The 144,179-nt window shown below is 42.8% G+C and overlaps 2 protein-coding genes across 8 annotated transcripts; one reads left to right on the plus strand and one right to left on the minus strand.

Moving 5' to 3' along the window:
• Window positions 1-26,464: 26,464 nt before the first annotated feature.
• GALC (galactosylceramidase) lies at window positions 26,465-90,535 on the minus strand. 4 transcript variants are annotated; one of them, XM_019969359.2, is made up of 17 exons: window positions 90,321-90,535; window positions 79,160-79,228; window positions 78,839-78,902; window positions 77,189-77,302; window positions 72,580-72,719; window positions 70,206-70,244; window positions 65,439-65,569; window positions 57,594-57,749; window positions 56,580-56,704; window positions 54,882-55,009; window positions 42,306-42,395; window positions 41,501-41,587; window positions 39,342-39,492; window positions 37,926-38,106; window positions 31,754-31,917; window positions 30,289-30,365; window positions 26,465-28,305 (listed from the first exon to the last, which is right to left on the minus strand). In XM_019969359.2, exons 1-17 carry the CDS (start codon window positions 90,528-90,530, stop codon window positions 28,159-28,161), a joined length of 2,073 nt encoding a protein of 690 aa, XP_019824918.2. In that variant the 5' UTR covers window positions 90,531-90,535; the 3' UTR covers window positions 26,465-28,158. The 4 variants fall into 4 exon arrangements, with proteins under 4 accessions (XP_019824918.2, XP_070654063.1, XP_019824919.1 ...); XM_070797962.1 differs by lacking the exon at window positions 90,321-90,535 and adding an exon at window positions 90,135-90,259; XM_019969360.2 differs by lacking the exon at window positions 90,321-90,535 and adding an exon at window positions 79,390-89,930.
• A 61-nt stretch (window positions 90,536-90,596) lies between these two features.
• GPR65 (G protein-coupled receptor 65) lies at window positions 90,597-117,551 on the plus strand. 4 transcript variants are annotated; one of them, XM_070797967.1, is made up of 4 exons: window positions 90,597-93,343; window positions 108,224-108,407; window positions 108,657-108,764; window positions 115,432-117,551. In XM_070797967.1, exon 4 carries the CDS (start codon window positions 115,890-115,892, stop codon window positions 116,913-116,915), a length of 1,026 nt encoding a protein of 341 aa, XP_070654068.1. In that variant the 5' UTR covers window positions 90,597-93,343; window positions 108,224-108,407; window positions 108,657-108,764; window positions 115,432-115,889; the 3' UTR covers window positions 116,916-117,551. The 4 variants fall into 4 exon arrangements, with proteins under 4 accessions (XP_070654068.1, XP_070654067.1, XP_070654065.1 ...); XM_070797966.1 differs by having other exon boundaries at window positions 108,224-108,764; XM_070797964.1 differs by lacking the exon at window positions 108,657-108,764.
• The last annotated feature ends 26,628 nt before the right edge of the window (window positions 117,552-144,179 follow it).

The raw sequence follows: 144,179 nt of genomic DNA on the forward strand, positions 1-144,179 counted from the left end.
ATAAGCTTGTCCTGGACCCTGACGGAGGGAGACGCCTGGGGCCTGCAGGCTACCCCCTCTTAGGAGGCAGCCGGCCAGGAGGTGGACAGGGAAGCGGCCCTCAGAGGGACCCCCCGGCCCGGTAGGTCATAGATAACGACACACGGAGGTTTTAAGTTATACTCTGTGGTTTCTGGGTCTCTCATGTTCTCCTAGAAGTTAGAGAAAGAAGTTGGCCCAGGGCAAGAGAGAAGAGAAAAAGAGAGGATAGTTTACGCTCCTGAGGCGCAAAGGGGGAGCTAGAGAGGACCACCAAGACGGGGAGCCACGCCCACAGACTGCCCCCTCCAAGGGCCCCCTAACGAGCACCTCACGGGGGGCGGTGGGCACCAGGAACCAGCACAGAGAAGCGGGCACGGTTTTCCTGAGGCCCGTTAAGGGAAGCCCCTCGGACCGCTCCCAGAACTCCCTTGGGGAGGGGACTCCGGCTAAGACTGTGCAAAATTACAGTGAGGATACTTCAAGGGGAAAACGGGAGCTCATGCGGGTCACAGCTTCTTAAGAGCGGGACATTTAGCTCATAATAAAATTAGCAATTTAAAGAATATTATTTTGATGGCTGTTGGGGGCCAGAGTGAGGTACTCCGCCCATGGCAAAGGTCATGAGGAAGGAGGCTCGACATACGCAAAGGCGGGATCGAGCCTCAGGAGTCCCCCTGGAAATCCTCGAGCGTCTACCCCATAACCAGAGCCTGCCTACTTTACTACTTTGTGCTCTTACCTACACCTCTGACTTTACGGGGGGCTGTCCCCCACCACCTCTTTCGGAGAAGGAGTTAACCTAGAGCTCCAGTCAATAAAAACTCTTGGGTGTGGCAAGAGTGTTTTAACCTACAAACTCCTCTGAAGGTTCTCTGGCCTGCCTGACAGGCTTGTCCGGCCACATGTGATTGCTCACAGCCTCCCAACCATGAGAGGCACGAGATGCTTTAAACCTTCTAAAAACAGGTTCCTTAGAAAAGTTAGAAAACTATTAATATAAGTATAATGGGCTGATTGGAAATTGTGTTGGTGAAGGGTTTTTCATTTGTTGAGCCAATGTTTGTTGCTAAGTCTCCACATCCCCTGCCCTTACACACATTAATGATTATATAGAAGAAATAAGTATTAACCTTTGATATTAATCACGTTAGACCTTAGGCTAAGTAAATTCTTTCCTTAACTAAAACCCACTACACCCTCACCCTGTAGGAATGTAACTTGACTTGGGTGGCGTCTGTTTTGAGAATAATCAGCCCTGGAGAAATAAGTGTCCTGATTGACTGACCGCTGTCACAAGGAGAGGGTCGTAAATTGTCAGCAGGCCCCCCTGGCCAGAAGATGATGTAACACCCCTAAGACCTCTGTATACATTTGTGTGAAGCACCTGACTTTAATAAAAGTCAGGACTGCTGTCCCCACGTGACTTTTGTATAACATCTCAGTGTATAAAAACAGACTCTGGAAAATAAAGAATTGGGATCAGTTTCTCAAAATACTGGTCTCCCCATGTCTCTCTCTCCTTCTGGCTGAGTCTCCATCTGGAGCGCGGAACCCACCAAGCTTACTAATTTTGCCTGGGCTTCTAAGATCCGACCGGGGAGGCCTCAGTGTCTCCTCTCCTTTGGGAGAACGGAAGGACGCCTGCGGCCTACGTAAGTGGTGCAAGCTTCTTGTCTTGAAGTTTTATTGGTCCCCCGCGTAAACCAAGCTACTCAGCCTCTTTTCTCCACTGAATTTTCCTACTGAGCTATCCTTATTCTATTACTCTTTATATCTCTAATTAATATCTAATTGAAACTATCGTATCCTGACCCTCGCCAACGCCGTCTCTCCTTCGAGTACCCTGGATCAGCTGGGGCTGGTCCCCGGCAGATGGCCCCCTCTGAGTATTCACCTGTTTATTCACTCAGCGTACACTGCGCGCCCACCCCGTGCCCATCAGTGGGCTGGCAACAGAGGAGAGTGAACCCAACAGACACAGCTGGCTTTGGAAGCTTGTGATCCAGTGGAGAAGGCCGATGATAAACAGCAGTCAAACCAAGGTTTAGTGGTCGTAGTGTTAGTCGCTGAGTCGTGTCTGACTCTTTTCGACCCTGTGGACTATAGCCCACCGGGCTCCTCTGTCCATGGGATTCTCCAGGCAAGAACACTGGAGTGGGTGGCCATTCCTTCTCCAGGGGATCCTCCTGACCCAAGGACTGAACCGGGGTCTCCTGCATTGCAGGCGGATTCTTGGTCATCTGAGCCTCCAGGGAAGCCCAAACAGATGCTTATGCGCTTATAAATTTTTCAAAGCGGGAGCACAGGGAGCGACACACAACGAAAGAGAGAGCGGAAGGAAGGAAGGAGAGAAGGAAGAGAGGAAGGAAGGGAGGGAGGGCGGGAGGCAAGAGAAGCTGAGGAAGGGAGGGGAAATTAAGAAACAAAAGAGAGTGGATTTCCTAACTTCTTCACACTCCTAAGTCCATCCCACCCACTACAATTTTCTAGTCCAAAGAGCATGTCCTACTCATAGCTGAGTGGCTGGGCGACTCGATCTTACATCCCAAATGAAGCTCCTTCCTGTGATCAGAAAAGGAGCCCCCAAGGCATGCTCCACACAATCCTGACACCACAGATAGGGGAAGGAGAGAGCTTCTCTTCACAGCCTCATTCTCCAGACCCCGGTGACTTCCAAGCAACTCGCTAAAAATGGGGAGAGGTCCAGCCTCTCAGCAGCCTCCCTGTCCACGGTGGTACAGTTCCATGGATGCGTAGCTGTTCTATAAACATACTCAAAGAAGCCGATTCGCTGCTGGTCCCACTCGGTGGTGATATGAGCATGGAATGGACTCCATTTCTCCAGTAACTTCCCTAAAGAAGAATCCTTGCCCCAAAGAATCCATTCTGCAAATACCCTCCTGTTGGCGAGAGGGGGATTACAGCAATATCTCAACCTGTTCCAACACTTTTTGGTCACTTTCGATTATTAGAACAGTGTAGTTCCAGCTCCTGAAGACCCAGTCTTCATTTTAACTCTTCAGACCCATACTTGATTCAAAGTCCTCCCTGCAGGGCAGGCTAGACCTTCAGCCGCGCAATGCCCCAGCTCTGTCTGTCTGTTTCGCTTCCTATCGCCATGGTGTTGGAACAGGAAAACCGAGAGTTGCCTGGGGTGGAGACCAGCCCCTCTCAGGTGGAGGCCCCTGTCTCTCTAAATCTGATTAGACATCAGTCCCCTCTGTGAGCTGGGGCTTCGAAATGGACTCTCAGGAGGGAGGGTGGTCCTCAGGGCCTCTGCCCCCAGGAAGTCCTGCTGGGTTGGTCCTTGTCCCAGCTCCCTCAGTACCCCCAGCTGAGGCTGTAGGGTCCTGTCTCCAGTAGACAGTCTCTCTCAGGGAGAGAGAAAAGGCAGCGGCCACCCCTTTGGGGGTGTGCCCTGGAACCAGGGACAGTAAAAAATGCTGAGCGCCGAAGAATTGATGCCTTCAAACTGAGGTGCTGGAAAGGACTCTTGAGAGTCCCTTAGACAGCAAAAAGAGCCAACAAGTCCATCTGAAAGAAAATCAACCCTGAATATTCATTAGAAAGACTGATGCTGAAACTGAAGCTCTAATACTTTGGCCACCTGATGCGAAGAGCTGACTCATTGGAAAAGACCCTGATGCTGGGAAAGATTGAGGGCAGGAGAAGAAGGGGATGACAGAGGATGAGAGGGTTGGATGACATCACCGACTCAATGGACATGAGTTCGAGCAAGCTCCGAGAGTTGGTGATGGACAGGGAGGCCTGGTGTGCTGCAGTCCGTGGGATCGCAAAGAGTGGGATGGACACGACTGAACAGCTGAACAACAACTAGAACCCAAGATGCTCTGAAGTCCTGCCAGGCGCAGGAAAGTTATGCAGGCAGCTTCCTCTGCCCAGCCCAGCGGCCTCAGAGCCTGGGCAGAGGAAATGAAATGAGCACCAACTCCCATACGAGTGGAAAGAGGGACGGTTCAGGCTCCCTCTGTGAATTTGGGAGGTGCTCGTCTCTTGTTTGGGGTGGAAAGCAAAAGAATAGCCTCTCTTCAGCACCAGCACACACATACCCCAAGGAGGGTGCCTCCCTCCCCACCAACTGTCCATCAGGAGACAGTTAGGGTAACAGAATAAGCCCACTTCTCCAGCCGGCGTCTCTCAGAAAGCCTTGCAGAGAGAGGCCAGGTCCACCTGCTGGCAGCTCTCTCAACTCGAAACACAGGATCCTTCGCATCGCTGGGTGTTGGCTGTGGGGCTTTGCAGGTGATTCTGGAGGGAGGTGACTGTGCTCCACGCCCAACACCAGCTTGTTACACTATTTGAACAGCTCAAGACCAAACAGGGTGAGAGCATCCAAATCCAAATCATCACACTGAAAAGAGGGGGAAGGCCCAGGGGAGCACCCCTCCTGGTCCCTGCATGTCGCCCTGAGAGCTCTGGGACATCTCAGTGGGTGACAGCTCATCTGTCAGCAGCGCAGCCACATGCTCACTAAAAACCAGCAGGGCAGGAAAGGAATGTCATGTTAGGTGGCACCAGTCATGGGAGCTTATCGCCCTGTCCTCAGGAGCCTGTACCAGCCACACCAAACATTCGACAGTCATGGAGTCCCGGAGTCAGACGGGCGCTTGGACTCAGAGACGGACAGCACCCCCTCCTGTGATCCTCGGGGAGGAGATCAGTCTGACCACAGACCCCCTCGCCATGGGGGAAGGAGCTGCAGCAGAGGCAGGCAGCTCCCAGGAGAACCAGGAAGCCTTCTCAGAGGCGTAGCGTCTGTCCTGATGCTTGACCACAGCTAGATCAAGAGGGGAATGTCGGGGAGGAGAAGAGTAGACAACACCATGTCGTTTCAAACAAGGCTGCCCGTGGGTGTCTGCTTCACCTTCACAGGCCCCGGACTGGAGGACGCCGGAAATCCCCTCCATAGACAGTAATCACACATCGCTTTCTAAAGCAGTCCATGTCAGGGACCTTCCTCTGTTTGAAAAGCTTTGAAGTGAGACAAGAATTTCACTTTCTGGGAGTTGATTCTGACCTAAAATTAGAATCATCTTAGAAAGGCAGATTTGGGGCTCAAAACAACAAAAGTTACATACATATTTTTAATAATTTCTAACTCTTTGTGGCACCCTGGACTGTAGCCCACAATAGCCTGTAGCCCACCAGGGTCCTCTGTCTATGGGATTCCCCAGGCAAGAATACTGGAGTGGGTTGCCACTTCCTGCTCCAGGGGATCCTCCTGAGCCAGGGATCAAGCCCACATCTCTTGCACCTTCTGCATTGACAGGTGGATTCTTTACCACTAGCACGACCTGGGAAGCCCCTGGATGAGTAGGGACAGTTATCAGAAGCAGGATTGGGCAGAAGCTAAATCACTGCAGATCAGAGCTGCAGAAGTGGGTGATCTCCTCTCAACTGGAAGCACCTTCCAAAAAACTCAAAGATGTGCTGGTTCTGTTCTGAAGAGGGCATCACTCATTTTGATGCCTCATTCCCAACACATTTATTGAACAATAATCTCCACAGTCCACAGGTCAAAACAGGAAAAACTTGCCAAAGAGCACTGCTTATATAAAGAGCTTACATGCCGAATTATTCATTATTTGTCTGAACCTGTGTCCAGAGGACTGGATTCTTGCTCTGAGACTTCAGTGATGGAGGAAAGAAGGCTGCTGTCAAAAATAGTAAAACTATAAGCTTCTTATTTTTTATGCCACTAATAATAAAGAAAAGTGCTTTCTTCCAGGAAAACCATTTTTTTAACTTTCCATCATGGTTGCCATGGCGACCTGAGCGGGTGCCTGACTCAGGCTAGGAAACCCAACTCCCTGCTGTGGTCCAGCGTGTTCATGGCTGAAAATGTGAATTTTCTATAGTGCACCTAGGCAGACAAGATCAACATATTCATGGGTAAGTTTCCGTTTGCCTTACTTTCCTGGGTAATGAAACCTCACGATTCCCCTGCTTTCACACTTGATGAGTCCCTCATGACATGTATTATCATTGGCCAGGCAGGTGGGTGTGATGGAGTTAGAGAGGAGGGCACCAAGTTGGGTGTGAAGGTCCACGAAGCAGGGACCTGCAGGGACCTCGGGGCTCTGTCTGCCCATGGTGGCAGGGCCTTACTCTAATCCAAAGAATAAAAGGGGCGAATTTAAACCCTGGCCTTTGAGTTTTTTTTTTAATAACTTATAGTACATTATAAAGGTCTTCCCTAGTAGCTCAGTTGGTAAAGAATCTGCCTGCAATGCAGGAGACCCAGGTTCGATCCTGGGGTCGGGAAGCTCCTCTGGAGAAGGAAATGGCAACCCACTCCAGTACACTTGTCTGGAGAATTTCAAGGACAGAGGAGCATGGCGGGCTATAGCTCATGGAATCACAAAAAGAAGTCGGACACGACTGTGCAACTAACTTTCAGTATGTTATAAACACATACTTGTGAGTGTGTGCCCGGTCGCTTCAGTCATGTCCGACTCGCTGTGACCCCATGGACTGTAGCCTGCCAGCCTCCTCTGTCCTGTTCTTGCCTGGATTCTCCAGGCAAGAATACTGGAGTGGGTTGCCACGCCCTCCTCCAGGGGATCTTCCCGACCCAGGGATTCAACCCATATCTCCTGCATTGCAGACGGATTCTTTACCACTGAGCCACCAGGCAAGCCCTAAACACACACACGTATACATATTTGCAAAAGACAGAGCAAATAAAATCACCTGAAATCCAATTCAAAGAGGACTTCTGTTAGTATCATAAACTCTGGAAAGTTCTGTCATTGCCTCTGTTATTAATGAGTGTGTTCTCACAAGTATACTGCTTTTTACATAAAATAGATCATGATGTACTTGATCTTTTGAAACCTTAATTTATCACTTGAAATGTCACACAGCGGTCACTGATCTTGAGCAGCAAACATAATAACATCTAATATTCCCTAAGAGCTCAACAGGAAACATCATATTCACTCATTTAATTCTCATAAAACCCCAGCCAAGAAGGTTTTATCTATTATTATGTCTACTTGGCTATTATGATCTCTATTTTCCAAATGTCAAAACTGAGTACGTTCCAAGACCCCACAGCTAGTAAGTGGTAGAATCGGGGTCCACATCCAGGCCCTCTAGTCCCAAAGGCTGTTCCCTTAACGGCCTCATGGCACCGTCCCCCAGCACGATCCCTCTATTTCAGAGGCTATTTTGTGGTGCAAGTACCGCCATTTGTTTCCTCAGTCCCCATTTGATGAGCATTTAGATTGTCTGCCATATTTTGCAACTAAAGAACAGTACTCAGACAGCACTGAGTACTTGATGCTTGAATGTGCCTCTCGTTGCCTTCATGAGGTGATTATTCCTTTGGCAGAGACTCCTCAAGGCAGGACTGCTGGACCCATGGCTTGATTTGCCCTGGACAAGGGTTTTCTGGCTTCACAGTGATGAGGGTGCCTCGGGCCCCCACATCCGGGCCAAAGCAGTTTTGTCACTGATGACTTCAGTTGCAGTTCTTGACTATAATACAGTTGACGGCTTTTCATTTTTGTTGACCTCCTTGTCCTCCTCACTTGAGTTACATGTCTTTTCCTTTGCCTGTTTTTAAAACTTATCAGCTCATCTTTTCCTGGTTAGCTTCTCACAGCGCCCACAATGTACACGCCAGGGTGCACAGTTATGGGAGGTGGATTGGCTCCTTCAGCACCTGCCCGACCCTCCTCCACTTCCAGAAGAGCCAAAAACCACGCTTGCCAGACTCCCTTGCAGCAAAGCTCTCAAATGTGCTCTCATCCGACCACTGGGGCCTGCTGGCAGGAAACTTGAGAAGCTGGGTAAGCACACCAGGCACACACGACATTCATGTTTGCTACTGTGGGGTCAGTGGGCTCCATGGGGCTCATGAGTCCGCAGGGCTGGCTAAAACTTCCCAATCTGTGGCCCACGTCTGTGAGCCTGGGACCTGATGGTCATGGGAGGAGACAGCAGCTTCCTCTGCAGTTTCCTGGATGAACAAGAGCAGTACTTGCCCTGGCAGACGAGCTCTGAGATCTCCTCCTGCCCTGCCAACAGTTCAGGAACCTCTTAATCCCTTGCATTAAATCCCATCCTGCTTAACAAGCCAGAGTGGACTCTGTAATCTGAAATGGACCCACTAAATGTTAAACCATCTAAAGATGTCTTAAAAATGTTTTTCCAAGTTTGCCATTTAGCTTGAAGTATTGAACAGTATGAAAAGGCAAAATGATAGGATGCTGAAAGAGAAACTCCCCAGGTCAGTAGGTGCCCAATATGCTACTGGAGATCAGTGGAGAAATAACTCCAGAAAGAATGAAGGGATGGAGCCAAGGCAAAAACAATACCCAGCTGTGGATGTGACTGGTGATAGAAGCAAGGTCCAATGCTGTAAAGAGCAATATTGCATAGGAACCTGGAATGTCAGCTCCATGAATCAAGGCAAATTGGAAGTGGTCAAACAGGAGATGGCAAGAGTGAATGTCGACATTCTAGGAATCAGAGAACTCAAATGGATGGGAATGGGTGAATTTAACTCAGATGACCATTATATCTACTATTGCAGGCAGGAATCCCTCAGAAGAAATGGAGTGGCCATCCTGGTCAACAAAAGACTCTGAAATGCAGTACTTGGATGCAGTCTCAAAGACGACAGAATGATCTCTGTTCGTTTCCAAGGCAAACCATTCAATATCACAGTAATCCAAGTCTATGCCCCAACCAGTAACGCTGAAGAAACTGAAGTTGAACAGTTCTATGAAGACCTACAAGACCTTTTAGAACTAACACCCAAAAAAGATGTCCTTTTCATCATAGGGGACTGGAATACAAAAGTAGGAAGTCAAGAAACACCTGTAGTAACAGGCAAATTTGACCTTGGAATACGGAATGAAGCAGGGCAAAGACTAATAGAGTTTTGCCAAGAAAATGCACTGGTCATAACAAACACCCTCTTCCAACAACACAAGAGAAGACTCTATACATGGACATCACCAGATGGTCAACACCGAAATCAGATTGATTATATTCTTTGCAGCCAAAGATGGAGAAGCTGTATACAGTCAACAAAAACAAGACCAGGAGCTGACTGTGGCTCAGACCATGAACTCCTTACTGCCAAATTCAGACTTAAATTGAAGAAAGTAGGGAAAACCACTAGACTATGATTATACAGTGGAAGTGAGAAATAGATTTAAGGGCCTAGATCTGATAGATAGAGTGCCTGATGAGCTATGGAATGAGGTTCGTGACATTGTACAGGAGACAGGGATCAAGACCATCCCCATGGAAAAGAAATGCAAAAAAGCAAAATGGCTGTCTGGGGAGGCCTTACAAATAGCTGTGAAAAGAAGAGAAGTGAAAAGCAAAGGAGAAAAGGAAAGGTATAAACATCTGAATTCAGCGTTCCAAAGAATAGCAAGAAGAGATAAGAAAGCCTTCTTCAGCGACCAATGTGAAGAAATAGAGGAAAACAACAGAATGGGAAAGACTAGAGATCTCTTCAAGAAAATCAGAGATACCAAAGGAACATTTCATGTAAAGATGGGCTCGATAAAGGACAGAAATGGTATGGACCTAACAGAAGCAGAAGATATTAAGAAGAGATGGCAAGAATACACAGAAGAACTGTACAAAAAAGATCTTCATGACCCAGATAATCACGATGGTGTGAGCACTGACCTAGAGCCAGACATCCTGGAATGTGAAGTCAAGTGGGCCTTAGAAAGCATCACTACGAACAAAGCTAGTGGAGGTGATAGAATTCCAGTTGAGCTATTCCAAATCCTGAAAGATGATGCTGTGAAAGTGCTGCACTCAATATGCCAGCAAATTTGGAAAACTCAGCAGGAAGCAACAGTTAGAACTGGACATGGAACAACAAACTGGTTCCAAATAGGAAAAGGAGTACTTCAAGGCTGTATATTGTCACCCTGTTTATTTAACTTATATGCAGAGTACATCATGAGAAACGCTGGACTGGAAGAAACACAAGCTAGAATCAAGATTGCCGGGAGAAATATCAATAACCTCAGATATGCAGATGACACCACCCTTATGGCAGAAAGTGAAGAGGAACTAAAAAGCCTGTTGATGAAGGTGAAAGTGGAGAGTGAAAAGGTTGGCTTAAAGCTCAACATTCAGAAAACGAAGATCATGGCATCCGGTCCCATCACTTCATGGGAAATAGATGGGGAAACAGTGGAAACAGTGTCAGACTTTATTTTTCTGGGCTCCAAAATCACTGCAGATGGTGACCGCAGCCATGAAATTAAAAGACGTTTACTCCTTGGAAGGAAAGTTATGACCAACCTAGACAGCATATTCAAAGGCAGAGATGTTACTTTGCCAACAAAGGTTCATCTAGTCAAGGCTATGGTTTTTCCAGTAGTCATGTATGGATGTGAGTGTTGGTCTGTGAAGAAGGCTGAGCGCCGAAGAATTGATGCTTTTGAACTGTGGTGTTGGAGAAGACTCTTGAGAGTTCCTTGGACTGCAAGGAGATCCAACCAGTCCATTCTGAAGGAGATCAGCCCTGGGATTTCTTTGGAAGGAATGATGCTAAAGCTGAAACTCCAGTATTTTGGCCACCTCATGTGAAGAGTTGACTCATTGGAACAGACTCTGATGCTGGGAGGGATTGGGGGCAGGAGGAGAAGGGGACGACAGAGGATGAGATGGCTGGATGGCATCACTGACTCAATGGATGTGAGTCTTAGTGAACTCCGGGAGTTGGTGATGGACAGGGAGGCCTGGCGTGCTGCAATTCATGGGGTCACAAAGAGTCGGACACGACTGAGCGACTGATCTGATCTGATTGTTTCTGCTGTTTCCTTGCCATTTAAACATTTTTGTTTGTTTGTTTGTAGTCATATTTTAACACTCTTTCTTAATCCTCACTGATGGCATCCCTGGAAAAAGTTTTTCCACAGCAGGTTGATAAATGGTCTATTTTCTTTCAGTACAATTTTTACCTAATATAGGGCATTTGTATGTGTATCCTGGAGGAAGAGGGGCACAGGAAGTATGACAACTGTTGTAATTAAATAATCCCAGTTATTATTATTATTATTTTGGTCAGTCCTGGACAGTCAGGGAATTCCCATTCCCAGTGATTTACTTTATTTTATTTATTAATTGCTGCACGGGGTCTTCCTTGAGCATGCAGGATTTCTCTAGCTGTGGTGAGCAGGCTTCTCACTGCAGTGGCTCCTCTTGTTGCAGAGCATGGGCTCTGGAGCATAGGCTCAGTGGTTGTGGGGCATGTACCTGGTCGCTCCGTGACATGTCGGATCTTCCCGGACCAGGGATTGAACCTGCATCTCCTGCATTGACATGTGGACTCTTCACAACTGGACCACCAGGGCAATCCTCCCATTGATTTCTAAATGCCATCTATAGACGCTTGATGCAGACTTTATTCTATTGCCAGGGTGGGCAAACTTTTCTGTAACAGAACAGAGAGTGAATATTGCTGAACCGGTCAAACGGTCTCTGGTGCAGCTCCTCAGCTCTGCTTTTGTACCATGAGAGCAGCCACAGGTACCGTGTAAATGGGTGTGCATGGCTGTGTTTGGCCTGCTGTCCCTAGACTGCTGACCCCTGTTCTAAACCCCCCATTGGTTGATTCCTGGGCAGTTACCATGCCAACTGCATGGCTACAGCTTAAAGTTCCTCCTCACTATACTTCTTCTCAACATCTTTTCAACATCTTATGTTGGAGCACAGTTGATTAACAGTGCAGTCTTGGTTTCAGCTGGATAGCAAAGTGATTCAGTTATACGTATATTAATACATGTATCTATTATTTTTCAAATTCTTTCCCCACTTAAGTTATTACTGAATACTGAGCATAGTTCTCTTCCATTATACAGTAGATCTTTCTCAGTTATCTATTTTAAATACAGCCATGTGTACATGTCAGTCTTAATTCTCAATTTGCCCCTCCTTTCCAACATTATATTGGGTTGGAAAAACAAAACAAAACAAAAAATATATTTGTTCTTCCATTAAATATTACAGGGATTCCCAGGTGGCTTAGGGGGTAAATAATCTGCCTGCCAAGGCAGGAGATGCAGGTTTGATCCCTGGATCAGGAAGAGCCCCTAGAGCAGGAAATGGCAACCCACTCTAGTATTCTTATCAGGAAAACTTCACGGATAGAGCAGCCTGGTGGGCTACAGTCCATGGGGTCTCACAGAGCTGGACAAGACTGAGCGACTGAGCACGCAAGGGAACGTTTTGACCAACTGAAAACTTCTTTACAGATCTTTTCTGGCTATTCTTGAATATCCATTTCTCTAGTGGAAAGTGAAAAGTGAAGTTGCTCAGTCGTGTCCTACTCTTTGCGACTCCACTCTTTGGTCTGTAGCCTGCCAGGCTCCTCTGTCCGTGAGATTCCCCATGCAAGAAGACTGGAATGGGTTGGCATTTCCTTCTACAGGGGATCTTCCCAACCCAGGGACTGAACCCGGGTCTCCCACATTGCAGGTGGACGATTTACTGTCTGAGCCACCAGGGAACTCCCATTTCTCTAGAGGAACTTCAGAATTGGTTTTTCAAGTTAAGGAAGTTTTATTGGAATTACAATCTGAGAATTTCTTAATTCATTAATAAGTTTAGAGGGAATGCCATCCTTACAAAAATGTCTTCCAGTCTCCATTTATCTGAGTCTCCTATTATCAAAATTTTCTTCCTAGAGGACATCCAGGCAAAGATTCCAATCCTGGCTCTGTCACTCCCTGGTAGGGTGACCTTGGGCCAGTTTCTCCTCTGTGCTTTTACTTGCTCATCAGTAAAATGTAAAGAGTTCAGCATTTGTCTTTCAGGGTGTTGGGAGGATGAAATAATCTGCCTGCCACGCAGAAACCACTGTCCACTTGGTGGTCTAAACGCGTTACATCCGTTCAATCGTAGTGGCTGTTGTGTGGGCATCCTGTCTATTTCCAACTTTAAAAACTGGTTCTAGTGTTTCACCATCAAGCATAATGAAAACCTATGGAAATTTCCCTGAGACGGTCTGTCTCTATTTTACTGTTTGGTTTATCCAGGCCATATATTGACTTTTGTCAAGTGCCTTTGCCACATCTCTTGAAATCATGATACTTTTCCCCCTCCTTTATCCATCAAAACAGAAAATTCCTTCAGCAGATTTCCCAAACTGATCCATTTTTGATTTGTTAAAATAGCCTCTCTACACCACGGTGCTGACCTTTTATGCATTGTTCTGCTTTATTTGCTTATACTGCATATGGGATTTTTATATCAATGTTCTTAAGAAAAATTAAATTGCTTACCTAATTGTTTTCAAGTGATACCTTCACTCATCATTGTTTATCAACGGTGTGCCTGCTTCATAAAGATAATTCAGAAGTTTCACTCCTTTTTATCTACTCTGGAACACTTTTAAACAACCTTAGAAACCATCTGACCCTCAATAATTTCAAATCATCCAAGTGGACATTATTTGTGTGTGATGTTTTATGGCAAATGGCTCAATTTCTTCCATGATAATTGGTCAATTTCTTTTTCTTTTCAATTCCTGTTGAGTCCGTTTTATTGAGCCCATTTCTTACAAAAGCATTCATTTACTCTAATGTTTCCACTTGTTAGAAGGCAATCTGCACTCAGATTTATTGGTTACAGAAAAGTCATAAAAATTTTTCCAGTCCACATTTGTTTAGTTTTAATTCTTTCTTTCCTTAGGTTTATTCATTAACTTTTAATTAAAAAGAGAAATAATCCACTGTTACACACACCTCACCCTGTGTTTCGTAGAAGCCTTCCTCATCTCCCCCCACCCATTGCACAGCCCAGTCAAACGCAGTCTCTGATCTTCGTTGTAAATGCCCTCCAAACACCGCAGAAGCCCCCAGGCCACATGAGTCAGGGCGTGGGAACGGGACACAGGCAAAGGAAAGCAATGGTCACAGAGGCAGGAGCTTTGTCAGGCCAGAGAGCGACCCCTAGCCCTGCCCACACGTCAGAAGCACCCGGGATGCTTCCACCGTCAATGTCAACGGCTGGACCGCTCTCCAAACCAGAGCCTTCGGGACAGAGCCTGGCACCGGTGTTAGGTCTCCTCAGGCAGTTGTATGACATGTGCATCCACAGTCAAGACAACCACGCTCCGGAAACATGCAGGGAAGGGAAAAACAAAACCTTTGAAGGAATGTGGCCTCACTTGTCTCTAAGCCGCATCCGCTCAGAGACTTGGGCCTTGGACCGAGGAGGTCCGGCGGATCAGCTTTGGGGATTCTGTTCCAGACACAATGGCTTAGGTCTTTCTACAGGGCTCTGAGAAACGGGAACTCATCCTCACCTCCTAACACAGGCTTCCAGCAGTAGTAGTCATGCCTCAGGTGAAAAAAAAAAAAATCCGTACACAAAAAACATAAAACTTCTGTCCCAACAAGGTGGAAAAGCAGTGCCCGAGGCGTTGAAAGCACAGAGCCGGTTCTTGCAGCTCACCGCTCCACTCTGCACCTGCACAGACGCACCATTTCCAGGGAGGATTTAGCATCACGAGCACAGAGCCTGGGATAAGGCTTCAGTGTCTCTCATCTGTGACCTAGAAGTGAAACCCCACAGGATGGCATGTTCAAACTGAATGTATGGTTCAGAGGCTATGGTTTTTCCTGTGGTCATGTATGGATGTGAGAGTTGGACTGTGAAGAAGGCTGAGCACCGAAGAATTGATGCTTTTCAACTGTGGTGTTGGAGAAGACTCTTGAGAGTCCCTTGGACTGCAAGGAGATCCAACCAGTCCATTCTGAAGGAGATCAGCCCTGGGATTTCTTTGGAAGGAATGATGCTAAAGCTGAAACTCCAGTACTTTGGCCACCTCATGCAAAGAGTTGACTCATTGGAAAAGACTCTGATTCTGGGAGGGATTGGGGGTAGGAGGAGAAGGGGACGACAGAGGATGAGATGGCTGGATGGCATCACTGACTCGATGGACGTGAGTCTGAGTGAATTCCGGGAGTTGGTGATTGACAGGGAGGCTTGGCGTGCTGCGATTCATGGGGTGGCAAAGAGTCGGACACAACTGAGCGACTGATCTGATCTGATGGTTCAGAGGAAAGCCCCTTGACTCTGAAAACAGGTAGAAAATTTATTGCATAATTATTCTCTGCTCAGTTAGTTCATTAGCTCAGTTGTGTCCAACTCTCTGCGACCCTACCAACAGCAGCACGCCAGGCCCCCTGTCCATCACCAACTCCCGGAGTTTACTCAAACTCATGTCCATAGAGTCGGTGATGCCATCCAACCATGTCATCCTCTGTCATCCCCTTCTCCTCCCACCTTCAATCTCTCCCAGCCTCAGGGTATTTTCCAATGAGTCAGCTCTTTGCATCAGGTGGCCAAAGAATTGGAGTTTCAGCTTCAGCATCGGTCCTTCCAATGAACACCCAGGACTGATCTCCTTTAGGATAGACTGGTTGGATCTTCTTGCAGTCCAAGGGATTCTCAGGAGTCTTCTCCAACACCACAGTTTAAAAGCATCAATTCTTTGGTGCTCAGCTTTCTTTATGATCCAACTCTCACATCCATACATGAGTACTGGAAAAACCATAGCCTTGACTAGAGGGACCTTTGTTGGCAAAGTCAACCTCATTCTATTCCTCCCAAAATACCCATCTTTAGCTAACCCGGTAGGTCAATCTTTTCCTATTTCATTCTTCCATTTTTTTTAAGGCTAAAGTAACTTAACTTTAGTGCTGGATAACATGTCAGCTAGGCAGACTTTTAAAACTCCCCCACACTTAACCTAAGAGTAGTTTTATACATTTCAAACGATAATCAATGGTAACCCTGCAGTCAGAGAGACTGTGTTTGCATCCTTGGGCACTTTTTCAATTTTTAGTTTTAAATATTACTTACCTCATGGGATGGTCATGAAGATGGAATGAGATAAGCATGCAAAGTGCTTAACACAGTGCCTGCCACCTCGTAACACTATGGCCGCTCACCCAACAGCTGTTTACCTGTCATGTTATGCAGCGTGCGGCACGGGCTGGGCTAGGCTCGACGGATGTGGTGATGTGGAAAATCAAACTTGATCCCTGCTTCCACGGAGCTTACAAACTAATTCTCAGCAGATGCCGGCTGTTATTATTTCACGATGCTAAGAATGAGAATGATCCTTTCGCTGCTAAAAATAAGTACTGCAAGTGGTGCAGCAAGAATTCGCAGCCTTTGGCTTGGGCTTGCTGACTCCCAAGTGGCAGGTATTTGTACAGTTAAGTTTCACGGAAAGAAGCAAATGCAGCGCTGAAGGGCTGGATAGCTTTCTGACTTTGATTAAACTTGAAATGCCAGGGATTAGGAGGGTATAAACACAGGCTGAGACAACCAACTTCCTGTTCCCAAGAAGTCTTCACCATGCCTTATGACCTTTATTTAAGTCACTGCCCCTCTCTGTGCTTCGGTTTCTTCCTCTGAAAAAATGAAGATATTGGGGCAGATTGTGTCTAAGATGCCTGCCAGCTCCAACATTTTCCAGTAATTTTAAGTGTGTGCATGTGCCTTTTGTTTTTCCCTAAAAACAATGATGATTCAGGCCTGCCAGATTTAATATAGCAGTGCCGAAAATAACTAGGCAAAATGCTTCTCCACAGACTGAGATTTTAAATAAAATTAATAAGAGAAGCACGGAGTGGCAGAGGCTGGTAGTTGCCTGCTCCGCACTTTGCACTTCTTCCGGGCAACTGAGCCCCACTTTACGTGGAGTGTCTATGTGCCCGGTTAAAAGATCTTCATTTCCAGCCTCTCTGGTGACTCTGGCTAGAATGTTACTGAATTCCAGTAATGACACGTCAATTGCTCTTTCCAGTACATCTTCTTAAATGGGAAGGGTCTGGCCCTTTTTCCCCTCATGAAGAGCAATCAACAAAAAGAATATGTGGGAAGAAAAATGCTACTGAAACAGGCAAAAGAGTAATTTTTTTCCCCAAAGTCAATGTTTTCAGACAAGCTTTTTACTTAAGCATCACCATCAGCTAGCAAGCCGTGTGTACTCTCTTTAGAGGATTAGACTAGTTCTGACACCCTTGGCACTGCTAGGGGCGGGGAATGCCATCACAGACCAACCGCAGGCTTTTCATTCAGCATTCGTTCAGAAATGTGTACGATTGTTGAACGTTTCCCGTGCGCTCTTCTGTCCTCTATAAAAAATGGCCCAAACCCCTTGCGTTGTTACATTTTTATTAGGAAATGTAATGCAGTAATCCAAATGGAAGATTTTATCTACATCCATTTGAGAATGCCAAAATGCACTTCTCTGATAAAGGCATCTTACTAGAGTTCTCCAGGGAAACAGGACCACCAGGAAGTACACATTTAGAGAGAGAGAGACAGAGAGAAATCTATCTTCAGGAATTGGCTTACACGACGGGAAAGGCTTGGCAAGCCCCAAGTCTGCCGGGTCAGCCAGCAGGATGCAGACCCAGGGGAGAGCTGCAGTTCACGTCCAGAGTCCTGGCACGTCCCCTCTTCTTCCAGGGACTTCAGTCTGCTTTTAAATTAAGGCCTTCAACTGCCTGCGTGAGGCCCACCCATATTATGGAGCGTGTGTGTGTGTGTGTGTGTGTGTGTGTGTGTGTGTGTGTGTGCGCGCGCTCAGTCATTCAGTCGTCTCTGACTCTTTGCAACCCCCGTGGACTGTAGCCCACCAGGCTCCTCTGTCCATGGGATTTCCCAGATGAGAATACTGGAGTGGGTTGCTGTTTCCTCCTCCAGGGGATCTTCCCAATGCAGGGATCAAACCCATGCGTCTTGCGTCTTCTGCCTTGGCAGGCAGATTCTTTACCTCTGTGCCACCTGGGAATCCCAGTGGAGGGTAATCTACTTTAAATTTACTCATTTAAATATAGATCTCATCTAAAAAATATCTTCACAAAAACATCTGTAAAGAAATATCTGGGTATCATGGCTTAGCCAAGTTGACACACAAAATTAAACATTCTAGCATCTTTAGGTAGTTTTAGTTTTATTTGCAAGCCTTAACTATTTGCAAAAGTAATCAGAGTGCAAGGAGATCTAACCAGCCAATCCTAAAGGAAATCAACTCTGAATATTCACTGGAAGGGCTGATGCTGAAGATGAAGCTCCAACACTTTAGCCACCTGATGTGAAGAGCCAACTCACTGGAAAAGACCCTGATGCTGGGAAAGATTGAAGGCAGGAGGAGAAGGGGACGACAGAGGATGAGAGGGTTGGATGGCAACACCGACTCGATGCACATGAGTTTGGGTAAACTCCAGGAGACAGTGAAGGACATGGAAGCCTGGCGTGCTGCAGTCCGTGGAGCTGCAGAGAGTTGGACACAACTTAGCAACTGAACAACAATCAGAGTTGGTGTAAATCTGTCACAAGGGTACGTAGGAAGAGGTCTTGGGAGGCTCTGTGCACTGGACTTGCTGGGGGAAACTGACCTTCAACTCACCGTCTTGAAGGAAATTCTCAAATATCCTGGAGTGTTACCAGCTACACATAAGGAGAAGCCATGCACATGTCTAGTGTCCAGAGCCACTGGGCAGAGACAAGCGGGCAGAGATGCCCTGAATCCCATGTGCAGTCAGTCTGGCCATGTTCTTACCCCTGTTAGACAGTATCACAAGAAGCTAAGAATTCTTATGAGACTCAGGGTCAGAAACTGTGCAGCCCCGCCTGGGTGAATGCCACTGTGTCCCCCACATGGAAAAGCCACACACAGGTAAGCATAGTATTACTTACTCACCTTAAAGGGAATTGTATCCTCTGCCTGTACCTGGTAATTGATCGGCCGACAGCCCGTCAGTGTTAGCAAACAGAGCAGTAAATCCACTGCAGCAATATCAGAGCTGCCAAAGTCCACTGCTGCTGCTGAGTCGCTCAGTCGTGTCCGACTCTGTGCGACCCCAGAGACGGCAGCCCACCGGGCTCCCCCGTCCCTGGGATTCCCCAGGCAAGAACACTGGAGTGGGTTGCCATTTCCTTCTCCAATGCGTGAAAGTGAGAAGTGAAAGTGAAGTCGCTCAGTCGTGTCCGACTCTTAGCGACCCCATGGACTGCCGCCCACCAGGCTCCTCCGCCCATGGGATTTTCCAGGCAAGAGGACTGGAGCCAACACTGGTTCCCAAAGCACGTGGTGCCACCCTGCATATCCACCTTTAACACGGGCTTAGAAACACTGCCTACCTTGTGTTCAGTACCTACCACGCAATTCAAAAACACTAGTCAGTGCAATCTGCAAAACAGATGCAGAAAGTAATAAGCTGTCTTTTCAGTACAATCTTCCAATCCCTGAGTTTCATAATGTTTCCCTCCCTCAGTGAGTGTGAAAATTATAACTATCAAGTGGGAACAAAATCACCACGTTTCTTGCCCAGGGATCCCCACCATTCCTCTAAAGTGTTTGCATTTTTTCTAGTTGAGTTAATAACTGTCAATCATGTGGGACATCAAGTTCAATTCTATCAGAGCAGGAAGGAAAGAGGGAGGCAGAGAGAAAGAAGGTGAGAAAGGAGGGGCTGAGGAAGAAGGGCCATGGGGATGAGGGGACGTGAGGAGAAGGAAGGAGAAGAACTCATCTAAAGCCGCTTCAGGTTATCCACGCGCTTGAAGGAACCACAGGGCTATTTTCAGAATGATTGGATCAAAGCATAATACCTCCAACATACTTGAAAGAAACAAATACTTCCTGCAAGTGAAAGAAAAATATCAACAAGACAAAAGGAAAAAATCAAATGTTATGACGAATCCATCTATGAGCAATGTTGTGGTTTCTGAATCATGTGGTTTCTGCATCTTGATTATCGCTTGATTCTAGTCTCACTTATCACAATGTTTAGACACCATGATAGCTTGAAATATTACTAATAGCTCCATGAGAGTGATAAAGTGGTCTTTCTTAAGCAGGTCACATAACTCGAAGAATGGAATCTGCCACAAGGCTTATCTATATTACTTTAGAATGAAATAGACTAGCATTTGCAAAATTATTTCACTTGATGAGGCCATTTTTGCCAGAGTGAAAATGTACAAAGCATTGTTTGATCATCTGCTCTGTGGAAAACAATGGATAGCAAACAGTATTGATTTGGAAAAAAAATTACCTCTTCAGGTAAGCACAATTTGAATTCAATAAAGACATGCAGATTTTACAAGGCACAGAATTACAGAGCAAGAGCTGGAAGGAGTCTCAGGGGCCAGCCTCGAGTCTTTGTTTTATAGAAACAGCAGCTTCAGCCCAGAAGGCTTAAGCGATTCAACCAATCAGTAAGGAAGAGCTCTGGCACTGAGCCCAGACCTTAGGACCAAGTTCAGCACTGTTGCGGTGCTCCTCCAGGCGTGACATTTAGGTGTGCCCCATGACCTGCATGCTTCTGTCCTCCACATTCCAGGATTCATATGATGAAATCCTAACACCCAATACAGTGGTGTTGGAACGTGGGGCCTTCGGGAGGCAATCGGGTCATGAGGGTTCAGTTCAGTCGATCAGTCATGTCTGACTCTTTGTGACCCCATGGACTGCAGCATGCCAGGCCTCCCTGTCCATCACCAACTCCCGGAGTCCACCCAAACCCATGTCCATTGAGTTGGTGATGCCATCCAACCATCTCATCCTCTGTCGTCCCCTTCTCCTCTTGCCTTCAGTCTTTCCCAGCATCAGGGTCTTTTCCAAAGAGTCAGTTCTTTGCAACGGGTGATCAAAGTATTAGTTTCAGCTTCAGCATCAGTCCTTCCAATGAACATTCAAGACTGATTTCCTTTAGGATAGACAGGTTGGATCTCCTTGAAGAGACCCCATGAGGATAGGGGATTATTATTTTCATAAAAGGGCTCCAGAGGTCCCTGGCCCCTTCTGCTGTCTAAGGACTCAGTGAGAAGGAGCTGCTATGAGCCAGAAAAGGAGTCCTCACCAGACACTGAGATGCAGTACCTGGATCTTGGACTTCCCCGGCTCCAGGACTTCCAGAAATAAATGTCTGTTGTGAAAAAGCCGTCCCAGTGTGCGCTATTTTGTTCTAGCAGCTCAAACAGCTCAGACAGTGTGTGAAGTAACTTCAGCCATTTACAGAGGGTTTTTATCTAGAGGCTTGGTGTCTACTTTAATAAATACAACTCATGGTTACCAGGAGCCATAAGCAAGCACAGTGTATCAGAACAAACCTAACCAGAAATCAAGTCCTTGCTGGGCACCTATTAGCATGCGTGCACCTATACATGGAATGAAGAAGCATCAGACATTCTCTACCTAAAAAGTTAAAAGCTATTGGAGAAGATCAAGCTGCCACCTGAAACAACATCAAAGTCATCAAATATGGGATTCATATCATTAGTGTTAAAAGATTTTGGAAAAGACTCACGAAGGCTAAATATCGAGCTGAATGAGTGGAGAGTTCCGTTTTTCAGCCATGAAAGAACACTAACTGGAAATGGACCTGTTAAGCAACAGTTTCAGAGCAGACAACACATCCCAGGACTGTGAGCCCTGAAAGAGGGGAAATCACTGAGGCAAGCCCTGCGCTCCCCAATTTCTGTGTGGCGGCACTTAGCAGATTCCGGTACACGGAGGGGAAATACAGGGAAGCATTTCCCCAGGCGGGGTCATGGAGAGCAGTAGAGATGCGGATCAGAGTTCAAGGAGGCTGCGACACCTGCAGTCTGCAGGCCAGAGCGTCAGAGAGAAAGCAGTGATGCAGGAAGAGAGGTCCAGAACTCTGCAGAGGGGCCCATGTGCATCTCCGGCTCCACACCAATATATGTATTCATAGTGTGAAATTCCACGGGCCAGGCAAAGAATCAGCAGGGAAAGAACAGTGACCAAGGACCTGTGAGCTGAGCAACTAGTGAAATTCTCACAGAGGCGGGAGGTGTTCAAGAGCCGGACAACAGTGGAGCTGTAGAGTGGAGAACTCATTCAACTCCTAGAGAACGCGGCGCCCGAGGAAAAGGAGTGCTCCGACCAGCACAGAGGCTCCTCTGGACCTGCCCTGGCAAAGCTCTGAAAGCTCCAAAACCATCAAACTGTGCGAGCTGAAAGGGGAAGGAAAAAACACACAACTGTATTTGGAGACTTAACACTCCTCTCTCAATAACTGATGGAAAGGTGGACAGAAAATCAGTGAGGGCTTAGACTTCTGAAACCGGACTATCAACCAACACGACAATTCATATTTTCAAACATCATAGCCATTCACTACACAATCTGTATTCTTTTCAAGGGTATATGGACTAAGATAAATCGGGTCATAAAACCAGTTTAGATACATTTAAAATAACTGAAATCAAACAGCTATTCACTGACCCACAACAAAATGAAGTTAAACATCAGTAACAAAAAAAGAAATCTAAAACATCCTCACATAATTGGAAATTAAACACCACGCTTCTGGAACTTCCCTGGCGATCCAGCGGCCCCACGCCACACAGCACAGCCAGAGGAAAACAAGAAAATACAAAGGAAATTAGACATCATTTTGATCTGAATGAGAATAAAAACATGACGTATCCAAATATGGGAGATGCAGCTAAATTAGTGTTTAGAGAAAAGTTTAGTATTAAATGCCTATATTTACAAAAAAGAAGATCCAAAATCAAAAATCTAAGCTGACATCATAAGAAGCTAGAAAAAGCGAAAATTAAACGCAAAGTAAGTTAAAGAAAATAAATAACAAAGGTACAAACAGCAATAAATAAAACAGAAAATAAAGAAGCAAAGGAAAAAAAGGTCTAAGAACCCAAAAGCTGGCTATTTGAAAGATAATTGACAAAGCTCCAGCTATGCTAGTAAAGAGAACAGGCACAGACTGGCCGTATCAGGAATGTCTTACAGACAATTAAGAAATACTATAAACCAGTTTATGCCACTAGACAATTTACACGAAATGTAGAAATTCCTTGAAAAACACAAACTGCCAAAACTGACATAAGAAATTTAGAAGCTGGAGAGCTCTGTTTCTGCCGTTTCTCAGCAAGTCCTCTTCTCTGACCTGCTCTGCAACCCTGGAACTGGGGCCTGTAAACGCTTTCTTTTGCCAGTGAGGCGGGTACCATGGGGACATTCAGAAGCAAGGAGCTTCCATCCCCAAGACAGTGCGCTTTCTTCTTCCTGCTCCCGTGGCGAGCTCACCGCAGCCTCAGGGACACCCTGTGATGCCTCTCTGCCAGGGAGGGCGTGGGACAACCAGAGGCCCTGACCCACCAGGTACTTTCACCAACACGCCAGCAGTTTTCCCAGAAAAGCTCCACCGGCACCACAAAGGGGAACTTTCTAAAGTTCAGCAACCTTCCAGGAGGCAGCTTCCCAGTGAGTCTCAAGTCCACCCCCAAAGCCAGGTTGCTGCTTGCCAGCTGCAGCGGCACCATCTCAGCAGTTCTGGGCCATCCACAGAACCAGGGCCACGCCACCTCCAGTGAGATCAGAATCTCAGCTTTGCGTGGAAACCCTCCTCTGGGTGTGCTCCTTCCTTGAGGATTCTGCCCAGCGGAGAGAGCGGCTGTCTCCATGGCGGCCATGTCTGTATTCTTCAGGGGTCTCCTTACTTCTTAGCAGTTACTCCTGTTGCTGCTGCTGCTGCTGCTGCTAAGTCACTTCAGTCGTGTCCGACTCTGTGTGACCCCATAGACAGCAGCCCACCAGGCTCCCCCGTCCCTGGGATTCTCCAGGCAAGAACACTGGAGTGGGTTGCCATTTCCTTCTCCAATGCATGAAGTGAAAAGTGAAAGTGAAGTCGCTCAGTCGTGTCCGACCCTCAGCGACTCCATGGACTGCAGCCTTCCAGGCTCCTCCGTCCATGGGATTTTCCAGGCAAGAGTACTGGAGTGGGATGCCATTGCCTTCTCCGTTAATCCTGTTACTAGTTAATAACTCTCTCTGTGAAGTTTTTCCTAGTGTAGCTTCTGCCTCCTCAGGGACCCTGACTGATACAACTGATGAACTCCACCTAAGATTTAAGAAACTCACAAACTCTTTCAAAAAATAAAGAAAAGGAGGGAACACTTGCCAATTGAGTTTATAAAACATCATCCTGGTACTAAAACCAGACAAAGACATTAAAAAAAAAAAAAAAAAAACTAGACCCATATTCCATGTAAACATAAACATAAAAACCCTTAACCAAATACTAAGGAATCAAATGCACTACTATATACACACAGGGTAAAAAACACCACTTGGTCATGACATATCTCAGGAAGGCAAAACTGCTTTAATATTTAAAAATCAAACATGAAATACCATCTTCACAAAATAAAGGAGAAAAATCATATAACTGTCTGATTAGGTATATAGAAATCATATAACTTTTTGATAAATTGAATCTCTATTCACAATAAAATTCTCCGCACACTGGAAATTGAAGGTAACTTTCCCTAAATAAAGGGAATCTACAGAAAAGAAATATCTACACTATATCTAACACTATAGCTAACATCACACTTAATGACAAAAGACACTTCTTCCCTATGGTCAGGAATACAGCAAGGACATCTGCTCTTACCATGTCTTCCCTGCCTTGTACTAGCAGTCCTAGCCTGTGAAATAAGGCACCAGAAACAAAGCAGACCTACTAGAAATGAAGAAGTAAAACTATCTGTACTTACAGATGATATTATCATATATGTAGAAAAGTCTAAAAATTTTGTTTTTTTTTAAAGCTACTAAAATAAGCGAATTTAGTAATGTGGTGGGACAGCAGGTCAACAAAAGAAAATCAACTCTATTTTGATGCGTGCACAACAAAGAACTGAAAAATAAGGAGAAAACACCATTTACAATAGCATCAAAAAACAAAATATTTAAGGATAAATATAATAAAATATGTATAAAAACTGTACAGTGAAAACTACAGAAATTGCGGAGAAATATTATAGAAAGCCTCAAAGCATGGAGATGGAACATGATCCCAGACTGAAGCGTCGATATTATTAAGATACTCATTCTTCCCATCTGTAATGCTGGTGTGACTCCAATCAAAATTCTAGAAAGGACTTTGCAGAAATATATGAGTCAAAAACTTATAGAAATGTAAAGGATCTAGATTATTCAAAACCATTTTGAAGGACAAAGTTGGAGGATATAAGCTGAGCTCAAATTTTACTATTCGTCACCTCCACTGTATAATCATAAGGGATTTGATTTGGACCATATGTGAACGGCCTAGTAGTCTTCCCTACTTTCCTCAAGTTAAGCCCAAGTTTTGCTGATGATCTGAGCCACGGTCAGCTCCAGATCTTGTTTTTGCTAACTGTATAGAGCTTCTCCATCTTCAGCTGCCAAGAACATAACCAGTGTGATTTCGGTATTGACCACTTGGTGACGTTCATGTGTAGAGTCATCTGTGTTGTTGGAAAGGGTGTTTGCTAATGAAGAGAATGTGGTATTTGCCTAAAGACAGACAGACATATCAGTAGAACAGAATAGAAAGTCTATGATAGGTTGTACACATGTATGGTCACTTGATTTTTGACAAAGGAAGTCTTTAACAAATGATGCTGGAGAAACTGAATATTCATACAGGAAGAATATGAACTTCAATCCTCATCTCTCTTCATGAACAAAAAGTAATGCACAGGGGATCACAGATCTGAATACAGAAATACACTAAGATTCTAGAAGACAAAGAAAACATCCTTGTTAACTTGGGCCAAACAAATATATCTTCGGACACCAAAAACACACCTATCATAAAGGAAAAAATGGCAAATTGGACTTCCAAATTCAAATTTTTTACTTTTCAGAAGATATAGACTTGGATAAAATCTACAAAATACATATCTGAGTTTAGAAAACAACTGCACCTGAAATGTATAGCGACCTCTTACAACTCAACAATAAGGCAAGGAGCCGTATTTGTTAAATGAGCAAAAGATTTGAACAAACACTGCATGAGAATATATGAAAGGGAAATAAGCCCTTGAAAAGATGCGCAGCAACTAATGAATTGGATAAGGCAATGGCACCCCACTCCAGCACTTTGCCTGGAAAATCCCATGGATGGAGGAGCCTGGTGGGCTGCAGTCCATGGGGTCACTAAGAGTCGGACATGACTGAGCGACTTCACTTTCACTTTTCACTTCATGCATCGGAGAAGGAAATGGCAACCCACTCCAGTGTTCTTGCCTGGAGAATCCCAGGGATGGGGGAGCCTGGTGGGCTGCCGTCTATGGGATCGCAGAGTCGGATACGACTGAAGCGACTTAGCAGCAGCAGCTAATGAACCTACTACAGAGTCACAAGAAAGGGTTAAAATTAAAAATAATAATAATAGGAAGCACTGACAAGAATGTAGAGCAACTGAAATTCTCAAACATTTCTAATGGGAGTATAAAATCATACAATTAACTTGGAAATGTTTGATAGTTTCTTATAAAGTTGAACACACACTTCCCAATAGAATCTAGCAATTTCACTTCTTGGCATTTACCCAGAAAAAATGAAAACATATGTCCATACAAAAGCTTGTACTCGAATGTTCATAACAATTTTATTCGTAATTCTAAAGCTGGGGGGACAAATAGTGGTATACCCCTTCAATGGGGCAAATCACTGATATACATAGCACATAAACAAATGTCAAAAACTTCATGATAAGTAAAAGAAATCATTCATAAAAGAGTACAAAGTGTATAATACCGTTTTTATAATGTTTTGGAACAAAGAAAATTTATCAACATTGACAGAAATCAGATCAATGATTGCCTAGGATCAGGGTGGGGTGAGGGTAAATGACTGCATAGGTATAAGAGAGAACTTTCTGGAGTGACAAAACAGTTTGATATCTTGGTTTATCCATTTACCAAGACTCATTGAACTGTACATTTAAAATGCAAACATTTTACTATATGTAAATTACACCTCAATAAAGTTAATTTTTAAAAATATGTAGTGACCTAAACTGGAAATCACTTAGACTGGTTTTAATTTAAAAATTTTCCTCTGTAACCGGGTTTATTCTAAAATTTAGTTTCTTGTCTCTAATGGTAATACAAAACTTCATGTTGGTTTCGCCTACATTAAATCATTATAAATTCAAAAACTGTAGAATTAGTTCAATGAACTTTTAAACCTTCATTATAAAAAAAATTTGTTTTATCCACATGAATAACTGATTTGCTTCAAGGGGGTACACTAATGATTAGATATAAATTATAATGCATGAGAAACATTCTCACCTACACTTAAACATATTTGTACTTCAGTTAAATAAATACTTCTAACCACAACAACATATTAGAGGATGCTCCAGTTCTACACACCAGCAAAAGGTAGGTGGTCACCTATCTCCCAGCACAAGGAGGTGGAAGTATTCATTAGTCACTTTAGTTTGTCACCAGTGCCAGGAGAGAAGTCAGACCAGAAAGGCACAGTGAAATGAAACAAAAAATGTGCTACAATTTTACCTTTGGACCCACTCACAGCACTGGCTACATGCCAGGGAGCTTTCTTCCTCCTTCCAGCCACCTGGGAAAACGTTCACAGAGTTGTAAGGGTCACAAGACTAAAAGCTGGACCCAAAAGAAAAAAAAAAAATGCAGGTAACCCAATTAATCTGCGAACATTTATTACTGTAGAAATATCTTTAGAGGTAGTTACTAATGAGCTATTTTTCAAATCATCTCACTCATCATAATTCAAAAATATATCACTTTAAAAAGGAAAAGAAAAAAGTACTTTCAGAGTGCAGGTGTAACATGTTGGAGTGGTTCCCGCACAGCAGTACCTCCAGGGTCTTCAGCTTCCTATGAAGGCGGCGCAGCCCACGATGAGGACACGCAGTCAGTGTGAACAGACACATCGCCGTCCGAGCGAGCCCTGGCCATCTGCACGGGCAAGTAAGATGGCGAAAGCTACCTCGGCATTAACCCAAGGCGTCAGGGTCTCAACACCCTAACCACTCCCAAGGATGGGACCCGAGTACTTCATGTCCTATGTATGGGACACATCAGGTCATGTTAAAGCGTCATCTGTTTCCCCTTGGAATTAGTTCTAAAATAATCTTCAGGAGGATCAGCAAAAATATATTTTTCTCCTCATTTCCTCTTCATTATTTTTCGCCTCTGAAAGGCTCCTATGTTGATCATCAAAACGAGAATTGGCTCTGAATCAAACCCAAAAAGAAGGACAATGCAGAGTGTCCCATGGCCCTCTGTGGATTAGTGTGAGGCTTCCACACGGAAGTTGTCAAACTGTGCAAATTCAAAGGAATGAGTCCCAATCGCAGCCCAGCCGTTTTCTGGGAAGTTCACAGAGATGTTCTTCCAGAGGGTCTTGCCATTCAGCTTGCCGGAGGAGAAACGACCCTGGAATGGAGAGAGACACACCCCTTAGACACATGGGAAAATGGTCCTCTGGAGCCTGCCGCTCCATGGAAGGGCCACCTACTTAGTGTAGCAAATATGGAGCAAATATTCTTCTCACGCAAGACTCATCAAGGCAATATGATCCCACAACTTTGAGCAGTTTGAAATGCAGGGGAAATTTTCTCAAAGGAAATTCTCATCTATTTATATAAACAGTTCCCAAGACACAAAATCCTCAATATTTCCTGTACTCCCCCAAAATGCTGTAAAATCTGCTGGAATGTAACACTTTTCATAACATCATGATAAATTTGTAGACAAAAGCTCACTAAAATAAAACATATTTCTTATTTACACGTAGTTGCAATTATGTCCTTTGTAGCTTACAGCTACCAGCTCTTCAGACGGTTCAGCAGGGGCCAAGATGTTTACTTAAGGTCTTCATGAAAGAGAATCAGCCCAGCCAGGAGAAGGGTAATTAACCTTCATTTTATTGTTTTATCCTCATGTACAGAATATCACTTTGAGGTCATTTCAAAAGCTCACCCTTACGTTAGAAAAACAGTAACCAGCATTTAAACTGGTGACTGGGAGGGGTGGGGGGAGTGGATGGAAGAAGAGAGAAATATCCACAGGAACAATGTACTGGTCACTGACAGAGAAAGATAAACATAACACCTTTCTCAGACAGCTGCCCTTCCTACTTAGCTAAGTGCCTGGCACACAGCTCTTACCATTATTACAGCTTGCTTGTGAGCAAACATTCACAGCACACTCCTTCCGGCCACATTTAAAACTAGCTAATTTCAAAAGGGTGAAGAGCAAAAGATCCAAAGCGCTAGGCGGAGTCAAAATAAAATCTGCTCTTGAGTCATACACTTATAATGGAAAGGGCCTTCATTTAGTTCTTGTGTTTCATGGCTGCAGACATGGCGACGAGCAATCAGAATCACAGATTTACCAGTGATGCTCAGACCTGAATCTGAGTTGCCCAACTCCACATGCAGAGCCACATACGCTCCCATTACTGCACACCTCACAGCGATCCAGCTACAGCTCTGAAAGTGCTTGCTGCACCTCTTCCGCCATTGAGGGACTGGTGACTATTACACTGAACCCAGGGCTTGCACACACAAACCCCATTATGCACAGAAGCTCATCTCCCTGCCCCACCCCCAGCATCCGATGCCCCATCCTCTGACCACCGCTCCCACCCGGCCAGTCAGAGCGCACCCTCCACTCAGACCTCAGCTCGGTCACCACCTCCAAGAGGCCTTCCCTGGCCGCTGTCTGGAGAATCTGGCAGGGAAGCTACTTTATCTCATTATCCCATTTTTACTTTCACAGTTTTATTTGCTTATTTATAGCAGGAGTCAGCCAGCTCTGGCGCACAGCCCAGCCACCTATTTTTATAAATTCAGTGGAACACAGCCACCCCGGTTCATCCACCTACTGTCAAAGGCTCCATTCTCCCTACAAAATCAGAGCTGAAGAACTGCAAAGTACACCATAGGGCGCTCAAGGCCTAAAATAGTTCCTTTTTGGCCCTTTACAGAAAAAAAAAAAAAAAGAAAAACTTAATAACTCTTGTCCCAGAAGAACAGAGGCTCCGAGAGAGCAGGAATCTTGCCTGTCTAGTTCACTACTATATCCCTAGTACTTAGAACAGTGCATATAGTAGACTCTTGATAAAAATGTGTCGAGTGAAAAAAAAATAAAAATCATCTAACTCTCAAACAACCCACAGAGCTTACTTCCATTTTAAAGATAAGGACAGAGGTTCACAAAGGTGAAATAACCCAGACCCACACTAGCATCCCAAGGACTAGTGGTTTGCTGGCATCACGGCAGGTTCTCTGCCTGTTTTCCACTGTTTATCACACTTTCCCCATCTCATTTGATAACATAAAATGTTAAAAAAAAAAAAAAAAGACACAAGAAAAGAACATTTTACCTCCAGGAACTGGGATTGGCAATACTTACATTCAGAGTTAAAGTGAGTGTATACCATTTTTTTGCTGTAACATCAGCATGTCCTAAACTATATATGATCCATCCAGCTGTAACACAAAAAGATTATCCTAGTTGGCACATTTTTAAAATCTAAATCACTGAATCGCAGAACTCACTGGGGGTTCTTAGGTACATCCATATGTAGCAAAGTCGGTCATAATAAAGATTGACATTTCCAAGATTTAAATCTACAACTGATTTAAAACAAAAAAACATCCTTCATTGAGGAACTCAACATGCAAAGATCCTACCCTGAGCAATATCAATACATGAGCTCACAAGAAAATGAGCAAAATAAACTTACAAACCAAGCAGGGCACATGACGCCTTAGCATGTACATTCAGGTCTGTATGTACACCTGATCGGACCAAATATAGAAGATAAGCAGGAACAGTCAAAAAACTACCATAAGATTTCCAGGTAGTGTAACTCACTACAAGGTAATATTAATTGCATTAGAGAATTAGAGAGAAAATAATGTCAATTTTTGAATGTATTATATTTGAATGCCTGACAGAAACTCAGGATGAGATGTTCAATGGGCAGTTTAAGACACAGGGCAGTGGGGACTGAAGACAGAGATTTAAATCTCTAGTTCCACTTCTTCCACTACCTCATTTTGAGACCTTCAGCAAATCAATTAACCTCTCTGGCACTCTCTTTTGGATTGGAAAATGCGAGGTACCTTCCAGACCAGTCATGCTATGATTATGCAATTTCTATTCTAATGTCCTTATTACCCACTCACTCTTTAACTTCTATTTTATCACTGGAGCCCTTTAACCTAAGGAAGAAGCAAAGGGGGAAAACAACAGGAGACAAGACTTTTTATTAATGCAGGATGAAAGTCAAGAGACTTTGAATCAGAAAGAGTCACCAATAAGATCTAGTTTCAACAGAGTGGTGTGTACCCAAACCAAAGTGAAGTGGATGGAATTCAACTTGAACAGATTCTAAGTACCTACTCTAGATAAAATACTATTATACATAAGACAGAGACTGTTAAGATGAATAATAAAGTCAAGCTGTTTTCAAGTTATTGACTAAATTAGGAAATAGGGTATCTCCATTTTAAGCCAGTTAATTCTTCCCTTTATATTTCCATAAGCACACCAGCAACATTCTTATACTTCTGCTTTTTTTTTAATTTCCTGAGTATTCTCTCCTTACCCCCACACCCTACTCTAACAGTCTAGCTCAAGGCTACAATACCCGAGAGACTTTGCACAATTTCCTCTTTCACTGAGCTGCCTCTGTACTAATTAATTAACACTATAATGTGGAATCGTTTGGTGTTTGCTTACACATGTTGAATCTCTTCCCAATTAGATGCTCAAACATGGTGAGGTATTTCACTACTCCCATAGGTAAAAAGCAGACACTCACATCAACATATCACATAGTAAATCACGTGCTACAGAAAAATGCACTTACCTAGATCGCCTGTGACTCTGTAGGTTCCATTTGCAAAAATCCAGAAGAAAATCCCCCTGGCACTTCTAATCAAAATACCACCTTTATTGACTCTTCCAGCAATGAACACGCCTCCCTTCTCAGGGGTCTCTATGTACACATCACATTTTATAGTCAGATTGGACCTGCAGAACCAAAGTGTTAGTGCTTTTAATTATGTCATTTCAAATGCAGCACCAATGGCTCACTTCACAGCCACATGCTTCCAAACTTCTAACTGAGGGAAGGATGTGTTTCACTAAGTCCACATTAATAGCACGTATGGGCTTCAAGAATCTTCACCAATAATGGTTTTAAATTTTACATGACTAAAGTCAAGTCATTTCATTGCCTCTTTTAAATGACTTACTATTGGAAAATAATATTTATTGTTTTCAAGTTTCCTAAGAATATATTTCCTGTATTTCTATAATAAAATAACTTCTTACTCTAAGAATATAATAAGATTCCATTTTTTTCTAGGAATACCATAAAAGATAGGTTTCCACTAAGTCTGAGCAAAAACGTTTATTATTTACATCAGCAAAGAGAAGCAGTGAAGGCTACGTATTAGGAGCCTCTGGGAAAAGTTACTTTGAAGCTAATTTTTACATTTAACCCTAACAAGACTTAAAAACAACAGAAGAAAGATCTAAAATTATTTTCTCTGTCAAGTCAGAGTCAACTCTCCCTTGACTCTATAGCAGGCGTTTTCAGACTTGAGCCCCATGGAAATCACCCTGGAGGGCGTGTTTGATTCCGCCTGCCAGCCCCACTCTCAGGGTCTGACTCAGCAGGTATAGGGTGGGCCCTTGAACCTGCATGTCTAACAGACTGCCAGGTGACGCTGATGCTGCAGGTCCAGAAACCTCACTCCGAGAACCATTTTCCCCTACAGGGTATCTCTGCCTACGAAGAGGCAGTAACAGCCGGGTTTTGGCAGTGCTGACTGACAGAGTATACCAAAGGAGGAGAAAGATTGAGCCAAACAGGAGCTAACAGAGCATCATCAATGAGCTCTCCTCCAGGCTTCCTTTCACAAATGCCACCAGATTTCTTTTGCAGTGATTTGTTGTTATTTAGCTGCTAAGTCGTGTCCAACTCTTTGTGACCCCAAGAACTGCAGCCCACCACGCTTCCCTGTCCATGGAATTCTCCAGGCAAGACTACTGGCATGGGTTGCCATTGCCTTCTCAAGGGATCTTCCTGACCCAGGGATCAAACCCAGGTCTCTTGCATTGGCAGGCAGATTCTTTACTGCTGAATCACCAGAGAAGCCCACAATCACCCCAATCCAACATGACCTCTGAAAACAATTCCCCTCCTACTCAAATTTTAAATGCAAATGGGAAAGAATTAGCTTGCACACAGCCAAGCAATAAAGCAAGCAATTTATCTAAAATGAAGAATGCCAAGAAATATATTTTTTGAAATGGGGAGAAACTGGATCTAGAATTATGTGGTTTTTACATTTCTCATCACTGAATTTTGCACAGGGAAATGTTACTTGTAAAGGAAAATATAAAAAAGAAGCACCTACAACAGGTACACAACCATCAGGAAAATCCTCATTTAATCAAAGCTGGGCTACTTTACGGGAAGATCAAGTGCTAAGTAACTAGAGCCCAGTCTCTCCTGTGTGTCCTCCCCCTGCAGAGCGTGCTCTTCTCTGTGCAGATCACCACCAGCACAAGACCACCTGGGACCGGACTGGTTCCCCTACCTCTAAATCCCCTACCTCTCATTATCATGGTGCTGGTTCATCAGAACCTGTCAGCACCATAAACTCATTCTATTTAGTGCGAGAGTGAGAGAAGATCAAGTGTTTTCCTTTTTTTACATCACGTTCCATAATAAATTATTCTTACATCAGAACTTACACACAATTTTACAGATAATGAATAAAATAGAATAAAAATTTGGCTTCATCTTCCAAAGTCATAACCCCTCAGAAGTGCTGAGAAAATAAAAACCAGCCAACATATTGAGCAAATTTGATCAAAAGGATTCAAGAGTTCAGGTCTGTTCAGAAAAAGGTAATTTTGTGATTGTCCTCAGATTCCAGCCAAAGCTTACTAATAAGATGAAAGTCTGAAGTAGCTTTGGGAAAGTCCACCCTCTATAGTCAAATTACTGCGCTGACACTTAACTAAATCTAAACGTGAGGGAGAAGGAAATGGCACCCTACTCCAGTACTGGAAAATCCCTGGACGGAGGAGCCTGGTGGGCTGTAGTCCATGGGGTCGCTAAGAGTCGGATACGACTGAGCGACTTCACTTTCACTTTTCTGCATTGGAGAAGGAAATGGCAACCCACTCCAGTGTTCTTGCCTGGAGAATCCCAGAGATGGTGGAGCCTGGTGGGCTGCTGTCTATGGGGTCACACAGAGCCGGACATGACTGAAGCAACTTAGCAGGAGCAGCAGGGCTTCCCTGGTGGCTCAGCTAGTAAAGAATCCACGTGCAAGGCGAGAGACCTGGGTTCAGTCCCTGGGAGAAGGGAATGGCCACCCACTCCAGTATTGTGGCCTGGAGAATCCATGGACAGTCCATGGGGTCGCTAAGAGTGGGACACAACTGAGCGACTTCACTTTCACTTTCATGCATTGAAGAAGGAAATGGCAACCCACTCCAGTATTCTTGCCTGGAGAATCCCAGGGATGGGGGAGCCTGGTGGGCTGCCGTCTATGGGGTCGCACAGAGTCGGACACGACTGAAGCGACTTAGCAGTAGCAGCAGCAGCAAACGTGAGGGAAATTCTGTTCTAAACACAGTCCTAAGAACTGATGGCACCCAGCATGCATAGAGCTAATTGACTGGAATAGCACTATAAATACACTCTAACTTTCTGGTTCCTGCCCTCAGGGAGAAGACAGTGCTTAAAACAAGGCTGTGAGAGGAAGTCCAAGGAGCAGGGGCTACAGCGTGGGACAGACCTGGCCTCTTGCCCTGGTTCTGAATTTAAGAGTATGGGATCTTGAACAATCTTACCCCGACGCCTCAGTTTCCCAGTCTGTACGGTAGGCAGGGTGCTGCCTTCAGCATAAAGCAGCCATCAGAAGCACAGACCAGTGTTCAGTGTTACCCAGCTTCCACTCCCTCCTCTCCCTCCTCTCCCTGCAATACACCGGCATCACGGCCGGGGACAGAAATGAACGTGGGATGCGTATGCATCTCTCAGCAGCTCCGGCTCCCCTGCACCCAGAATAGGATGATGAGAAACAAAAAAAAGTAAACAGGATGAGAGCAAATTTTACAAGGCTTTGGAATCAGGCCCGGAAATGTGTATTGGGTTCGGCAGCAGGCGGGGATCTCGGTGTGTTCCTGAGCAGCGAAACGACAGGAGGGGGGCAGAGCTAAGAAGGACAGAAGCATGACTGCAGTTTTCTGGTTCTTTTTCTTTCAGAATATGTCACTCTTTCCTTCTCTCCCCACTTGACTTCATCCCCCCTTCCCTACCTCCTTCCCCACTGCAATAGTAAGATTGAGTACTGCTATGTAAATACTGCAAAACCTTCAAAGTTACAAAGAGTTTTGGTTAATCATCTCTCTTTTAAAATGAAATTCTCTCAACCTTTCTAGATTCTCAGCCAGAAACAAAACATTTGGGGTTCAGAGAGAACTTCATGTAGAATATTCACAGGCATGGGGGATAAGGGTTGGCCCACAAAGTATCTATGGAGGCTGGCTTCCAGACTAGTGGTCAAAATATAGCAGGGCCCATCCCTTAGACAAATAAACTCAGTCACCTGTCTTACAATAAGACCATTAGTTAAAAAAAAAAAAAGAGGAAATCACAAAGCCCACTGACATGACCAGAATATCCAGATAAAGTGTCTAGTACAGAGATTAAATTGCCAACATCCATTGAATCATCAAGAAAGCAAGACAGCTCCAGAAAACCATCTACTTCTCCTTTATTGACTATGCCAAAGCCTTTGACTGTGTGGATCACAACAAACTGAGGAAAATTCTGAAAGAGATGAAATACCAGACCACCTTACCAGCCTCTCTGAGAAATCTGTATGCAGGTCAAGAAGCAACAGTTAGAACTGGACATGGAACAACAGACTGGTTCCAAATTGGGAAAGGAGTACGTCAAGGCTGTATATTGTCACCCTGCTTATTTAACTTATATACAGAGTACATCATATGAAATGCCAGCTTGGATAAAGCACAAGCTAGAATCAAGATTGTCAGGAGAAATATCAATAACCTCAGATATGCAGATGACACCACCCTTATGGCAGAAAGTGAAGAGGAACTAAAGATCCTCTTGAGAAAGTAAAAGAAGAGAGTGAAAAAGTTAGCTTAAAGCTCAACATTCAGAAAACTAAGATCATGGCATCCGGTCCCATCACTTCATGGCAAATAGATGGGGAAACAATGGAAACACAGACAGACTTTATTTTCTTGGGCTCCAAAATCCTTGAAGATGGTGACTGCAGTCGTGAAGTTAAAAGACACGCACTGCTTGGAGAAAAAGCTATGACCAACCTAGATGGCGTATTAAAAAGCAGAGACATTACTTTGCCAACAAAGGACCGTCCAGTCAAAGCTATGGTTTTTCCAGTAGTCATGTGTGGATATGAGAGCTGGACTATAAAGAAAGCTGAGCAGAGAATAATTGATGCTTTTGAACTGTGGTGTTGGAGAAGACTCTTGAGAGTCCCTTGGACTGCAAGGAGATCAAACCAGTCAATACTAAAGGAAATCAGTCCTGAGTGTTCATTGGAAGGACTGATGTTGAAGCTGAAATTCCAATACTTTGGCCACCTGATGTGAAGAACTGACTCATTGGAAAAGACCCTGATGCTGGGAAAGATTGAAGGCGGGAGAAGAAGGGGATGGCAGAGGATGAGATCGTTAGATGGCATCACTGACTCGATGGACATGAGTTTGAGCAAGCTCCGGGAGTTGGTGATGGACAGGGAGGCCTGGAGTGCTGCAGTCCATTGGGCTGCAGAGAGTCGGACATGACTGAGCGACTGAACTGAAATGAACAGAGATGCTGGTATAAACAGTATTTCTGTTGTATAAAAAGATAATCCACCAAAGTCATCCTAAATTAGGTAAGAATTCTTTATCCTAATAATTATTCATGGTGCTATAATGGTTCCAGAAACTTTGGATAACTGAAAGTTTCTCAAGATTTATATCAGAGCTTGTGACTAGAACTGCATTTTATAACACAGATTAAGGCTCTGCAGAAGGGATAGAGACTTTCTACAGCATTCCTCATATAAAGAATTCAAGGCTTTCTTCCAAATTATCTTCCCTTCCCTGTCCAATTTCCAGGCTACAGATATGGCTATTTTGTGACTTCGCATTAATAGTTACTATCACTAAGCCTGAAATGCTTGTATTTTATGTCTCACGGTGGAGGTATACTAGTTAAATTCACTAGCCAACTGAAAGCTGATTTGCTTTTTACTATTGCCATCTACTGTCACCTTGTAAACAGATTTTGCACAAAGGCTAAAACAGTGTAATTCAAGTATGGGTCCAGCAGGTGGCAACACCAGATCAACGGAGCAACTCTCCAGCAAAAACAAAAGCTTAAAAACAACATGCATATCACAAAGTCTGCTGCTGCTGCTAAGTCGCTTCAGTCGTGTCCGACTCTGTGCGACCCCACAGACGGCAGCCCACCAGGCTTCCCCGTCCCTGGGATTCTCCAGGCAAGAACACTGGAGTGGGTTGCCATTTCCTTCTCCAGTGCATGAAAGTGAAAAGTGAAAGTGAAGTCGCTCAGTCGTGTCCGACTCTTAGCGGCCCCATGGACTGCAGCCCACCAGGCTCCTCCATCCATGGGATTTTCCAGGCAAGAGTGCTGGAGTGGGGTGCCATTGCAAAGTCTGCTTATGCGTAAATTTTACATTATAACTGGGGCCAAAGCCCTCAGATTTCACATTAAAACCAATCTTACCCTGCAACGATTACTATTAAATTGGGGAAATCTGAGGGAAGGACGCCGAACAACAGCAAAACGACCGGCTGGTCTGCGCCCACTGTGACAGTCAACAGTTATCACAGACCTCTTAGGCTCCTGGACAAGGAGGGCTGTTGTGGAGTCCTGGCTTCAGAAAGTACCTGACGACATTACAAGGTTATTTCACCACATCTATGGTAAAGACGAGGTCAGTTTTACATACCATGAGTAATCCCCGATAACGCTGATGGTGTTGAACGCATCGGCAGCCCACGTGATGGGCCTCTGATTGAGAACCTGCCGCAGTGTGAAGCGATGGTCTCCGGGGTCTTCCATATTCACGTAGTATTCAAACACCCCAGTCTGGTCAGCAAAATTCGGAGCTTCACTAAAGAACGGGTAATCTGTTCAGAACACAATAAATTGTGTGTTGAGTTATCAAATCATTACAGCATCTCTCCTCTCTAATGTTTTCTGGTACATTCTGATATACTTTTGAAAAGTTTTAAATAGGCAAATGATATTTTTTATTGTTGTTCAGTCACTAAGTCATGTCCAACCCTTTGCGACCCCATGAACTGCAGCATGCCAAACTGCCCATGGGATTTCCCAGGCAAGAATACTGGAGTGGGTTGTCATTTCCTTCTCTAGGGGATGTTCCCAACCCAGGGATTGAACCCGTATCTCCTGCATTGGCAGGCAGATTCTTGAACACTGAGCTACCAGAGAAATGATACTTATAAATAGTCAAAGGGTAGGGTTTAGGTAATTAAAGAGCTACGGACTTTATGTCATCTTTATTAAATATCAACATGATCAGTCGGACATACAGACTTTACATATTCAATCCATGCAAACGCTTAAGAGGAAAGATCCTGAGTTCAGGAACACGCAGACCTGGGTTCAAAGTCTAGCTCAGTCAGTTCCCAAGGCAAGTTGTTCAACTGCCCTGACTTCCCAGTTTCAATGGTATGAAAGTGATACGCACTCAGTAGAAACTGTACCTCAAACTTTGGATTTTGATGAGCACACCCTCTCGTGATGCGGGCAGTGGCCGTGAGCAGCAAAAAGCCACAGCGCCGTCAGCCACACAATCACGAGGGTAAACAGCAGAGTCACTGAGCACCACTGTGGACCCTGACGGCCGTCCTGGGCTCACTTTCTTTACAGCATCGGAAGCGACAGGAGACACGCCACACCTTGTTGGGCTTTGTTAGAGGATTCTGCCCAACTGCTGGGTCACATAGGTGTTCGGAGCACACTGAAGGTAGGCTAGGCTGAGTTAACAGGTTTGGTAGGCGAAGTAGATTAAAGTACATGAAGTACATTTTTGACTTACGGTATTTTCAACTTACGGTGAGTTTATCAGGACCTAACCCTACTGTAAGTTGAGTAAGGTCTGTATAACTTTCACTCCAACAATAACCTCTAAATTTTTTCTGGCACTGCAAATTACAAGACCCTCAAGTTGCGATGTTCCTTGGAAGTAACAGAAATTAGGGCCCTTTTACCACATAGAGATTTAGAACTAAATCAATGCACTTCTCACAGACTCCATCTTGCACCAGTTTGATAGGTAGAAATCTATCCATTACTGCTGAAAATGGGAACCAAGTTAAGTGTCAGTACAAAGACTTACCAATGTTGAAGTTATCCTCATAGACAGAGGGGAAGCGCTGGGACTTGGGAGGTGGCGGGAAGCTGCCTTTGCGGCCGGAGGTGAGCGTGGTGAGGGTGAACAGCTCGTCCTCCTGCAGCTCCAGGGTGAAGCTGCCACCGCTATCGAGCAGCTGAGAGAGAAACAACACTGTGGTCAAGCTAGGCGCCTCGGCTCATCTCATGTGAGTCAAATAGCCTTTTCAAGAAATAGCTTAAGAAATGCCAAAGTGATTTCTGTTGGAAGTCCCTAATTATTTGTGAATATACACACTTAATACCAAGGCCCTGGAAATCTTTTTTCTTAAGTTGTTTAGAAAACTTTATAAAATTACATTCTAGAAAGGATATTAGGAGAATTTCACTTCATACAAGGAAGAAGGAACAGACGACCCCCAAATCTATTTCTATCAGTCTATGCTTTTCCATTAGACTGTAAGATCTTCAAAGCCTGTGTATAAATTCAATATACGTATCCAAGAGATCTGCTTATTTATTTTTTAGGACTTCACTAAGGTAGAAATATCTGTAAAATCTTACTGTTGACTCAGCTATTAAACACAGAAAACCTTACTATTAATTAAAAAAAAAGTCCTACCTACTCATTACATGTTCAATACATATTTCAATTAGCAAACTAGGTTTATGTTTTGCCAATTTAATCTCTTAAAGCCATAATCGCTTCATCTCTAAAATGAGTATAAAATACATACTACATAGGGCTGTTGTATTAAGTGAGACAGTATTTATAAAGTTCTAAGCTCAGTGAGTGACCCAGAAGAAACATTCCCTACATCATAGGTGTCCTACAGCAAATACGGGCCTCTACAGACAGTGAAGCTTTAGCATAATTGATGACGGCACTAACTGTACATCCACTTCATGAAGTCTGAGCAGTTCTTCTTTTCTACTTTGAATTAAAGGTGTTTATCTCACACCTTTGCTTTAAATTGTCGGTCAGGTCTATGAAATATCTAATACCATATTCTGGCTTAGGAATAACCCCAAATGATACATTTTTCTTATGGGAAAATCAATTTTATGATGTTATTTCTAGCAATGTGTCATACAAAAAGTAGACGCTACACTTACATTTATTGATAGTGACTAGTTGAGTCACAGAACAGTAATAATTACCAGAAAAAGTAGATTTGTGTCAATTAGGCTAAGTGATGTGCTTGCACAGACCAATTCAGTCTTTGAAACATTTACTGATAAGAAACCACCATTTACTAAGCTCCACACTAGGCACCTGGGACAAAAAGGCAGGAACCTTTAAGGATGTATAAGGTGGGGACTCAATCATGGAGGCATCCGGTGCAGCAGGGACGTGCTTCCTAAGCAAACACACATCCCCAGGTGGCTATGACCCTAAGACTGCTGGGAAGGCTTCAGAGAAAGCCACACTTGGGGTGAGTCTTGAAGGATGATAAAAATACAAACAAGGCATCCCAGGAGGAAGAAAAATCATGTGCAAAGTTACAGAAGTAATTAACTTGGCATACCCATGCCCTGAAAATTGCAAGAAGTTTAGTGTGAGAAGAAAGATCAATTTAGTAGGACAGGCCTCTAGAAAAGAAAGCATTCTTTTACCTCGTGAGGTAGTAATGAGGTCACATGTTACACTAAGGAATGTGAACTGACAAAATCATTAAGGCATCTGAGCAAAGGATAGACAAAAACCAGCTCTGGGGGCAATGCGATGTTTGGCAGAGAGACTTAAACGAGCAAAAGAGAGTTTCGGAAATCCACGAGAGATCTAATGAGGACCTGAATAAGCAGGAGCAGTGGGAGTGGAGAATGAGGCATGGGCAGGAGAACTATGTGGGTGACACGGTCTGTACTTGGTCACTGAGGGTATTCAAAGAATGGGTGGGAATGACAGTCTCAAATGAGACTCGAATTTCTGACCTGGGCAACCAAGTGATGGTACCATTCACCAAGACAAACTAAATACCAAGAGCAAACCCATCTACCAAAACATGCTTCCTTGAAGAGGACTTCTATTTTAAAAACGGGGGGGGAACTTTATCTCTATTATGCTTCAGCCATAAATCAATTATGAAACTAAAAACTAATTAATTAATCAAATTTCTGTTCCCTACTGCAATGCTCAAACTATAGGAATTTATTTAAAACTACCCATAGAGAATCCAGTTGTTTGAAGAGAAATCTCTCCGATGGTTTTCCAAGTTTGGTATACCACACCTGTAGCTCTTGTATTTGACTCTGAGGAGGAAACACAAAGAAAGCTGTTGAGTGATTCACCATCTTCTCTTGGAGGACTTCTAAAACCTGTACCAGCAAGAATGAACCAAGGACAAGGTGCATTCTATTTCTACCTACCAAAAGACCCACCTCAAACCTTAAGTAACAATCATTTCAAAAGTAGGAAGACATTATTCAAGCAAATACTTTATTTCCTACAAACACTGCCGATTTTTGGCAAATGTTAAAAAAAGATTTGTATCTTTGCTTCAAAAATACTCATTATTATTATACCTATATAAAAAGCTTTTTAAGAATTTTCTGGCATTAAAAAACAATGCTTATGCAATTAGTAGAAAGTGCACTGTATATACTTCTGTACTCAAATCTAACAATAGGTAGAAATAACAAGAATTTTGTGTCTTTTTATATCGAATGTTGTAAAGAGCATTGCTGGAAAGCTTCCTCAACTACACAAATGATGCTCTACCAAAAAGAACAACCTTCTTGTAAGTGACTTTTGTTAGGATTCTTCAAAACCACAAAGAGCATTACCTCCTCGTGGCTTCTGTACTTCCTGACTAAAACCAATCAGCAAAGAGAAGACACCAAGTCATTGAACAATGTGTATGAAAACTCTTAATAGCTTATAATATTTCACTTAAAAACTCCTAGCTCATGATAAAATATATAAATTCTCAAATCAAAACCAAAATAAAAGTTCTACTTATTTACTTACAAAAGAACCCTTAAGATCAAACGTAGCAAACTGATGTGACACATTGAAATAGGGAAGAAGTGGTCGTATACACTTGGAATGTTTATAACTCTAAGGAGAAAAAAAACCATGTAAGTTATTCAGATGAGACATAGGACATTTTAAAGAAAAAGTCATTTACTGCACCTAGACTAACAGAAGTCACACTCACTAGGTGACAGAGAGTGTATTCCAAATTCTTAAAGACTATTTCTTTTTTTTTTTTTTTCAATTTTAATTTAAAAAAATTATACATGTGTTCCCCATCCTGAACCCTCCTCCCTCCTCCCTCCCCATACCATCCCTCTGGGTCGTCCCAGTGCACCAGCCCCAAGCATCCAGCATCGTGCATTGAACCTGGACTGGCATCTCATTTCATACATGACATTTCACATGTTTCAATGCCATTCTCCCAAATCTTCCCACCCTCTCCCTCTCCCACAGAGTCCATAAGCCTGTTCTATACATCAGTGTCTCTTTTGCTGTCTCGTATACAGGGTTATCGTTACCATCTTTCTAAATTCCATATATATGCGTTAGTATACTGTATTGGTGTTTGTCCTTCTGGCTTACTTCACTCTGTATAATAGGCTCCAGTTTCATCCACCTCATTAGAACTGATTCAAATGTATTCTTTTTAATGGCTGAGTAATACTCCATTGTGTATATGTACCACTGCTTTCTTATCCATTCATCTGCTGATGGACATCTAGGTTGTTTCCATGTCCTGGCTATTATAAACAGTGCTGCGATGAACATTGGGGTACACGTGTCTCTTTCCCTTCTGGTTTCCTCATTGTGTATGCCCAGCAGTGGGATTGCTGGATCATAAGGCAGTTCTATTTCCAGTTTTTTAAGGAATCTCCACACTGTTCTCCATAGGGGCTGTACTAGTTTGCATTCCCACCAACAGTGTAAGAGGGTTCCCTTTTCTCCACACCCTCTCCAGCATTTATTATTTGTAGACTTTTGGATCGCAGCCATTCTGACTGGTGTGAAATGGTATCTCATAGTGGTTTTGATTTGCATTTCTCTGATAATGAGTGATGTTGAGCATCTTTTCATGTGTTTGTTAGCCATCTGTATGTCTTCTTTGGAGAAATGTCTATTTAGATCTTTGGCCCATTTTTTGATTGGGTCATTTATTTTTCTGGAGTTGAGCTGTAGGAGTTGCTTGTATATTTTCAAGATTAGTTGTTTGTCGGTTGCTTCATTTGCTATTATTTTCTCCCATTCTGAAGGCTGTCTTTTCACCTTGCTAATAGTTTCCTTTGATGTGCAGAAGCTTTTAAGTTTAATTAGGTCCCATTTGTTTATTTTTGCTTTTATTTCCAATATTCTGGGAGGTGGGTCATAGAGGATCCTGCTGTGATGTATGTCAGAGAGTGTTTTGCCTATGTTCTCCTCTAGGAGTTTTATAGTTTCTGGTCTTACGTTGAGATCTTTAATCCATTTTGAGTTTATTTTTGTATATGGTGTTAGAAAGTGTTCTAGTTTCATTCTTTTACAAGTGGTTGACCAGATTTCCCAGCACCACTTGTTAAAGAGATTGTCTTTAATCCATTGTATATTCTTGCCTCCTTTGTCAAAGATAAGGTGTCCATATGTGCGTGGATTTATCTCTGGGCTTTCTATTTTGTTCCATTGATCTATATTTCTGTCTTTGTGCCAGTACCATACTGTCTTGATAACTGTGGCTTTGTAGTAGAGCCTGAAGTCAGGTAGGTTGATTCCTCCAGTTCCATTTTTCTTTCTCAAGATCGCTTTGGCTATTCGAGGTTTTTTGTATTTCCATACAAATTGTGAAATTATTTGTTCTAGCTCTGTGAAGAATACTGTTGGTAGCTTGATAGGGATTGTATTGAATCTATAAATTGCTTTAGGTAGTATACTCATTTTCACTATATTGATTCTTCCAATCCATGAACATGGTATATTTCTCCATCTATTAGTGTCCTCTTTGATTTCTTTCACCAGTGTTTTATAGTTTTCTATATATAGGTCTTTAGTTTCTTTAGGTAGATATATTCCTAAGTATTTTATTCTTTTCGTTGCAATGGTGAATGGAATTGTTTCCTTAATTTCTCTTTCTGTTTTCTCATTATTAGTGTATAGGAATGCAAGCGATTTCTGTGTGTTGATTTTATATCCTGCAACTTTACTATAATCATTGATTAGTTCTAGTAATTTTCTGGTGGAGTCTTTAGGGTTTTCTATGTAGAGGATCATGTCATCTGCAAATAGTGAGAGTTTTACTTCATCTTTTCCAATTTGGATTCCTTTTATTTCTTTTTCTGCTCTGATTGCTGTGGCCAAAACTTCCAAAACTATGTTGAATAGTAATGGTGAAAGTGGGCACCCTTGTCTTGTTCCTGACTTTAGAGGAAATGCTTTCAATTTTTCACCATTGAGGATAATGTTTGCTGTGGGTTTGTCATATATAGCTTTTATTATGTTGAGGTATGTTCCTTCTATTCCTGCTTTCTGGAGAGTTTTTATCATAAATGGGTGTTGAATTTTGTCAAAGGCTTTCTCTGCATCTATTGAGATAATCATATGGTTTTTGTTTTTCAATTTGTTAATGTGGTGTATTACATTGATTGATTTGCGGATATTGAAGAATCCTTGCATCCCTGGGATAAAGCCCACTTGGTCATGGTGTATGATCTTTTTAATGTGTTGTTGGATTCTGATTGCTAGAATTTTGTTTAGGATTTTTGCATCTATGTTCATCAGTGATATTGGCCTGTAGTTTTCTTTTTTTGTGGGATCTTTGTCAGGTTTTGGTATTAGGGTGATGGTGGCCTCATAGAATGAGTTTGGAAGTTTACCTTCCTCTGCAATTTTCTGGAAGAGTTTGAGCAGGATAGGTGTTAGCTCTTCTCTAAATTTTTGGTAGAATTCAGCTGTGAAGCCGTCTGGACCTGGGCTTTTGTTTGCTGGAAGATTTTTGATTACAGTTTCAATTTCCGTGCTTGTGATGGGTCTGTTAAGGTTTTCTATTTCTTCCTGGTCGAGTTTTGGAAAGTTGTACTTTTCTAAGAATTTGTCCATTTCTTCCTCGTTGTCCATTTTATTGGCATATAATTGTTGATAATAGTCTCTTATGATCCTTTGTATTTCTGTGTTGTCTGTTGTGATCTCTCCATTTTCGTTTCTAATTTTATTGATTTGATTTTTCTCCCTTTGTTTCTTGATGAGTCTGGCTAATGGTTTATCAATTTTATTTATCCTTTCAAAGAACCAGCTTTTGGCTTTGTTGATTTTTGCTATGGTCTCTTTTGTTTCTTTTGCATTTATTTCTGCTCTAATTTTTAAGATTTCTTTACTTCTACTAACCCTGGGGTTCTTCATTTCTTCCTTTTCTAGTTGCTTTAGGTGTAGAGTTAGGTTATTTATTTGACTTTTTTCTTGTTTCTTGAGGTGTGCCTGTATTGCTATGAACTTTCCCCTTAGGACTGCTTTTACTGTGTCCCACAGGTTTTGGGTTGTTGTGTTTTCATTTTCATTCGTTTCTATGCAAATTTTGATTTCTTTTTTGATTTCTTCTGTGATTTGTTGGTTATTCAGCAGGGTGTTGTTCATCCTCCATATGTTGGAATTTTTAATAGTTTTTCTCCTGTAATTGAGATCTAATCTTACTGCATTGTGGTCAGAAAAGATGCTTGGAATGATTTCTATTTTTTTGAATTTACCAAGGCTAGCTTTATGGCCCAGGATGTGATCTATCCTGGAGAAGGTTCCATGTGCGCTTGAGAAAAAGGTGAAGTTCATTGTTTTGGGATGAAATGTCCTACAGATATCAATTAGGTTTAACTGGTCTATTGTATCGTTTAAAGTTTGTGTTTCCTTGTTAATTTTCTGTTTAGTTGATCTATCCATAGGTGTAAGTGGGGTATTAAAGTCTCCCACTATTATTGTGTTATTGTTAATTTCTCCTTTCATACTTGTTAGCATTTGTCTTACATACTGCGGTGCTCCTGTGTTGGGTGCATATATATTTATAATTGTTATATCTTCTTCTTGGATTGATCCTTTGATCATTATGTAGTGACCTTCTTTGTCTCTTTTCACAGCCTTTGTTTTAAAGTCTATTTTATCTGATATGAGTATTGCTACTCCTGCTTTCTTTTGGTCCCTATTTGCATGGAAAATCTTTTTCCAGCCCTTCACTTTCAGTCTGTATGTGTCCCCTGTTTTGAGGTGGGTCTCCTGTAGACAACATATGTAGGGGTCTTGTTTTTGTATCCATTCAGCCAGTCTTTGTCTTTTGGTTGGGGCATTCAACCCATTTACGTTTAAGGTAATTACTGATAAGTATGATCCCGTTGCCATTTACTTTATTGTTTGGGGTTTGAATTTATACACCATTTTTGTGTTTCCTGTCTAGAGAATATCCTTTAGTATTTGTTGGAGAGCTGGTTTGGTGGTGCAGAATTCTCTCAGCTTTTGCTTGTCTGAGAAGCTTTTGATTTCTCCGTCCTACTTGAATGAAATCCTTGCTGGGTACAATAATCTGGGCTGTAGGTTATTTTCTTTCATCATTTTAAGTATGTCTTGCCATTCCCTCCTGGCTTGAAGAGTTTCTATTGAAAGATCAGCTGTTATCCTTATGGGAATTCCCTTGTGTGTTATTTGTTGTTTTTCCCTTGCTGCTTTTAATAGTTGTTCTTTGTGTTTGATCTTTGTTAATTTGATTAATATGTGTCTTGGGGTGTTTCGCCTTGGGTTTATCCTGTTTGGGATTCTCCGGGTTTCTTGGACTTGGGTGATTATTTCCTTCCCCAGTTTAGGGAAGTTTTCAACTATTATCTCCTCAAGTATTTTCTCATGGTCTTTCTTTTTGTCTTCTTCTTCTGGAACCCCTATGATTCGAATGTTGTAGTGTTTAATATTGTCCTGGAGGTCTCTGAGATTGTCCTCATTTCTTTTAATTCGTTTTTCTTTTATTCTCTCTGATTCATTTATTTCTACCATTCTATCTTCTAATTCACTAATCCTATCTTCTGCCTCTGTTATTCTACTATTTGTTGCCTCCAGAGTGTTTTTAATTTCACTTATTGCATTATTCATTATATATTGACTCTTTTTTATTTCTTCTAGGTCCTTGTTAAACCTTTCTTGCATCTTCTCAATCCTTGTCTCCAAGCTATTTATCTGTGATCCCATTTTAATTTCAAGATTTTGGATCAATTTCACTATCATTATTCGGAATTCTTTATCAGATAGATTCCCTATCTCTTCCTCTTTTGTTTGGTTTGGTGGGCATTTATCCTGTTCCTTTATCTGCTGGCTATTCCTCTGTCTCTTCATCTTGTTTAAATTGCTGAGTTTGGGGTGTCCTTTCTGTATTCTGGCAGTTTGTGGAGTTCTCTTTATTGTGGCTTTTCCTCGCTGTGTGTGGGTTTGTACAGGTGGCTTGTCAAGGTTTCCTGGTTAGGGAAGCTTGTGACGGTGTTCTGATGGGTGAAGCTGTATTTCTTCTCTTTGTTCAGTCGCGCTGTGGGGAGGGAGGGAGGGATGCTGCAAACAAATAACACTGGCGTGCGCTCGCAGTGCCTCAGCCACACTGGGTCTGCCCCCGCTCACGGCACGTGTAGCCTCCCTGCCCACACTGCTCGGGCTCTAGGTTGTTCCGCCGGGAACAATCCGAGGCTGGCCCTGGGTTGCATGTACCTCCCAGGTCCAAGCCACTCAGGTTCAGGCACTCGGGTAGTCCTCAGAGGCGCAGACTCAGTTGGGCCTGAGTTTTGTGCTCTTCCCAGGTCCGAGCAGCTCAAGTGATGAGGTGTTTGGCGAGCGCCAATGCTGCGACTTATCGCCTCCCCGCCACTCGGTTATCTGGGTGTAAAACCGGCGCACCTTCTCAGGCAGATGTTAACCGTCCAGACCCCCAAAAAGTTTTAGTTAGCAAAGAAGCCTGCTTACAGTTTTATAGATAATGTCTCTCTGGGGCTGCGATTGCCCCCTTCCGGCTCTGGCTGCCTGTCACCGGAGGGGGAAGGTCTGCAGCCGGCTATCTCTGTTCAATTCTTTGTTCTGTGCGCGGGCCTGGCGGTGTCTTAGGTTGGGGCTGGCTTTTCGCGTGGTAGATATCCCACAGTCTGGTTTGCTAGCCCAAATTATTTCGCTCAGATAGTGCTCAGGGTATTCAGGCCAGATTCTTACTCTAAGCGATGCAGCCCGCGCTGCGCCTCCCTGCCCAGCCCCTGCTTGCTAATGGCGCGTGCAGGCGTCTGTGCTGCTTCTCCGCTGGGGGAGTTACCGTAGGACTCGCAATCTTCGAGTTTTAATTGTTTATTTATTTTTTCTTCCTGTTATGTTGCCCTCTGTGCTTCCAAAGCTCGGCACAGATTCGGCAGTGAGAAGGTTTCCTGGTGTTTGGAAACCTCTCTCTTTTTAAGACTCCCTTCCCTGGACGGAACTCCGTCCCTCCCTCTTTTGTCTCTTTTTTTGTCTTTTATATTTTTTTCCTACCTCCTTTCGAAGAGTTGGATTGCTTTTCTGGGTGCCTGATGTCCTCTGCCGGCATTCAGAAGTTGTTTTGTGGAATTTACTCGACGTTTAAATGCTCTTTTGATGAATTTGTGGGGGAGAAAGTGTTCTCCCCGTCCTACTCCTCCGCCATCTTGGCTCCTCCTTAAAGACTATTTCTAACAAAACCTTTGTTGAATGCCTATTGTGTGTGCCTATGCAGTATTGCTCTTTACAACATCAGACTTTTCTTCCATCACCAGTCACATCCACAATGTGAAATGTCTGTTCATTTCCAAGGCAAACCACTCAATACCACAGTAATCCAAGTCTAAACCCCAACCACTAATGCTGAAGAAGCTGAAATTGAATGGTTCTATGAAGACCTACCAGACCTTCCAGAACTAACACCAAAAAAAGATGTCCTTTTCATCATAGGGGACTGGAATACAAAAGTAGGAAATTAAGAGATACTAGAGTAACAGGCAAATTTGGCCTTGGAGTACAGAATGAAGCAGGGCAAAGGCTAACAGAGTTTTGCAAAGAGAATGCACTAGTCATGGCACACACCCTCTTCCAACAACACAAGAGAAGACTCTACACATGGACATCACCAGATGGTCAACACCAAAATCGGACTGATTATATTCTTTGTAGCTGAAGATGGAGAAGTTCTATGCAGTCAGCAAAAACAAGACCAGGAGCTGACTATGGCTCAGATCATGAACTGCTTATTGCAAAATTCAGACTTAAATTGAAGAAACTAGGGTAAACCATTGGACCATTCAGGTATGACCTAAATCAAATTCCTTAAGATTATACAGTGGAAGTGACAATAGATCAAAAGATTAGATCTGATAGACAGAGTGCCTGAAGAACTATGGACGGAGGTTCAGAACACTACACAGGAGGTGGTGATCAAAACCACCCCCAAGAAAAAGAAAACAAAAAGGCAAAATGGTTGTCTGAGGAGGCCTACAAATAGCTGAGAAAAGAAGAGAAGCTATAGGCAAAGGGGAAGACGAAGGGTATTGCCATCTGAATGCAGAGTTCCAAAGAATAGCAAGAAGAGATAAGAAAGCCTTCCTCAGCCATCAATGCAAAGAAATAGAGGAAAACAACAGAATGGGAAAGACTAGAGATCTCTTCAAGAAAATTAGAGATACCAAGGGAACATTTCATGCAAAGATGGGCTCGATAAAGGACAGAAATGGTATGGACCTAACAGAAGCAGAAGATACTAAGAAAAGGTGGCAAGAATACACAGAACAACTGTACAAAAAAGATCTTCACAACCCAGATAATCATGATGGTGTGATCATTCACCTAGAGCCAGACATCTTAGAGTGAGAAATCAAGTGGGCCTTAGGAAGCATCACTATGAACAAAGCTAGTGGAGGTGATAGAATTCCAGCTGAGCTATTTCAAATACTAAAACTGATGCTGTGAAAGTGCTGCACTCAATATGCCAGCAAATTTGGAAAACTCAGCAGTGGCCACAGGGCTGGAAAAGGTCAGTTTTCATTCCAATACCAAAGAAAAGTATTGCCAAGGAGTATTCAAACTACCACACAATTGCACTCATTTCACACACTAGCAAAGTAATGCTCAAAATTCTCCAAGCCAGGCTTCAACAGTACATGAACCGTGAACTTCCAGATATTCAAGCTGGATTTAGAAAAGAAAAGGAATCTGAGATCAAATTGCCAACATCCATTTTATCATTGAAAAAGCAAGAGAATTCCAGAAAAACATCTACTTCTCCTTCATTGACTACACTAAAGCCTTTGACTATGTGAACCACAACAAACTGTGGGAAATTCATCAAGAGATGGGAATATCAGACCACATTACCTGCCTCCTGAAAAATCTGTAGGCAGGTCAAGAAGCAACAGAATCAGACATGGGACAACAGACTGGTTCAAAATTGGGAAAGGTGTATGTCAAGGCTGTATATTGTCACTGTGCTTATTTAACTTATATGCAGAGTACATCTTGAGAAATGCTGGGCTGGATGAAGCACAAGCTGGAATCAAGATTGCCAGGAGAAATATCAATAACCTCAGATATGCAGATGACACCACCCTTATGGCAGAAAGCAAAGAAGAACTAAAGAGCCTCTTGATGAAAGTGAAAGAGGAGAGTGAAAAAGTTTGTTTAAAACTCAATGTTCAAAATGAATCCATTGGCAAAACCAATACAATTATGTAAAGTTTAAAAATAAAATAAAATTTTAAAAAAATAAAAAATATAAAAAAAACTCAATGTTCAGAAACTAAGATCATGACATCTGGTCCCATCACTTCATGGCAAATAGATGGGGAAACAATAGAAACAGTGACAGACTTTATTTTGGGGGGCTCCAAAAATCACTGCCAATGGTGACTGCAGCCATGAAATTAAAAGATACTTGCTCCTTGCAAGAAAAGCTATGACCAATCTAGACAGCATACTAAAAGCAGACATTACTTTGCCGACAAAGGTCCATCTAGTCAAAGCTATGGTTTTTCCAGTAGTCATGTATGGGTGTGAGAGTTGGACCATAAAGAAAGCTGAGCACCAAAGAACTGATGCTTTTGAACTGTGATGTTGGAGAAGACTCTTGAGAGTCCCTTGGACCGCAGAAGATCCAACCAGTCCATCATAAAGGAAATCAGTCCTGAATATTCACTGGAAGGACTGATGCTAAAGCTGAAGCTCCAAACTTTAGCTACCTGATGCAAATAGCCAACTCATTAGAAAAGACCCTGATGCTGAGAAAGACTGAAGGCAGGAGGAGAAGGGGACAACAGAGGACGAGATGGTTGATGGCATCACCGACTCGATGGACATGAGTTTGAGCAAGCTCCAGCAGATGGTGAAAGACAGGGAAGCCTGGTGTGCTGCAGTCCACAGGGTCACAAAGAGTTGGACACGACTGAGCAACTGACCAACAACAACATTGTATATACCTACTCAAAATAAAACTTAATGGCATTTTGACTGAGTCAGACTTTGAATTCCAGAGTCATCTGATGGCATACACATAAGATTAAACTTATGCTCTGTTTTCTAAGTGATACACATCCAAAAAAAGGAAATGCTTGGGATGTTTTCACCAAGAAGGCATCTCACCCAAGTATAACCTTCAAACGCACAACTTCAGTCAGCTAAATATATACAACAAATCTCATTGTCAACATCACTTTTTCAAAATAATCATTACCATAAAGTAAAGGAAAAAAGGAAAGTGAAGTCACTCAGTCATGTTCGACTCTTTGCAATCCCATGGACCATAACCTACCAAGCTCCTCTGTCCATGGGATTTTCCAGGCAAGAGTACTGGAGTAGGTTGCCATTTCCTTTTCCAGGGGATCCTTCCAACCCAGGGATTGAACCCAGGTCTCCCGCATTGCAGGCAGACACTTTACTGTCTGAGCCACCAGGGAAGCCATCATTACCGTGGTGTGGATCAAAAGAAGTCTGTGACATCGTTCCTACTTTATGGGATTTAACAATCACAGAGGACTTAACAATATAAGGTTCTGGGCCAGGTTTTGTGGGAAATTTTTAAATTGTAATTAGAGATTTTAATACCTCCCCTCAATAACTGACACACAACTAGACAGAATATCAACAAAGATACAGGTGATTTGAACAAAACTATCAAACAATTTGCCTGGATTAACATCTACAGATCACTTCATTCATAACTGCAGAATATGTATTCTTTTCAACTGTACAAGGAACATTTACCAAAGTACACCACATTCTTAGCTATAACAGAAGTCTCCATAAATTCAAAAAGATTCAAGTCCCACAAAGTCTATTCTCTGACCACAACAGAATTAAGTCAGAAATGAATAACAAAAATGTCTGAAAAAAATCTGCAAATATTTACAAATTAAATAACAAATTTCTAAATAATCTATGTCTCAAAGAAAAAAATAAAAGGGGAAATTAGAAAGCATTTTGAACTTACAAAAATAAAAACGCAGCACAGCAGGATTTGTGGGATGCCACTAAAACAGAAACTTTAGCTTAAGATACTAGCAAAAGAAGAGCAAATTAAAACCAAAATAAGCGCAGGGTATGGGATTCAGAGATAGAAACTACTAGGTATAAAACAGATAATCAACAAGGGTACACTGTAAAGCACAGAGAAATACAGACATCATATTGTAATAATTTTAAAGGCAGCATAACCTATAAAGTATTGAATCATTATGCTGGGTACCTGAAACTAAGACAATATTGTCAATCAATTATATTTCAATAAAACTTTTAATTTAATTAAAAAAAAACAAAGTAAGCAGAGGAAAGAAAATAATAGAGATGAAACGATAAATCAAACAAAACCAGAAAAACAAGACTGTATAATTGAGAAACCAAAAGCTGATTCTTTGAGAAGATTAACAGAATTGAATAAACTTCTAGCCAGACTAATCATGAAACCAGAATAAGAAGAAAGAAAATACAAACTGCAATTATGAACATTAAGAGAGGTGACATCAATACAGTGTATATATATGTGTGTGTGTGTGTATGTGTGTGTGTATATATATATATATATATATATATATATATATACATTAAGAAAACAGCAGGGAATAATAGCAGTAACTTTGTGCTGAGAAATTTAACAACTTAAATGAAATGGACAAATTTCCTTGAAGACACAAAAACCCAAAGCTCACTGAAGAAGATATGGACAAACTGAATATCCCTTTATCTGTAAAGGAAGTTGAAAAACTTTTAGATGAAAAACTTATAGTTAAAAAACTTTTCCACAAAGAAAACTATAGCCCCAGATGGCTTTACTGGGAAATTCAAGCCTCCCTGGGAGCTTGGCTCAAACAGGAAGTAAGAGCTAAGGCAGAGCTGTAAATCGCCCACCTGGGCATTGAAGCATGCCCCCATTACGTATACAGAGCCTGTCAGCAAAGGCTGGGACACTTGCTAGCTCCAAACATGAGGAAAGCTGTACCATCATGATCTGACCACTAAGAAAACTGAGCAGAGATTTCAGTGGCCATACATGATAAAGCTTGCAAACTACAGAATCTGTTCAGGAAAGTCACAAAGCAAATTAACAGCAACAACCATGACAAAAAGCAACAACAAATGCTAGAGAGGAGAAAGAATCTGATGTCCAGAGTGTCCAGGTTATTTTATGTAACATGTCTAGCTTTCAACAAATGATATATATATGATATATGATACAGCAAATGATATATGATATTTGCAAAGAAACAGGAAAGAATGGCCCATATACGGATATAAAAGCAGTTGACAGAAACGATGTCTGAGAAAGCCTAGCCATTACCTATTAGATATTATACTTCTTAGACAAAACACATTAAAATATCAGGTATTTAAAAATGTTCAAAGAACTGAAGGAAACCATATCTAATGAGTAAAGGAGAGATCTGCTTCTAGAATGTCAGTGTGAGGAGCTCCATAAATATACTCCCAGCGAAACTGGTGAAAATTATTTAAATAATAATAATGCTAAAGTCTGGAAATGATCCTAAGGGCACACTACAAATACAGAAGTATTCAAGAAAATCTACTAAAACTCGGTATGAGCATCAAGAGTATATGGCATTTAAACCACAAGCCATCCCTCCCTGTCCCTCTCAGCCTGGACTGACAGAAACTCCAGGCCAAGTAGGTACAGTCAAGAACATGGGGCTCCCTCCTTCCCAGTTCCCAGGTGAAGGCAACAATATCTTTGGGAGAGAAGCAGAATATCAGTATTTCTCATGCTCTTTCCCTTCAGCTACTTGAAGAACTGGCAGAATTTCTTTAAAACCAAAGCTGCAAGAAAGATTTTCACGTAACTATGTAGAATGGGGAAAAAAAGGCATAAAGTTGGGTCCTTCATGCCTGGGATGAATCTGAAAGGAAGAGAAGGTTTGCACAGGTGGACCCTCAGCCCAGAGAGTGACCAGGTCAAGCCACAGACTGATCATCCCAGTCCTGGGATCCTACATGGAAAAGAAAAGCTCCTTTTTTTCTTTAAGGTGTTCAGTTACATTTTATGCTTTTTTTCCCCCAATACTAACAAAGTGAATTAATCCAATAAAAACGACAAAGAATTACCATAGTTTCAACGATGACAGTGAGGTTACCTAAGCCATCCGTCAGAGCTACGTAGCTTCCTCCTCTCTCTAAATGGCCAACTGTCTTCAGGTAATACCAACCTGGTTGAGTAAACTGAGTGGTATGAGCTATAGAAAAGCAGAGAAAGACCCAAATAACATTAAAGTGGTGATAATAGGATTCTTCCAGAAATAAAAAGCTATCTACTTACTTGAGGCTGAAAGAGAACAGAGTATGCCACCCCAAAATGTGCCACTTTAGCATGCGTATTATTTTGAACTGCTGGCAATCAAGACCCAGAAGACTAAAGAAAAAATTTCTCTCTCCTTCAACTGCCTGAAAGAATCTAGATAGGAGACCCGGCCCAGAAAGAGAGCTATTACCAACAATAACTTTTTATCTGAAAGACTTATCTTCATGGCACAGCAAATATCTGTTCTTCTCTTCCAATGAATGGTGTTCTTCCCCTGTAAAGCTCCAGGGCCCTATCTCTTTCTATGAATGGTCTTCTTCCCCTGTAAAGCTCCAGGTCCCTCTCTCTTTCTATAAATGGCCTTCTTCCCCTGTAAAGCTCCAGGTCCCTATCTCTTTCTATGAATGGTCTTCTTCCCCTGTAAAGCTCCAGGTCCCTATCTCATTCCTTTGCTTAGGATGGCATTATAAAGCCTCAATTGCCTGACTGCAAACTTGAGTCCCATATTTTTATGTACAAAATTAAATGGGTTTTTTTTCCTGGTGATCTGTCTTTTGTCAATTATTAGATTGACCAAAGAACCGAGACGGTTACAAGGAAAACTTTCCCAAGTATGACTGAGTCTAACAGCTAATTTCTATTTTGGAAAAAATATTTGCCAGCCTCATGTTTCAACTTTTGAGTAATTAGCCTAGTTAAATGGTATAATTAAGGGAATATTCTTAGAATGACTGGTAAAAAATAAATAAACCACACTCTGTCAGTTCAAGACTACTGAAAAACTACTTTATTCCAACAGTAAATAAAGTTATCTCCTCCCAGTTTTTGTTGATCTCTATTTAAATCACCTTAATATAACTACAAAGAATATGGTTTTCAAAAAGTTAACAAAATATTTCAAAAACTAAGCTTTATGGTTTTAAACAAGTTTATTTTCACAATACTTATTTATTGGGCACCTCTAAAGCTTGTCCTAGAAATGTACTGAGTGATACTCCTTGTCTCATTTTGGGAAGTGACAAAATTAACCCCCCAAGAAACAGTGACAAAATTATAAAAGTACGTTAGTTCATTGAAATAATGTGGGACCAACTATGTCAACATTTAAGGAGTTAACCAAATCCAATTTAAGGAGTTAATACAAATCCAAAACTTAGCATTTTCGTATTTATTAAAGAACAACCTGAGTTTAGAATAATGTCATGATTACATGGTTAATGTCATGACTATAAATCCCTGTGAAAAATACATCAACTGGAAAAAAAGAGCTTGGTCTTAGAATAATCAAGAATGGAATACAGAGAGTAGCTTAGTTACCCGAAAGAGTCTTATAAAACACTAGGACAAATCTTGCTAAAACAGAGATACACTTAAAACCAATGTGTGCACATGTGCGCACACACACACACACACACACACAGTGTTTCTATAACTCCCTCTAAGTGCTTTCTGCTTTGTCTCTTAGAAAGAAAGGCAGGGAGTGAGGGATGGGATCTGAACCATACCTGATACCCAGATAGGAGCTTCCACCACGTAGTGCCCACTCCATGGCTCCTGAGCAGTCATCAGTCCACAACGCCCATATGGCAACTGCTGATAGTAACTGGCCACCAAGTTCCAAGCAATGGTGCTAAAAGATTGTTTGATAAAAGAGAAACACCAAGCAGCTTGTAATAAAAGTGTAAATGTCTAGAAGCCTATAGTATAAAAGACCTTAGCAAAGTTTACACAAATATATGCAAGTGGTAAAATTACCACCCAAAACAAGAAAATTTAAGTTGCCTAAGTTCACCCACATTTTGAAAAATCAAATGAGGGATGCAATATTTTTAATAGTGAATCATATAATAAAAAATACAAATGTATATGAAGTGCACAATTTTTACTGCACAATGGTATAACCAGAAAAAGAGTCACGACCTACCAGTACCACAAACGTGAGTCAAATACAGATAAAGACTTTATCTATACCTGCTTTCTTTTTGACAATCAGCCTTCTTAATGCCCCAGTTTCATGACATAATTTCATGACCTGACTCAGCGGCTGTAAAGTTTTACAATGAGAACTCTTAAGAGTCCGACTGCCAGGGCTCAAGTGATGGTGTAGGCAGACAGGGCAGGGGAAGAGAACCACACATAACTCTCTTGATACAAGAAGAGCCATTTAAGGCCTAAGCCACTTTGTGGTCTAAGCCTGCCCACAATGCTTGCCCCTGCAGAAGAGGTCTCAGTAGTAACTGATTTTAAGGGAACAAAAGCATCTAAGTCAGGGAAATAACTTAACCGTATCTAAGACAATATATCAGACCCCAAAATAAGCTCTATTTCTGTTTGCAGCTTCCTGCCTTCTCTTTCTAGAGCTGACACATGTTAGGTATAGGACGGATGAACGAAATAAGGCAAATGCTTAAATCACTGAATTTAGGTTGTAAGACTATGGAAGTCCATTGTACTTTTTTTTACTTATTATGCTTTGAAATTTTTCAAAATGAAAACCTCTGAAAGTTTTAATAACTTACGAAGTCATGTAGCCATTGACGTAATTCTGATTCAATATGCGACCCCAGCAGCCTGCACCCATATCACTATTTACAGTGCTAAAATCTTCAGAAGACCAAAGCTTCTTCTTAGTCAACCTAGCATCCTTGACTGTAAGTGTCCCAGGGTAATGAGCTCTAGAAAAGAAAGAGAGGGAGGAAATGTAAAAAGTCAGAACAGGCACTTCCATATATTTACTGAGTAAATACCCTCCCTGGTAGTTCCACTGGGAAAGAATCCACCTGCAAGGCAGGAGACCCCGGTTCAATTCCTGGGTCAGGAAGATTTGCTGGAGAAGGGATAGGCTACCCACTCCAGTATTCGTGGGCTTCCCTGATGGCTCAGCTGGTAAAGAATCTGCCTGCAATCTGGGAGACCTGGGCTCAATACCTGGGAAGGGAAGATTTCCTGAAAAAGGAAACGGCTACCCACTCCAGTATTCGGGCCTGGAGAATTCCATGGACTATTCCATGGGGTCATAGAGTCAGACGCAACTGAGCAACTACAACTTTCATTGAGTGAACAAACATATGTGTCTTTGCCAAGGTTTTCTATCTTAAAACAATGGGCAACTTCCAGGTAGATGTCAGGCTGTATGTAAGCATCTGCTTCCCACCCCTGGGTCTCAGGATGCCCTGAGGATGAGATGCACTTACAACGAACAGAAGCAGGGAGATCATCAGTGGGAAAGACCTCTTCCTGGAAACCATAACAAGAAGGAAAGGATGTCGACAGATGGAGGCAGCAGAAGAGGCCTAGAACATTCCAAGAGATGAATGAGGTGGAGACAGGATTCAGACTTCCCAGGGGATGTAGTGAGCTTGGACAGTAGAAAGGAAGGAGTGAAAAAGAAAACCAAAAGTAAGACTTCCCTGGCAGCCCAGTGCTTAAGAATCCACCTTGCAATGCAAGGGACGCAGGTTCAATTCCTGGTCAGGGAACCCACATGCTGTGAGGCAATAATGACAGAAGTGCACAGGCCACCACTAGAGAAGTTATCACAAGGAAGACCCAGTTGATTTGTTATAAAGAGATACAGTATTTATTTAATTAAAAAAAAAGACTAATGAGCTTATTACATAAAGTATCAATAGTATTTCCTCCCCTGCTCTACCCCTCATACAGAGAAAGACAGCTTGGCATTTATTCCTCAGCAAAAACAAAAACACTAAAACAAAACCAACAAAAACCCAGAGGACTCTTCTTTGAATAAAAATAAGAAGTTATTAAACCCAGAGCAGTGGTGGTTCTCAACTTGGGTGACTCTGCCTGGTGGAGAAGCCACAGCAGGAGTTGCTACTGTTCTCTAGTGTGCAGAGGCCAGAGACGCTGCTAAACAGCCTACAATGCCCCTAGCATGTCCCCACAGCAAAGAACTATCCAGCGAAGAACATCAAAGTGCAGAGGTGGAGAAACCCTTCCCAGAGCAATGAACTTCTCCCTTCTTCTGGCACTTGGGAGGAGTCAACTGAAATATAAATGTACATTTAGTGTTCCAAGGCTAAAATATTGTCATAATGATGGTTGTGGAAGTGACTGACTACTGAATATAAAAACAATTAAGAAATTTCAAATGTAAAATAGAAAAGAGGCTAACAGTATAAGAGTTAGCACATGAACTCTAGGGAGAAGAGTGTGTACTTCTTAAGCCAACAACTACTGACAAAAAATTTAACAAAAATACAAGCAAAATAACAGAGACTGAATCATATTACAATTCTTATCTTTGTGGTTTGGAACAGTAGTATTCTTAACATTAAAAGAATGATTGTGAAGACCTATTTTAGTCTGGAAAATTCTGAAGGAGATGGAACTACCAGACCACCTTCCCTGCCTCCTGAGAAACCTGTATGTTGGTCAAGAAGCAACAGTTAGAACAGGACATGGAACAACGGGCTGGTTCAAAATTGGAAAAGGAGTAAACCAAGGCTGTATATTATCACCCTGCTTATTTAACTTATGCAGAGTACATCATGCAAAATGCATGGCTGGATGAAGCACAAGCTGGCATCAAGATTGCCAGGAGAAATATCAATAATCTCAGATATGCAGATGATACTACCCTTATGGCAGAAAGTGAAGAAGAACTAAAGAGCCTCTTCATGAAAGTGAAAGAGGAGAGTGAAAAAGTTGGCTTAAAACTCAACATTCAGAAAACAAAGATCATGGCATCCAGTCCCATCACTTCATGGCAAATAGATGGGGAAACAGTAACAGACTTTATTTTCTTGGGATCCAAAATCACTGCAGATGGTGACTGCCGCCATGAAATTCAATGATGCTTGCTCCTTGGAAGAAAAGCTATGACAAACCTAGAGCGTGTATTAAAAAGCAAAGACATTACTTTCCCAACAAAGGTCTGTATAGTCAAAGCTATAGTCATGTATGGATGTGAGAGCTGGACCATAAAGATGCTGAGCACCAAAGAATCAATGCTTTTGAACTGTGGTGTTGAAGAAGACTCTTGAGAGTCCCTTGGACTGCAAGGAGATCCAACCAGTCCATCCTAAAGGAGATCAGTCCTGAATATTCATTGGAAGGACAGATGCTGAAGCTCCAATACTTTGGCCACCTGATGTGAAAGCTAACTCAATGGAAAAGACTCCAATGCTGGGAAAGATTGAAGGCATGAGAAGGGGATGACAGAGGATAAGATGGTTAGATGGCATCATCAATTCAATGGATAGGAGTTTGAGCAAGCTCTGGGAGATGGTGAAAGACAGGGAAGTCTGGCGTGCTGCAGTCCATGGGGTCACAAAGAGCTGGGCATGAGTGAGCGACTGAAAAACAACAAACTTTAGTTTTTAGTTATTTAATTCCATTTCCGTCATGAATCTTTTAAGAAAAAAAAATCCTACTTGGGAATTAATTATCCTAGTAAAGATGAAGTAAGGCACATCAATCTGGTGTTCCATGGTTTCCTAAGGAAAAATGAATATATAATAAAGAATATAAAATAAGGAATCAGAGGAAAATGAGATTCCACCTGAATCACTGACCTCAGGTGAAAACAGACACCTCGTCAGTACTGTAAAAATGCACAACAGAAACCCAAAAAGAAAGCTAGCACCTAACAGGGTTGAGAATTCATGTTCTGGAACTATAAATCCCAACTTGGAAAATCTGACTACTGTTCTCTGCAATTACATAATTTTAATAAACTGTAACATTTTGATCCATAAATCAGACATCAAATCCCTTATGATTATACAGTGGAAGTGAGAAATAGATTTAAGGGACTAGATCTGATAGACAAGAGTGCCTGATGAACTATGGACTGAGATTCGTGACATTGTACAGGAGACAGGGATCAAGACCATCCCCATGGAAAAGAAATGTAAAAAAGAAAAATGGCTGTCTGAGGAGGCCTTACAAATAGCTCTGAAAAGAAGAGAACTGAAGAGCAAAGGAGAAAAGGAAAGATAAAACATATGAATGCAGAGTTCCAAAGAATAGCAAGAAGAGATAAGAAAGCCTTCCTCAGTGATCAGTGCAAAGAAATAGAGGAAAACAGAATGGGAAAGACTAGAGATCTCTTCAAGAAAATTAGAGATACCAAGGGAACATTTCATGCAAAGATGGGCTCGATAAAGGACAGAAATGGTATGGACCTAAGAGAAGCAGAAGGTATTAAGAAGAGGTGGCAAGAATACACAGAAGAACTGTACAAAAAAGATCTTCACGACCTAGATAATCACGATGGTGTGATAACTGACCTAGAGCCAGATATCCTGGAATGTGAAGTCAAGTGGGCCTTAGAAAGCATCACTACGAACAAAGCTATGGGAGGTGATGGAATTCCAGTTGAGCTATTTCAAATCCTGAAAGATGATGCTGTGAAAGTGCTGCACTCGATATGCCAGCAAATTTGGAAAACTCAGCAGTGGCCACAGGACTGGGAAAGGTCAGTTTTCATTCCAATCCCAAAGAAAGGCAATGCCAAAGAATGCTCAAACTGCGACATAATTGTACTCATCTCACACACTGGCAAAGTAAGGCTCAAAATTCTCCAAGCCAGGCTTCAGCAATACGTGAACTGTGAACTTCCAGTTGTTCAAGCTGGTTTTAGAAAAGGCAGAGGAACCAGAGATCAAACTGCCAGCATCCACTGGATCATCGAAAAAGCAAGAGAGTTCCAGAAAAACATCCATTTCTGCTTTACTGACTATGCCAAAGCCTTTGACTGTGTGGATCACAAGAAACTGTGGAAAATTCTGAAAGAGATGGGAATACCAGACCACCTGACCTGCCTCTTGAGAAGTTTGTATGCAGGTCAGGAAGCAACAGTTAGAACTGGACATGGAACAACAGACTGGTTCCAAATAGGAAAAGGAGTACATCAAGGCTGTATAAACTGTGGAAAATTCTTAAAGAGATGGGAATACCAGACCACCTGACCTGCCTCTTGAGAAGTCTGTATGCAGGTCAGGAAGCAACAGTTAGAACTGGACATGGAACAACAGACTGGTTCCAAATAGGAAAAGGAGTACATCAAGGCTGTATATTGTCACTCTGTTTATTTAACTTATATGCAGAGTACATCATGAGAAACGCTGGGCTGGAAGAAACACAAGCTGGAATCAAGATTGCCGGGAGAAATATCAATAACCTCAGATATGCAGATGACACCACCCTTACGGCAGAAAGTGAAGAGGAACTAAAAGGCCTCTTGATGAAAGTGAAAGAAGAGAGTGAAAAAGTTGGCTTCAAGCTCAACATTCAGAAAACAAAGATCATGGTATCTGGTCCCATCACTTCATGGGAAATAGATGGGGAAACAGTGGAAACGGTGTCAGACTTTATTTTTTTGGGCTCCAAAATCACTGCAGATGGTGACTGCAGCCATGAAATTAAAAGACGCTTAGTCCTTGGAAGGAAAGTTATAACCAACCTAGATAGCATATTGAAAAGCAGAGACATTACTTTGCCAACAAAGGTCCATCTAGTCAAGGCTATGGTTTTTCCTGTGGTCATGTATGGATGTGAGAGTTGGACTGTGAAGAAAGCTGAGCACCAAAGAATTGATGCTTTTGAACTGTGGTGTTGGAGAAGACTCTTGAGAGTCCCTTGGACTGCAAGGAGATCCAACCAGTCCATTCTAAAGGAGATCAGCCCTGGGTGTTCTTTGGAAGGAATGATGCTAAAGCTGAAACTCCAGTACTTTGGCCACCTCATGCGAAGAGTTGACTCATTGGAAAAGACTCTGATGCTGGGAGGGATTGGGGGCGGGAGGAAGAGGGGACGACAGAGGATGAGATGGCTGGATGGCATCACCAACTCGATGGACGTGACTTTGAGTGAACTCTGGGAGATGGTGATGGACAAGGAGGCCTGGCGTGCTGTGATTCATGGGGTCGCAAAGAGTCCGATACAACTGAGCGACTGAACTGAACATTTTGATGATCTGATCTAAGTCACTTCAAAGTCATGTCTGACTCTCTGCGACCCTGTGGACTATAGCCTTTCCAGTTCCTCTGTCCATGGGATTTTCCAGGCAAGAATAATGGAGTGGGTTGCCATGTCCTCCTCCTGGGGATCTTCCTGACCCAAGGATCAAACACGTATCTCTTACATCTCCTGCACTGGTAGACAGGTTCTTTACCACTAATACCACCTGGGAAGCCCTTATTCTATATCCCAGAACTTCATTCCATGATCATAATATTCAGTTTTGACCTCTCAAAGAAATGCTAATTTTAAGACTCATCTAGTTATCACTCAGTCAAATGTATATCTGGTATGTCTCTGGTAAAAATAAAAAATACTCAATATAAAAAATAATACTCTGGAAAATATCATGCTATAATGCTATTAATGATCTCTAGATATTAAGATTTTGAGTAAGTTCCAACTCTATAGTTTTCTACAGTTTCCAAATTTTCTATAAAGAGTATGCATTATCTTTAAAATCCCAAAAAGCATCTCTTTCAAAGCTATAGAAATAGGTATTATATCGCTCATTCAGAAAATAAAGAAACTGTTACATTTTAAACCTGAGTGATTTATCAAATAATCTGAGAAAAGAGGGTTGAACTGATATTGAAATTCAGGTCTCTTGTGATGCCCAGATCTACAGTTCAACAAAATAATGTAAAAGTTCTTTAAGAATAATTTTTAAATGCATATAATTAGGCAAAACGTCTCTATCATTTCATGGCATGATTTTTCAAACTTTAAATGACAAGATTAAGATCACTGAAAGTAAACCAAAGTTTATCCTATCAGAAAAACATATGTGTATTACAGGAGAAATAAAACTTATAGACAAGGTGGATCATAGTAGCAGCCCAGTTTCTGAAACTCTGCACACTACTCCTCCTGAAACCAAACAGACCAATCTCATGATGGAAATTACAACCCACAGACAATATCCCCATCAAAACCAGGTGACAGAGAGTCCCCAGGAGTCTTGCAGCATCAGGACTGGGCAGGATCAGCAGACAGAATGTGGAAACAGTGGAGGTGACAGGTGATCAACAGGTACTCATTCCACAGGGGCAGACCCTACCCTGATGGAAGCACTGACAACAACTGGCTTCACAGGCTGGAAACTGGGGCCAAGGCCCCAACAACAAATTCACTAAGAGGTTAAACACAATACTGTCACAGTTTAAACCAGATTGGTCCAATAGGAATACAATGTGAGCCATACAAAGTAACTTTAAATCTTCTAGTAGCTATGTTTAAAAAAAAACAAAATTTTAATCATATATTTTGTTTAACCCAATATACCCAAAATACTATCATTCAACACATGTAATCAATATGAAAAATAATTAATAACTTAGTTTTCTATTATTAACACATCTTTAAAATCCAGTGTGTGCTTTACACTTATAACACTCCTCAGTTTAGACTAACCACATTTCAAGCGTTCCGTAACACCTGTGGCTAGTGGTCCCCATACTAAACAATACAAACTGAAACTCTTAACTATTTCAGAAATAGGCAGGAAATAATCTAAGCTATGGATTTTCCAATAGTCATGTATGGATGTGAGAGTTGGACCATAAGGAAGGCTGAGCACCAAAGACCTTTTTGAACTGTGGTGTTGGAGAAGGCACTTGAGAGTCCCTTGGACTGCAAGGAGATCCAACCAGTCCATTCTAAAAGAAATCAGTCCTGAGTAGTCACTGGAAAGACTGATGATGAAGCTGAGGCTCCAGTACTTTGGCCACCTGATAGGAAGAGCTGACTCATTTGGAAAGACCCTAATGCTGGGAAAGATTGAAGGCAGGAGGAGAATGGGACAACAGAGGATGAGATGGTTGGATGGCATCATTGCTCCAACTCATGTCCATTGAGTCAAACTCTGGGAGATAGTGAAGGACAGGAAAGGCTGGTGTGCTGCAGTCCATGGGGTCACAAAGAATCGAACCCGACTGAGAGACTAAACAACAACAAATCCTTTCTGGAATGGTAGAGTCTCACCATGAGAATAAGCTCCTTGAATGAGAATCCAAATTGAGCAAGACAGGAACACTTAGGGGGAGGGAGAGACAACACTGCCTTCATAATTTCTAAAATGTAAACACTACTCTGCCCCTTAATCTAAATAAAATCATGTTTTGTATTTCTGAACACTGACACAATATTTCAAAAGTCATCAATACATTATTACATTGTCATAGAAAGATTCCCAAAATACATACCTTTCAAAGAAAAAAAGGAATGAAGTATCATTTATACATGCTTTAGTTAAGTAAATACAAGAAAGCAACCTTCTGAAAATATAATCAAAAGGGGAAAAGCAGGCAAAAACAAAGGCACCGTCAACTGAGCAACCAACCAGAAACTGTTCATTCTCAAAGTAAAACATTCCTTACCCTATTACATCAATCACCTTCAAGAGCTCAGGGTCAAGCAGCATAGAAGCAGAAATGGGCTCCCAGAGATTATCACTCGCTATGATTTTCACGTGCTGGAGACCTTGATGGTTCAGCATTCTTCTTAACACCTTTCAGAGAGAGAAACAGAACACAGGAAAGGTTAAAAATGAGTTTTCAGCTGCTGACTTACAACCAAGTGAGCTAAAGTGTCTTCAGATTCAACAAGTAGGATGAGAGTGTCAACATTATTTCTCAATAGAAATGTGCCCCATGTGGAGAGGTAAAAAAAACACTATCACTAAAATAATCTACTTCATGGGAATGTAAAAAGAAAAAAAAAAAAAAACCCAAGAGGCAAAAATATTTTAGAAGGATTTTCCCTCTGACTTTAAAATTACGTTTAGCCATAGAAAATTTGGGTGCAATGGTGGAAATTTTTTTTTTAAATCAGAGCAGTAATATCCATAAAAAACACTACTCTGATATGAATTCTTACAGGAATTTTCTTATGCTGCTGCTGCTGCTAAGTCGCTTCAGTCGTGTCCGACTCTGTGAGACCCCATAGACGGCAGCCCACCAGGCTCCACATGTCCTTGGGATTCTCCAGGCAAGAACACTGGAGTGGGTTGCCATTTCCTTCTCCAATGCATGAAAGTGAAAAGTGAAAGTGAAGTCGCTCAGTCGTGTCCGACTCTTCGAAACCCCATGGACTGCAGCCCACCAGGCTCCTCCATCCATGGGATTTTCCAGGCAAGAGTACTGAAGTGGGGTGCCATTGCCTTCTCCAGTTTTCTTATGCAGACACAGTAAATTGGGATCAGATTAAATACACATTGCCTGGTGGGCTCCAGGGGGTGGTAAAGAGTCAGACACAACTGAGCACACACACACGAAATGCTTTAACTTTTCATTTTATTTTGAGCATTTTGCAATGTCTTTAAATATTCTGCCATTACTTAAAGTACTACAATTATTAGAATTCTGCATCATGCTATAAGTAGAAACAAGAAATATTCTATTGTTACCCTCAATGCTTTCATATACACAGCACAGGCAATAAAATCAGTCTGTAGGACTACCCGCCCACCAGATTAAAAACAACAAGCTAAATTGTAACAGGAATAAATTCACAGAGCACAGAGCGCTTTGTTTTGTGCTTGGGCCCCAAGAGGGCCCTGAAAGAGGCACAAGACAGGGTCCTCGCCGTCCAGTGGCAAACACACTTGGCAGCACGCTAACACTAACAGGGTGTCCTAGACAATCACAGAGTGGTCCATACTGAGCAGTATGGACTGCCAATACATGCAGCAGGACCCGAGAAGAGGGGACATCATTTCACCCGGGAGCAGAAGATGCCGATCTCAAAACAGTAGTTCTCGATGGACGGCTGTGTGTGAACTCACTGCGACACCCCCATGCACTCTGAACTATCAGGCTCATAGTTGCAGGCACTCAGTAAATATTGATTAAGGGGGAACAAAGAATTTCACAAGCTCTCTTTTCACATTCTGAGTTTTCTGAACTAAAGAAATTTCCAAATAATGTGCTCTCACCAATTCCACTCTGAAAGCAATCTGAACAGATCCTTAGAGATCAACTAACTCTCAAGAGTTGGACACAACTTGGCGTCTAAACAACAAACAACTCAAGATTCAGTAGAACTCAGAATCCCGAGCTCTCTGTTAGGAGACCAGCTTGAGTCTCATCACTCTGAAGTTCTTTCTTACTCTTACAGAGAGGAGGTAGAGCAACTCAGTCACATTTGTATTTATCATGATGATCTATTTTTTCTAATTCTATTCCTAGAGCATCATCTCTAAAATCGCTTACTTTTTAATATGGTATATTCAAATAATACTGTAAAATATACGAGTCTAGAAACTGTGTTTTATACATAAATTGCCAAAATGAGGATGAAAAGTAGCATTCTTTGAGCAAAGCTTTATCTAATGTATTCCAAATGTTTTTGCTGTGGAATCTTTCCCTTTCCACCCTCCCTCTCCCCCCACAAAAGTCTAGACAGAAATATTACTTATAAGATAAATGGAAAGGATGCTGTTCTGATTGAACTGAACGAGGGTCCAGAGACATCCATTTCCATTCACTACGCTCAGATCCTATAAAGGATTTTCCAGACACAATTGAAAAACAAAGTCAATCATAAATACAGTGTGGTGACGTCAATCAGTCGTGTCCGACTCTTTGCAACCCCAGGGACTATAGCCCACCAGGCTCCTCTGTCCATGGGATTTTCCAGGCCAGAATACTGGAGTGGGTTGCCATGTCCTTCTCAAGGGGTCTTCCTGACACAAGGATCAAATCTGGGTCTCTCGCATTGCAGGCAGATGCTTTACCATCTGAGCCACCAGGGAATCCCAAATACAATGTAAACAGCAAAAAGAAAAGAAAAAAATAGCCTTGCCATCTTCACATACATTGCTTGTTTGTACTATATTTCTACTCTTAAAGACAAATCCTTATTATTTCCAGGGGCCATCTTACTATACTATATGGAATATATATTCATTAAGCTTATTGAATCTGAATACCTGCATTCATGTGCCATTACTGAACTCTCTCTCATGGGCCTTTTAACAAACAGGACACAGATTTTAGGAAAATATTACTACAAAAATGGCAAATGCAAACTACAAGTTAGTTCCTAAGATGTGTTACTGCAGGCAAACTACAGTTTGAGAGAAAAGGAAACAAAGTCTAAAACATTTAGAACACTGATGATGAGTCTTAGAATAGGAATTAGTCTTTCAAATCAGGCAAGCTGAATTAGAATGCAAAGGAATACACAACAGGCTCTTAATAGTAAAAACAAATAAATAAAACAACCACCTTAGTTGCAGACCATTAGCTTAAAACAAATATGAAACTAAATTCTAATGCTTTTAAAGCTTCTTTCAAATGAAATACATTTGAAAGCTAAAAACAATCATATGGGCTTCCCTGGTGGCTCAGATGGTAAAGCACCTGTCTGCAATGCAGGAGACCCAGGTTTGATCCCTGGGTTGGGAAGATCCCCTAGAGAAGGAAATGGCAGCCCACTCCAGTATTCTTGCCTGGAAAATCCCATGAATGGAGGAGCCTGGTGGGCTACAGTCCATGGGGTTGCAAAGAGTCAGACATGACTGAACAATGTCACTTTCACTTTCACTTCTTTCAAAGAGAACATGTGTAATCCCAAGGTGGGGGTTGGTGGGGCGGTGGAGGGGGGCGGGACTTGAAATGTCAAGTTTGGGAAGATGAGAGTTCATCACAGCAACACGGTCTACCTGACTATAGGGCTACACGGGATATGGGCACTAACTTGGCTTCTACTCTGTCTTCCTGCTGCTCTCATCAGACCTGTACTCATCCTAGTCCCAGCTTGCCACTAACGACTCCTCGCCCTCTACAACCACCCACCCACCCTGCCGCACTCTCACCCCTTCGCTGGTAATGCCTGCCCCCTGCAGTTAACTTTGAGTTACCCGGCTCTGGCTGCATTCAATCCTCTCAATCTCTGCCTTCTCCTCCGCACAACTAGTGACTAAATCATGCCGTTAATCCAAAACACACCAGCCTATTGATGGCTCAGTGCCCCTGCTGGTCTAATCCATCTTTCTCCACTTGCTCTGCCCCCAAACCCCTTTACTTCCCCGTCTTCACGTCTTCCCAATGGCATCGTCTGCCTTAGCAACTTGTGGAGTTCCTATCCATCCCAGCTTGAAGATTCCAACTAGCCTTTAAATAGAATTCCCTAATCTCAGATACAGGCATCAACTCCTCTCTGCGCCCCCTGACAAGCACTATTCTGCTAAATAAATCATGACTGATATTTCAGTTGGTCATATGGGACTCTACAGTCCCCAAATGTGAACTTTTTTTGGGTAGAAAAAGCACGTTTTATCCTTGTATTCCAAGCACATATACGTTGTCTGACAAACTAGGTGTTGAGTAAATGCTTCCTGGCTGACTGACTGAATAAATAAATGAAATAAATTTAGTGGATATGACGTGCTTAAAAGAATAAGACACTCAATTTAAAGAAAAAAAAATGTAACCATGAAATTCTATTTCTTAGAGAAAAGACATAATAAAACAAGACAAACAGAACTATAAAGTAAACCAGAGAATATCTCCACTTGAAAAGTTAAACTGCCATCTGTTTTCCAGTGATGGGAAGGGCTATTACTCTCAGATTTTCCTTTCCTAAAAAATAGCAATAACAGTAGCTACCCCATAAAGGGGCAGTAAGAATTAGAGAGAGATAAATATTTAGGCAAAGTACCTCTAAAAGAAACACACTTTGCAAATATTAGTTGCTGTCTATTTGCTAATCACAAATAGAAACATACAACACACTCCAATGTAATGGGAGAAAGAAAGAAAGAAACAGGAGAAAGAAACAAATAAGAATTTCTTGTTTCCAAAGAAAACAAGAATGAGATAATATACTACAAATTTGATACATGACAATGAAAGAAAAATTTAACATTTCTTGACATTCTAAAAATCTAAATGATATAGTTGTTCTATAACAATTATCATAATTATACAAATAATGAATTTTTAAATAGGAAAATTCACCACAACTCTATAGACAAAGGCAATTTGGGGATTAGAAGGAATTATATAATTTTATGTTACAACTGGCAAAACACATCACTGTGCTGTACAAAATGCAGTGTTCCTACTACTGCTTTCCATGGAACTATAAAGGGATTTTTCACTAATAACTTAAAGATAAAAAGATTTTAAAGTTGTACAGACCTTGATATAATTAATGTCAAATGCCCTCTCATTCCATATCTGCAAAACAGAAAGTCAAAATGTCAGAATTGTAAGATTTTGTGCCAGAAAGTAAACGCTACCACTAAGATGCCTCTTCTCTCACCATCTTTCATATTATCTGGAAAGCCATTTTTCTTACTTAATAGAATCTCCTGCTATCAACTTTATAGATACTTATGCTGCTGCTAAGTCACTTCAGTCGTGTCCGACTCTGTGCGACCCCATAGACGGCAGCCCACCAGGCTCCTCCGTCCATGGGATTCTCCAGGCAAGAACACTGGAGTGGGTTGCCATTTCCTTCTCCAATGCATGAAAGTGAAAAGTGAAAGTGAAGTTGCTCAGTTGTGCCGACTCTTAGTGACCCCATGGACTGCAGCCTACCAGGCTCCTCCATCCATGAGATTTTCCAGGCAAGAGTACTGGAGTGGGGTGCCACTGCCTTCTCTGATAGATATTTATAAGACAACATAATTTTTAATTAAAATAGTACTTTTAAAAACCTTAACATATTTGGAAGGTATTTTTCAAAAAGTCACTTACTCCAGAGATTTCTAAAAATGGAATATTAAATCATTCAATAAAGATTGACAAGACAGTGTATGCCAGGAACTACAGCAGGCACTGGACACTTACCACACATAGGACTGTGGCAGTAATTCTTACCAGTCCCTACAAGCACCCCTGGAAGCCAAGTATTAATAAGGACACTGCACAGGGGTCATGTCTTTAGCACACACAGAGAGTCACAGTGATGTGTGCCATCATGAAAGCAAACTCTTAATGAAGACAGATAAAAGGAACACGCACAAATCTCTCAGGCTTAGAATCAACAGCATGAGGTTTTGGGGTTGAAATAGAACTTCGCTAAGACTTTCATTTTGCACCTGAGAGATGGGCATAGCTTCCAAATACTCTTTTCACTCAAGTGATTCTGGTGGTGGTGGTTCAGTCGCTAAGTTGTGTCCGACTCTTGCAGCCCCATGGACTGTAGCCCACCAGGCTCCTCTGTCCATGGGATTCTCCAGGCAAGAATACTGGAGTGGGTTGCCATGCCCTTCTCCAAAGGATCTTCCTGACCCAGGTCTCCTGCACTGCAGGCAGATTCTTTACCAACTGGAAAGTGATCTTATGAAAGAAACTTCCTTACCATGGTGTGTGGTTATAAAGAGTCTAAAAGAGATGTGAATAACACATTTTCTGACAGAAACATTTTCTGTGACTTTACCATAATAGAATGTTGAAAGACTCACGCCTACATTTAGTTTCACTATGGGTTAAAAATACTTGGTATTTAAGAAAAGTTCTCAAACACAACAAACTAACTTTCAGTTATAATCTAGAGAAGCATAACAAAAACAGTATGTTCTTGCTTCTGGCCTCCTACAGCCCCTGGCTTGCCCTCATGCCCTGTATCGGGTCCTAGGACCCTGTAGTGCACCTGCTGCAGTGTCTGCCCCTCTCACTCAGCTCCTCAAGGGCTGATTAACCGTGCCCCTCCCCCAAGATATATTGGTCACAATGCCTGCAACACAGGAGCAGCTCTGTAATTGCTGGCTAACTGCACGAAAGCTTTTAAAATCAGTTTTGACAGCATATTTATTAGCCAAAGTGTATAGAGACCTACTGTGTGTGTATGAGGCTCTGTGGGGGCACAGTGCGGGGTGAGGCATGCCTCCAGCCAGCCAACAGACCAGCTAGAACCACAAGATGTTAGGCCTCACATTTTTAAATCATTAAAAGGGGTTAAGCAACAGCTCAGGACAAGAGTAGGCATATTTCTAACAGCCTGCCTAATCAGACCCACCATTCGTATTTTTTACAGCCTGAAAGCTAAAAATGGATTTTACAATTTTAAGCAGTTACATTTTAAAGGGTTATATAATTACCTACATAATATGCTTAATATTGCCTTCTGATCCACAAAACTTAAAATATCTACTCTCTAGCACTTTTAGAAGTCTGCTACTCTCTACTTAGGACCACAGAAGATTGAGGGAGCAAAATTAGATTAATCACTAAGCTATAAAAGTAAAAACACAATATTGTTGTAAGAATTATTAACAGAAAAACTAGGGAAAGCTTAGAAGAAGGAGAATGTGAGCTGGGGTGGTACCAAAACCAAAACAGAAACAGTGCAGGGAGTCATACACTACATACAGGTTTCAAAAGTGGGAAGAGGTGGATGGACAGAGAGGAAGAATCAGTGGTGACACAGAGATAATTTGTCAACAGACACTAACAGAACAAATTAGTCTCAGAACACAAAGATGTCAACAAAGTGCCAGAAATTACTTTAAAAAATTATAAATAAATGTTCAAAGCTTAATCATGTTCTGAAAAATATATTACTGACTCCGATATAATCAATGTCCAGGTCATGATAATGCTTGGACCCCACAATCCAGGTCACGATGTAGTACGCGGTCAGCTGAAGATTGACGTAAGGCCAATTGAAGCCCTTCCCCAGCCATCCAGGGAACGACCACGGCAGCCCTGCAGAGACGAACAGGCAGAGTTGGATCAGGTGTAACAGCGCAGGCACCACTAAAACCAAAGCAAAGCAAGCAGAAGGGCCGCCGACACAGCCTAAGCACAAGCCAGCAAAGGTCTGACGACAGCAAGACCCATGCCGCGCACAAATGCTCAAACTCCCTTCCAGTTTATGAGCATGGTAACTCCTTACTGATCCTGAGAGTCACGTTCCGTGATTCTAAGGGCTCTTTCAATAAAAAGAAATAAAAACAAACAGAAACCCTTTTCTCAGTGATATTTACCAACAGAAACAAATGTAACATATAACTTAATATCCCCACCCCTGCTAAAAAGATATTCAATGTACAATTTTTGTTCTCTGAAGGCAAATCAAAGAGTTTTGAAAGGCTTATGCTTAACCTGGTGGCTCAGACAGTTAAGATATCTGCCTGCAATGCAGGAGACCCTGGTTTGATTCCTGGGTCAGAAAGATCCTCTGGAGAAAACAGCTATCCACTCCAGTATTCTTGCCTGGAGAATTCTATGGACAGAGGAGCCTGGAGGGCTATAGTCCATGGGGTCACAAAGAGTTGGACATGACTGAGCAACTAACACTATGCTTAACTACTTCTGTGAGGCAAGTACAATACAAATTCCTCACTCACTACTACATCTTCTTACAACTTGAAGCTATCTAAATACTAATTAGTAAGGTAATCGAATTTTGCAAAACTACTTTTTCTATATGGCAATATAAGTGCCAGTGACTCAGTAGGGAAATAGCCCTTTGTTATATGATATTGAACAAATAATCCACACTCTTCTAATACCCCAGTTATTATTAAGTTTAAAAGAGAGAGAGAGAAAAGAAGCACTAATTATGATTCTAAATCCTAATTCGCTTACTAATATATTAAAATAAGATCAACATTAAGTTCCTTAACTGTTAATATGTTACGAATCTAGTTTACCACTGGAAAAAAATAAAATCAAAATGACAAAATGCTTATTTTTCTAAGCTCCAGAAGAATGCCTAAATTGTATCTACACAAGAAATGTGACATTAAAATAATGAAATGCCAAATACATTCTGAAGGCCCACCATAATTAAGTCTTTGTTAGGACAGGGTTCAGCTTGCCAGATTTTCTGCATTTAAATGGGAACTGACCTTGAAAGCAGCCCAGGGGTTAAGTATGTGCGGAAGTCAATGATGCTTTTTACTGCTCAATTTCTGAAAAGACTTACTAAAGTCCATTTAGAAAAAACATACTGACTCCTCATTTTTTTTTACTTAGAAGAACTTACGCTTGTCCTTTGATGGTTGAAAATGATTTTAAAAATAATGTGACGTTAACCCCTATAAGCTAAGACCACAGCAAGAAAAAGAAATGCAAAAAGATTGTCTGAGGAGGCCTTACAAATTAGCTGAGAAAAGAAAAGAAGCTAAAGGCAAAGGAGAAAAGGAAAGATATAATATATGAATACAGAGTTCCAAAGAATAGCAAGAAGAGATAAGAAAGCCTTCCTCAGTGATCAATGCAAAGAAATAGAGGAAAACAACAGAATGGAAAAGACTAGAGATCTCTTCAAGAAAATTAGAGATACCAAGGGAACATTTCATGCAAAGATGGATACAATAAAGGACAGAAATGGTATGGACCTAACAGAAGCAGAAGATATTAAGAAGACATGGCAAGAATACACAGAAGAACTGTACAAAAAAGATCTTCATGACCCAGATAACCACGATGGTGTGGTCACTCACCTAGAGCCAGACATCCCGGAATTCGAAGTCAAGCGGGCCTTACGAAGCATCACTATGAATAAAGCTAGTGGAGGTGACGGAGTTCCAGTTGAGCTATTTCAAATCCTAAAAGATGATGCTGTGAAAGTGCTGCATTCAATATGCCAGCGAATTTGGAAAACTCAGCAGTGGTCACAGGACCGGGAAAAGTCAGTTTTCATTCCAATCCCAAAGAAAGGCAATGTCAAAGAATGTTCAAACTACAGCACAATCACACTAATCTCACACGTTAGCAAAGTAATGCTCAAAGTTCTCCAAGCCAGGCTTCAACAGTACATGAACCGTGAACTTCCAGATGTTCAAGCTGGATTTAGAAAAGGCAGAGGAACCAGAGATCAAATTGCCAATATTCACTGGATCATCAAAAAAGCAAAAGAGCTCCAAAGAAACATCTACTTCTGCTTTATTGACTATACCAAAGCCTTTGACTGTGTGGATCACAACAAACTGTGGAAAATTCTTAAAGAGATAGAACATCAGACCACTTTATCTGACTCCTGAAAAATCTGTATGCAGGTCAAGAAGCAACAGTAAGAACCAGACGTAGAACAACAGACTGGTTCCAAATTGGGGAAGCAGTATGTCAAGGCTGTATATTGTCACCCTGCCTATTTAACTTATATGCAGAGTACATCATGAGAAATGCTGGGCTGGATGAAGCACAAGCTGGAATCAAGATTGCCGGGAGAAATATCAATAACCTCAGATACTCAGATGACACCACCCTTATGGCAGAAAGTGAAGAGGAACTAAAGAGCCTCTTGATGAAATTGAAAGAGGAGAGTGAAAAAGTTGGCTTAAAGCTCAACATTCAGAAAATGAAGATGATGGCATCCGGTCCCATCACTTCATGGCAAAAAGATAGGGAAACAGTGGAAACGGTGGCTGACTTTATTTTGGGGGGCTCCAAAATCCCTGAAGATGGTGACTGCAGCCATGAAATTAAAAGACACTTGCTTCTTGGAAGAAAAGCTATGACCACCCTAGACAGCATATTAAAAAGCAGAGACATTACTTTGCTAACAAAGGTCGTCTAGTCAAAGCTGAGGTTTTTCCAGTAGTCGTGTATGGATGTGAGAGTTGAACTATAAAGAAAGCTGAACACAGAAGAATTGATGCTTTTGAACTGTGGTATTAGAGAAGACTCTTGAGAGTCCCTTGGACTGCAAGGAGATCCAACCAGTCCATCCTAAAGGAAATCAGTCCTGAATATTCATTGGAAGGACTGATATTGAAGCTGAAACTCCAATACTTTGGCCACCTGATATGAAGAACTGACTCACTGGAAAAGACCCTGATGCTGGAAAAGATTGAAGGTACGAGGAGAAGGGGACGACAAAGGATGAGATGGTTGGATGGCATCACCGACTCAATGGACATAAGTTTGAGTAAACTCCAGGAGTTGGTGATGGGCAGGGAGGCCTGGCGTGCTGCAGTCCATGGGGTCACAAAGAGTTGGACACGACTGAGCAACTGAACTCCTATAAAATGGACCTCAATAAATCACACAATTTAGCCTGAATGTGTAAGCCTATTTGAAACAACCAAGGTCATTTCAAATGATAAAAGTATGTTTCTGTGTGTGTTTGAAATCTTTTATAGGACTGTACACTGCTACAGGAGAACAGTACAAGGAATATAGTCTCAGGTGAGAAATTATCCTGCTACTAGAATTTCAGTTCCACAAGGAAAGGATTGTTCTAGGCATCCCCGCCTCGAACAGTGCCCGCCACATCCTTGAGGTCCAAAACAAACAACAACAAAAATCACTTCTGTATGCACCTCTTCTAGAAGTGGGATCCACTAATGTATGTAACACACAATTTTGCAAGTTAGTTGGGATATACTGCTGCTGACTATAAACTGGCACCTCCATCTACCTCTACAAGGATTAATCATGTGCACTGTACTGCCAATTTTCAATACCCCCTGAACGGAGAGCAGAAATGAAGCACTCCGTGATACATACTTTCAGGAGCCCATTTTGTGAGCCCAATTCTTGTATCTCCTCATCTCTAGAAAAGCGATAAACTCCCTCATGGGGATGCCTGCCCCTCATGGCCAGCAGAAACCTTCCACAAAAATGTGAACCTGCTGGCATGTGCTCCCCTCACTAAAACCACATGCACGATGGCCTCCCCTGCCTCTCTGGAGGCACTCTTTCCTCTTTCTCAAGTGCTGTCTCCCGGGCTGCAATCTCATTTTGCCCCAGAGAAAACTTAACTCATAACTCTCACATTGTACATTTTTTTAAGTTGACACAGTTGCATATACAATATACAATCTTATAAACACTGTCCTTTTACAAATTTTAATGAGACATTCTGTTGAGGAAATTAGTATAATACCACCCAAAAACAGAAAAACACAGAATAGACTTAGGTTCTAAATATGATTTTGACGGTTACTAATTTTCCAACCTTAAGTCAGTGGTATAACTCTCTAAGCCTCCACTGCTTCTACAAAATGAGAACATAACGCCTCCCTCCAGAGGCAGGATAAGTATCAGACACAATATACACGAGCAAAGGAAGACGCATGGCTGGCACATGCTTGGCTGCTGGTAGCGTACTGGCAGTGTTAACCACATGATTAGCACTTCAGCAGTAACAGGTATTCCACACACACAATTAAGAACTTTAAAAGGAAGCAGACTACAAAAGTATGGCAAACTTCACTTCTTACCTATGAGTGTAATATTAGGGTTCCGCTTCTTAGCCTCCTTCATCAACCACCATTCATACCCTCGGAAATAATTCTCATCCAGTGCGTAGTGCATGTGGGAGGGCTCCGTGCCATCTGAAAGGGAGAGAGCAAACAGAAAGGAGACTATTAATGGTGATTCATAGGCCACACTCTACACACACAAACAGATTACAGACAAGTAGCTTCCAGATCCAATCCTGACCTGGGGCACATAAGAATAATCTTATATAACTTAAAGGTAGGTGATCAGAGCATATTATTGCACTTTTCCATTGCCCTCAGCATCACAAAGGTCTTAAATAATAAACCACAACTTTCTATCATCAGCTGTGAGTGTTATCAGCTCGCATAGCTGAAAATTTCTAGGACTAATATCCTGCTGGGAGTTGGTCTCTCGGGTTTTCAAATCCCCACGCCCAGCTCTAAGTTCAGCCCACCTCAACTTCTAGCTTCTCAATCCCAGACGTGAATCCTGAGCTGCTAAGTCCCAATTTCCAAACCCCGTGCCTTAAGCCTATAACATGCCTCCTTAAATCAAGACAACAGAACACTGAGAAAATAGGAATGAGCACACTTTGCCAGTGTAAGAAAAGTCTATAGTAATCTCTACAGGGTGTCTAGGTAGGTGAATAACATCCATCCTCATGTGTTCCCACGTTTCACATACATCTGACCTGGGAGAGGCGCCCCAGCCCTTTTCTTCTTAAATGTAAACATCAGAATTCACAAGAGCTACCTGCTTCTGTATCTCTATCTCTAATCTAGCTTCAGCAAATGAAGATGGCCAGTCATTATCTATTCTGCAAAAAAGGGTTTCACAATAAAATGCATGCCTTCCTATAACAGCTAGGGGATGGTTTTGTTATGGGTTTTTTTTGTTTTGTTTTTAATTTGCATTTTTTCTTTCAGCATAAATACCAATACCACCATGCAGATATATCTATTTAACAAAAATTACTTACAAGTCACTAACAGGAACACAGGCATATAGACAATACTCTAATACTCATACTGTAATGGAGTCTAACCCATAAAAAAATAAGCTATATATAAGCATTGAGAGAATTTTCTTCTTCCTGAAAACCAGAGACCTAAAAAATTTTTAATTGACTACATGTATTACACAAAGCTAATCAAAATGATGACAATAAAGACTGCAAATTTACTGGTTAAAATTATTTTATTTTTAAAGGACAAAAATACTGTATCTTTAAAATACCAATTATTTATATTTTGCCACATATTTTATTTAAAGCTAATAACACCTTTTTTTTTACATGCTTAATACATTAAAAACTTAATTTCTTAAAACTTCTTAGTAAAATTTCACTTTCTCCCTATTCTCTGTCTAGTGACTATTAGTTTATAAAAAATTGTGGATTTATTTACTACTGATTCTTCAACTAAATAAGCAATCTAAAGTCCACAGGCTGCTTTGTATGAAAAAATACATGTTTTGATATAATATTTTTAAAATAACTATAATGAAAAAGGAACAATAAAGAACAATCTAAACAATAATCAACATCAGAAATGTTGGCATTATTTATATTCTGAAACCACAGTCTACGAGTTTAGGTACAGGTTCAAATATTGGAGGCAAATATCCCAGTCCCCAAACCCTCCTACCTGTTGTCTGCCCATCACCACCTATTTCAACTTTTAGGATATGCAGTGAGGCACCGAAGTTTGGCTGGGGAAAGAAGTAACAATATTAACAGTATGAGTCACTGTATGAAGGAAAACACTTCAAGACGATTACTAATCACTGCCTTTGATTTTACAGATGAGAAAACCAAAGCAAAACTTCAAACAGATAGTAACTTATTCCAAAAGTAATTAACCAGATTTTTAAAAACTAGAATTGTGAAGATGCTAAAGACTATTGCTGAAATTCACCACAGTTTCTAAAATATCACAGACACAATTAAATCATTATTTGTTCACTACCTTAAAGAGATAATCCAGTATTTCAGAACGGTAGGGCTCTGGGTAATTTACTAGAAGTCGGGAGGTTGCCTAAAAAAAAAAAAAGTTTTCAAAAGCATGAATAAAACAAATCTAATCATGAGCACTTTTTCACAGTGTTTATGCAGGCCATCTAGCACGTCCACAGTTAGCCAGCTCTTAGGCAGCACCAAGCTGTGGGAAGTCGTTTCCCAGGTTCTTTGTTCGCCTACCTTTGTTTTGCTCATCGCTGGGTAAATAGGGCTGATGTTTGTCCAACAGCTAAAACACAGGTTCCCAGCAACAACCATGTTTCTCTTCTACTGAGATGAGGGTTGGTGACGGTTGGCTGGGAGGTTAAGGTTGCTAAGTCTATTGATGAATCTCATTATTACAGATTTATCTTGAGGACTTAGACTCAGAGAGTAGTTATTAGAAGAAATAAAACAATTTCTCTACCTCAAGACTGTCTGTCACCTACAATATCTGGGGGCCAAGAATGGGAAAGATGAACCTCAGGCAATTTTTCCCCTCAACATCTTGTAGGAAAATATTGTTAGTTCAGTTCAGTTCAGTCGGCTCAGTCGTGTCCGACTTTTTGCGACCCCATGAACCAAAACACGCCAGGCCTCCCTGTCCATCACCAACTCCTGGAGTCCACCCAAACCCAAGTCCATTGAGTCAGTGATGCCATCCAACCATCTCATCCTCTGTCGTCCCCTTCTCCTGCCTTCAATCTTTCCCAGCATCAGGGTCTTTTCAAATGAGTCAGCTCTTCGCATCAGGTAGCCAAAGATCTGGAATTTCAGCTTCAGCATCAGTCCTTCCAATGAACACTCAGGACTGATTTCCTTTAGTATTGACTGGTTTGATCTCCTTGCAGTCCAAGGGACTCTCAAGAGTCTTCTCCAACACCACAGTTCAAAAGCATCAATTCTTCGGTGCTCAGCTTTCTTTATAGTCCAACTCTCACATCCATACATGACCACTGGAAAAACCATAGCCTTGACTAGACGGACCTTTGTTGACAATACTACAAGCAGCAATTCTTAAAGGAACCTCTACTCTCCTCAGTCTTATTAGAGATTTATAGGTGCTATCTCTTGCTGTTAAGAATGACGACACAGTGGTCTCCAGGCCAGGCTATTCAGGAAACCTCATACAAGACTGGCATCAAGCACTGTTTACAACAGCTAGGACATGGAAGCAACCTAGATGTCCATCAACAGATGAATGGATAAAAAAGCTGTGGTACATATACACAGTGGAATATTACTCAGCCATAAAAGGAATGCATTTGACTCCATTCTAATGTGATAGATGAACCTGGAGCATATTATACAGAGTGAAGTAAGTCAAAAAGAGAAAAATATATTAACGCATACATATGGAATCTAGCAAGATGGTACTGATGAACCTATTTGCAGGGCGGCAATGGAGATGCAGACATAGAGACTTGTGGACACACTGAGGGAAGGAGAGGGCGGGACACACTGAAAGAACAGCATGGAAACACGTGCATTATCATGTGCGAAACAGCCAGCGGGGATCTGCTGAGACTCAGAGAGCGCAGACCAGTGCTCTGTGACAACGCAGAGGGTGGGGTGGGTGGGAAGTGAGAGGGAGGCTCAAAAGGGAGGGGACATATGTATACCTGTGGCTGATTCCTGTTGTATGGCAGAAACCAACACAACATTGTAAAGCAATTATCCTCCAATTAAAAATAAAAATTTCAAAAAGACTGGCATCAAAATGCATGGATAAAGAAAGATGGAAGAATAAAGAGATGAAAGAATTTCCCTCCCCCCAAGAGCTTTCAGAATAAAGTTCAGATTGTTCAGTTTTATACCCAAATTCCTTATTTGGATTCTAACTCACATCATCTATGTAGGTATAACAAACTAATATATCTTTCTTCTGTCTCCATTACTGCCTTGCAAATAGATTCATCAGTACCATCTTTCTAGAGCCCACAAATATATATTAATATATGATATTTGTCTCTATTTACTTCACTCTGTATAATAGGCTCTAGGTTCATCCACCTCGTTAGAACTGACTCAAATGTATTCCTTTTTAAGGCTGAGCAATGTTCCATTATATTTATGTAGCACAGTTTCTTTATTCATTCATCTATCAAATGCACTCTACACCCTCATCTGGCCAAATCCAGTCCAAGCTTTCCGGTCACACTCCACCTCTTCAAGGAAGACTTCCCTCTGCTCTTCCTCAGTGTTGTGACATAGGTGCCTCTCCTGTGGACTGTGGCCTCCCTCAGCAACAGGTCCACAGCTCCACCATTAATCCCTCTATCCCCACACACTCATCACTGTTTCACCTCCAAGATCCTTGGGGACAACAACTGGGTCCCATTCAAGTTCATATCCCCATTTATTCTTATTCAACAAGCATTTATTTAATATCTCTTATGTTATCATTAGCTTCACCAGTACAGGCAATATAATATAGTCTGAGTCCATGGAGCTGGAATCCTGATTACATCATTTACAAGCAGTGTGACCAAGGGCAAATTATCATTTGCGAAGGGTCAGCTTACTCATTCAGCTGTCCCAACACTAAATTCAGATATAGGAAGGACTTAGCACAGTAGCTGGCACATAGTATGCTCTCAAGAGATAACAGGCATTGTATACACAAATTGCTTGTAAAAATACAGTCACTTCCTCAAAAAGCTTAGAGACTAGTAGAAGCTCAAATATTAAAGTGAATGAGTGCTATATACGCATGCTAACCTACTCCTGACCCAAGGGAAACAATGCTGCCTGCTCTGTATCATGCTAACAACATATACTGCTGCTAGAACAGTGTGCTTTGCTGTTTGGAGGTTGTTTTTGCTCTCTATGCTCTTCTATCCTTAACAAAGAAAGGGCCAACTTTGAGCAATCATACCACGTCATTAGGATATCGCCAGCTGATAGTCACACCCAGTGCAGAAGCATCAGTTTTATCAACGGCAATAGTCAGCAGTATAGCCAAGTGCTGAAATGTACCATGAAGCAATAACAAATCACCAAATTATTGATACTAATCATGCTCCCTAAATAAGGCCTGTTATAACAGCCAAGGATGAAGCCTTGGCACAAAAATTGGAAAACAGTTATGTTCTCAATAAATGGCAGGCACTGAATGTATCTTTCACTTAAAATCCTTGGATAACTTCCTCCCCTCTAATGTATGAAACAGAATGATATTAACCAAAATTAATCACGTTGCAGATGCCATCCTTTGATCTTTGATATCTATCCTCACAATGTTCCAACCAGGCAGGTATCACTGTGTGCCCAGAAAAAAAATCTGAGATACAGAGAGGTTAAATAACCTGCCCAAGGCTGTACAGTGAGTGACAAGGAGCCCAGAGCAGATCCCTGGCAATCTGGTCTTAAGTCCATGTGCACCATACTGCTCTCCCTACCAAAGATGCAAACTAAATGAGAATATTCCAAACACTTACTGCTACAAACTGTGCTACATCCAGGGACTCCAGAAAGGAGTGATGTGCAAATATAGTACTGCAATCATTTTCATCCAATCAGTGTTTACTGAACTTCTGAGATGAGTAATACATTACACACAGAGACACTATCAGAGAAGTTTCCTGTTCTGAGTTATGAAACAAACCTCATTTTAAACAGTTAATAAACATAAAATAACAAAAGATTTCCACTTTGAGCAAGTTAAACAATGGATTTAACATCAAAGAAAAGGTGTTAGGACATGATGAATCCTCATTTTATGAAATACTGGCTATCCTAGGTTTAAACCACCAAAATAAAAAGGAGAATCATAGTAGTAAAGGATAAATACATTAGTACATTACTCTGTTTATCTTGAAATATGTACCAGCACCTATGAGTAAGACTGCAACAGCTGGAAATAAAAGTGTAAAAATCAGCTGGCTTAGGGAAAAGATTTTTTGCCCAGAGCAGAAGGTCAGATCTGCGATCAGACTAAAAACTTAGTCATCCACTGTCTTTTCCTTTCTGGAGTGCAAGGGCCTAACTTAAGTTCTGACTGCCCAGGAATCCACTTTTCAAAAATAATTATGTTTTATGCTAATGTCTACTTAAAACTAGTCACCCAAATCTCATTGGTAACTTGAAACCTTAGAGTTTTGCTAAATGATGGAAATTCATTACACACATAATTTCCAAATAACATAAAACACTGAAACATTAATACTGAACACAAGTTTATCTACTTTTGGTTTCTTATTACAGAGAAACTAAAGATATTTAGATCTATTAGTAAAAACGTCCTGTCACTAGAAATTAAGGTTTCTAAGAGTTAAGCAATCTAATTAATATATGTAATTAAAATACTAGAAATAATATGAGGAACAATTCAAGAAAAGTACGATGTATTTTGCCTAAGAAAAGGTATGGGGTAGGGAGATATATTTCTGTTAAGGGAAATCAAAGTAATTTCGTCCTAGAGTAGACAAAATGAATGGATATAGAAGCTAGGAGAGGGAATTTTACCTTGTGTAGTCAAGCTGGCCAAAAATTAAATTATAAGGATTTTTAAAAATAAGCTTTAATAAATAGTATACTTATTAAAAACTAAGAATTATTCTTAATCTGCTAAAAAGACAAATTTTTATTAGACTATTGGTCTGTTCTTGATAAGCTTGGGAAAGGTTCCTTACCTTTTAAGGAACCTACCTAGGAAATAAAGATTAAGATATTATCAAAATAATATTCTACACTTCACATTATCTTTATCTTTACTTAAAAAAGAAACCCTGAGTCTTCTCTATTAGAAGAGCTAAGGTTGTGGGTGGGGGTGGATAAACTGGGTTTAAACTATGTAACTTTATATATTTGCCTGTGAAATTCTTGTCATTTTGGTTAAATGGATAATTATTGTTTCACAGTGACCAATGACCCTATTTAATCAAGTGTTTTTAACACCTTTTGTATTTTTGACAAACTTCCCCAAATAAATTCTAAATGAAGTCTTTTTGACCTCATATTAACTTCTTGAGATTTCTCCAGATGGGCCCTGGACATCTCAAAGATGTGTTCTTTCTCCTTATAAAAAGACATGAAACTAATTAGGCTTATTTGGCATGTTAAACTGTATAGTAAGCATTGTCAAGTAAGATGTAACACTACACTTTCTTTAGACGATATTTGTATTGATACATTAACATACGTGTCCCAGAAATTACATGAAATTCCTAGACATCTGCTATATCCTGGTATAATACTATCACTTGTAATTTTAGTTATTATCTTAAAATGCTATAGGTTACAGAAATAACCAAATTTCCTTATCAACTGAATTACAATGAACTTTATCAGATTTTTAATATGCCCGTGTTTAAGCCTTTTTGTCATTTTCAGATAGTTATTGTTTTACTGTTTTGGCAAAAATGTTCTTCCAAAAGTGCTTCATCTTCAAGACTTTTGGAGAGAACTCTTTGCTTAAAGTACAGGGTTCTTTCAGATCATGTTGATGAACCGGGTAAGAATTTACAGAACTCTAAGGTAAAATCACTTCAGACGGTGACTGCAGCCATGAAATTAAAAGACACTTACTCCTTGGAAGGAAAGTTATGACTAACCTAGATAGCACATTGAAAAGCAGAGACATTACTTTGCCAACAAAGGTCCGTCTAGTCAAGGCTATGGTTTTTCCAGTGGTCGTGTATGGATGTGAGAGTTGGACTATGAAGAAAGCTGAGTGCCGAAGAATTGATGCTTTTGAACTGTGGTGTTGGAGAAGACTCTTGAGAGTCCCTTGGAGGACTCTCCAAGCAAGGAGATCCAACCAGTCCATTCTGAAGATCAGCCCTGGGATTTCTTTGGAAGGAATGATGCTAAAGCTGAAACTTCAGTACTTTGGCCACTTCATGTGAAGAGTTGACTCACTGGAAAAGACTGATGCTGGGATGGATTGGGGGCAGGAGGAGAAGGGGACGACAGAGGATGAGATGGCTGGATGGCATCACTGACTCGATGGACGTGAGTCTGAGCGAATTCCGGGAGTTGGTGATGGACAGGGAGGCCTGGCGTGCTGCGATTCAATGGGTCGCAAAGAGTCGGACACGACTGAGCGACTGAACTGAACTCTGCATATAAGTTAAATAAGTAGGGTGACAATATACAGCCTTGACATATTCCTTTCCCAATTTGGAACCAGTCTGTTATTCCACGTCAAGTTCTAATTATTGCTTCTTGAACTGCATACATATTTCTCAGGAGACAGGTAAGGTGATCTGGTATTCCCATCTCTTGAAGAATTTTCCGCCATTTGTTGTGATCTACACAGTCAAAGGCTTTGGCATAATCAACAAAGCAGAAGTAAACATTTTTTCTGGAACTCTTGCTTTTTTGACGATCCAACGGATGCTGGCAATTTGATCTCTGGTTCCTCTGCCTTTTCTAAAACCAGCTTGAACATATGGAAGTTCATGGTTCACATACTGTTGAAGCCTGGCTTGGAGAATTTTGAGCATTACTCTGCTAGTGTGTGAAATGAGTGCAATTGTGCGGTAGTTTGAACGTTCTTTGGCACTGCTCTTCTTTGGGCATATAAAGAAATATGCCCAAAGCTTTCTATAAAGAAAGCTGAGTGCCAAAGAATTGATGCTTTTGAACTGTGGTGTTGGAGAAGACTCTTGAGAGTCCCTTGGACTGCAAGGAGATCCAACCAGTCCATCTTAAAGGGAATCAGTCCTGAATATTCATTGGAAGGACTGATGTTTAAGCTAAAACTCCAATACTTTGGCCACCTGATGCTAAGAACTGACTCACTGGAAAAGACCCTGATGCTAGGAGGGATTGGGGGCAGGAGGAGAAGGGGATGACAGAGGATGAGATGGTTGCATGGGATAATGACTGAATGGGCATGAGTTTGAGCAAGCTCTGGGAGTTGGTGATACACAGGGAAGCCTGGAGTGCTGCAGTCCATGGGGTCACAGACAGACACGACTGAGTGACTGAACTGAACTGACAGAGCCAATGTCAGTGAACTCTACACCATCATTTTGGCTGCAGTCTTCAGGCAAGAATACTGGAGTGGGTAGCCACTCCCTTCTCCAGGCGATCTTCCCAACCCAGGTATCGAACCCAGGTCTGCCATATTGCAGGTGGGTGCATTGCAACCCATTGCAGTGGGTTCCAGGCACAGCAATCCACTCCAGTATTCTTACCTGGAGAATCCCCATGGACAGCGGAGCTGGGTAGGTTACAGTCCAAGGGGTCACAAAGACTTGGACATGACTGAGAGACTAAGCACAGCACATGGAGCCAATAAAGCTCCCTGGAAAAATCAGCCTGGTAACTGGCTTACAGGGTTCCCAGAAGCCTTTCCAGGTAAGTAAGAAAGGTCACTTCTTGGCAGGTACAGGAATCTCAGAATATTGGTGGACCTCGAGAAGAAAGGAATTCACCCAAATCTATCAGGATTGCAGAAAAAGTCTGATGATAAGTTCACGGCTTGGCCTCCTAGCCTTGAGAGAGATTTTTAATAGCCCAATCTGTGATTCCTTGTGCAAATGTCCAACAGAGCACACTTAAAAGAACCTATATGGTCAATTATTATTTTGGCTGCACTTATATAATCAGGGTAAGTTTAATAAGACCATACGTATTTTGCAAGGAAGTTAGCCTTATTTTGGTTATCTCTAATAAAAGGTGGAAGTAAGGGATGATGATAGAGAGAAAATTGTATTTCAGTGAAGAACTAGAGTACACTCTGTAGATAATCAGACTACAGCCTGCCAGGCTCCTCTGTCCATGGGATTTTCCAGGCAAGAATACTGGAGTGGATTGCCATTTCCTTCTCCAGGGGATCTTCCCAACCCAGGGATCAAACCGCAGTCTCCCCTACTGCAGGCACACTCTACCATCTGAGCCACCAGGGAAGCCCATTATCAGATTCTAGTGCTGTTAATTGTCTTTGAGGTTTGTTTTCTACCTGTAAACTGGACCAGATACTGAATTCTCATTTCCTCCAACATCTGAATACAGCTTGTCAAACTAATGTTTCTGACTTTTTCCCACCTTTCTGACTTTAAATTATTAAGAACTAAAATCTCCCTTTTCCTGAAGTTATGCAACCTAAAGTGTGATAACTTTATACAAACTCCAGAGAAATCACAACAGTTCATATCTGAACAACCTTCATGCCTGTTGCTTTGTGGACCACTCAGAAAGATCCCGAGATAGTCAAACTCAACTCAGGAAGATCTATGATTGCCACCGTCTGTCCCCACTCCATCTCAAGATGCTCTACATCTAGAAATCGCGACTGGCTGCCCTCAGGATTCAGAATAGGTTTACAATCTGCTCCGTTAGCCATTGTTTTGTTTTATAGAAATGTCTATTACATAAACTGAATCAAGTATTTGCACCATATAGATCCAACCTTGTAAGCACACTTGCATCACTGTCGCCTGAAATGAGACACAACTCTAACGGAACTGACTGTGGTTGGGTGAGATATGGAGCAATCCACCAACCCAGGACAGACTCAAACCCACTCAGATGGCCCAAAATGTAAATCACAGTATTACCTAATCTTTGAAGATTCCTCGGGCCCCAAGATCACTGACCTGGTTTCAAGGTGTGACCTTTTAAGCTTAGGACAATGGCTACCAATTGGACTGCAAACTATTGACTGTAGTATAATTACATGAGTGCTACTATAATCCTTTCTAAATTACAACAGGCCCTATCCCTTACTGTCAGTAAATCAGCTGTTCAGGCAGTTTAAGGTCCTCACCACCTACTCTGATACCTGGGCATTAAGGGTGGCTTGTAGTGCAATACCCAATGGTCAGGTTTTTCCTTTTTTGTAATGCAAGTGCAGGACTCAAGCTTTGATTGCAAAGCATCCACTTCAAAGAGGTATCCACTTTCGAGATGGCTGTCTCAAACAAACATACTGCAGCCAAAGAACCCAGAGCCAAACTGAGGTTGGGGGGAGGGGGGAGTTCTTTGCAAGATCTTGGTCAGTTTCACCAGCGGACCATCATTAGGGCCACTTTTTCTTTCCCTGAACTTTAAATTCCCACACTTAAGGTTTCAGGTCACCAAAGAAAAGCCACAAAGCCCAAGGCCTCCACCCTTGACCCTAATGAAAGCAGAACCCCAGGCCCACACCCTCTCTTTCTCTACCTCCCATCACCAGGTGTGACCCAGGTATGCCATGTGCTCTCCAGGACCTATGAGTAATAAACTTTTGTTTTGTTCAAAGTTTTCCGATGGTTATCACCGAGGGAATCTTGCAACCATAAGAACCACAGAGGCCAGTGCAACAACAACACTGGTTATCAATAGGGTGAGACCCGCCCAAAACAGCAACTCAAGCTAGTTCTGAATTGCATCCAAGGACACACATTCCATCTTACTCAATTCAACAAACAACCCATTCAAGAGTTCAGCCTTGCCATTTTCAAACAAAATCAGCTCTAGTTCTGTCCTGGGGAACAAAAAAGAAAATCCCTCTCATCCAAAGACCTGCCACCACAAACGCCATGAACTCAAAGGCTATAAACATAAGGGGATAAAACAAAGGCAAGACAAAGGTTACAAAGAACAAGCTGACAGGACTAAGCAAATTGTTAGGAGCCAAGAACAATCATGCCACTGTAGCAAGCTCCCAGGCTTGGGAGCCACCTGTTAGCACAACTAGGGAACTAAGGAAATTATCAGCTGTGCCCACGCAGACTTTGCATTAAGCTGGTATGGCCCTCATGTCTCCCTTAGGAACTCCCCTGGTGGCTCAGCCGGTAAAGCGTCTGCCTGCAATGCAGTGAGACCTGCGTTCAATCCCTGGGTCAGGAAGATCCCCTGGAGAATGAAATGGCAACCCAATCCAGTACTCTTGCCTGGAAAATCCCATGGATGGAGGAGACTGGTAGGCTCCCTTAGGTATTTTAGAATGCCTAGATAAGAGGAACTTATCCCAACTGACACAGCCTAGAAAAGGGTAAGGAGACAAGCCAATTAAGTGTAATTAGTATCCTGTGTGGGATCTTGAAACTGAAAAAGAGCATTGGGTAACTAAGGAAATATAAAAGGAAGTAAGGACTTTTATTAAGGTAACCAACATTGGTTGGGACAAATGTCCCATACTAACGTGGGATGCTAATAATAGAAGAAAGCTTGGTTACAGGGTATATGACAACTCTGTATGGTCTTGGCAATTTTTCTGTAAATCTAAAACTATTTCTAAAGTTAAAAATTCATTAAAAAAAAAAAAAAGAAAACAAGCTTGCTCCAGAGGTCCTTGAATCAATAAAAAAGTTCTCTCAATACCTACGACGAGAATCAATTGGTGCCTTTGTTAAAATTTGTTAAAATGCAGGTTCTCAGGCCCCACGCCAGAACTCTAAAGTCAGAATGGGAGCTGGCGAGAAGGCCAGAGTCTACGTTTACACAGACAAGACCAGGTGATTTCTTGTGCACCTGAACGTTCCCTCTCTTCGCACACATAAACAGCCACCAACGAGGCCTCTTCCAGCGGGCAACTCACCCCCTTAGGCCTTTGCCATCCGGGGGCAAAACAGTCCGAGAGTATCAGCTGATACTGGCGTGGCCTGATATTAGAAAAAAAGACTTTAAAAAGCCCGTTTCTGGCTTCTCACCTTCCAAAAGAGGACCTGAGGCACCTGTCGTCCCTTTAAACAAAACCTACCGGATGCCTGCCCCCTTGGAAAGAGCCCAACCGCAAGCTGCAGTCCTTGTCCAGGACTTTCCGACCCCCCGACCCCCCAAAATAACAAGCGCAGTCAAAACATCCCTCCGGGCCATCCTCTTCGGCGGACGGACGCTCCTCCGGCCCCCCGCCATCTCTGGAGCGACCCTCCCGGAGTGCCCTCTAAAGAGACCCTTCCCCTCAGGCCCCCGTGCTCAAGTTGAGGAAGGATTTGAGCCCCCCGCCCTGTCACTATCTAGACCTGTCACTTAGTCGGTGGACCTCCGGACCCTCATCTGTTTAACCTAACCGTCTCTATGGGGTCATCTTCAACCAGCGAACGCGGGATCCAGCCGCGCGGCCGCGGCGTCGAAGCAGCCACGGACGGGCGCCCGCCTCAGGCGGCGAAGCGCGCGTCGAAACGCTGGGGCCGCGGCGCGGGGGCTTGTGGGACGGGGCGGGACCGGACGCCCCCCGCCCCGCTCCCGTTCCTCACCCCGCCGCCGCTGACGGCTCCGATGCCGTCGAACTCCCGGCCCAGCCCCTCGGAGTCGTCGAGCACGTACGCGCCGCTGGGTGCCAGCAGCGCGCACAGCAGCAGGGGCACCGCGGCTTGGCCCGCCAAACCCGCGGCGGCCGTCATGGCTTTCGCCCGGCGTTGCCAGGAGGCCTGAATTAGGCGCTCAGCCATTGTGTGACAGGTCATATGACTCGGGCGCCCAGGGAGGCGGGTCCGGTCGCCGCCATGATGGAGAAGGGCAGGAGGCCGCGGGTGCCGCCGCCGCCATGTTGAGTGTGGGCTGCGGGTCGCTGACGCAGCCGCCTTCGTGTTGTGGGGGTGGGGAGCGAGCCTTTTCCACCGGGCTCTACGTCAGGGTTTGACTGCGGGTTTCTGCGTTTGTCACCTCGGTGCCCCGCCTCTGGCATCACCTACTGGAGCATTTTATCGACGAAAAAGATGACTATCCAAAGCCAAGGGAGTCGTGCAGTGAATGGCTTACCATGGACCTCCCCAAGCATCAACATTCAGAAAACTGAGATCATGGCATCCAGTCCCATCACTTCATGGCAAACAGATGGGCAAACAGGGGAAACAATGGAAACCGTGACAGACTTTTATTTTTGGGTGAGGTGGCGGGGGGGGCTCCAAAATCAATGCAGATGGTGACTGCAGCCATGAAATTAAAAGACGTTTGCTCCTTGGAAGAAAATTATGACCAACTTAGACAGCATTTTGAAAAGCAGAGACGTTACTTTGTCAACAAAGGTCCCTCTAGTCAAGGCTCTGGTTTTTCCAGTGGTTGTGTATGGATGTGAGAGTTGGACTATAAATAAAGCTGAACCCCAAAGAATTGATGCTTTTGAACTGTGGTGTTGGAGAAGACTCTTGCGAGTCCCTTGGACTGCAAGGAGATCCAACCAGTGAATCCTAAAGGAAATTAGTCCTGAATATTCATTGGAAGGACTGATGCTGAAGCTGAAGCTCCAATACTTCGGCCAACTGAGGGGAAAAACTGACTTATTGGAAAAGACCCTGATGCTGGGAAAGATTGAAGGCAGGAGGAGAAGGGGGCAACAGAAGATGAGATGGTTCGATGGTATCACCTACTCAATGGACATGGGTTTGAGTGGATTCCCGGAGCTGGTGATGGACAGGGAGGCCTGGCGTGCTACAGTCCATGGGGTCACAAAGAGTGTGACACGCCTGAGTGCCTGAACTGAACTGAAGCCTCTCAGGGCATTTGTACCATGTGCCAGTCGGTGGCTGAACTAGAAAGAGGACCCAGCTCGCAGCCTCTGTCTTAGACCCCATTTAGCTGTCACCTCCAGTGGATCACTTAGCTTCCTGAGCCTGAGTATCCGCGTTATGTAAGAGGAAACAAGAAGACCAGCCGGAGGGGGGGACATTTAATTAAATGGCATACAAACAAGGAAACAGACAACGCAGTAAATCCAAGCTGAAAGTTTCACCCACTTATTAAGTGTTAGCTGACGAGGTAATTCATCCTGATACCTACTGTGTAGCTGCGTAGGGTACTTTCTGCTGCCAGTTGAAATGGTTCCCAGCAGATACCCGTAAATTGGTAGGAAAGTTGTGAATTGTGCTGGGATCCCTTTCACGTCTGGCACTGAGCTGAAATTTCTGATTTCCTTGGCATTGAAGCAAATGGGAAAGACTACTGAGAGACTGCAGAGAAAATATCTCTGAGCCCAATATCTCCCTAGACAAAGCCATGGAGTTGGTTATCAGTGCCTGCGCAAACCTGGGTACCACAACATGGCAGGGAGACAACCCAAAGGCTATTTAGGCTGAGGGAGCCTTTGTCTACAGGGTTCTATTTGGAATCTAAGTTTTTTGCCCCTTTACTTCAAACCTAAATGTAAGTGTCAAGATTACAATTACAATAAGAGGAAAAGTTTATCTGAGCAGTACCGTAATCACACTCGTCAGGCCCTTAAGGATATCTGTAGGTTCATAGTGGACAGTATGCTTACTCTCAACATTTCCCTAAGTTACTGTCGATCTACTATTACCAAACACTCCCAGCTGGTGTCTAATGTCCTAATTGGATTAATTACTAATAGTATCCCTTTGACCCTCAAAAATGTTCTGGCTTGGATGATAAGTTACAGAGTTCCCTGTATGTTGTCACTTGTTCTCTTTCATGTGCTCTATTTTCTTACAGCACTTATCTGACCTACTTTCCTTACGGTCACCATTCTGTGTGATTATGCTGTATTCAAGTGTGTAGCTATTCAAGTGCCATGGATTTCTCTTCCCAGAACGCTGATCCATCTGTTCTAATAAAATTTTAAACATGGGTTGGCACACCAGTGGATGCCAGACGTGGTTGATAAGTAAATGTTAAGCTTCCTAACCAACCCTGAGATTTTGTATCTGTGATATGCACTGCGACCCCATGGACTGTAGCTCTGTCCATGGGAGTTTCCAGGCAAGAATACTGGAGCAGGTTGCAGTTTCCCTCTCCAGGCATCTTCCTGACCCAGGGATTGAACCCGAGTCTACATGCATCTGCAGCATTGACAGGCAGGTTCTTTGCCAGCTGAGCCACAGGGAAAGCCCTAAAACATGCACAATTATGTAACCAGAAGGGAAGTACCAAGGTGTAAATAGAGGGAAAATACCATACAAGCAAAATTGGGAACTTGGAAATCGGAACCCAGCGTATGTCATCCTGTAGTGCACCGGGTACCTTGTATTTGGGAGGCACCCTATAAATACTTGTGCAGTGTGCAATAGCTGGGAAAGAGGACAAGAATGTTTAACAGAAAACGTGTACAACTGGTTCCTGTTAGTTCATAACCAAAGTAATTCCTTATTAGGGAAAACATTTCTTGTTTCAAATTTCTCATTTATGCTCAGGAAACCATTAGTCAAGAAAGTTTCTAATAAAAAAGTAGGAAGTGCAAGCTAAGAAAGAGATACTTGGACTGCTGGGCACAGCACTGCTACTTGTTGAAGATGTGAAATAGAGGTAAACAGCAGTTACCAGACAAGTAAGTGATGGTGTGTTCGGCTTCCCTTGCTTCTCTTCTATTGGGATCCCTGAAATATACCAGGCAGTAAGAAAAGAGGGTCTCTCAGTTCTCAAAAGTCAGATGAGTTTTAAAAATAAGGAGTTTTTCTCTTAAATAAACAGTGTTTCTGAGTGTCAAACTGCACTTCAGCCCCAGCAAATTTCTCAGTTTTCTAAAGTGAAAATGTGATCAAATCAGATGATCTCTTGAGGAAGTGAGCGCAATCTTGTCTAAAAGATCAAACGTTGCTGATAAAGTCTGCTGTCTCACTTTCAGAAATGGTTTTACTTTTAGGACTCTGAATTAGGCTGCCAGAAATTCAAGGCTACATGCCAAGTCATCTTCTTTGTACGTAAGTGCAGCAGTGTGCAACCCATGGTGGGTACTCAGTATATATGTTGAACTTAACAGAAATTAAACGTAAATTGAACTTAAACAGAAATCACTGGTGTGATGGTGCCTCAAATCACTGAGAAAGATGGGCTTTTAAAAACGTGATATTGAGAGAAAGATCAAACTTTTGATCTATGCCTCATACCACATCTAAGTATAACCGCCAAATGGATAAAGCTCTAAATGTGTTTTTAAAAAATGGAAACCTAAAAGTTCTATTAGAAAATACAGGCAAATTCCTGTATAACTTGGGGTCTGTATAAGACTTAATATCTTGACACAACAAAATAAAAGTTTGGTTTTTAGGAAAGTCACTAAATAATCATATAAGAGGATAAGAAAAAAATTACTTCTAGATAATTTGGAAGCATTTCTTAAAGAGTCCACCAGGGTCAAAGTATGAAGTATTCTCTTTTCATGAACTATCCTGTAACATCTGCCATTTATCTGATCTTTACGACTTTTACATAAGTTTTTTTATTTCAGCTGTTAATTACATCAGTCCTTGTTCTATGACTTCTCTCAGTTAACTCAGGGCTTTATACAAAGACAGTAAAAATAGTCAATGGACAGAATCCACATAATGGAATAAATTATGTATTGTTTACTAAACATTTTCTTAAGTATAACTACAGATAAAAACTGCTAGAATAAGAAGCACTGTGGTAAGGTAGTCAAGCCAGTACAATCAGCCCAGGAGCCAGACAACATAGCTTCAGATCTCTCCTTCCACCTGTTAGTTGTGTGATTTCGGCCAGGTTTCTTTACATTATTCAGGCTTCAGTTTAACCATCCATAAATAGTGGTGATGGTAGAACTGTTAATATGAAACTTAGCTGAATTAATATTTATATAACACTTAGAAGAATGATCATATATTACAAGATATTGAAGGGTGTATTATATGAACAATAACATCAATGGGATATAAACTTAACTAGAACGTAACTCTTGAGTTTACTGCTCTCCACAGAACCAAGACAGTCCTGAGGGAAAGGATTCTTCCTGTGTTTGTACTGGTTTGAATTTTGTTGTCTACGGTCATTCACATCTGTGTCTTCCTGTGTGTGGCTGATCCCCCATTGTATGAGTCTTGGTGGGAGGCAGATCCCACCTCCTTCAGGAGTTAAGGCACCGCACCGTCCCTCTCCTCACCCTCAGCACGTAAGCTCTGGAGCCCCAGTGACCAGGACCCTTCAGTCAGTTCCCCAAACCTGGGACTTTGTTCTTGGAAGTGCGATTCAATGTACAGGCCTCGCAGAAAGCAGCCCGGAGCAGAGTCCAAAGGAGGCGCTACTAGAGGCGCCCCAGAGGGACCGAAGTCCCCGGGGTAGTAGGGGGAGGAGCGCCATCCTAAGGGCTCAGGCAGGATGGAGGGAGCTCCCTTCTGGTCCTTTGCCAGGAGCCCATTTTACAAGGCTGATTCTGCAGCCTCAGCAGCAATTCTGTGCCATATCTCGATTTCTCAGTCTTTGATTTTTTTGCTCAGTTCAGTCCCTCAGTCATGTCTGACTCCTTGCGACCCCATGAATTGCAGCACACCAGGCCTCCCTGTCCATCACCAACTCCCAGAGTTCACTCAGACTCATGTCCTTCGAGTCGGTGATGCCATCCAGCCATCTCATCCTCTGTTGTCCCCTTTTCCTCCTACCCCCAATCCCACCCAGCATCAGAGTCTTTTCCAATGAGTCAACCCTTCCCATGAGGCGGCCAAAGTACTGGAGCTTCAGCTTTAGCATCATTCCTTCCAAACAACACCCAGGGCTGATCTCCTTTAGAATGGACTGGTTGGATCTCCTTGCAGTCCAAGGCACTCTCAAGGGTCTTCTCCAACACCACAGTTCAAAAGCATCAATTCTTCGGCGCTCAGCCTTCTTCACAGTCCAACTCTCACATCCATACACGACCACTGGAAAAACCGCTGCCTTGACTAGATGGACCTTTGTTGGCAAAGTAATGTCTCTGCTTTTCAATATGCTATCTAGGTTGGTCATAACTTTCCTTCCAAGGAGTAAGCGTCTTTTAATTTCATGGCTGCAGTCACCATCTTCAGGGATTTTGGAGCCCAAAAAAATAAAGTTTGACACTGTTTCCACTGTTTCCCCATCTATTTCCCATGAAGTGATGGGACCAGATGCCATGATCTTCGTTTTCTGAATGTTGAGTTTTAAGCCAACTTTTTCACTCTCCTCTTTCACTTTCATCAAGAGGCTTTTTAGTTGCTTTTCACTTTCTATAAGGGTGGTGTCATCTGCATATCTGAGGTTATTGATATTTCTCCCGGCAATCTTGATTCCAGCTTGTGCTTCTTCCAGCCCAGCGTTTCTCATGATGAACTCTGCATATAAGTTAAATAAGCAGAGTGACAATATAAAGCCTTGACGTACTCCTTTTCCTATTTGGAACCAGTCTGTTGTTCCATGTCCAGTTCTAACTTGCTTCCTGACCTGCATAAAGGTTTCTCAAGAGGCAGATCAGGTGGTCTGGTATTCCCATCTCTTTCAGAATTTTCCACAGTTCATTGTGACCCACACAGTCAAAGGCTTTGGCATAGTCAATAAAGCAGAAATAGATGTTTTTCTGGAACTCTCTTGCTTTTTCCATGATCCAGCAGATGTTGGCAATTTGATCTCTGGTTCCTCTGCCTTTTCTAAATCCAGCTTGAACATCCGGAAGTTCAGGGTTCACATATTGCTGAAGCCTGGCTTGGAGAATTTTGAGCATTACTTTTCTAGCGTGTGAGATGAGTGCAATTGTGCAGTAGTTTGAGCATTCTTTGGCATTTCTTTGGGATTGGAATGAAAACTGACCTTTTCCAGTCCTGTGGCCACTGCTGAGTTTTCCAAATTTGCTGGCAGCAAAATTGAGTGCAGCACTTTCACAGCATCATCTTTCAGGATTTGAAATAGCTCCACTGGAATTTCATCACCTCCACTAGCTTTGTTCGTAGTGATGCTTTCTAAGGCCCACTTGACTTCACATTCCAGGATGTCTGGCTCCAGGTGAGTGATCACACCATTGTGATTATCTTGGTCGTGAAGATCTTTTTTGTACAGTTCTTCTGTGTATTCTTGCCACCTTTTCTTAGTATCTTCTGCTTCTGTTAGGTCCATACCATTTCTGTCCTTTATCGAGCCCATCTTTGCATGAAATGTTCCCTTGGTATCTCTAATTTTCTTGAAGAGATCTCTAGTCTTTCCCATTCTGTTGTTTTCCTCTATTTCTTTGCACTGATCGCTGAGGAAGGCTTTCTTATCTCTTCTTGCTATTCTTTGGAACTCTGCATTCAGATGCTTATGCCCGCAGCAAAGAACCCTGACTGATACACCAGGTTATAATGAGACTGGAAATGATCACCACAAAGAATTCTCAGCCTCTCTATCTGCATTTCCCCCACTTTAAACACTGCCTTCACCCTGTGTAGTTCTTTTGTTGGTAATTGTTAATGCACATGTGTGTGCTAAGTCACTTGAGTTACATGCGACTCTTTGCGACCCCGTGGACTGTAGCCCACTAGGCTCCCCCGTCTATGGGAGTCTCCAGGGAAGAATACTGGAGTGGGTTGCCATAGCCTCCTGCAGAGGGTCTTCCTGCCCCAGGGATCGCACCTGTGTCTTAGGTCTCTTGCGTTGGCGGGCTGGTTCTTTGCCAGTAGTGCCCCCTGGGAATCCCCATTAATGCATGGATTAGTTCAAATGAAGAACTCCAGGAAGTTTTGCTGTCCCCCTCTGTCTCACCCATGATCCATCTATTCGTCTTTGGATTGTCAGTATCTTTTTCTGCACTCCTGCCAGGGTATGAATTCTAGAGTCCACCTAATTTCAAGTCTTAGGCATGAAAAAAATAACAGTACCCATGGCTCAGAAGATTTTTTTTTAAACATCTAGTACAATTCTGTCCAATAAATAGAAGGCAAAACATGTATATATAACTTGAAATTTTCTAGTAGCCAAAAAAAAAGTTGACCAAAAAAAGCATATGAGATTAATTTTGATTAATATTTATTTACCTCCATATTCGTGGGGGTCGCAAAAGAGTTGGACACAGCAACTAAATAAAAAGAAAAACCCAAAGTATTGTTGATAAAAATGCAGTCAAGATAAAAATATATCAGTAAAACATTTTGCAAATTTTTTTATAAGAAGTTTTCAAAAATCTAGACTTGTATTTTATACAGATTGCTGTTGCTTAGTCGCTTCTGACTCTTTTGCAACCTCATGGACTGTAACATGCCAGGCTCCCTCTGTCCATGGGATTTCCTAGGCAAGAACACTGAAGTGGGTTGCCATTTCCTTCTCCAGGGCATCTTCCCAACCCAGGAATCTCCTGCATTCCAGGCAGATTTGTTACCGACTGAGCTATGAGGGAAGGTAATAAATATTTAGTCCCTCTCAGTTTCTGTGGGTGGGGAACTCGGGATCACCTTGGCTGGGTGGTGCAGCTCAGGATCCCTCGTGACGCTGCAGTAGAGATGTTAGCAGGAGCTGTCATCATCTGAAGGCTTGGAGATGCACTTCCAAGGTGGTTATTCAATGCTGTTGGCTCACTCAGATCCCTGCCACGTGGGCGTGTTCTCACGACACAGACTGACTTCCCTCAGACCAACTGAGCAAAAAGAGAAAGTGAGAGGGCCTGAGGGGGAATTCACAGGATTATTCTGACCTCGTCTCCAGAACAACACAGCATCACTTCTGCTTTATTTGCTAGGAGTGAGTCAGTAAGTCTAGCCCACACTCCAGGGGAGGGAAACCGGGCTCCACCTCTTGAGAGCAGGAGTGTCAAAGAATTTGTGAATGTACTCTATTTTTTTTTAACTAATTTTATTGGAGTATAGTTGCTTTACAATGTTGTGGTAGTTTCTGCTGTACAGCAAAGCTGTGTGTGAGTGTGTGTATATACGTGCGTGCATTCAGCCATATCAAATTCTTTGAGACCCCATGGACTGAGTCCACCAGGCTCCTCTATCCATGGGATTCTCCAGGCAAGAATCCTGGAGTGGGCTGCCATTTCCTTCTCCAGGGGATCTTTCTGACCCAGGGATCGAACCCAGGTCTCCTGCATTGCAGACAGACTCTTTACCATCTGAGCCACTAGGCAATCCCTACGTATACATATATCCACTCCTTTTTGGATTTTCTTCCCATTTAGGTCACCACAGAACACCGAGTAGAGTTCCCTGTGCTCTATAGTAGGAACTGACAGTTATCTATTTAGACATAGCAGTGCATGTATGTCAGTACCAGTCTCCCAGAATTCACCCCACCCCATTCCCCTCCCCATATCCATATGTCTGTTCCCTATGTCTGTGTGTCTGTTTCTGCTTTGCAGACAAGTCCATCTGTATCTTTTCTAGATTTCTTACATAAGCGATATTAAACAATATTTGCTATTCTCTGACTTCACTCTGTATGATAGTCTCTAGATTTATTTACATCACGGCAAATTGCTCAGTTTCATCATTTTTTATGGTTGAATAATATTCCATGTATGTGGAATTGTATGTATGTATGTACAGATATATGTACCAAATCCTCTTTATCCATTCTTCTATTGGGGGACATTTAGGTTGCTTCTATGTCCTGGCTATTATAAATAGCACTGCAATGAATATTGGAGTGCATGTATCTTTTTGAATTATGGTTTTCTCTGGATATTTGCCCAGGAGTGGGACTGCTGGGTAATATGGTAGTTCTATTTTCAGTTTTTTAAGGAAACTCCGCACTATTCTCCATAGTGGCTGTATCAGTTTCCATTCCAAATAAGGGTGTAGCTTCCCTTCTCTCCACACCCTCTCCAGCATTCATTGTTTGTAGATTGTTTAATGGTGGCCATTGTGACCGGTATGAGGTGATCTCTCATTGTAGTTTTGACCTGCATTTCTCTAATAATGAGTGATGTTGAGCATCTTTTTATGTGTTTGCTGGCCATCTGTATGTTGTGAACATATTTAAGATCGCATTTGCCCATGATGCATTTCAGCAGACCACTCATATGATATAGTCTTAAATGTTGCAGTAACTAATATTTTGAAGGCTTCTTTATAGAAAGAGGTATTATAAAACAACAGAAGGGATTTACCGAATTACAGCACATTTGCAAAGATATTTTAACATCCTCTAAAAAAAAGCATCAAGGGGAATAAAGGTTCTAGCATTGTTTTCTATAAAATGGCAGGCATTCCCATCACTCTTGGATTTCACTATAATCTCTGCTCTGTTCGTTCTTTGGATCCTGGCATGACTCACAGCTTTGGGTGACAGAACCTGCCTTCGCCAGTCCTGATGCCGCAGAGCCCATAACAACTAGCCTGGCTTCCCACCCTCCCTGCGCTCTGTCCCTAGCCCCTTTGCCCCAGTTGACTCAGTTTCTTGCCAATCATCTCTCCTCCTTCTCTGCACTATCCTTTGAATTGTACCTCCATAAATATTAGTGCATGTCTTGGTTAAACCTGAATTCATGAAACAGTTTTTGGATCCTAAATCTTAAAAGATTATCTGGTAATCCCTAGCATAAGCAAACTGGACAGAACAGATAATTGCACAAGGAATTACATTTATTATCCTGACTTAAAAAATTAAGCTAATCATTTTGCACATTCCACAGTACTTGAGGAAACTATTTGGAGTTCATCTTCCTAAATTTGATTACTTCAATAAGTGAGCGTAACAAATGCATTAAAATTTGTTTCTGTAACTTATAGACATCAGGAAATACATGTTAGATCTTCTAAAGAGGTATTTGGCTTCCCTGGTGGTGTAGGGTTAATTTTGACTTCATACTGGATCTGCTATGATATTTCCAGTAGTCACGTGCAACTGTGAGAGTTGGACCATGAAGAAAGCTGAGCGCTGAAGAACTGATGCTTAATGGATGCTCGAAGCTTGGTGCTGGAGAAGACTCTTGAGAGTCCCTTGGACAGTAAGGAGAGCAAACCAGTCAATCCTAAAGGAAATCAACCCTGAATATTCTTTGGAAGGACTGATGCTGAAGCTGAAACTCCAATACTTTGGCCACCTGATATGAAGAACTGACTCACTGGAAAAGACCCTGATGCTGGGAAAGATTAAGGGCAGGAGGAAAAGGGGAAGACAGAGGATGAGATGGTTGGGTGGCATCACCGACTCAATGGACATGGGTTTGCGAAAACTCTGGGAGATAGTGAAGGACAGGGAAACATGGTGTGCTGCTGTCCCTGGGGTTGCGATGAGTCGGACGCGACTGAACAACAACTGGATCTGCTTCTGTGACTTTAACCTTTATCTTGCCACTTCTGTTATTATAGGCAAACATAATTGCCTGCCTCAGGGAGATAACCTGGCCCCGCCTCCCTGTGAAGGACTGTGGCATTCTTTGTCTATGGATAGGGAAGGAAATATTCCATTTCACACCACCTGTGAGATGGCTGTAAGGAAGTGAAACTAGCACATCTCCCATTCTAGGAGATATCTGCAAGAGTTAAATGGTCTTTTTATTTTGTTTCCTCATCTTCCCCCTATCTCTGATTCATAAAAAATCAGAGATAAAAAAAAACCTGGCAACCAGCACCACATAAGATGACTTTTTTTTGAGACATTAGTCTGCCATCTTTTCAGTTACCCAGCTCTCCAAATAAAGTTGTATTCCTCACCTCAACATCTCGTCTCTCAGATTTATCAGCCTCTCAAGCACCAAGCAGAGCGAGCTTGAACTTGGTAATAGTGGCTCAGTGTAAAGAATCCGCCTGCCAATGCAGGAGATATGGGTTCCATCCCTGGATCAAAAAGATCCCCTGGAGAAGGAAATGCCAACCCACTCCAGTATTCTTGCCTGGGAAATCCCATGGACAGAGGAGCCTGGCGGGCTACGTCACAAAGAGTTGGACACGACTTAGAGACAAAACAACAGCAACAACAACCATAATGAGATATTTAGGATATTAAAGATCCAGTCCTTAGTTTGATAACGTCTCCATTTTAACTGTTACTATAGTTATGTTCTGACTTAAGCTTTAAGTCAAAATCATTTACAAGTCTGAAATGAGAGGCTGCATTAGCTTCAACTTTTTAAAGGGCAGAACCAAATGGACTAATGACACAATGATGTGAGTGGAATTTAAGAACTGATGAAGAGATGATAAGCTGTAAGGGAACAAATTCTGCCACCCTGAAATGTGTCTCTTTGGTATAAGGATTTAGACAGATTATTTTTAAGAAACAGAAGAGTTTGGAAGTTTTCCTTGTTACACTTCCCCTTAACTGCCTAAAAGAATTTGCATAAAGGGCCTATTCCCAGAATAGAGTTATCACCAGAGAGATCTGCAAATAGGGACTAAGAGTGATGGGGGAAACTTGGCAGTCTGGGCATCAGAGACATTCCACTGTCTCCATGTAAACCAGCACACATTTATTTACCAAACGTTTGCCTTCCCATCTCTATATGAATTACCTTCCTCCCCTTTGAAGTCTCAAACCACTGCCCCCAACATCCTCTTTTGTCTTTGGCTGAAGATAATATTTAAGGTTTAATATTTAAGGATTTCAGCTATTTTTGGCGAGTTCCTCAGTCTTCCTGGGCCTCTCCCATGCATACATACTATTAAATTTTTGTCTTATTTTGTCCCGTTAACCTACCTTGATAGGGACAGAGTAAAGGGACAAAGTAGGTAATTGAATAGTTTTTCCCACTAGGGGATTGTATGTAGAAAAATATATGGGAGACCCCTGTAAGTTAATGGTGATTCCTGAAAGCAGGTTGGTTTAACCACAAAACCAAGCAGGCTTGCTTAGCAACAAAACCATGCAGAAGTACCAGCCCTGCCCCAAACAATAAAACAGCGGTGGCGTGAGCCCCACACCCTGCCCAGTGAGCTCAGTAAGTGAATGATCTCTAGGACATGCTCTCTGCACACATAAATGACAATAATTTGTGAATTTAGCTTTACCATGTAGGGACAAGAAAACTCCCTTGCCCAGCCTGGAGGAGGAGCTGATAATGGAAGCATGACGTCTACTCAAGAAAGACAAAGGAGGTCTTCTCCCGCTCCACACTTTCCTTTCAGTTATAAAACTGTAGCCCACTGAGTTCTCGGGCACCTGCTTATAAGCCTCAAATGTGTCCCAGTCTAATAAATCACTTCTTTTCTACCCACTTGCTCCTTGCTGAAGTCTTTCTGCAGAGACATAAAGGACTATGGTGCTGGAGCTCTTCGGAGCTCATGTCGGTTTCCCTCTGGAACAGCCAGAAGAACCTAGAAGGACAGGGAAACTTTCTTCCTCTCTGATAGGGTTAAAGTACCCAAACCAAGGAAGAATTTGAACAGAACGTGTCTCCACACTCTTCCCTTTATAGAGGTTCTGTTCCCTCTGTGTCTCTACTCCTCCCCCCAGTCTCTTATCCAGGCAACCATCCTGTACACCAATTGTTCTCAAAACTTTGGGGCATCAAAACCACTTGGGGGGCTTTTTATAACACACATCTTTGAGCTCCAGCCCCAGAGCTTCTGACCCTGGGCCTGGAGTGAGACTGAGAACTGTAATTCTCAAAGATTCAGAAATGACATTAACACTGCCAATCCAAGAAGTGCACTTGGAGAAGTATTGGTGCAAATGGACCCTGGGGAGCTTTGTCGTAGTGTAGACACCAAGTACGTTTTTATCTGACAACTTAATGTTCCCCTTCAACCCGAGTAATATATTTGCATCTTTAGAAAGGAAGCCTGATGCTAAAACTTTCACTCATGTATACTAAGAGGCTTCAGTCGTGTCCGACTCTTTGCCACCCTATGGACTGTAGCCCGCCAGGCTCCTCTGTCCATGGGATTCTCCAGGTGAGAATACTGGAATGGGCTCCCATGCCCTCTTCCAGGGGATCTTCCCGACCCAGGGATGGAACCCACATCTCTTAAGTCTCCTGGCTTCAGCAGGCGGAATTTTTACTACTAGTGCCACCTGGTAAGCCTAAAACTTTCAAAACCCCTCAAATGAAAGTCATCTTATAGTTACATTTTAACCCCCCTGACAAGTAATGAGAAAAATACTTTTGCTAGTCAAAGGCTTAACAAATGTTTGCTGAATTAAACATTTTAGGTCAAACGTGTGATCTTAAAATGCACATTCCAATCTCAGGCCATAATCAGAGATGCAAGAAATAAAATATTCTTTATCTTTCTCTAACTCAACTAAAATTCCATTTTAATACCCCATTCTACGAAACTGGTAGACGCTTGCTCACAGTCAATTCAGGATCTAACCTCTTCTTCCTCTGGATTGCACTTGTATTTATTATACTCTGCTAGGGCTGCTATAACAAAGCGGCGTTTATTTCCTCATGGTTCTAGAGGCTGGAAGTCCAAGATCAAGGTGTTGGTAGGGCTGGCTTCTCCTGAGGTCTCTCCCCTCGGTGTGCAGATGGCCACCTTCTCTCCCTGTCCTCACCTGCTCTTTCCTTTACGCATGTGCATCCCTGGAGTCTCTTTGTGAGTCCAAATCTCTCTTCTTATAAGGACACCACCAATCAGATTGGACTAACAGTTTTATCTCAGCTTAGTCACCTCTTTAAAGAGCCTATCTCCAAATACAGTCACATTATGACGTACTAGGGAGCAGGACCTCAACATATGGATTTTGGCAGAGAGGTAGGGGGTTGAAAGTCAGCCCGTAACACCAGGTAGGAACCTGGGAGTTTGTATGCTGCTAAGGCTGGAGGGATTTAGTTCACCCTTGAGCCTCACGGCTGCCCTCTGCCCATGCTGGCCTCTCCTGGGATGTCCTCACTCCCTCCTGGTCGTCAGCAGAGCCCACACAGGACTCAGCAGGGTTTTCCCCTGTCAGTGGCAGCCAGGCTTCTTCTCTGACCCACTGGGCCACTGGAAGCACCAAGGGGAGGCCGATGCTTTCCATCACTTGAGTGGTCCTCACATGCCTGGCCTGTGCTGTGCCAGGCACCAGGGAACTTAGTGAAGCTGGCTCAGGCTGCCCACACATGTCATCTTGAGACAGCCTCCCATCTGGACTTACCCCTGCACATGAGAGACAGGTCCACCCTCCTCCCCAGCTCATCAGAATCACCGTGGCCCCACCCCACCCCACCTCAGGGCTGGCAGGGGAGGGGGTTGACTCAGTCAGGACGCAGGGCCCCTGTGTCCGGCTACCACATCTGACCTCTCACGACTTCCTTTCTCACAGCCCTAAGCCCCAGCCCCATCGGGCCAGAGAAGCCTCAGATCTGTTCTCAGGGGCAGGAGGCTTTGCTTTATCTGAACAGATTCGCTTCCAAGCAGATTGTCTGCCTCTCGGTCCTGCCCATCCTCCCGTGCTTGACCGCTCAGTGTGTCTGACTCTCTGCAACTGTAGCCCGCCAGGTTCCTCTGTCCATGGAATTCTCCAAGCAAGGATACAGAAATGGGTTTCCATTCCTTTTTCTAGGGGATTTTCCCAATCCAGGGATTGAACCTGGGTCTCCTGCATTGCAGGCAGATTCTTTACCAATTGAGCCATTCTCCTAGGTTGCCTAAAGCCCTTGAAATTCCAAACAGGATTGTCTTCTCCTCCCCCATTCCATATTTTTCTGCCAAGAACTCCTTATCTTGAGGCAATAAACACTCAAAGTGGCTAATTGAGTGTTGGGTGGGGGGGAGGGCAGGGGGATGGGTAGGGATAGGGTAAAAGGAAGTAGGGCTGGGGAAATAAGTCAGTATTTCAGAATGTTCCCTGCCACGTTGAGTTGCGGCTTTGACTAGTGAAATTGCACCAAATGGAAAACGTGGCGACAAAGGACACTTCGTCAGCAGATTCAGCTCTTGCACTGTCTGCCCTGTGGAGAAGTTGGAGGCAGGGAGAACCACACTCTCTTCCCGTTTTCCCCACGGGCAGTCCAAGAGTTCTGCCACAGGCCAGTGCTGGGACTCCATCCTGTGGCTTCAGAAAACTGGACTTAGTAAGAAGCAGAGTTATTTAAAAGTTCTCAAGACTCTTGTAATGTGGAATTGAAATTTCAGCATAGGGCAGCCACAGTTTTTCTCCTAATTAATCAGAAGTGAAAGTTTGTGTTTCTTGTGTTTTTAAACAACATCCTTTTTTTTTTTTTTTCTTTTGAAGAGCAAAATACATAAAACCCCGATGTGGATGTGAAAATACCATTTCCCTAAAAGCAGACGTGTAGGTTATTTTGGTAAAATAAGAAATTGTGAGTATCATGAGATACCCATGTATAGAAGCCACAGACAAGTGGATGTGTGAAGCCAAACAAAAGTTTTGGATTAGAGGCATAAGAAAATGAAATCATTGCTTTCGTTTTTGTAAAGGCTTAAGGCTGAGCACCGAAGAATTGATGCTTTTGAGCTGTGGCGTTGGAGAAGACTCTTAAGAGTCCCTTGGACGGCAAGGAGATCCAACCAGTCCATCCTACACGGAATCAGTCCTGAATATTCATTGGAAGGACTGATGCTGAAGCTGAAGCTCCAATAATTTGGCCACCTGATTCGAAGAGCTGACTCACTGGGAAAGACCCTGATGCTGGGAAAGATTGAGGGCAGGAGGAGAAGGGGACAACAGAGCATCGAGGGCATCACCAACTCAGTGGACATGAGTTTGAGTAAACTCCAGGAGTTGGTAATGGACAGGGAGGCCTGGCGTGCTGCAGTCCATGGGGTTGCAAAGAGTCGGACACAACTGAGTGACTGAACTGAACTGAAGGGTCTTACTATTAATTTTCTGCGTTGTACTTACATTTTTCATTATTTCAGTAAAAGTAGAAGATATTCTGAATTTTAAGTTACTGTATGCTATATTGCTTTTAAGTTAGTATATGCTAAATTACTTTCCAAATGTACCTGATAAATCTAAATGAGTACTTTAATTATTTTCAATGAAAGACCTACAAAAGAAGTATAGGAAACCCACTGCACACCTATTACATCCTGAATAACTTCAAGGGAAAACATTTTTGGTTATATCACAAGGTCATCTTTTCCAATTCTGGGCAGAAATTTTAAAAACTCTACCAACAGGAACATCTAACCTCCTTTTACAGGAACAGACTCAAATCATCATGATTGTAGTTTTTAAAATGAAGTTAAAATTTTCCACTTCAAATTAATTCTGTCCTTATAAAGTAAAAATTTCCCATTCATTTGTAATAAAAGTTCATTCAGTGGGGTTCAAACATAATGTTTCTGACTTTTTTAACATCTCAAAAGTTCTAGGAGCTAATTTTACTTCACATCAAATCACTTACAAATTTGGTAGCAACTGTCAACCTTAATATACTACATGAGTTTTCATTGTAATAACCCACATCTTTCTTAAATAAATTTTCAAGTTTCATAAAATTATTGATCTGTCTAAGCCACTTAGGGGGCTTCCCTGATAGCTCAGCTGGTAAAGAATTCACCTGGAATGCAGGAGACCCCGGTTCGATTCCTGAGTCAGGAAGATCTCCTGGAGAAGGGATAGGCTACCCACTCCAGTATTCTTGGGCTTCCCTTGTGGCTCAGCTGGTAAAGAATCTGCCTGCAATGTGGGAGACCTGGGCTCAATCCCTGGGTTGGGAAGATGCCCTGGAAGGGAACCGCTACCCACTCCAGTATTCTGGCCTGAAGAATCCCATGGAGAGAGGAGCCTGGCAGGCTACAGTCCATGGGGTCCCAAATAGTTGGACACCACTGAGCAACTTTCACCTTCAAACCAGTTCACCTGGTTTTTAACATGGTTTAGCAATCTCTGATGGACTCTTCTATTCCAAGAGGAAAATCAAAGGAAAAAGTGGTTCTATAACATATTATGTACCTAATCCCATTAATATCTTTAAAAAAAAAATCTTTACCAAGTTGGCTACTGTGGCCCTACCATCATGCCATTAAGAAATGAATATGCTGTTTATGTGGGGTTTCCCCAGTGGCTCAGCAGTAAAAAAAAAAAAAAAAATGGCCTGCTGTGCAGGAGACAGAGGAGACACAGGTTCGATCCCTGGGTCAGGAAGATACTCTGGAGGAGGAAATGGCAACCCACTCCAGTATTCCTGCCTGGAAAATCGACTAAGCATACACGCAAAGCTCTTTATACACCCAGTCTCCATTCTCTCTACTCTTTTTCTCCAGGACGTTGATCACCCTGATTCCATCTACAACCTCTTCTCTTGTTTCGTACATCCACAGTTCACACGTCCAGTGACTCATCCTATATTTCTGTATCTCTCTTGGAGTATTTATCCATTTTGGTGGTTATTATCTCCTTCACTAACTGATAAACCCCTTACAGATTAGAACCAGGTCCTATGTATTTCCCAGCACAGTGCCCTCAGAGTAGGATAGATATATGTCTTGACAGATAAATGAAAGAGGGAATGAACAAATGAATGCGATTCTAGTACATATTCTATTAAATAAACACATATAATATCAGTATACAATTGTAACTGAGACACAGAAAAGTGATTTCTAAAAATTATACAACAGTAAATAATAAATAAAGCATCTTTAAAAATCCTTAGGAGACGTCTGTTGCTCAAACTTGGATAATAGACTTCAATCTCATTAAGATGCTGCTTCCTCATTGGTTTATGACGACATATGAGTTCAATTTCCTGTCCCTTCAACAATGCTGGTTTCTCTTCTGGGTGCAAGCAGATGTATCTGACTCCTCGATCAACAGAGTCACCGTCCCAAGGAACATGGGTAAGTGTAAGATTAAAAAATAAAAATTTAAGTACCTAACATACTTTTGAATGGTTGTCAGTGATATTTGCAACATTTGGCCAGTTTAGACTGTATAAATGTGATACTACAAGACAGGGAGACATGGGGATGACATATGGTCTCTCTACTTAGAGTGATAATAAAGGATGTCAAAATCTTCGTGTAAAAGAGTTAGGTAAAACTGTTAAAACATGAAAGGGGAATGTTTATGCTCTATTTCCTCTACAGGAAATGGTATACCGACAAACTGAAAATTAAGTGGTTAGGAAGAAACAAGCAAACCCCTGGCTATAGAGCTATGTAGCACCACTTTTTCACCAACATAGTGGTCTACTGGTAAGTTTTTATACCATCAGAAATAATGTGAAATTTGAAAATGATATTTCCAATATGAACGTTTCCCACATTATTAGTAAAATTGAAAATAATATTTCCAGTATTAATTAATAACTTAATAGGTGACTATCACTTGTCTGACACATAGGAGTCTTAATAAGTAGCTATTCAACTGGTAAGTGAAGGCAAAGGTTTCCTGCGGCGGCTGCTGCTGCTGCTGCTAAGTCGCTTCAGTCGTGTCCAACTCTGTGCGACCCCAGAGATGGCAGCCCACGTTTTATCTTCGGATCATTGTCATCAATGGTCTGTATTGTTTTAGAAGCTGTGGATTATATTCTTTAGGCATTAGGTAGAAATTAAAGTCAGAATCAAAACCTTAACCCAAATTTCTCAGCACTGGATCTAAAAGCAATTTTCTCAAAATATGATTAAAGTAGTGAAAACAATATCTGAAAAGCAGCATGAATGATAAGAACTATGGGTTCCATTTTAATCTGAGATTCACACAAATTAATTTAACAGCACCATCTTCCGAGTTTGGTATGACATGTGAAATGTTATTATGTAAATTTCACTCTGAGTGCCTCTGGCTTCTCTGCTATGCTCTGGATAGCTGGCCAAAGATGATGTCCATTCAGGAGATGTAGGAGAGATCACAGACTACCAGCCTTGTTGGGCTTCCCTAGTGGCTCAGTGGTAAAGAACTCAGCTGCCAATGCACGAGACGCAAGTTCAGTCCCTAGGTCAGGAAGAACCTTTGGAAGAGGAAAGGACAGCTCACTCCAGCGTCCTTGCCTGGGAAATCCCACGGACAGAGGAGCCTGGCGGGCACCAGTAGTCCATGGGGTCTCAAAGGAGTCGGACACAGCTTAGCGACTGACAAAACAGTGTTGTCATTAGAACAGTATCAGTTCACGTGTAGTACAGGCTTACCATGTTCTTAGTACTGGGCTTCACGTGTCATCTCGTTCAGTCCTCACAAGCACTCTGTAAAATGGTTGCTGAGTGACACCTGTGAAAACTGAAACAGATAAACACACACGTGGTCACAAGTCCCCCAAGAACTGCTGAGAGCCTTTGAGTTTCCAGAGCCCACACGACGTAACCACAAGCCTCCGTCACCACCGTCTCTGTGCTCCCACCCAGAAGGCTCCAGAAGGCTTCAGGACCTGCTTCATCAATCCATGTAGTCTCGCGGCTGTTTAGCTAAGGCAGTAAATGTTTCTGCAAAGAAAGAAACGTATTCCGTTGAAAATTTTGTAAGTCGTCTCAAAATCATTTTTTTCCAATTGATCCTTCTTATCTTTTTTTCAAGATGCGTTTATCTTTGGCTGCGCTGGGTCTTTGTTGCCGCGCACCGGCTTTTCGTAAATGGGGCGAACCGGGGGCTGCTCTCCAGGTGTGGAGCGTGGGCTTCGCATGGAGGGCGCTTCTCTTGTTGGGGAGCACCGGCACTCGGTGCGTGGGCTTCAGTAGTTGCGGTGCGCAGGCTTAGTTGCCTCTCGGAAGTGCGTCATCTTCCCCGGACTAGGGACCGAATCTGGGTCCCCCGGCATCTGTAGGCAGATTCTTAAACCACTGGACCACCAGGGAAGAGCTCCTTTAAAAAAAAAAAAAAAGAGATGCTTATTTGCTGAGTACCATGGACAAAGGAGGAAGGGGTCCCTTCCTGCCCATCACCCAGCCCCCAGTCCCGCTTCTAAGGAAGAATATTTTCATGGTTTAAATTTCTTCCCCAGATCCGTAAGCCTGGTCATGGATGTAACGTGTAACCATGAAAATTCCATCCTTGGTAGCTTATTATATTCTGGCCATCTTGGACATTTTCCTTCTCCTCTTATGTTCTTCAGAAGCCTCTTTAATGAGGATTATGGGGGCCAGTGGTCTCAGTGGTAGTTTCTCTTCAAACATCCTTACTTGTGCTCTCATTTTAGAATTTAGTTCTGTTGAGTAGGCTATTAAAGGATGACATTTTTTCATAGCAATTTGGAAATATCAATCCATTGCCTTCTGGTTTCTGTTATCATTGCTGTTGAAAAGGTCTTGGTTGAAATTTCATCCTTAATAGGTAATTCGTTTTTTCTCCCTGGCTCTTTTTTTTTTTTTTTTTTCTTAGTCTTTGGTGATCTGAAGCTTGATTGCAAGGCATCTAAGGAGAGATTTCCATCTCTGTTTGTTTCTAATCTTATTTGGGATTTGCTGAGCTTCATAATCTGAGGATGCCTTGTCCTGCATCACTTTCAGACGTCTTTTACTCAGCATCTTTTCTAACATCGCCTTTCCCCTACTTTCTTCTGTCCTTCAGGAACTTCAGTTATACATATGCTGACCTTTTCACTTTATCCTCCTTATCTCTGTGGTATGGTATTTTCACATCTCTTTAACACTCTGATAATTTTGTGTGAATTCTTTAGCTCTACCTTGCAACATACTAATTTTCTCTTCAACTGGAGTTGGTCAGTTGGTTAGTCCCCGTGTTGAGTTTTAAGTATTAAGTTTTAAGTTTTTTATTTCTGAAAAGACTCTTTCAATCTTTTATATGCTTAGTTATCTTGCATTGTCTCTGGATCCTTTATTCATATGTTCAGATTCCTTCTTTTATTTCTTTAACATATTGGGCATGCTTTTTTTGTGTTGTATATCTATTAATTTCATCTCTAAGGCTTTTGCGGATCCAGGTCTCTTCTTTCCCGTTTGTTTGCTGAATCCCACACATAGTAGCTAACTTCTGTCTGTGTCTGTTTTCTCTCCGTGTGGTAGCAGGATGTATGCTCTTTTTATCAATTTTTAAAATTGAGTCTCTTTGTGCGTGTGTGTGGACGGAGGGCATTTTAATCAGCTCATATTTGTTAGAACCCTATCTGTGAGAATTCTTGAAAGCCTGGGTCAAGGGCGCTCTCCTCAAGGTATGATTTCTATTTGCTTCTTCCAGGACCTTAGTACACTCACTTTTCCATCTGGTAAGCCTTTGTTTTAGGTGAATTCATTTTCAAATTACTTAAGTTACAGCTTTGTTTTGCATCTATAAATTGCCTTTTATATGTGAGGAAAGGAGTAGAATCATAGCATTTCTTAGGAAGGCATGTATGCTCCACCCGCAGGAAATCCAGGTGTTGGCGTCAAGATTCTTTACATCTCATCGCACACAGCCTTTTGATTCCACTTTTTAACCTTAACCACAACATAACCCATATGTGAAAAAAATGCACGTATCCAAGCTTACCACCTGATGCATTTTTACGAACTTGTTCAAGCTTGTTACAAGCTTGTTCATGTGCTGCGGTGCTGGGCTCAGTCGCTCAGTCGCGTCTGGCTCTTTGCGACCCCGTGGCTGTAGCCCGAGGTTGCTCATAGCAACACTCACATCAAGAAAGAGAAGGCCTCTCGGTTCTCAGAAGTCCTCCCGGCACCCTCTTCCTGTCATCACCCAGCCCCTCCCCAAAGGCCACTGCCACCTGACTCCTCTTCGTCAGTTTTTCCCAACAGCTAAACGTTCGACACGACATTCTACATGGCTGCTTGCAGCAAGGCAGATGGGCTTTGTTGAGAAGAAAGGGACTGCACAAGGTTCCTTCCCACTTCCAGTGGGTCTAGCTTACATTTTCTTTATCACCACATTATGAGTGGTGACACATAATTCATTTCAACTTTAAAGCAATTCACAGATGGTCCCTGATCTAAACAATAGACCCTTCAAAATTCAGCCTCCTAACTCAAAGAATTTTTTTTTTCACAGTGGTAGCAGGATATTTGCTCGGTTTTAGCTATCTATTCCTAAAAGCAAATACAGGAAAATAAAAGCCTAGTTAAAATGTGTTGCCTCGTAAATTACTGAAAAGGAACACTTTTAACCTTCGGAAGAAAACGTGTTGACAAATATAAGGGAACATAAAGACGTGCTGTCACTGAGTGTGAGACGTGACGTGAGATGATCGTTCTCACGTGTTTATTTGAAATCCACGCAGTTTAATAGAGAATATAAAAGTAAAGCCTTCTGGAAAGTTTAGGGTTATTTTATATCTAGTTTGCAGAAATTATTATGATGTCATTTTCTTTAATTAGAAGAGTCATTATAGCTGAAAGACCCAAACCCTAAAAACACTTCAGATTTCTAAAGTATTTTTATATAAAGGCAGAAGACAAAGTAGTTAAGAGTCAAGAGACTTCAGAATCACAACCTAGGATTGCAGCCAAGTTCTACGAAGAACAGACAGGTGATTGGGGGCTAATTGCCTGATACGTTGCTCAATTCTTCTTTGTAATACATAATTGTAATAAACAGCCGAGTTGTAAAACATGTATTATAACAAATATACATGCCATTAACATGGAGTCCAGCATGCAGAAAGCCCTCAATAGATGGGGAGCTATCCTCATTTCTGAAAGCACAGCTTAACACTACCCGGTTCTTAATCGGACAATATGGACCCTTTGTGCCTGCCTTTTTCCATCCGTCTGCATTGTTTCTGAACTTCAGCTGCATCATTGCTTGTAACAGTAATTTGTTCCTTTTACTGATGTATAGATTTTTTGTTGTTTTTCAGTTGCTCAGTCGTGTCTGACTCTTAGCGACCCCATGGACTGCAGCATTCCAGGCTTCCCTGTCCTTCACCATCTCCCAGAGCTTGCACAAACTCATGTCCATTGAGTCGATGATATCCAACCATCTCATCCTCTGTCGCCCCCTTCTCCTCCTGCCCTCAATCTTTCCCAGCATCAGGGTCTTTTCCAATGAGTCAGCTCTTCATTTCAGGTAGCTAAAGTATTGGAGCTTCAGCTTCAGCATCAGTCCTTCCAATGAATATTCAGAATTGATTTCCTTTAGGATGGACTGGTTTGATCATTTTGCTGTCCAAGGGACTCTCAAAAGTCTTCTCCAGCATGATGGTTCAAAAGTATCTTTTCTATTGCTATTAGGCATTCCAGTTGGGGGATATTACGAATAAAGCTACTGTGAACATTCTAATTCTACCACATGTGTCTTGGGAACCACATGTTATGTCTTACTGTTGAGCACATACCTAGAAGTAGAGTTGCTGAACCATAAGATTTGCATAAGAGCCAAAGAGTTTTCCACCCAACCGTATATGAGAGTTCCAGATGCTCTACGTCATCAAGACTTGGTATTAATATTTGCTCTTTTTCATTTCATTTATTCTGGTGAATGCATAGTTGTGTCTCACTGTGGTTTTAGTCTGTAGTTCCCTAATGACTAATGAGGCTGAGCACATAGATCCAGTATTGAGTCACTGTCGACCTTAAGTTTTCAGAACAAAACTAATAGTGTAGTCTCCCCGTTCCCAAGTGAGGACCAACCAGAGGCCATGGATAGATATGGGGCTTTTTCTGAGAATTCCTCAAAGAAATAATGCTAAGACAGGGAACTTGCCAACTTACCCTGCGGTCTACACATACGTGTGAAGTGTGTTTTTAGCGTCTTTATTTTGAGGGCAGAGGCTCCTGGACCTCAGCAGGTGTCGGATGACCGAGCGCCACTTGCTACCTGCGCAGGCCCACACTCTGTCCCTGGTTCTCTGCCGTCAAAATTAGTTCCTCCAGACCCACATACGCCTTAGGGTACCCAGCCCACTTACCTCTCTGATCTTAGCTCTTGCTCCCCTTTTCCCTCTCTGGCAGGATTCCCTATTGATCTGAAAGGATTTGAGTCATATTTTTAGGTGTGGAAACACTAGGTGATTTCAGGAATTGTAGTTCTCTGTTTTGTGCTGTGATCTACACTCCGGGCTCTGGACCTGGTTCACTCTCTGGCTTACTCAGGAAGAGGGCATGACTTCCTTTCCCAGCGTGGTGACCCCACAGAGCTTTCTGTGAATATCCCCTCAGATAAATCAGCCGAAGCACCAGCAGACCTCACTACTTCCCTGTTCTAGTGTGGAGAGGAGGATGGCTTCTCTCTTTCTTGCGCTTTTCTTTCTGCAGATGTTGAATCTACAACATCAGACCTTTTTAGAAAACTAGACTTGTAAGCAATCAGATATAAATGGTAGAAACTGAAGATCACAAGATATTACCCAGAATCGAGAACATTCTGCCCTGTCTTTCACAAGAGTATGAGAATGATAAAGTAAATTAGCCTACAAAGAAAGGAAAGGAAAAACAAATGAGGTAGTGTGGCTTAATTATTTATGAAGGCTCAACAAGCTGCTATATTTTCAAATGCTTCACTTTATCAAACCTCTTATGACAATTTTTTCTTGGCTCATAAGCTTATTTTGAAAATAAATGCCTTATACAGAGATTGCATATGAAATTAAAAACTTGAAATGCTGTAATCACACAGTTTACCATACACTCAAAAGCATTTACTGATTACAAATAAATAACTGAATTTGCCATCTTTTTTAAAAATTAGCTTCTAAAATGACTTTTGACTTTAATTTTGCATTCTTAGATTATGTCCAGTGGGAAACATAATTCCTTCTAACCCAGCATCCTTTGAATAATTTTTATTTGAAATAAGTCAAATATCTCAGCTTGATTTCATTTACTGAAGTCTGCTAGACCATTTCCCCTTTTTAAACACCTTCAGTGTATGAAATTTAATGCATTTTGATATCCTCAATAAATGAAATAAAATAAGATTCTTTCAAAAATGATGATGTCTCTTTTAAACATCCAAACTATTCTAGTTTGTTTTTCATTACAGAAACAAAAGCATTTTAAAAAGAGATGCCATCTTCTGTGAAAATGAAACCTTGTATATTCACGTTTGCACCAATCTCCTCTGAGTTTTGCGAAGAAAACTAAACTGAAGAACAGCACTCTATGAAAACTGGTGGATAAGCTAGTTCATCCTCCAGAGCTCTTCGTCAGCCTTCCGTGATAGTAAGTGCTTGGACTCCTGCACCTTAAAATCAACTGATTCCTTTTGTAACTGCCAGGAGCCTGAACCCTGACCTCCACCCACCGATACCTGTGTGAAAATTGACCTCCATTCATCTTTAAGACCACCAATGAACCAATCAGGACATTTGAAAGCAAAGGAAGACTGACACAGTCTTAGCAAAAGAGAATTAGGTGTTGAAAGCAAATCACCAGGAGGCAAGACTCAGTTTGCTATTTCCTGTCTGGGAACAAATGTAATCGGCCCCTTAAAAAGAAGCAATGAACAGCACATGTATTGACGAGCAGCATGACTTGGAGCACTACTTGTTTCCCGTTGTTTATGTCTTTGTGGTAATAGTCAGCATTCCAGCCAACATCGGTTCTCTCTGTGTGTCTTTTCTGCAGGCAAAGCAAGAAAACGAATTAGGCATTTACCTCTTCAGTTTATCCCTCTCGGACCTGCTCTACGCCTCAACTCTTCCTCTGTGGATCAATTATACTTGGAATAGAGACAATTGGACGTTCTCTCCTGCCTTGTGCAAAGGGAGTGCTTTTTTCATGTACCTGAACTTTTACAGCAGCACAGCTTTCCTCACCTGCATCTCGATTGATCGGTATTTGGCAGTGGTCTACCCTCTGAGGTTCTTTTTCCTAAGGTCAAGAAAATGTGCATTCATGGTCAGCCTCACCATCTGGGTTTTGGAAACCATCCTCAATGCTGTCATTCTGTGGGAAGACGAAACAGCTGTCGAATATTGTGACGCCAAGAAGTCTAACTTTACTTTATGCTATGACAAATATCCTTTGGAGAACTGGCAAATCAGGTTTAACTTTGCTAGGACGTGTATAGGTTATGTGATACCTCTGGTCGTTATAATGACTTGCAACAAGAAAGTTTACCAAGCTGTGCGGCAAAATCAAGCCACGGAACACAGGGAAAGGAAGAGAATCATAAAACTACTTATTAGTATCACGTTGACTTTTATCTTGTGTTTTACTCCCTTTCATGTGATGTTGCTGATTCGCAGCATTTTAGAGCATGACATGAACTTAAAAGAACAAGTGTTTGACCATTTCAAGTCTGGGAAGCAAAGTTATAAGATCTACAGAATCACAGTTGCATTAACAAGTTTAAATTGTGTTGCTGACCCAATCCTGTACTGCTTTATAACTGAGATAGGAAGATCAGATATGTGGAATATATTAAAGTTCTTTACTGGGAAGCTTAATAAATCAAAGAGACAAGGAAAAAGTGTACTTTCTGTATCTACCAAAGATACTATAGAATTAGACATCCTGGAATAGAACCAAGGTATATGTTTTTTATTTTATTTTTTAATATAAATTTATTTATTTTAATTGGAGGCTAATTACAATATTGTATTGGTTTTGCCATACATCAACATGAATCCACCACAAGTATACACGTGTTCCGCATCCCGAACCCTCCTCCCACCTCCTTCCCCATGCCATCCCTCTGGGTCATCCCAGTGCACCAGCCCCACGCATCCTGTATTCTGCATCGAACTTGGACTGGCGATTCGTTTCATATATGATATTATACCTGTTTCAATGCCATTCCCCCAAATCATCCCACCCTCTCCCTCTCCCACAGAGTCCAAAAGACTGTTCTATACATCTGTGTCTCTTTTGCTGTCTCACATACAGGGTTATCGTTACATCTTTCTAAATTTCACATATATGCGTTAGTATACTGTATTGGTGTTTTTCTTTCTGGCTTACTTCACTGTATATAACAGGCTCCAGTTTCATTAATATTAATGATATTATGCCATCGAGATTATATTTTGCAGAGGAAACCTAAACATGTGTTCCCATTCAGGGACAATTTTAATCCTAATGGAAATATTTTTTTAAAAGGTTGTATAGCTCCCTGACTTTTATTAAATGAGAATTAAATAAAACTGAATATTTTCCTAATGACTCGGGGTCATTATTGTTCATGGCAATTGTTTTTGTATCTGTGCTCTAAGCTCTCAGGGAGTAATAGGCTGTATTGGACTGTGCGTTTTTAAAGCGGTGACCACGGGGTATGGTCATGGTGATTTTCCCACTCCTCTGGATTTCAGACCATCACTCCTCCCGATCATATGGACCTGTCTCCAACAACACCTACTAAATACTGCTTCCATCTGTCTCCTTAGTTAACGAATATTTATTGAGCCCATTCTATGTACCAGGTTTTCTGTTAAGTAGTGAGGTTACAAGAGAAATGATCTAATAAGCTTTTTGAACCTTATACAATCACTAAGTCACTAGCTTGTAAGAGCTCTTTATAAAAGTAAATTGTCTCTGAGTGAGAGTCTGAAGGCCTCATCCACGATATAAAGGACATGAGCCTTATAAAATTTCCTTCAGCTACTCAGAGAACTTTTTACCTTCTTTAAAATCATTATTTTAAAAAAGTTTGGTTCTTTCAAAATCTGCTGTTGAGTACAGGACGGTTGTATAGGTTTCCCAGGTGGCGCTAGAGGTAAAGAACCCGCCTGCCAAAGCAAGAGATGTAAGAGATGCAGGTTCGATCCCTGCAGGTTCGACTGAGCCCGGTGGGCTACAGTCCATGGGGTCGCACAGAGTCGGACACGACTGAAGCAACTTAGCAAGCAAACATACAGTATGGCTGAAATTACCAGAAGTTTCCTGTCTAGACAAAAAGATATGCTATAGACAAAAAAAGACATTTATTATTTTAAATCTTACATTCAGAGACTTCTTTGGGGCTTTAGAGTATTCAGGAAATCTTGATATATTCTTTTATATTTATATTTTCTCATTATATAAATTACTTTGCCAAGTTTTAAGTAGGTATCATTTTTCTTCTTAACTGAAGTGTTTTTTAAGAATTTTAAACATTTTCTTATCCTATTCTTCCCTCTTCTTTCTCTGTCTTATCTGTTTCTTCTAGTACCCAAAATTGATCAGCTAGCAAATGTCTTGGTATCATTTGTGTCTTCACAGTAGAAAAAATATCCAATAACAAAAAAGACTAATAATTAACTTCTAGATATACGCTGAAAAAAACCAGGTAGTGCCCAAACTGACTCCATCTTCTGTTAAAGTTGTCCATGATTGTTTGGGTGCACAAGAGAAAACCACCTTGCTTTGAGGCCTCGGGTGCTTTCTCTGATCTTTGCACTTTTTTGATCAGAAAGTTTCTGGAAAATTAGTAGATTGTTTCTGGGCACCCTGAGATACATTTATGAATCCTTAAAGGTCAAAGATACATGAATGAAATGAAGAGTAACTAAAAGAGTTTGGGCTGCTTCATTCATTCTTGATAAATTATTGGCAGCCCATACATTGAATATGTGTTAAAGTAAAAGATCCAGGAAATCTTGCCCACATTTGGAAATTCAGACCTAGATTGTCTTGTCCAAGATCACACAGTTCACTGGAAGCAGCTGAATTCAGTTGCTAAGTCATGTCAGACTCTGTGACCCCATGGACTGCAGCACACCAGGCTTCCCTGTCCTTCACTATCTCCTAGAGCTTGCTCAAACTCATGTCCATCGAGTTGGTGATGCCATCCAACCATCTCATCCTCTGTTGTCCCCTTCTCCTCCTGCGTTCAATCTTTCTCAGCATCAGGGTCTTTTCCAGTGAGTTGACTCTTCACATCAAATGGCCAAAGTATTGGCGCTTCAGCTTCAGCATCAGTCCTTCCAATGAATATTCAGGCTTGATTTCCTTTAGGATTGACTGGTTTGATTTCCTTGCTATCCAGAGTCCTGTCTTGAAGCCCTAGAACCCCAAATTCACTTCAGTTGCTTTTCCTCCTTTGTGTTTTTTTAAAAACATACCATTTCATTTTTATTGTTTATTTTTATTGAAGTATAGTTGATTTGCAATGTTATTAATTCCTACTATACAGCAAAGTGATTCTGTAATGCTTGTACATATATATACGCTATTTTTCAAGTATTTTTCATTATGGTTTATCATAGCATTTTTTTAATTAGAGGACAATTGCTTTACAATGTTGTGTTAGTTTCTGCTGAAGAACAATGTGAATCAGATATACATATATCCCCTCCCTCTATATCTACTATATCTTTCTTTAGGGATGCAAAAGGCATATACACATGGAGAGTAGTTCAGGATAGTCATTGGATTTAGACCAGAATAAGGAGAAAACGAGTTATTTCATGAATCAATACCTCTGGAAATAAATCATACGGATAGTAATTAAGCTGATCTGTTAAAGAGAACTGATTAGAAATTGACCTCAGTTGGTTATATCAAAAGAAACGGCAAATAAAAATTTGTGGCCCCCTTAGAATGTTCTACTTAATGATTAACAACAAAACCACTAATTTAACATGTTGTGAGATAAGTTCCAAAGTAAATCAGGCTGTCAAAACCTTTGAGCGGGACCAACCATGGAGAACACATTTTAGGAAGATGCTCATATGATTTAGGGCAAAGTCCTCTAGATATCTTGTGGTTCAGCTGGTAAAGAATCTGCCTGCCCTGCAGGAGCCCTGGGTTCAATCTCTGGGTTGGGAAGGTCCCCTGGAGAAAGGAAAGGCTATCCACTCCAGTATTCTGGCCTGGAGAATTCCACGGACTGCATAGTCCATGGGGTCACAAAGAGTCGGACACGACTGAGCGACTTTCACTTTCACTTTCATTCTCATCTTCATCAGAATTAGTGGACATCTACCCAAGTGACGGAATACCCAACAAAGGAAACAGTGACAGACTTTACTTTCTTGGGCTCCAAAATCACTGCAGATGGTGTCTGCAGCCATGAAATTAAAAGATGCTTGCTCCTTTGAAGAAAAGCTATGACCAACCTAGACAGCGTATTAGAAAGCAGAGACATTACTTTGTCAACAAAGGTCCATCTAGTCAAGGCTAGGCAATGGCACCCCACTCCAGTACTCTTGCCAGGAAAATCCCATGGATGGAGGAGTCTGGTAGGCTGTAGTCCATGGGGTTGCTAGGAGTTGGACATGACTGAGTGACTTCACTTTCACTTCTCACTTTCCTGCATTGGAGAAGGAAATGGCAACCCACTCCAATGTTCTTGCCTGGAGAATCCCAGGGACGGGGGAGCCTGGTGGGCTGCCGTCTATGGGGTCGCACAGAGTTGGGCACGACTGAAGTGACTTAGCTGCAGTCAAGGCTATGGTTTTTCCAGTAGTCATGTATGGATGTGAGGATTTGACCTTAAAGAAAGCTGAGCACTGAAGAATTGATGCTTTTGAACTGTGGTGTTGGAGAACACTCTTGAGAGTCCCTTGGACTGCAAGGAGATTCAACCAGTCCATCCTAAAGGGAATCAGTCCTGAATATTCATTGGAAGGACTGATGCTGAAGCTGAAACTCCAAAACTTTGGCCACCTGATGCGAAGAACTGACTCATTGGAAAAGATTCTGATGCTGGGAAAGATTGAAGGCAGAAGGAGAAGGGGACGACAGAGGATGAGATGGTTGGATGGCATCACAAACTTGATGAGTCTGAGCAAGCTTCGGCAGTTGGTGATGGACGGAGAAGCCTAGAGTGCTGTAGTCCATGGGTTGCAGAGAATCAGACACAACTGAGCAACTGAACTGAACTGACCTGACCCAAGTGATAGTCCCTGGAGGGACTCTAGGAGTACGAATACAGCAACGTGAGCTGGTAAGGGCTGGATCCCACACACCATGGCTGTGGTTACTTCCTCTAGATGTTTCAGCAAGTCCATTATGATAACCGAAGGAGCTTTGCTGTTGGTTCCACATTCTCAGTAGAGCCTGCTTCTAGGAATTTATAGCTGTGAGGAGATGCAGCTATGGTCATCACCATAAACAGAGAGGCAGAGTCCAGTTTTACTTTGCTTAAATTTTTTATTTTTGTTTCCTTTTTAAAAATATTATTTTTTTATTTGAGTGAACTCAATTAGACGTCTAGGATAGACTAGTAAAGAGACCGAGAACAGGTTTTTAAAGTCTCCATTTTTTCTGTACCTAGTCTGGGGCAAGCTTCACAGGTGATGTCTAAGTGCTAGTCGCTTAGTCGTGTCTGACTCTTTGTGACCCCACGGACTGTAGCCCGCCAGGCTCCTCTGTCCATGGGATTCTCCAGGCAAGAATACTGGAGTGGGTAGCCATTCCCTTTTCCAGGGGATCTTCTTACCCCAGGGGTTGAACCTGGATCTCCTGCATTACAGGTAGATGCTTTACCATCTAAGCCACCACAGGTGAAGAACAAGTTAAAAGACATAAAAAATAACCACCACATTTTGTTCAAATTACATACCATCACTTCCCCAGGAGCAACCTGAGAAAATCTCCCTTTGCAACCTGATTTTTTCCCTTTTTCCAATTTAAGCTAAACATTCTCCCTGAGATACCATATTTCTAATATTTCATGTTATGATCAAATAAGCAATTATTTGCCAATTACTTCTCTTGACTTTATCCACTTTTAATTAGAAAGTACCTGTTTTAAAGTGGAATTTGTAATACATAGCATGTAGGTATTTCGTTTTATAATGTGTCTATCTTCTCCTGGGCCTCTGCTTTCCCAGGCATCACTGTCATCAGTCATTCACGCATGGGGCTTCTGCTCTTTTCTGGTGAAACCCATCCACATGTTGCTATGGAAACACAGCAGCTATTATAACACCCTGACCCAGGAAGCTCTTTGTGATAAGAGGTGTGTTTGTCTAGGTTCTTCAGGTGACCCTGCTGTGAATCAGAAGTCTGTTCCTACAATAGACAGAACAGCACACAAATAATACACATTCATAGACACACACAAGCAACCCACATCATCTCACAAAAACAAATGGGCAAAAATTCCCTGAGACCTTTCACTCTATTTTTGTACTGTTTTGTAGGAGGTCTAGCGTGCTGCAATCCGTGGGATCACAAAGAGTCAGACACAACTTGGCGACTGAACAACAACCATACCAACAAGGACACATGTGACCTCTTTGCCTTCTGAAATAATGCACATGTGGGTGTTTTATTTCCTTGTTTACTGAATCAGCAGCTGGGAGACATTGCAAAGATTCTTCCCTCCTCTTCCCTCCTCCCATCTTCTTCCTTCAACCCAAAGTGGCTGCCAAGGAGGCCGTGCTAAGGAAACTCGTATACACGTTGTTTCCCTTGCTCTGCTATTCTGAAAATATCCAGGTCTGACTGGGAGCTTTTATTTACATGTCCTGAGCAGACAGCCTCTGGGGGGAGATAATAGAAGGTCAGTTTAAAAGAAAGCAGGGCTGTCCAGTTTAATTCTCCATTCACAGTGTAAATACCTGATTCAAGTTAAATTTTTTGTCTTTTATTCTTTGGCATTCCACGCCCTTTCTGCGGAGCACGACAGGTTGGTTTTCAGTTGCGTTGGGTGAATGCCCCTTTTGTGCAGGAATTAGCCGACGAAAGCAACACAGGGTCAAACGAGGGTGAAGGGCAGTGATGCGGAAGTTAAGAGTCCTCTTCTTCTTCCAAGATCCTTGTTGACATCACTTGATGCTGGCCAAGAAAATTCACAGAGCATCCCTGTCTGTAGCCAGCAGGTGGTGATCACGTTCTATTCAGGACCTCGTAGCTCACAGCTGCCACTCCCCAAAAGCAGAGAGGAGTTTAGAATGACATTTTTACAACCAAGAAACAAGCAAGATTCCCTGTGAATTGGAAGTGAATGGGGGCAAGTGCTGAAATTCAGTTTGTATTCTTTATTTCTTTGCTTTCTAGAGAGCTTGGTAACCATTAGATAGTTTCGCTTGGTTTGGGTGTCCCTGGTGGCTTAGCTGGGAAACAGACCTGCTGCAAAGACCTGAGTTCAATCCCTGGGTTGGGAAGATTCCCTGGAGAAGGAAATGGCAACCCACTCCAGTGTTCTTGCCTGGAAAACTCCATGGACAGTGGAGCCTGGGGGACTAATGTCCCTGGGGTCACAAAAAGTGGGACACGATGTAACAACAAAGACGAGACCAAATTCCCTGTGTCATTCTAGTTTGTTTTTTGTTTCTTCCAAGCTGGTTAAATTGGTCAGTTTACACCTGAGAGAACACAGACTGAGTTGCATAATTTCTGCACGATTGTGGCAATAACGCTGATGACTTGTTCTAGTTTAGTTATCTTACCCACTGGCCACCTTCCACAGGAAGAGAAACATAGCATATGAGCCGGGAGCCGTTTGCAGTTTTGTCTATGGTGATGAAATGAAAGTCAAGATGTAATTCAGTATATGTATGACTTTCCATTTCTAATTTATTATTGTTAGATCTCAGCACTAAAAACTTACATCTGCTATTTTGAATTGTTTAAATCTGTTCTTCCCCAAAGAATAGTAATACAATCATGTTCCAGTTTAACAGCATTTGCATATCATTAAACATATTATGGCCTATAATTTACTTTTCCTCTGCCTACAATTTTCATAAGCTCTTTATGAAGCACCAGTGGATTTTTACACATTTAAAAACAGATTATGATTCCTCAAATAATGTTACAATTAGGTGTTCAAAAAGCAAGTCAATAAAGGAATAGGCTGGAGAAGCCTCTGTGCCATCGCTCAGGGCGAGCTTTAGAATAAATTATAAATGTCATTATCTAGGAAATGTGTGCTCAATTAATTGCAAAATCAAATACAATCAAGAAATCTCGCTCTGCAGTGACTGGACTTGCCGATGCTGTGAAAAATATTAACTTTGGTTCCCAGAATTTCATTGATCCTTCGTGGAAATGTAATTGAACTTGTAAACATCCTTCTAAAAGGATCCTTTTCAAAATTACTGCACAATTTCTGGTCTTGGCTCCAAGACTATTGACACTTCCTAACAGATAGATTAACTTGGAAACTCTGAATTCTTTGGATGATTAAATGCATCGAATCAAAAGCCTGCAATAACGGACTAAAAAGTGCCTCTGAAGGAATGTCATAGAGAGACATCCGGCAATCCTGGACGCACGCACAGTGCCAGCTCTGTGACACTTTCTTAGCGTTTGTAAATACGTATATAGCAAAAAGCCCTCTGTCATACCACCCACCCCTCACGGAAATGACGCTGATGCTAAGGAAAGCTATTGCGAACCTCTGGGGCAATGCCTTCCATGCTTGTCTGTCATTTACCCAAGAAGGGAGCTGGGACACCCTGCGCTCCGAAGCACTGCCAGGTGGAAAGGCCTAGCGTCTCCCAGCGCTCACCTGGCTCCCCTTGGGCGAAAAACTTCCCAGCAGGGTCTGGAATAGGCAGGGATTCTTTCTCTTGCTCTACAAACCTTGCCCCGACCCCTAAAAGGGCTGTTGCTAAGGGTGTTCTCTTGATAATCAAACTTGTTTGTTAAGTGAATAAATAATAAGTCAGTCAGTGGAATCAGCTAAAATGGTACAATTTCACTCTCAATCCTAACTCCAGAGTTAGGTTTCTGAAACCCTTAGCACTATTTGTATTTTCAGTTGAAAATTCTTAAGATTATATGGGAAAATAAGGTTAAGGAGAAAGAGTTTTCTTTTAAGAAAGTTTTAATTAATATCTCTTACATTTGTTAAAGTGAAATAGAAACAAATATTAGCAATGATATTTTAAATTGGTTAAAAATAGGAATTATTTGGATTAGCATCTATCATTCTTTGCTCATGATATTTTTCTTTAAATTTATAGTCAGATGTTCATAAATGGACTACATTTTGTTGCAAACTATGAAATGGCTTGTGTGTCTCTTCTCTCACATTCAGTGTTACAAAACATTTAGTTAGAACGCCCAGCCCACATACCACCAAGCTACAGGAAATTCCATTTCAGTCATTACTGGGCTGTCCTTTTTCAGGTTTACGCCAGAATCAGAGAGATTTAATGATGCTAAGAAAATGAAGGAGGAAACTTGGGTTTCCAGTCACTAATGATCTCCAGTGACAATGGCATTATCTAAGCTTTCAACAGTTCTTTGAACCTCTGTTGCTCCTTGCTGCCTGCCTGACTATCGTGAGGCCCAGAACTCATTGACAAGATGGACCAGAAGCCAGCCAATGACCCACAAACCTATCCATCAGGTAGACATTCTCTTCAAAACCCATGTGGTTCTTGGCTTCAGGAGCGGAGCAGGTACATAAGTGAAGCTGATCGAAGTCACTCAATCCATTGATGGGCCTCTAGGTTGCTTCCCTGGCTGTTGTAAATAGTGCTGAAATGAGCATTGGGGTACACGTGTCTTTTTGAATTATGGTTTTCTAGAGCCTGTTATGGAGAAGGCAATGGCACCCCACTCCAGCACTTTTGCCTGGAAAACCCCATGGACGGAGGAGCCTGGTGGGCTGCAGTCCATGGGGTCGCTAAGATTCGGACATGACTGAGCGACTTCACTTTGACTTTTCACTTTCATGCATTGGAGAAGGAAATGGCGGCCCACTCCAGTGTTCTTGCCTGGAGAATCCCAGGGACGGGGGAGCCTGGTGGGCTGCCGTCTATGGGGTCACACAGAGTCAGACACGACTGAAGCGACTTAGCAGCAGCAGCAGCAGAGCCTGTTATACACAGTGAAGTAAGTCAGACAGAGAAAAACAAGTATAATATATTAAAGCATATATATGGAATCTAGAAAAATAGTAATGATGAACCTGTTTGCAGGGCAGCAACAGAGATGCAACGCAAAGAACAGACTTGTGGACACAGCAGGGGAAGGAGAGGGTGGAATGAACTAAGAAAGTAGCATCGACGTGCATACACTACGGAGAAGGGGGCGACAGAGGCTGAGACGGGGGAGGGCATCACCGACCCAAGGGACGTGAGCCTGACCGGGCTCCAGGAGCTGGGGGTGGACAGGGAGGCCTGGTGTGCTGCAGCCCATGGGGTCGAAAAGAGTTGGACACGACTGAGTGACTGAACTGAGCTGATGTGTAAAATCGATAGCTAGTGGGAAGCTGCTGTGTAACACAGGGAGCCCAGCCTTGTGCTCCGTGATGACTTAGAGTGGAAGGGGTAGGGAGGGTGGGAGGGAGGGCCATGAGGAGGGGATATGTATAGTTATGACTGATTGGAGTCGCTGTACAGCAGAAACCCACACAACAGTATAAAGCAATCATCCTCCAACTTAAAAAAATTAATTAAAAAAAATATCTCAATCCCCAAGAACAGTGATTGGTTCAGTGTGTCCGGGTGAACTTAGAACGCTGCACAAAGGCTCCCACTTTCACTCCGGAGGTAGGCTGCCGTCCATGGGGTCGAAAAGAGTCAGACACGACCGTGCGACTTTACTCACTCACTTGCGTCATATGCAGACGAGTCTCCTGGAACTTCCTCGGCCATTCTGTGATCATGAAATAGCCAACACGTGGAAGCCACAAGAACTCAGGGACTCCGAGCACTGAAGCTGGGTCTGCTCTTGCACTGAGTCTCTGCACAGGGCAGCGACACGAGCCATATCAGCTTCCTTATTCTCCAAGTCAGTCTGAGTCAGGCCCTTTCTTGAACCCCAACAGGTCCTAACAGAATGTGGCATGTGGAAGTAAGGGTGATGTAAGTTACAGGCGAAGACTGTCAGTAAACGGCTGCAGAGGTCTGAGGAGAGGGCGATGGGGCAGCTCCAGCTTACGAAATTAGCAGCCCTTGTTACTGCTGCTGCTAAGTCGCTTCAGTCGTGTCTAACTCTGTGCGACCCCATGGACTGCAGCCTACCAGGCTCCTCCATCCATGGGATTTTCCAGGCAAGAGGACTGGAGTGGGGTGCCATTGCCTTCTCCGGCCCTTGTTATTGAATGGCTGCAGAACAAACAACTACCTAAACCATTTTCTGCTATGACCCAGGACTCAGAAAAGGCCCACGAAGGCTCTCACATCAGGGAGCTTTCAGGAAAACCTCAGGACATCTGAGTCTCTGGCCTTCTTTTTACAGCCCTCAATAAGGTACCACATGAAAAAGATACACTAATACAATTTTTTGTGAGAGCTTGCCTGATAGATTTTCAAATCTAGAAAATACTGCTACCCAAGGGACCTATCCACTGAAGCATGAGTTTTCGTGCTTCAGGAAAAGGAAGGTGGGGGGCGGAATTTTAGTTAGAAAAAGGAAGCCAGTATTAATTGTCTCTAGAGAGCAACGTCTCAAAAGTCAGACATTATGGAGAAAGAAAAGAATTTTGAAATCCCCTGCGCTCCCATTTCCTATCAAGAATCAGGCACGGATGACTTAAATTTGGAGTTTTCTCTAAGCCAAGGGAAGTGATGATGCAGTTTTGATATAAACCAAAGTTCCTGTTACACAAGGAAGTGGAAAAGCCTGGCCACCTGACCCCAGTGGGCCATAGGGAGGAGGCAACAAAAAGTAGAATGAGGACCTCAGAGGCAAATGCTGAACCTCTTGGCCTGGAGAGTTTCTGCTGAATCTCAGAAACTTCAGAGTGTGCGTGTGTCCTGTGAGAATAGTTAAGACAAAGAATGTGCTTTCCCTGCAGGCAGCTGCAAGCCTCTGGGGGAAGTTATGTGTTCACCCTGATGCACAGCAGTGGGTACAAAGCTAGAGGTTAGCATACAGCTGTGCAGGTTGCGCACTGCACAAGAAAGCCGGTGTCTATAGGGCAGCTCACGTTCCATGGACATCATAGATTTGCACGTTCATTATGGCAGTTTCAGAGCATATGGCAGCACTGTGTTCCAACAAGATCAGTGTGAAAATGTTCCACCACTGAAAGGAAAGTGTCTTAAGGAAGACACATTTTTTTTTCTAATTTGCATAGAATGCCATGTGAGAGGCTTAACCTTGCCTTTCTCCTGCCACCGCAAAATAATGTAAACCTCTTTCACTCCACAGCCTTTATGGGAGGAGCTAGGAGAGATGGAGTGTATTTGAAAGATTCAGCATTCAGCCCAAAGTAGCTGAGTTAACCCAATGAGACAGTTTAAGTAGGAAGAGGTGAAAATATCTTTTATTCACAAGCAATATAATTTTTTTGTACCTTGCTACCCAACAAGAGAAATATCAACAACCTCAGATATGTGGATGATACCATTCTAATGACAAAAAAAACGAAGAGGAACTAAAGAGCCTCTTGATGAGGGTAAAAGAGGAGAGTGAAAATGCTAGATTAAAACTCAACATTCAAAAAACTAAGATCATGGCATCTGGTCCCATCTCATGGCAAACAGATGGGGATAAAGTGGAAACAGTGACAGATTTTATTTTCTTGGGCTCCAAAATCACTGTGGACAGTGACTGCAGCCAGGAAACTAAAAGACAATTGCTTCTTGGAAGGAGGACCATTACAAACCTAGACAGCATATCAAAAAGCAGAGACATCACTTTGCTGACACAGGTCCATATAGTCAAAGCTCTGGTTTTTCCAGTAGTTAGGTACAGATGTGAGAGTTGGACTATAAGGAAAGCTGAGTGCCAAAGAATTGATGCTTTTGAACTGTGGTGTTGGAGAAGACTCTTGAGAGTCCCTTGGACTGCAAGGAGATCCAGCCAGTCCATCCTAAAGGAAATCAATCCTGAATATTCATTGGAAGGACTGATGCTGAAGCTGAAGCTCCAGTACTTTGGCCACCTGATGCAAAGAGCTGACTCATTGGAAAAGACCCAGGACTGAACCCAGGTCTCCCACATTGCAGGTATGTTCTTTACCATCTGAGCCACCAGGGAAGCCCATAGGAGCCTCTGATTTGTAGTCAAGTTGGTCAGAAGTCATGGGTACCCTGGGCTGCTCATGCTGGTGACAGGCATCTGAAGGGAGCGTGTTCGGGGACTGAGTCCTCAACCTGTGGCCTCCGACGCTGTGTCTCCAAGCAGATAGTGTCAGAACTGAGTTAAACTGGAGGATGCCCAGCTGGTGTTGCAGAGGATTGCTTGTTGTCAGTTTGGTGACCAGAAGTGCCAGAAGCGGAGTGTTTCGGGTGAGCAGTGAACGACACCCACAGGACACACACATAGTAAGGAAAAACTGGGTAGGTTTTATCTATAAAGCCTCATTCCCAGAGATTCTGACCCATCAGGACCGGGGTGAGGTCTGAGAATTTGTATTTCTGATGAGCTTCCCAGTATCCTTGAGGAGGGAGGGCCACTTGTTGAGATATCTGCTCTGATCTCATGGCACCCTCTCCCTGGCCTTTCTTCCTCAGTTACGACCAACTAGGGCTTCCCTGGTGGCTTGGATGGTAAAGATTCTGCCTGCAATGCAGGAGTCCTGAGTTCGATCCCTGGGTTGAGAAGATCCCCTGGAGAAGGGAATGGCAACCCATTCCAGTATTCGTGCTTGGAGAACTCCATGGACAGAAGAGCCTGGCAGGCTATAGCCCAGGGGGTCACAAAGAGTCAGACACAACTGAGCGACTAACACACTCAGATAAAAACAGTGAAGGTACAACTGTACCCAACCACAGGCAATGAGTATGTCTGTGGTCCCTCCTATTCCCAATGCATGTCCCTACCTGAAGTTTGCTAAAAGACAGACATCTTTATCTTTCAAAAACTGTGTTCAGGTAGGTTTCTGGCTATGGTTTTAACTTGCAGAATTGAAAGAAAGCAGTTAGACTGAACGCTGCGCAATTTTAAGATGCTGTACAACCTCTCTGATCTCACAGCTCTATGGTGCAAGCCACATTTGGTTCTTCTGTGAACAGTTCCACCCCTGTCTCCCTCCACCAGGCCAGAGCTGTTTGAGAGCAGAAACCACACTTTCTTCGTCTGTGTGTCTCTTCCAAGCCCATAGCCAGTTCCCTTTCTGGAAACGAACATGAAGTTTTGCATAGTCTAGAGGTAACCGGAATCGTTTTTAGAAGACATTAAATGAGTCCACTTTCCATTCTCATATGAGTGATGTTCTGTCATCATTAAAGCCCAGTTTACTGCCCAGGAGAAAGGAAGGAGGTATCAAAGAAATACAGTCTGTGAAAGAAGATGTTGCTTGCTGATGCCCCACTGGGTAAAAAGATTCTTTCCTAAATCCTTCTGATTCTAGGAGGAAGCCGTGAAGTAGAGAAGACTGGAATGAGAGCGTGCATGCCCCTGAGGTCAGATGGAGAGAGGTCAAGGGGGAAAGGCCGAAGCAGAGGGGCTTGTCCTGTTGGGGACTCAGCAAGGAGACCACCTTCAGGGAACTCTTTAAAAAAAAGAGAGAAAATGGCAATGGAAGAGAGACACAGACACCGTGGTAAGCCATGAGGGTGCTGAGAGAGGTGCCCGGAGGTCAGCTCGGTGGGCACAGAGGATGTCCAAACACTGCTATGTGCTCCTGTTGGGGAACACTGACCGAAACAGCCTGCCCTGGCCAGGTACCATAGTAACCATTTGCGTGAGTTGTCTTATGACAGGGAACAAGCCACCACCAACCGGGACAATTTGGGAAAGTTCGAAAGGAGACACCAGTCCACATGTCCTACCTACCTCTCAGAATCTTCCGGCAGGAATCCATCCTGGCTGAGCAGGGTGCGCACCACCAGGAAGGGCCCTGAGTCAGAGTAATTGGCCAGAGACGATCCAGAAACCAGTCCCGTCACCATAAAACCAGAGACCACGAGGCGCACGGCAGAGCAGTTTTCCTGGTTCGCTGACTCTGCTTACCTCCCAGGCACCCCTTCTCAATCAAGTCTCTTACTTTGTCAGCGCGTGTATCTACGGGACAATTCATTTCTGAGTGTTAGACAGGAGCCCACTCTCCGGCCCTGGGAAGGGTCCCCCCTCTAGTATCACTCCCAGAAGTGGAAAGATGCAGGAGTGAGGAGGGCAGTGGGAAAAGCATGGATCGCTCTGGGGGCGCGTGGAGGGCAGGAGTGATCCCAGGGCAGAGGCTGGATGGTGACGGAGATCCAGAGTATCCCCAGGATGAAAACGGTGGCTGAGAGCCAGCACACCTGCAGCTCTGGCGAGCACCTAGGTGAGGGAGAAACCCTGGACCCCCACAGCCAGCACGGAACAAGTCACGCTGACTGCAGGGTCAGCGGTTCTACCAGGAGGGTCCCAGGAGATGGGCAGGACACCGCCTCAAAGGCTAGAGCAGACCAGGGGATGACACAGGACTGCAGGGGAACAGCACCCTCCTCCTCATCACAGAGGACACAGGAGCTTCCCTTCCCACGCAGGGAAACAGAGCAAGACCCTGTGGTCCAGTCCCTTCCCACCACGACCTCCACCACTTCCTGTGCCAGCCTCCCGCCCGTGGAAAAGTTAGTCAAAGAGTAAGTTTAATCAGATAAATGAGAACATGCAAAAATGAAGGAAAGCAATCAAAGGAAACCAAATAATAATAATGTACTCATTAAGCACAGTCAAGGACTTTGGGTTCCTCCTCAAGGGCTACGTGGGTTCCTCCAACCCACTGGAGTACTCTTGCCTGGGGAATCCCATGGACAGGGGAGCCTGGTGGGCTGCTATCCATAGGGTCGCACAGAGTTGGACACAACTGCAGCAACTTAGCATGCATGCATGCATTGAGAAGGAAATGGCGACCCACTCCAGTATTCTTACCTGGAGAATCCCAGGGACAGAGGAGCCTGGTGGGCTGCCGTCTATGGGGTCTCACAGAGTCGGACACAACTGAAGCGACTTAGCAGCAGCAGCAGCAAGGGCTGTAGATAATATTCTGAGCCGTACCCTGTGAGCTGTCTTATAGACACTGAAGCCCCACCGGGTGGAGTTAACTCCACGATGACCAGACTGTAGCCTTGACCTAAGCTGCCGCAATTCCGAGAATTGGCCTCAAAGAAACAGAAATAAACCAACCTTGCAACTGAAGATTAACTGTACCTGAAACAAGCAAGATGATGCTGGTCAGACCACTGCTGACCAATCTGAGGATGACTGTCAGAGCTGACTGTGCTGTTCTGCACGTAGCCCCCTGCCTCTGTCTATAAAAGCTCTTGCCCCACTGGTGCCAGTTGGGGGAGTCCATCTTTGGACAGACGTCCACTCTCTCTCCAACCCCCAGTTGCCAACCTCTGAAATGAAGCAAGCTTTCCTGTCCACCAGCCTGGCCTGTTTATTGGCTTTTGGGGGTGCGAGCAGCCAAACCCCACCGCTTTTGCTAACACAAGGTACCATCTTGTGGCTATCTAAGACGAGTCCCGAGAAGAAACAGGAATCTTGAATTTGGCTGTTTACCCAAAAGATACTAATCAAATTTCTAAAAGAATGTTTACCTTTTTTATCGGGGCATAGGTTTCACAGTGTTGAACAACGAAGTGAATCAGCTCCACGTGTACATCTATCCCCTCCGCCGTGGACCTCCCTCCCAGCCCACCCTCATCCCATCCATCAAAGTTACCACGGAACACCACACCGAGCCCCCTGCGATAGAGCAGGTTCCCACTAGCTGTCTATTTCACACATGCAGTGGACATTAAGCCAGCAGAGACTAAAATACCCTCAATGTGCAAATTTCAGTCTTCTCCTCACCTTCAGTGGGGATGAGAGGAGACAATGTAATAGTTTCTTCCCCACATCCACATTTTGATTAAAACTGTGTCCTTGAAACTCAACAAAAATTTGGCAGATGGGGCAGGATGTTGCTGTTACATTCATTTTGAGGTTTTTTGTTTGTTTGTTTCTTCATTTTGTATAAGCCTAGTTTATTCAAGCTAAAGTGTCTTCCACTGGAAAATAATAGCAGAAAATAGAGCTACTGGGAAGAGCCCAGAAACAGTATCCTGGCCATTGGGTGCTGCAAGAATGGATGGATAGATAATAAGGAAGATGACGTATTCCAAAATTTTCCACCCTCTTTGCTTCAAAACTCAACCCGGCATCCATTTGATGAAAATGAATTGTCCCTTCCAAGGAGGATGCACATAAAGATAGAATGCTAATGACCACGATACCTAGCACATCAGCTTACCCTGGCACTGAATATTTATGTGATCATCCGATGTGCTAATTAGATTTGAAGAGAGATATCATGAAAATTACATCGTGTTCTTGGTGGAGTTGAAGAAGGGAAGACAGATGGGAACTCCTAGGAATATCAATGGGACTGCCGAGGACTGGGTGTGGTCTTTCTCTGCAGCAGCCTCTATTGTGTGGGGAGTAAGGCTACCTGTTCACTGTCCGGAATGTGCAGGGATCTCACTTGGAGGCAAGACTTGCCTCTTATTTCTGAGTTGGAAGGTTGGCCTCCTTTACTCCTCCTCCATATTCCACTCTTGGAAGGCATTTGAAGAACATCACCTACAAAAACCTGTATCATAGATGAAGAGTCACAATGGGAAACAATTTATATAACTTCCAAACGACCGAAACTGTAAGACGTTTCGTGTCTCCCACATCAGGAGGTTTTGCCTCTGCTGCAAATCCTTTTGAATGCAGGTGACAAAGCAAATTGTCAAAGCCGGCAGTGGGGGTGGGGGTGGGGTGGTGAAGCTTATTGGTCCAGAAAAGTAAAGTCCAGGGGCAATTTCAGATGCGGCTGAATTCAAATGCTCAACTCAGTGTGCGCCAGGAAGACATTTTTCACCATCTTTCTGTTTCCCCTTCTGCTATTTTTAGCTTTTACATCAAATCAGAGATGGCCACTGGCACCTCCAGGTTGAGGGTCCACAGCTTAGGAAGTCCAGGGAGAAGAGAGAACTCTCTTTCCTGACTCGTGATTCTGGTTCCCCTGCCCTTGCTTCCCAGTCTTTGTGGTTAAGAGTTTTTCTCATAGACAAGGCCTGCTCCTGGAGTGTAAGATAGTCACACCCTAAGCTCAGAGACTGAAAGGAGAAGAAAGAGTGGCTTCGCAAGGGAAAATCAGAATACTAATACCGAAAGGAGGAGGGAAAAGAGTGTTTCTGTGATGGCATCCTTCCGGGCTCTGGGGTCCAGGTACACTGTGACACCAGACACAAGCCTTGTATTATTCGCAATTGAAAGAAAGGTTAGTTTCTTTAAGCTTATAAAAGGGGAAGATTGGACTTCTTTTCAGGGAATAGAAACCTTCAACAATGTTAGCTCCAGAAGGTAATGTCAGGAAGGATACTGGCAGGCAATGGAGGGCTCACTCAGGTTCAGATGATCTGAGAGAGTTTAAATATTGCTGTTGTTCAGTCGCACAGTCGTGTCCAACTCTTTGAGACCCCATGGGCTGGAGCACGCCAGGCTTCCTGTCCTTCACCATCTCCCGGAGTTTGCTCAAACTTGGGTGCATTGAGTCAATGGTGCCGTCCAACCATCTCAAAGAGATATTTACAAAAGCAAGGTCAGAGGGTAGTGGAGCCACGGGGATGGTGCAGCACCCAGGGGTAGCAACATCTGGGCTCCCTGACACCTCTGGGCCTGAGGGGCAAGGGGGCGTGGTCCTCAAACCTGACTGGAGAGGGCAGCTGGGCTGAGGCTGTGACCTTCAGTGAGGGTGCAGCCTCAACACGGGAGCTGGGGAAACAAGTCCCCAGAACTTCTCGCCCTTCCCTCTACTTTTCCGCAGAAAGTCTCTATTGGATGACCTACCTACCAGGGAGCCAAAAGCAGAAGTCTCATTATGGTTCATAAGGTCAGCCTCTCAGAGGACGAAGCTGCATAGACAAAGATCAAGAAAGCAGTATTCCATTTTCCAGTTATATTCACACTCTATTCATGGGCCATGAGATGTCTGCCTGTAAGCCCTTGTCTAAACTCCCATACTGCAGCATTGCCTGTGAAACAGCTACAATAAAAATCCATGGGAACACATGGGATTGCATGTACACGCGGCAACAGCAGCGATGAGGCCCACTGCAGCTTTATCTTGGTTTAGGATCTTAGGACTTGTTCCTTCCTTTGTTCACTAGCTTTGTGACCTTGAACAAATCAGATAATCTCTCAGAGACAGAGTTTCCCCATCTTTAATGTGAAGATAATATTTTCCTCGCCCATCTGATGGTATTTGTCATTCGGTACAAATGAAATATTAGATATAAAAGTGTTTGGGGAATGACAAAGGACTAATTCCATATTGATCATTTCAGCCTTTGTATATGAGCGTAGGAAATACGATGTTTTATTTATGGGTGTGCATTTTTTAAATCCTTACATCAGGAAAAGTTCTAAAGCCGATCTGTGTCACTCTCTCTGTGGCAGTATATTTTAACCATGGGAAAGTTGAAATGAATTAATGAGAAATTAACCTCCAGTTTACTCCAGGATTGCATTGAAGAAATGATCTACTGCGATTCTGCTTATTGCTGGGGGAAGAATAAAAAAGGTTAATCAAGTTTTCTGCCTGACAGTGAGTCACTGTGCTTATTATCTCTTTATGAGTAGGCAAAAGCAGAAAACATCCATGTGTCCCAGTGAGTTATGCAAACCCTTTAAAAGCTGTGCATTAGCCATGGGTCTTCCTGCTATCTCTCCCCTGCAGTTTGCTGAGAATATTGTCCATCAAATAACTAGGCTTATCACAATTCATTTCTGCACTGCTGCATTCTAGGATGACTGCCTGATCTTCAAACCCCAGATCGGAAGCTCTGGTTTGATATAAACTGCTTTAGAGCAGGGCTTCCCAGGTGGCGCTCAAGGTAAAGAACCCTGCCTAATACAGGAAACACAAGAGACAGGAGTTCTATCCCTGAGTTGGGAAGATCCCCTGGAGGAGGGCATGGCAACCCACTCTAGTATTCTAGCCTGGAGAATCCCATGGACAGAGGAGCCTGGTGGGTTACGGTCCATAGGGTCACAAAGACTAAAGTGATTTAGCACACACCTTAGAGACAAGGGAGACACTCCCCTCAGTCCCTCTTAAATCCCCCTTTTTCTCAAGCCCCAGCCCTCTGTGAATATTCTGGTTCCTAAGACTCTTTCCATCAGAGTCTCTTATGTTCCAGTTTTGTGAGAACTCAGCCGTGATAACTCCTAGGAGTGCACTGAGACTGTTGAGAACTCCACATCCGATATTTTACTCAATCTCCCCAACAATCATCTGAAGTGGACGTTCTTATCCCCATTGTCCATGAAAGGACTGAAGCTTAGAGAGGTTTAAAGCAGTAGAATTTGAATCCAAATGTCTGAGTCCAAAGCTTGGGACCCTAATCTCCTTAATGTATAGGCTCTGTTTCCATGCTGTTCTTTCTCTCTCCCAATAAACCCTGACTGATCTTCACTGAACAACAGGTCTTACTTGGGTCAAGATGCAGAGGGAATTTTATTCCTCTCATTTCAGGAGATTCTTATGTACCCATTGCAGATATATTTCGGACACTTTTCTGGGAAAAGGACTGCCAGTATCCCCTGAGGACCCCATGTCAGCAGCTGAGAAGGGAACAGCTGTACTGAGTTGCTGTTCTCTGTCAGTCACTATGAAGTCTGAATTCTAATTATGATGTCACAAAATTCAAGGCCACCAGCGAGAGTGTCAAGAGGTCAAGAGGCAGAGTGTTCAGTTTTGCAGTACACTGTTGTGGTAAAAATATAACCTGGGATTTGTGAAATGTAAAAATGTAGGAGAATATTCAACGAATGAGAACCTATATATGGATTTAATCTGTTTTTCCTTAAAGATGACTATAAGAGGTTAAGCCCAATGAAATAAACTTTACTCAGGTAAGGTTTCCCATCAGTTTCACGCCATTCATCTTCCATTTTATTTTACTTCTTAAGTACATCGGAGAAGTGCATGAGAAAAAAATGCACACTCATCTTCTTAAATGATACAAAGGATAGTAAACAATTTAATAGAAAAGAAAAGTGCCTGATTCACTTATTATTTCTTTTCATGAATTCTCATCAGGTGCCTAAGTTTTGCTGGGTTCCCGGAATATTGGGAAATTCATAGTCTAATAGGGATCCAGGGACAAGCAATGCAATATAGTGAGTGTTTCAGCAAGAGTGAGGAAGAAGGGTGAGTGGGCACACCCGCCACTGACTCAGTCTTGGAGCATCTAGGAAAGCACCCAAGAACACTAGGTGCTCCTCTGAGGTCAAAAGGCTGAGTCGGCATTAACCAAGTCGGGAGAGGGGGTTTCGGGCTGAGAGGCAGCACACAGCCTGCTCTATCTTGAGGAAGTGAAAGCAGTTCAGCTCTGTTGGCACTGACTGCGGGGAGGCAGTGGCAAAAAAGACGTGGAAAGAAGCAGAAGTTAGACCCCAGAGACTCTCTTAGCGCAGAGAAATCATTTGGACTTTTCTGTTGAGGTCAATACGTAGCTATTAAGAATTTTAAGCAGGTGAATGACAGGATCAAATTTGTGCTTCAGGAAGGTTACTCCTGACTCCACGTCCCAGGGGATCCTGGTCTGGGTTGGTGTCCTGGTGGGGTGACGTTGACCTTCATATCTGAAAACTGAGCCCTTATTTTCCTTGCCTTTGTTGAGCCATAAATGTTGCAACATGTGTGTGTGTGCATGTGAGTGTGTGTGTGTGTTAGTCACTCATTTGTGTCTGACACTTTGTGACCCCATGGACTGTAGCCCACCACGCTCTTCTGTCCATGGGATTCTCCAGACAAGAATACTGGAGTGGGTTGCCATGCCCCCTTCCAGGGCATCTTTCCAACCCAGGGATCGAACCTGGGTCGCCTGCATTGCAGGCAGATTCTTTACCATCTGAGCCACCAGGGAAGTTTAGATGTTGCAATACAACTATTAAATATGTTTAGAGTCTATATACAGAAAATTTGTATTAAGTATCAATCCCATAAGGACAAATTTCTGTGCCCCAGAGTGGACGATGTCTACTGTAAACAGCCTGCTACCAAGTCTGGGTGATCTCCTTGGTCTCCGCAGCCAGCAGGTTGGGCGTTCCGGAGCAGCGTTAGCTAGACGAGTGAGGACCCATCACGTCTCTCTGCACACCCGCTCTGTTCTTGGCCCTTTGTCCAGCACAGCCACCCTTCCCCACTGGTGGTAGGGAGAGCCCCTGCAGTGGGTGCTCCCTGATGGGCTGCGGACTTCGTGCCATTCCTTTGGGCCAGTCTACATACCTCTCCCTCAGACTTTTGTCCTTAGTTTTCCAGTCCTGTACCTTCCAGACTCAAGCCAAGCCATCCATACAAAATGGATAGTCAAGTTTGAAGGTGGTGGTTTAGTCACTGAGTCGTGTCCAACTCTTTGGACCCCCAGGACTGTAGCCCTCTGTCCATGGGATTCCCCAGGTGAGAATACTGGAGTGGGTTGCCATTTCCTTCTCCAGGGGATCTTCCTGACCCACGGCTGGAACCTACATCTTCTGCCTTGCAGGTGGATGCTTTACCGCTGAGCCACCAGGGAAGCCCAACCAAGTTTACTGCTCGTAGTTTATTACCGAATAATTTCCTCTCTCTCCCTTGACGAACGAACAGGTCTACGATGCAGTTTGTGCGTCTTCTCGGGGGATGCACGCACAGAACGAGCAGTCAGTCACCCCAGTGGCAGCCTGGTCACAACAGAGCCTCATACCAGCTGTGCTTGCGTCTGCCTTCCTCCCGTCCTGATCTCTGGGGTTATCTTCAAGCCTTTAAGCTGTGCTTTCAAGGGACCTCCGGCTAAATGACTGGCATCAGAAGTGACCCTAGAAATCAAACCATAAAAGAGCCATAAAAATGGAATTTGCAAATTATATTGTTAGTTGTAGTTACTACTGCCCTGCACTGGGCGCATCAGAGCTGGATGAAAATCCAACCCAGGTTGTAAAGTTTTAGCTGTGACGTCACACCAATGATGACTATAAACAAAGTGCCTTAAATGCTGTAGCTGTATTTTCCCATTCTCACAAGCCGGGAGTGCGAGTGGCAGGAGCAGGGATGAACCACTGTGCTGTCACACTTTTCAGAGCATCTGGAAGGAAAGTCGTATGTGAAGAGCTGTGGGTGATCAGGCGGACAGCTGGAGAGGGGCTGTGGGTGGCCACGTGGATTCGTTCCTGTGAAATATTTCAGCTGCTCTTCTTTCTGATGATTTGGCTACCGATGGCGTTTTTCACCTTCGTTGATTCCTTGTCCTAAATCAGTGAAACCCGACCCTGATGTGTACCACTGAACTACCTCGGTGCTTTAAAAACTGATCAGGCATGGACTCCCCCATTTAAGTCAGAATTGCTAAAAGTGGGGCCCAGAGGCCTGTGTCTTAAAAGCTCTTCAGATACAGTTTTCCTTCTATTCTGAAGCAACTACCCTTCAACAAAAATTAATCTGAAAAAAAAAAAAGAAGCTCCTCACATGGTCAGGACGTGCAGCCAGGGCTGATCACAGCACTCGCAGACCCGCAGAGCGGGGAAAGGGGAGGAGGACTTCGGTTCCTTGAGCCAGCTCTACCATTGGCTTCTTCCCTTTTTACACCTATGTGGTCTCAATGACAGTGCTCTGGGAAAGTGTGAACAGAATTCTTCTTGGAGGAACCTTGCATCAGTACGGCAGAAATGCTTATAAATATTTGATGCTTCAGGTGAGTCCTCTCAAGGGCATGTTCCAAACAAAGCAGTTTCCAAAAATCACAGGCATGGGACAAGGAGATGAACTGGATGGCCTTTGCAGGACTGGGGAAGCGAATGTGAGGGAGAGGGGTAGAGAAGAAAGTTCTAAACAGCCTGCCGTGAGCCTTGAGATCTGCACACCCAGGGCTTGGGGTCAGGGCAGCCTGCTGACACAGCGAGGGCTCATCTCTCAGCCCAGGGGACGTGTTCAGCATGGCAACAGGAGCTGGATGATCATGAATGCTTCTTCCGAGGTCCAAGCCTCAAGGTAGTAACAGTTAATATTCACTGAGAGTCATTCAGACATTCAAGAGTTGTGAAAAGAAGTGGAAAGATGCTGTCTGTCCCACTGCGACAGGGAAGAACCTGCCAATGTCAGATCGCCCTGGTGCTGGGCTCACAGCTGGCACTACATCTGTGAGGCTCCAGAGACAGACAGTGGGGCCCAAAAAAGGCCCTCTGGGTGGGAAGCTCCCAAGAGTTATCGTGAACCAGCACCTCCCAGAGTGTCCTGGGAAACTGAGGTTCTAGGGATGCTAAAAGAAAAAACATTTGCAAAGGTTTCATGGTCAAAGAAATGTGGCAAAAGGGCTACGTGAAAAAACTTCCAAAGTCTTTAATTTTCTAAAGGAACCCGCTGAGGGTCCAAGAGCGGAAGCGAGACTGTAACTCTCCTGCACGTTCTCGTGAAATATCTCAAAGACCCCAGTCGCCCTAGAGTCTTTTTGGCAAACATTCCTACAGGCCTATGTATAAATGCCTGATGACAAATAGATGTTCTTGCAGGAAATGGCCAGAAACACAAATGTAAATGGACACGCACTTTAACATTTTAAATTTGCCTTCTTTTTCAATCGAAAACAAAAGTAAGTTGTTTTGCTGTTTTCTAGAAATAAACCTTTTCAAAACCAGCCGTTAGCCTGCCCAAGGTATCGTGCATTCCATGGATGTTTATCCCCTAGTGGCTGCATTTGAGATAATGGCACCACATGGTTATTTCACGGACTCCTTGAAACTGAAATGCCCTGTTGAGAGTTGGAGTAATAGATGTGCGAACAGGAGGGAGCCCAAAGGAAAGAGTGCGTCCTGGTGAGTTTCTCCTATTGTACGTTCATACTATGGAGTTCATAATGTCAGCTCCATAAGTTGATCACAAACCAAGCAGCAGTTCACATTTCGTCGGGGGAGGTTAGAAGTAGATTGTGTTTCTGGGCCAAGTTCCCTTTCCTGAAGTGGAAAGCGTGTGACAATGTGGCTTTGGACAGGGAGGCAGGAAACCTGAGTCGCCGTCCCAGTGATACACACTCTCGCTGTATCCCCTGAACCACGCGCCTGGCTGTCCCCTCTGTGAAACGGGCTGAGCCACTCCTGCGGTCTCTTCCAGATTGAATCTCGGTGCTGCTGCTGTTTAGTCACTCCGTGTCCAGCTCTGCAATCCCGCCAGGTTTCTCCGACTATGAGATTTTCCAGGCAAGAATCCTGGAGTGGGTTGCCATTTCCTTTTCAAGGGGATCTTCCCCACCCAGGGATTGAACTCGAGTTTCCGGCATTGGCAGGTGGATTCTTTATCACTGTGCCACCAGAGAAGCCTGAATGGAGAAAACTCTTGAGAACTCAATGTGCAAAAAGGGCTGTCCTTAGGAAAGACTCCTTAAGAGAGAGGCTCTAGAATTTTCACTGCCACGATTATTGGTGGGCCTGGGGGCAGAGATAGCAAGATGCTTAGTTTGAGAAAGCTCTGGTGATGTCTAGGGCTCCTTTTCCTACACTGTCGAAGGTTACAGGATGCTGGGAAATTGCTGAGGGGTCTAGGCCCTGAGCCTATGTGGCAATGCTGTCCAGCTCTGGCCCTTTACGTGAACGTCCGGCCACGATGGCTGCACTCAGCCATGGTAGCCAGGACTGTGGTCTTCCACACCTGCTCAGTCCTCCTTTGCGCCCTTGAAACTGCCCCTGACTTGAGGTTTATGCCTCCTTTCCCCCTTCCCTTTACTTCCTCTACTGGAGACTACTGGAGATCTCATGATACAGTAAACATTTTTTCTGAGGGTCGTAAAGAGCTCAGTCTGTGTAAAAGCAGCAAGCTTTGTCCTATCGCCAAGAGTGGTCAGCCGAATTTCTCTTCGAAGTAGTAAGACAACAACATGGTTGAATTTTCATATGCGTGCGTGTGTGCTCAGTTGCTGAGTCATGTCCAACTCTTCGAGACCCCATGGAATGCAACCTGCCAGCCTTCTCTGACCAGGGAGTTTTCCAGCAAGAATGCTGGTGTGGGGAGCCATTTTCTTCTTGAAGGAATCTTCACATCCCAGGGATTAAAGCCACATCTCCTGCGTCTCCTGCTTTGGCAGGAGGATTCTTCACCACTGTGCCACCTGGGAAGCCCAAGTTTTCATATGCTATCCTGTTAAATTCCCAATAAGTCACCTAATTTTGGCCCCTGTTAGAATCTCCCACGTCTCAATTGGAAGGTTGGAGTGGCCAGGATGGATGTAACTTGAACAAAGCTCTCCAAGTGAGTCTAGAGTTCTCTTCATCCCTCCACGCCTCCACCCAAGCGTGAGGCCTCTCTGCTTCCTTGGTCCGTTAGCTCTAAACATAAGGAAATGAGATGTTATTGGTGGCTTTAGCAACTTTTAGGGCTTTAGACTTCCTGTGTGAAATTTCAGGAAGAACTGTAACAAAATACAGTTTTGTTCCTGTGATCGTCTCCCATTTTAGGTGTCCTTCTAAAATGTATCTCTCATAATACCACAGTCCTGTCCATCATGCAAGACCCTGGACACCCAATAGAGCCTCCAGCGTGGTCTTTCCTCATCTTCCCATCTATTCTTCACACAGCCACTTAGAGGGATCTTCAGGAAAGTCTGATCAGGACACGTCCCACTGAAAGCCCTCTTGGCTGCTACTGCTCTTAGAAAGGATTCTAAAACTCTTAACAGGGCGCACACGAGCTTTGGGGTCTGACATGGTCCTAACAATATATCAACCCTCAACTCTGGCCACCTCCTCCTATTCCTTAAGCTTCCATCACACAGGGCTCCTCCTTTTTGCTGTGATCCTTTCTGCCTTGGGGCAAATGCTGCTCCTTCAGCCTGGAACCATCTTTGCCCCATTTCTTCACGTTGCCAATTATAAGTCATCATGTAGGTGGATAAGTATGCTGCTTTCTTAGGTTGGGGAGTCTATGGTTCATACTCAGAACCCTCTCTGAAATTTATTTTAATAAATGGTGTGTATGTAAAAGTTAAAACATCTTTTTTTTCCACAGGGGAAGTACATTTTTGACACCATTAATTGAATGACCATCCTTCCTGCACTGTACAATCCCATTTTTCCATATTTCTTAATTCTGGTATGCAGCTAAGTCTGTATCTATACCCTCTCCTCTTTTCTTGAGGATTTGTGCCTTTTTCTATACCATTACACTTCATCAAGCTTTTTGGACCAATTTAGCAAGTCTCTGAGGACATTCTATTGAATTGTTCATTAGAATTGCATTGAATTTTACAGATACATTTTGGGAAATTTTACATATTTATGACTTCCCATCCAGGAAGTTAGCATATGTTTCTACTTTTTGTTAAATGTTTTTTATGGCCTTCAATAAAGTTTTATAATATTCTCCATAAAGATCTTAGACATCTATGTTAGATTAATTGTTAGGTCACTTTGATGCTGCAAATAGCATTTTTAAAAATTCATCCTTTCGTTGGTTATGGCTGATGCACAAGAATGAGTTCATTTTTCATAAGATAATCTAGTATATAGCAACGTTGATGAAGTCTCAATAGCTCTAGTTTTGGCCTTTAAATTCCTTTAATTTTCTATGTAGAAATTAATATTTTGCTTATGAGTAGTGACAATTTGATTTTTCTTTACCTATCGTTTTAAATTTTACTTACTTTCATACATTACTTTGCTAACTAGCTCTTGCAGAATAATGTTGAATAAAATTGGCATAATGGACTTCTTTGTCAGATCTCACTATTAAGTGTAATATTTGCTTTATGCTTTCTTATGATTTCCTTTTTCAGGTCAAAAGTATTATAAGTTTCTATTACAAATTAGTATTAGTATTAATAACTAGTATTCTGAAAGCTCTCTCTGTACTGAGATCGCTGTTTTTGTTGTTCGGTCTCCCAGTCGTATCCGACTGTTTGCAACCCCATGGACTGCAGCACGCCAGGCCTCCCCGTCCCTCTCCATCTCCCAAAGTTTGCCCAAGTTCATGTTCATTGCGTCAGTGATGCCATCCAGCCATCTCATCCTCTGACACCCTCTTCCCCTTCT

The sequence above is a fragment of the Bos indicus genome, chromosome 10 (genome assembly GCF_029378745.1).
Source record: "Bos indicus isolate NIAB-ARS_2022 breed Sahiwal x Tharparkar chromosome 10, NIAB-ARS_B.indTharparkar_mat_pri_1.0, whole genome shotgun sequence".
Classification (NCBI taxonomy): Eukaryota; Metazoa; Chordata; class Mammalia; order Artiodactyla; family Bovidae; genus Bos; species Bos indicus.

What these genes read in the sequence shown, in the direction of transcription:
- GALC (XM_019969359.2), bottom strand. Translation starts at nt 90,530, where the DNA reads ATGACCTGTCACACAATGGCTGAGCGCCTAATTCAGGCCTCCTGGCAA. An exon ending in TACTGGATTATCTCTTTAAG is followed by an intron (nt 78,903 to 79,159) that starts GTAGTGAACAAA and finishes TTCTTTCCCCAG; the next exon opens with CCAAACTTCGGTGCCTCACT. An exon ending in GTCAATGGCTACATGACTTC is followed by an intron (nt 56,705 to 57,593) that starts GTAAGTTATTAA and finishes ACAATCTTTTAG; the next exon opens with CACCATTGCTTGGAACTTGG.
- GPR65 (XM_070797966.1), top strand. Translation starts at nt 115,890, where the DNA reads ATGAACAGCACATGTATTGACGAGCAGCATGACTTGGAGCACTACTTG.